General features: G+C 38.5%; 2 protein-coding genes across 16 annotated transcripts; both read right to left on the bottom strand.

Moving 5' to 3' along the window:
* Window positions 1-20,895: 20,895 nt before the first annotated feature.
* On the bottom strand, window positions 20,896-98,983 carry svila (supervillin a). 12 transcript variants are annotated; one of them, XM_053510993.1, is made up of 44 exons: window positions 98,956-98,983; window positions 64,724-64,784; window positions 63,254-63,345; window positions 61,969-62,035; window positions 61,693-61,838; window positions 59,736-60,411; window positions 56,882-56,953; window positions 52,518-53,393; window positions 51,980-52,153; window positions 51,407-51,441; window positions 50,458-50,522; window positions 50,122-50,258; window positions 49,005-49,100; window positions 47,368-47,620; window positions 46,395-46,463; window positions 45,558-45,834; window positions 43,687-43,909; window positions 40,351-40,483; window positions 39,338-39,382; window positions 38,367-38,441; window positions 36,497-36,547; window positions 36,014-36,182; window positions 35,746-35,832; window positions 34,389-34,475; window positions 34,084-34,261; window positions 33,713-33,885; window positions 33,316-33,468; window positions 32,710-32,846; window positions 31,866-32,013; window positions 31,592-31,737; window positions 30,431-30,606; window positions 29,815-29,962; window positions 29,429-29,622; window positions 29,235-29,317; window positions 28,930-29,078; window positions 28,741-28,846; window positions 27,115-27,322; window positions 26,456-26,589; window positions 26,207-26,362; window positions 25,457-25,600; window positions 23,998-24,119; window positions 23,701-23,856; window positions 23,211-23,231; window positions 20,896-21,180 (listed from the first exon to the last, which is right to left on the bottom strand). In XM_053510993.1, the coding sequence occupies exons 4-44, from the start codon at window positions 61,974-61,976 to the stop codon at window positions 21,094-21,096; spliced, it is 6,573 nt and encodes a 2,190-aa protein (XP_053366968.1). In that variant the 5' UTR covers window positions 61,977-62,035; window positions 63,254-63,345; window positions 64,724-64,784; window positions 98,956-98,983; the 3' UTR covers window positions 20,896-21,093. The 12 variants fall into 12 exon arrangements, with proteins under 12 accessions (XP_053366968.1, XP_053366959.1, XP_053366960.1 ...); XM_053510984.1 differs by lacking the exon at window positions 98,956-98,983 and adding an exon at window positions 70,608-70,677; XM_053510985.1 differs by lacking the exon at window positions 98,956-98,983 and adding an exon at window positions 70,608-70,676 and having other exon boundaries at window positions 34,084-34,258.
* Window positions 98,984-112,394: 13,411 nt separating this feature from the next.
* Window positions 112,395-137,993, bottom strand: jcada (junctional cadherin 5 associated a). Of its 4 annotated transcripts, none has more exons than XM_053511737.1 (4): window positions 137,908-137,993; window positions 120,731-121,178; window positions 115,554-119,620; window positions 112,395-114,234 (listed from the first exon to the last, which is right to left on the bottom strand). In XM_053511737.1, the coding sequence occupies exons 2-4, from the start codon at window positions 121,063-121,065 to the stop codon at window positions 114,200-114,202; spliced, it is 4,437 nt and encodes a 1,478-aa protein (XP_053367712.1). In that variant the 5' UTR covers window positions 121,066-121,178; window positions 137,908-137,993; the 3' UTR covers window positions 112,395-114,199. The 4 variants fall into 4 exon arrangements, with proteins under 4 accessions (XP_053367712.1, XP_053367711.1, XP_053367713.1 ...); XM_053511736.1 differs by lacking the exon at window positions 137,908-137,993 and adding an exon at window positions 133,403-133,629; XM_053511738.1 differs by lacking the exon at window positions 137,908-137,993 and adding an exon at window positions 132,987-133,053.
* Window positions 137,994-140,777: the final 2,784 nt, after the last annotated feature.

The raw sequence follows: 140,777 nt of genomic DNA, 5'->3' as shown, positions 1-140,777 counted from the left end.
GGGCAAAAAAAAGCATCATTATTGAGCAATGGCTTTAGTGTGGTGAAACATTTTTGTTGCACATTACTGTGATTGCTTTATAGCAAGACAAATACATGAAAATATGTGGTGCAGTAAGGATAGTGTGTCATAATTCCCAGTACCTCTGCAATGCACATACTGTATTAGTGTATTGGCTTACACACCTGTACAGTATGTGTAACACACCAAGTGAGTCACATCAAGGACCCGGTATGTACAGTGCAAGGGTGAAGGGACCCTGGGATGTGTGAGATAAAAAAGTGAAATAAGTATCTGAGAATCTGAACATTCTAATCAAAACCTCTTCATTGTAATTAAAAATTATATACAAAAAGACCAAATATCTAAAACGGTCAATTTGGATAATACTTCCTGGACGTTTCTCATAATTCTTTTTTTAGTAATTATTTTTCAGGTTGCAGTACATCATGTCATGAGCTGACATTTGATGTGATCTCAACACGTGTACATGGATTGAAAAAGCATTTTTCTTAATACAATCATAATTTATCGAGGACAGCAAAAAATTTATCTCAGGTAGGTTCCACTCTGCCTTTAGCAAAACCTCCCCTTTTGCATTCATATACTGTAAGTCTCCATATACTATTAAGTATAATTTCCATATAGTGTTGTCCTTAAATGAAGAAAAAACATGACAGGGCAATCTAGTGGAGGAAAATAATCTGCAATATGTCATGTTATACTGCATAGTCGTTTAATTACCTATAAATGTATATTATTGTCGCCTTGTGCTTTCAGGGTCCTTTCATGTTCTCCCTGTGCCTGGTGGGTTTCCTCCCACAGTCTAAAGACATGCAGATTAGACTCATTGGCGTACCCAAATTGCCTGTAGTGTGTGAATGTAGACCAGAGGTCCTAATATGGTTGTTAAATGGGAATAAATTCAACGGTAATCAGAACTGGCCTCTAGTTGGACTACTGAGGCTCCTAGATTGATGGATGGAAATTACAAAACACCCTTTTTTTAAACAGTTTATAGTTAAATGATGTGTAATGTCTAAAAGACAAGTAAATTTCTGTTATCACTTATGTTATAGCAGCTATAAAGAGCTGTTCACTCACTAGCATTTTTTTCTTTCTCAAAGCTAATTTAAAAACACCTGTCATGCATTAGTTAAATATGTCCTCATGCTTTATTTGCACTGTGATTAAACTGTCAATTTCACATGTTAATATATAAGTAAACAAAAATGCAATTCTTCAGTCATCCTCACATCAGTGTCAAACTGTTCATGCCACAGTGTAAACATGTTCAGTCTTTAATTTCAGTGACACACACTCATATATCATAATACTAGGTAATGATCAAGAATTTCAGTCATGAGATTATATACAGTATAAGAAAGTGTTTGCACATCTCAGAAAGTAATAAGTCTGGGATGGTTTGGTAGAGTCAAAGTTCTGAACCAAGGACAAAAAAAAACAAAAAAAAAAAAACATAGCAGACCATGCAAAATGAAGGGAAATTTGAGATTTTATGATCGTCTTATGCCTGGTCCCAGAGAAAGCGCTACAGATTAGCACCCTGTAGACCCTGTAGATAGAACATAATGAACCAGGAGAGGAAATTAGAGAAGAGATGGAAAAAAAACGTATACTGTAAAATGGTCCTGCGTGCCTGAAGAGCAGTGCGTGTCCATATTTATATATTGAAAACAGTGATTGTGAAGGGTGCAAGCAGGTTCTTAAATCCATTTATATCTCACTAAAGAGTTAAATGATGAGAGAAAAGGAACTCTAGATAGATAGATAAATCTGGGCAATGGTATATAACTGTTTCCCAATGTTCCCAAGAGCACAGCGGGGCTTTAACGTTGTAAAATGGAAGAAGTATGAGGACTTGAGCTGGCCATTTGGCTGATGTTAGTAACCTGGACTAAAACCTTGCTCAGGAAGGAGACCAATAACTATATGAGCAGTCCTTATAGAGATTGAAGAACCTGCTGAAACAATAATGATCTGTACAGAAATACTGTATCAATCAGCCCATATGCTCCAGGGAACATTCAGAGCCCTGGGAACATTTCCAAAGCCTCTGTAATATTTAAAGGCCATTGTTTAGTAAAGAAAAGCACGCTTAGGAAATTTCTAATGGAGTATACTATAAAATGCAAGCTTTGATTAAAGTGCATGTTTTATTCAGCAAAGTCTCATGCACAATATTTATGTCTGCCTTTCTGTAAGGTGCAAACATCATTACTTCTTACCTTTGGGTATCCATTCTCTCTATTACATTTGATGCATTGTATTCCGGACCAGGAGGATTATTTTAATCGGAATTCGAACAATAGCATTTCAGCAGTTTGTGTTTGAACCCTGACTGAAGTGAGGAAAAGAAGGATCAGCAAAGAGAAGTGACAGAAGCTCAGCGAAGGACAGCAGAGTCAGCCGATCCCGTGTTTGACAGCAAAGCTTTCACCCACATCCTCAGCACTTTGTACATGTTAGAAATTAAAATCACGGCAGTGACAGATCAAACCCAGTGACACATTACAGATCACAACCTTACAGACTATTTCATCAGCATTGGCTCCATGCACAGAATACTGCACAGTCATGTCTCTGTCTTTCAAGTTATTAGATATTCTTTTGTGGGTGGCTGGAGCACATCAGTAGTCAAATACGTTCCTAACTTGCTCGTCTGTCTCACTAATTTATCCCTTTATGTTTGGGAATCTTTTACCTTATTTAAGCATACTGGTTTAACTAAGGACTAAATCATAATAGGCTGTTGTAGAAAACTAATCAACAACTGAGTGATGAAGTTGATTATTTTTCAATGACTGCATGTATTAAAGAGTTTTATTCCTCTTACATTATTTATAACTGAAATAATTGCTGCAGCAATTGAAATGTTTGGCTAGTAACAATTCCTTTAACCCTAAGTGATGCAATGAGTAGCTTCATGTTTCTTTAACAGCCATGACAGAAGGCGAAAAGATGTTCATGTGTTTCAGAAGTGTCAAGTTATTGGGCCACATTGAGCAAAAAAAAAAAAACCTAAGGAGATTGTTGAAATGACTGGAATTTGATGGAAGAAATGTGATTGTGTAAAATCATTAATGACTGTTTAGAGATTATTGAAACACTTTTCAACAGCCATGTTTAATAGTGAACATGAGAGCATTTTTCACACACACTGTATAGACTATGAATATAATAGGAGACCAAACAGCTGTGTGGACGTTAGTAAGGCAAATCAGAAAAAAAGCTTGAGTTTGCTGAGAGTCAATGACTTTGAAGCAATGGAAAAAAGGTCATGTGATTGGCCAGATTGACCATATTTCAGAGTAATGGGTAAGAAGGGAAGCACATGAAGCGATGCACCCATCATGCATAGTGACCACTGTATAAGGGTTCCTGGGGTTCCTTCAGTTGGTCAGGTCGAGGCTCAGCAATGTTATGTGGCAATAAAATCAAGTCAGCTGATGACCTGAATGTGGTGAATGACCAGGTTTTCACATCAATGGATTTCTTCTTCTCTGAGGCAGACTCCAGGACAACTATGGCAAATAATCATCAGGTCGACATCGTGGGAGCAGAAAGTTCAACAAACAGTCTTTGGGGTGTGTGTGAGAAGACTGCGGAGTAACTCCATGTGTGCGGTAATCAAATGTAATGGGGTCCAAGAAAATAATTAATATGTGCTTTTCTTGGCCAGGCAGTGTTTATTGTCATGTTACTAAGAAATCAGGAAGTTTACCGTCCTGAAGACTGTCCTGTGTTGGAAATTTTGGAGTTGAAGTTTCTGTGCAGATTTACTGTCTGATTGTTTCATGCACTGATACTGGAGATGCGTTAAAAACATACTAAATAATTTACATTATAGAAGACTTAAAGAACACATCTTTCAATTAATTGATGTGAAGGATTAGTAAGTTATTTACAGTAATGTATTAGAAGGATGTGCAGTTATAGTTAATATCATTAAAATGAACTTGTGAAGTGACTTGTGAAGAGTCAGATTTGGTTACAATACATTATTTGATCTGATGTCAATATGTTTTGCAAAGCAATATTAAGGAAGAAAATATTGAGTGGCGTGCACAGCTGACAAACACATATCCACTCATCTACTTGTGTATATATACACACACACACACACCTCGACCCTGTCGCCCCTCCATCTGCCTCACTGTCTCACCTTACATCCCTGATGGTGAGCTGTCCCAGTCTGATTTCAGGATATGGAGAATGCCCTGATATAATGCAGACTTTATACTCATCTTTCATCATTTCCTCCATCCGACAAAAAACATCTTTTTGCTCTGAAAAATGTTTCATCATAGATCCATAATTTATTGGGTACTGGGGCAACATGAGCCGAAAAGGATCATGGGCTAAAAGCATAACCACAAAACAACAGTTCTATAAAACAGAAAAATAAAAAAACAATTCTACAAGCCTTAGCAGTAAATGACAGGTATGTATGCAGCAGGTGGACACATGATTTATGAGGAAGATCATTTTACCCCCCTCCACTAGTTTCCCATATCCCAGTGGACACCGCCGTCCATTAAAGATGACATCACACAGCTGCTAGAACAGCCATGTGCAGCTGTGGCCCATAAGAGACACTCAGCTAAACCCCTAATCCCCCATCTGACCTCAACTCACTCTCTCTCACACACATACACACGCATGGTCAAGAGAAGGGAAAAGCCGATTGCACTGTACATACAGCAAAACATTTATGTGTAATTTTAAGTGGTTTAATTATTTCACCTACAAATAATGACACACTCAGATACAGTACAGTGTTAAACAGATGTGCAACTGTAGAATTGGTTTAATTGTCTTAATAGAATAATTCTCTGGAAAAAAACAAAACAAAAAAAAAGCATGGTGTGAAATTCTTAAAATAGTGTAGCACATCTAAAGTTACATCCATCATAGGTTTCTTTAGGCCACAGAATAGTCATTATTCTTGCAGCTTTGCTTTAAGTGCATACATTTCAACACAAAATGATTACAGAGAGTTACGTTTCAGAGACCATTGTCTTCCTTTCAAATTCAATTAAATGTTATCCAACTCCTGACCGTTCCAGAAGAACCCCATTTGCCAGGAAACTTTGAAGGACAGCAGCAACTGTTACACCCACCTGTTTTTCTCTTTTCATTCCTTTTTTTTTTTTTTGACATATGCATCAGCCGACCTCGCTTATTTCCTCCCTAACGCCATGCCAGTGCTTTAGAATAAAGCAGCACTGTACACTCCTGTAACTCTGAACGGAGCTGAGGCTTAACCCAGAGTCTTTATACCTTGATATCTTGTCACGGTATCTGATTAGCAACCTGAAATCTTCATGAACAGGACAGAACTCTTTAACGTCTTTAAAAAAAAAAAAAACCCTGAATGCAGATTAAAGCGAAAGAAACACATAAAGCAGCCAAAAAAGATAAGCGACACAAAAGTACTAAATGGTTCACCAGTGAGTCAGACTTGTTTTCTTCTTAAAAAGTGTCTTTATAATATATGTTTCTCAGGTGTGTGGCAAAGCTCCATTTTTATTCTTTGCTAGTTCTGAGATATTTCTGAGATATTCCCAGAGCTGCAGAGTTCTATGATGGGCCTGGCCTGTTTACTTATGACACAGTTCACCACTCTGACAGAACAACAACTTCAGACGTCTGAAAGCGGTGGAGCTGAGGACACGAGAACACTCTTTACCAATGGCATGACTGGCATTAACGTACACTCATACTGTACATAACTGCCTTTTCAAGTGCTAAAGAAAGAATATATACTGTGTATACATCTATCACATCTGCATGTTACTATACACACACACACACACACATATATATATATATATATATATACATATATATATACATATATATATATACATATATATATATATATATATATATATATATATATATATATATATGGTGACAGCCGATCATGATAGTGTACATGATATTAATTTGGAAGTGGTCAGTTAATTACTATCAGGAAACCATTCTGGTCAAGTCTGTAATCATGCAACGTCTCATTCAAATCTTAGAAATCTGTTATCTGTAGAAAAGCTGTGCTTTCCATTAACCTACTCGTTCTTTTAAACCATACAACACTTACTGTGCTTGGCCCGCTTGTTTAAACCATACTTTGATGGCACAATGCTTGCTTAATCTATTTACTTTTTGTATCCCTTCCAAAGGATTAAAAAAAAAATGTGACAGAAATCATCTCATTCGATTTGATTATACCCGATATTATATTTCATGTTCACCTTCTCAGTCACAGCTAATGATACGCTGCCCGGCCAAAAAACACCGAACACACTAAAATTTGGTCCAACAGCCTTTAGCCTTGATTATGGCACAGATTCTGCATGCCGTTGTTTCAACAACCATAAGACATGTACTGTACTGTAACAACGCTTCTTTCCATCCAGGGTTGTATTGATTTCTGGCCAAGATCTTGTATTGATGACAGGAGAGTCAAACTACTCCATAACGTCTTCTCCAGCACATCACAAGACTTTGAATGGGATTAAGGTCAGGACTCTGTGATGGCCAATTTATTTGCGATAATGATTCCTCATGCTTACAGAACCACTCACAATAAGCCCGTGGACTCAGGATAGAAAAGAAAAGAAAGTGCATTCCTCTGATAACCTGGTCACTCAGTACATTCAGGACATCAGCTGACTTCATTTTATTGTCACATAATGTAGCTGAGACTAGACCTGACCAACTGAACCAACCCCAGGTCCTAACACTGCCTCCAGATGCACTGGTGGGTGCATCACATCATGCGTTTCCTCTTTCACTGCCATCTCTTTTCTAGCATTGAGAGAAATTTCTAGGTTAATTTTTTCAAATATCCTTAGTTGTTTTCTTTGCTTGACACAGGCGAACAACGTGAACCTTCGGAAACACTGTAATATTAGGGTTAATAAAATTGAAAGAGATTAATCGCTGCAAAAATTATCCAATCAAAGGCACTTGATGACGGGCAGTGTATTTCAGACTCTTGTCACCATGGTGACCATAAAAAAATTAGCCTCAGTGCACTGAAAATGTTTGACCAAGTGTAATTATTTGATATACCTTTATAAGACAAATCTATTTAGTGGTTCTTGGTTCCTTAAAAAAATCCACTTTAAACCCTTTCTTTACAGCAAATCTGATAACACTGATGCCAAATTTTAAATCTATTAACATTCTAAAAGGCAAGGATGGTCATTTACACCAGCCAGCCCTGCACACACTGTCGTCAGTGCTGACTAAAGTTGCTAAAGTTTATGTAAATGGGACACAGAGCACCCAGGTGCTGTATGTTCCAGCATCTGTACAGGAGCACATTTTGCCTAAAGAGGAATACCACAACTAGGTTCCAAAAGAAGCAGAACTGAAAATCACATGGCTGTAAATTGGCTGATTCATTTAAAAGAAAACAATCCCCAAGCCCGTCTTTGTTTTGGACCTACAATAGCTGCCTTCAGGGTTTGAGCTTTATTAGTATTTTTATTATTTAGGTGTAAATCCTTTTTTAGTGACCATCTATCTCACTAAAATGTAGTGGAGGAAAGTTTGCTTCGACAGCATGAAAAGATATAATTTATTAATAAGTGTAAGAAACTAATATACACACACCTTAGGTACTTGGAGAGAAATGCGTGTTTTGTCTCTTTAAAGTTTCCTAATGAAAGCTGGCATCAAACTGATTGAGTGACAGGGACAAGCTCGAGCCTACTTAACTGTAGAGTAACATTCCAGGATTGGTCATTTCTGGATTTAACCTTACCTACAATATACATATTATGAGCTGATTTGCCTGAATTCTATTACCAGCAGCACTTCTTTTCACAAATGGAAAAAAAAAAGATTAAATCTGCAAAGGGCAAAAAAAAAAGCTCTTTCTCCCTCGCACCTCATGCCTACACGTTCATATGTTTTTAATAATTGAGCATCCAGAAATGTGCATAAACAAATCCTGAAAATCACTTGACGTTTCATTACTAGAAAAAAGAGCAATGGTTTTGTTCGCTCATTTTACTCTCTAAATAACAGATGAGGAAAATCCCTGGCCTTCAGTTCATCACAGAACAGAGCACCTCACGCATCAATCACGGCGCTGGCATGCTGACGCTGCACTCCGAGCCCAGGCTGTGTAAACCACAGCTCACTGATGCCAGATCTGGCAGGGGAGCACTAGAGCAGCGCCAACATGTGGTTCTGGTCCAGGCATAACTGATATGAATTACGCACACACTCATCCTTCGTTTGGGAAAGGGGTCATAGGCTAGGACCCATCATGCACTTTTGCAATGAACTCTAATTAAGGATTAGAGCGGTTTGATTTAAGAGCAATTGCCTTGTTTCGAATCCTACTGCGCACTTTTCACAACTATTATAGATTTGTGCCCTAGAGTTTTACTCCACACTCACATTTTTAAGGTACATTGAATTTAAGTAATCCCAGTTAGGGGAGTGCTGTTGTACTAAATATCAGCCTGGCTGTGACGTGTCCATAGGCATGAGGATGCGGCTCTAGTGCTGAAGTTATAACAGCCGTGCTCATATTTAGTACGACAGAATGATATCGATGGTGATATTGCATTTGTACAGTACAACACTTCTACAGAAACTAATTTTTTTTTTGTATTATTATCATCAGAATATGATTTGTTTGTTTATTTAACCAGCTATTTTGTTTAACCGCCAACAGAAACACACATCCTTCCGCAACTCGCTAAACTAACTAACCTCGACTGGTGGAGCTGGCGACTGACACTTAGTGTCATTAACAGTGGTGCAAGTAATGTTATAACAATTCTTACTGGTACTATATAACAAAAGGGTGGGGAGAATAAACCTTAACTTAAGAGATTTACTTTATATGTTCACGTATTTTGCTTTAGAATATCAGCTTACTTTCAGGGATTGTACTTTGAATCCCCACGGTTCCATGTTTCACACACGCCAAGTACTTCCCTGATGGGGGGATAGAGAGGGATTGGCATTCAGCTAAGTGCTAAAAGCTAGTGAGTAAACAAAGGCGACTCGGAATGACAGAAGCAAATAGTAAGGAGACAAAGTGGTGTTTACGAAGACTTCTACTTTCACCCATGCTGGTGACTGCCTGTTACTGTAGGAGCTAAGCGGGGCTTTGACACTGAGCCATGTTCCCACCACATCCTCAAAAATTGGGCGAATGCGGTAAGAACTTATACAACTTGGGAGGAAATCAGTAGAAACCAGTAAGGATATTGTATTGTCTTCCCTTAATGTGGAGCTGCTGTGGTCAATGCAAGACACTGGAAGGACATCATAAGGACATATTAATGATCATTTAATGATATACTGTACACCTCTTAGGGACAAAAGAGTGATCACACAGGAGTGCTGATGTACTAAATATCAGCCCAGCTGTGAGGCATGAGGGTAAAGCTCAAGTGCTGAAGGGTAAGATTAAATTGCGTTATGACCGAGTCGTCTTTGGGACATGTGGGACATTAATGGAGTCCTCACAACCACCTCTTCAGTCTTGTGCTACGGCCATGGTAGGTTCAAGCCACATTGTAAGTTCAACGTTTATGGCGCTCACGCCGCAGATTAGCAACATGTTTTTGTCCAATTCAGAGTATTTTGTATAAATCCAATTTCTCACACCATCACTTCACGATGAAAAGCAGCGTGCATTTCAGTCGCAATGACAAACTAACAAGAGCGTGATAAGTGCCTGGTAAGAGTGTGGTGCGATCTGATTGGGCATACTGTAGTAATAACTCTGTTCAATCTCATCGAACCTGTTGAGTGCATTATCACGCGTGTGATAGGAAGTTAGTGACAACAGGATAGATTCATGGAGAACCTAAGAGAGAGACACCGTACACACATGTACATTTTTATATTTTGACTCTAATCCCACTAAGTTTTTGAAATCTTTAGGTTCCGCGTCAGAGTGTCGAGTGTGAACCTGTTGTATAATTCTCATTAACATTTCTCATTATCATTCACACTGCTGTTAAATTCTTGATTCTGATTGGTTGGTTCAGAAGGTGTTGGTTACATTACTGTAACAGCATGCCTCAGACTCACAGGCTTACATCAATCTACTTATTCTGATATGTTATCATTTCCAAAGGGACAAAAGGAATTGTTAACATAATTGATTCGTTTTCTGTCCAATGATGTTCATTTAGTAAAGAAAGAGAGCGACTATGTGACTGTATAATAAATGACTGCAATATAAGAGGAATAAAGCACTTCGCGACAGCTGTAACTGCAAATGACGCATCACTGAGAGTCACCATGTCACGGCAGGATTATTTTGCTGTAAGAGAACACCCTAGATTGCCACAGCAGTAAAAACAACACCAGCTCATTACTGATTTGAGGACGTGTCTTATACGGTATGACCTCAGGGACTCCTGCTGCATTGTCCACCTACTTAAACATCTGGTCGGGTTTGTTTTGGGGTTTGTGCTGCAATCATGTTCTTTCCTGATGTAAATCGTTCAGCTGCATTTGATCCTCGTCTGTCATCACCAAGTACTTGCTTTGAATATTTGTCAGAAACTAAGGGTATTTCTAAATATTTCTAAGCAACAGCTCGATGGTTTCCATGGAGTCGCAACAGCAGTTCTACATTTCGTTCCGTGCTTCACATTTCCAAGCTACCTGTATCAGGTTACGCATTCTATTCCGATAGTACATTCGGTCTTCTCCCTGTGTTCATGTTCATCACCCCTTGTGTGCACATATAACCTCCCTGTTATGATGGAGAATGAACAGAGAGAGAGAGAGAGAGCTCTTGTTCAGCAGAGGGTGAACTCACCCACTCTGGCACCAGTACACACAGGGGGTGAGAAAAGTAGACAGTGTAATTGTAACCGTGCTTGTTATGGCAAAGCACACGATCACGTAATATCCACAGCCAGTTATTTATGCAGCGAGGTGGTCTACATCGCCGATTGCATTTTTCAGACTTTCCAAGCAGTTCAGGGTTAGTTTTACATTTTATTTGATTTCATTTTTTCTTAAGCAGCAGCACTGATTTGAAGAATTTGACCATGCACAGGTTTTGGCCCCGAAGACACATGGAGAAAGGAAAGCTGGAGGAGAGCGCCAGAGCTCTCATGTTAGCAGGAGTTGAATGGATATCTGACCATGAATAAACCATCTCCCTCTGGATGCTCGCACACCTGAAGTCGTCTCAGGAAAAGCAGAACGTTTTCGTTCTTCCTGTCTTTTTTTTTTTTGTCTCAGATAAAGACATTTTTTTTTTCAGTTCAGATAAAGTTGGATAACGATATGGAATAAATCTATTAAAAAAAAAAAGATTATTAAATAATATTGAAATAAACAAGATTTTATAAATTGTTAGATACTGTGCATACAAATCAGTGATTAGTTACAATATTTATCTTATATATTGTAATAAAAATGCCTAATATTATTACTATTTAGTATATTATTAATATACTAAATCAAAAAATTATATTTATATATATATATATATATATATATATATATATATATATATATATTTTTTTTTTTTTATTTTTTTTTTTTTTATTTTTTTTTTTATTATTTATTATTATTTATTTGTTTATTTATTTATTTTACTAACATTCATCCTTACAGTGAGATGTGGCTAAAAGGAACTAAATAATCACCGCAAGTTTATAACTTTTAGCAACAGATCGTTAACAGACAAAAAAAAAAATAGTTTGCAAATTCATTCAAACAAATTTCACTGCAAATATAAGAAGACATGTAACCACACAATGGGTTTTCCAACATAGCTTTATACCATCTTCCACCCTGGCTTTCATTTCCTAGCCCCAGGAGAACGGTGTGTGTGTGTGTGTGTGTGTGTGTACCTGGAAGTCCATGCGGACATCACATGGTTCTGATTTAGGTGGAAAATCAAAACCAGTTGTGTGCAGGCACTGATTTAACCAAAATAGGCACTTTAATCATTTTTATGGACAGTGGGAGTTTACAGCATTTGTATTTATTTATGTACTAGAGGCCTAGGAGAGGAGGTAAATCGCCGCGGAGGGGAGAAGAGAATGTGATGTGAACCATAAACCTGAATTAAGATAAACCCTAACACTGACCAAGCTCACCTTCTCAGTTATAAATTCCCCATTGGGTGTGAATGATCTCACAGCCTGTCCTAGTTGGCAAGTCATTTTTCATGAGGTGTGTGGTTACAGACAGGGATTTGACAGTTCCCCTCATCAATAGGTAATCTGACTTTGTTTAGACTGAAGATAAGGCTTCATTAGCCCCATTTATTAAACACTAATTAGGGCAGCAGACAAGGGCCAGATGTTAGCACGTTTTCCTCTCACCCTCCAGCTGGCAGGACAATAAAAAAGGGACACCTTCGTGACCTGACGGTGTGTTACTGTCAATAAAGAACCTTGCATTTCTTTCTCTCCCTTCCAGACACATGTAATCTTTTTTTTTTTCTTTTATAACCAATGTTTTTTTTTTTCTGAGCATTTGGAAATAGCAATATGCATGATTTTAGAGGTTGAATCTGAAACAGGCCAGGTCTCCAAGCTGTAAACCTGAGCAGGGAATGTTGTTTTTGTTTCCCTGGCTTGGGCCGCTCCGTGGAGAGCTCCGAGAGAATTGATCACATCTGAGTCACTGCCTCCGCCTGGTTACATTGTGTTTCTGTTTGTCTCCCTGCTCTCTCGTTCATCCAAACAGCTACACCTAACCCCTTTCCCTGCATGCAAACCCTCACTTATTCAATCACTCTCCGTATCGCCGAAGCCGGCACTGTCAAATCACCGTAACAGCATGCAATTACTTTCCCTCCCAACGGCAACTAAAACGGAGCAATCCGACAGACCAGCAGCGCCATCAATAATCTCAGACAGCAGCCAGTCGATCGCATGTCCGTACTGAACATGATATGTTGACTGAAGCAGGGGTTAAAGGGCAGAAGCGGTGAGTTTTAAGTGCAAGAAATGGAGAGAGAAGGGATGTGGCAGTGACGGGGGGGATACAAGTGGCAATCCACACGTTGTGTTTATAGCCGGTGATTAGTTCATCAGACTTGATAATGACACCAGCTGGTAAGGACACGTGAGTGGGTTGACTGAGAGTTAAAGAAGGGGGAATTATCATGCACGAAGGTCTGCAGACAACATAGAATACTAAACACACACGCTTCAGATAATTCAGCATGAGAATAAGCACTAATGATTAAGGCTGTGTATTGGCAAGGGCCTCACGATACGATAAATCACGATATATTGCGATACAATACATATTGTGATATATTGCAATAGTTTGTATTAGTATGTGTGTCACATTATATTGACAACTTGATAAAGTAGGCAGACGAATTAAAATTCCAATTCCAATTTATTTTCCATCCATTCCAATTCATTAGAACGGCACAGTGTGATCGAAGTCCATATTGTTATAAAACACTTAACACTTAAACATTCAACTAAAATATATATGCCACTAAAGTTACATATAAATTAAATAAACAATTTATAAAAATAAAATAAATTTAAGCAAAAAAATTTAAGTTCATCAAGTAAACATAAAACTGGAACATAATGCTCTAATATGAGGTATTCATTGTCACCAAACTGTTAGACCAAAAACTCTCTTGCCTCCAAACTATTAGAAACTTAAGTGTAGTATCGATACTCGAGGTTTGACTATCGATACACTATCGTAAAAGAAATTATCGCGATAGTTAGATGTATCGATATTTTTGCACAGCCCTACTAATGATTGGGACTCTTAATGGGGTCACTGATTGGAATTAGCTGCTGATTTTCTCACTTTAAAAAAAATATATATTTTCAACACGTACACAATACATTTTATTATAAATCTAAATGTCTCCTCGTGCCCGCGTTCCATATGCAAAACATCCATGCATCTTTACGTGAACACAGTCATGGGCATAACAATCAGCTGTAACCGTGTGTGTTTTCATCTTCATTAAAGGAAGATATTTGAAATTGTTACATTGTTAAGAGCATAATACAATAATAGTCATTTTAACGACCTTCTTACCACCAACATTTAACATTGACTATCCACACTGTCATTGGAATTTTAGTTTACAATCACTCACTCACTCATAATCTATACCGCTTTGTTCTGTATAATCAGGGCAGTGGGGGCCTGGAGCCTATCACAGGACAGGATACACACACTATGAGCAATTTGGGAATGCCAATCAGCCTAATCTGCATGTCTTTGGACAGTTAGAGGAAACCAGATTCTCTAGAGGAAACCCACCAAGCATGGGGAGAACACGGACACTCTTTGCACACAGACCCGAGACGGGAATCGAACCCAGAACCTGGAGGTGCAGGGTGACGGTGCAAAGGAAAAAGTCCAGCTCAAGCTTGTTTCCAGGTTATCGAGACGCGGCAACTGAAACGAAGAAAATGAATGAGTAAAAACTCGTCTCAAACTGACAGACAGAAAGTGAAATATTGGGATCAGGTGAGCAGCTGTACTTGTAAGATATACTGTATAGAGCACTACAGCGTGACGTGTTTATTTTTACAGACGTAAGAGCCTCGTGCTCGTCCTGATGCTCCACAGCTTAATCCGCTTCATGCGGGAGTGGGCAGGAGACTGGCAGCACCGTGGCCGTTAGCCAACCCTGCTAACTGTGCAGCCGGGACTGCAGAGCCTGCGCGCAGCCAGACCAGGGTGAATTTAACACACTATTCAGAAACATTATGTTCTTGGGGAGCAAGCAGGAGATTGGCAGATGGCTAAGAGCATTAGAGAGATACCTGCCAAACGTCAGCGCGCTCGCCCTTCCTGCTGTGCTCGTCTTTGTGCGGAGAGCAGACGTGCACTCCTGGTGTATACGTGACATATGGCAGGGGAACTATTGACTGGTCCACTTTATACTTCCAGTGTAATCTAATAATTCATCACAAACATAAACATACCCCTAGTAGGGTAATAAGATAACGCTGTCTCTCAAAGCTTCCCGGTCTGCTATCGTTCATCATTCTTCAACAACTTCATGCCGGTCCTCTTCAGTTCTGTATACTGATGGTTTGATAACCACTACTGTTTCATATTAATTTGGCAGGGTTTTTTTAAAAAAAAAGAAATAACCTGTAATCATGAAAAATTCATGGCCTCGGTCATCAGGATGAAAATGTAATGAACGTAATGACTTTTGATCCACTCTAATCAGCTGCTGATTGAATGGGGCAAATATTAGCAATTAAAATGCTGGCAGGGAAAATACTTGTTTTTGTATTTTATTATCTGCTTTATCCTAAGCACACTCAAGTTCATAGCAGGGCATCGTGCATTCAAACTCACTCGCAACTGCAGACAATTTAAAGTAATCATCACCCTATCTGCATGTCTTTTTGGGTATACTGTACACACACACACACACACCACATTAATATTATACCATGTTTGGGACCGTTAACAGAAATTGATTTCCATTTCATGTTGCCTTTAAAGACTATTGATTAGTAAGGCTTATTTGTATAGTTAAGCCTTTGTCACATCTGCATTACTGCACTGTGAACAACTTCTTGAGGGTCGGATCAGCCATGATGGCTCATTCGTGGAGCAAACAGGGTTAAGCGCCGTGCTCAAGGACGCTGGCGACCTGGTGAGGCTGGGGCTTGAACCACCAACCTTCTGATCTGAGCGACCACCGACATATACATTAGAGCGTACTTCAAATATGTATTTGTGGTTTGCGGGTGTAAACACAAGGTCGAGCGTTTACAAAGGGAAAACAAACCTTTATCATTTTAGCAACTCAATAAAACTAACTGAGACAAAGCGTTGTTATTGAACAGTGATCTACTCTTATTTACATTTAGGCATTTGGCAGACACTCTTATCCAGAGCGACTTACATTTTTGTCTCATTACACATCTGAGCAGTTGAGAGTTAAGGGCCTGGCTCAAGGGCCCAACAGTGGCAACTTGGTGGTTGTGGGGTTTGAACCTGGGATCTTCTGATCGTTAGTCCAATGCCTTAACCACTGAGCTACCCCTGGCCCTTACGTTATAGGACTCTTATGTTATAGGACTCTTACGTTATAGGACTCTTATGTTAGGGTTTCTGCACAAGGCCCGGGAAATGTTCTTGGAAATGCTTTTCCTTGCATTGCATTTCCTTGTATTGAACTGCAAGATCTCTAACTGCTTGGTTTTAATGTTCCTGTCCTTACAACTTTAAGCTTTCTTTCACTTAATAATCTGTACAAGAACATAAAAAGTGGAAAAATATAGATAAGAGACAAAGCAGTTAACAAAATCTGTTATTGTAAAGAGAGGGTACAGAGTTTCCAATTACCAAACTCCTAATATCAGCTGAATTGGATAACACACACACCTTGGCTACCATTCGGAAGGCCAAGATTAAAAACTCTAGCCCATGCCCACAACCCAGCCACTGGATTCAGTGCCGGGCCCAAGCACTGAAAAAATGGGAGGGTTGCATCCGGAAGGGCTTCCTGTGTAAAACTTTGTGCCAAGCTGTGTGTGTGTGTGTGTGTGTGTGTGTGTGTGTGTGTGTGTGTGTATCGGGTGCTCCACTCTGACGTGTCTTTGACAGGAGCAGCTGAAAGAACAATGACAACAACACTGTGTTAAAAGCACATGAACCTAGAATATTATTTTTAAGCCAATGTAACAGTTTTAAAGCGTTGTGTAGTATAATTGAAGTTTTTGCTTCCACATTTATTATTTACAAATGTATATATTTATTTGGACACTGCGTTGATGTAACACTAATACATTTCTGACTAGTTCTCATGAGTAGTGCTGGACTGTAGATCTCCTCATTGTGGTCACACTCTCTAGTCATGCACTGGTTCCCATTCCTAATAGAACTGGTATCATTCCCAGCCATTAAAATACTTCTCAAGTCAAAATGTCATGTGCAACCTACACAAATATTTGCCCTTTAAACAGAATCGCCCGCATATGTAAAACCAAAACGCTTGCAGATGAATGGAGGGCCTGGCGGTGAGAGCACTGTAACGGTCAGCAAGGTCTCTGTGCCACATCACAAACCATGGTTACAATGATAATTTCCTAATTGTATGACCGACGAAATTATCCAGGTTTTCATCTGCCAACTTTTTCGTTTTTAATTACACTATAAGTATGATGCTTAACAAATGTTGCATGGTGTCATTGCTCAGTTCATGGTACGCAGCTTTGGGATTATTTCCTATAGCATATCTCCCCCTGCTGGTCATGATTGTGACATCTACATGAGAACTGAGTGCCTGATCCACGCTGAACATCTTTTATTTGTTTCGTTATGTTAAGTCATTGATGTACAGAATTATGCCTACTATCTCACCTCTGACAGCACGGTGGCTTAGTGGTTAGCACCGTCACCTTTAGGTTTGATTTCTACCTCTGGTCTGTGAGCATGGAGTTTGCATGTTCTTCCCAAGCTTGGTGACGTTCCCAAATTGCCCACAGTGTGTGAATGACAATCTGATGTCGAGCTGGCAACCTGACCCCTTAAGTAACTGCCATAGTAGCAATGGATATGTCTCCAGGGTGCAGAGTATCCATCACTCAATGCATTGGATGGCACATGGACAGACCCACCGCCCCAATCTGACCTCCAGCTCTGTCCCTAGGGGGTGAGGTGGGTTAAATAGTGGCTTCTGCAGGTGAAGGTGGTTGGGTTGAGCCCCAGGTGTGATGTTTCAAAAAAATACATTTAGTGCTTATTAAACAAAGCCTCTAAATACATACCTGTGCACAACTTTTTTGTTTGGAAAAAAAAAAAAAGAATAGCGGAAAAACCACTTTAAGCACTTCTCAGAAGGTGGGCAGGTACAGTGTGTTGGTGTGTGCTGGTTAATAATGATGACAAAGCTACATTTCCTGTTACTCAGAGAATGTGCATGGAAGTGATAAGCACTGAAGCAGCATGTCTTCTATTAGTCACTTCTTTTTTTTTTGCTTTGAGTCATTCCTTAAGACAAAAGACCAATAAGCACAAGGCTCACCTAGACTACAATGGTTCAGCGGTGAGCATGGAGCTTCTGATGCATGGTGTTGCTGGTTTGAGCCAACACTTTTTCCTTTAGCTGTAGGTCAGGGTTACAGTACATACAGTATATACATGTGAAAAGCTCTATAAAACCGATCACATGAGATCCTGTGGCTCGTATGGTTTGGGGAGGGAATGCTGTATCTGGGCAGCTGTCCTTCTTCCACAGGGTCAGAGCAGGACAAGAAAGGGGTTATGGAGAGCTTACAGAGAGCGTCAACTTGAGCACATCACCCTTATGGTTTCCAAAGAGAGGGATCTACTCAAATGTTACACAGGCGGTCATAACATTATGGCTGATCTGTGTTCTAATGATTTACATGCTGGTAGATATTTTATACTGTACATCACTTGTTGTTGCCAGATTGGTACTTGTGTGTGTGTGTGTTTTTTTTAAGTGATTTAGTTTTTAGCCGCTTTTACTTTCTGCACATCATCTTACAGATTTCAAACTGGTCATGTCAGGGTTTGCTTTTTCAGCCAATGGAAAAGGCAGGTCTCCCAGAGGCAGGTCTACTGCGCTATTCGCTTCGATGGCTTTGAGATTGACCCATCTCTGTTGGTTTATATTTAAAGCAACCATTGATTTTAGTCAGATATCTTATTTTCCTAAACATGTTGAATTTTTATTTTTGCCTACCTTAATGATGGAGTGAATGAAGTCCCAGGCAGCGGAGACTCAACTGAGCCACATGCATCATCAGAGTCCTGATCATCAGAGTTAAGGCAAAACTGCAGAAGAACAAATTGTACAGTATGTACAAGTTTTTCTAAATCATTGCAAAATATTGAACATTTTTACATTCGGAATGTAAAATGTGGGATTCAGCAAACGTTGTCACTTGCCAGGAGCTTCAGGTTCTTCTAAAAATTATAACAAGTAAAAAAATATATATATAATTTAAAAAAAAGGAAGAAAGTTAATTAAAACAAATTACTGGATCAAGACACACTTGGTTAAATACTGCAGTATTCCATGTGATGTTATGTTGGTTTTCTAAACAAACAAAAAAAAAATCCCATACATTTCTTACGGTATATTAACAGCTCCCTTCTTCCCTGTTGTGTCAAGAAACATAGTACGTATCTCTTCCCACATTTTTTAACAAGACACTGCAGGGTGTCTCCTTCACTCTGAATGCAATGCTTTATGTCCTCCCCTCTACTAGCGGTGACAGCACTATGGTGTGATCCCAGACACAGACACTAAAAAGTTTTCCTGTAGGGCGTTTGTTCACGAGCTGCTTACACAACCAGAAGGAATACAATGGGTGCAACTATGGAATAAACAGTCTGAACACTTTGCAGTATCTCTCAGTCAAGCACAGGTGTTTTCTCCAAAACACAGTCCCAGTCCAACCCTGGAATGTCTAATAAGAATGTGTTCTCTTGCAAATTGTCCATGTTGCTGCACATTCTCTGAAGTCTTTCTTTTGGATTAAAGTTTTTTTTTGCCAAAGATGATGTTTCCAGCTGTGGTCTTTCCAGCTCATTCACAACCAATTAGCACAATATTGAGTCGAGGATCACTGAACGATGACCCTGTAAGCAAACAAAAATGTTCTGAAATGATTTCTCAATGTGTCGAGAAGGGATTAATCACATGGTGTTTGCTTTAATGGAAAGAATGTTAAGAAACTCTCGCTCATTTTTTGGACCTGAACAGAGTGCCAATCCATTGCAGTGCAAAAGCGCACACACACACTTACTTCAAAATACTGTGGGCAATTATGAAACTCAGATTAGCATGATCTGCATGTCTTTGGCATGTGGGAGGATACCAGAGTACCCAAAGGAAACCCACCTAAAAAGAAGAACATGCACACAGACCTGAAGGTGGAATTTGAACCCTCAACTCTGAAAAAGCAAGACCACCATGCTGCCTGGTAAGAAACTAGAAAGCACACATGTCCTCTGCTCTCTTATCGTACAATTAAAAAGTATATTGCAATGCAATATACCGAATTTTGACTAATTTGCAAGCCCCTCATTCAGTCCATATCGCCCAATTTTCTTGCAATTTCTGTTTATTTTAAAAACAGAGAAAACTTAACATCTTAACTCGGAGCTGACGGACGAAATTTGTGTGTGTAAAAAAAAAAAAATCACAGGAGCAGACAACTGACTGCATATTTTTATCATTCACTCCTTTATTTCCCCTTGATATTATTTATAGTCACAAAAATATTAAAAGTGCATACTATTATTTTTCATTATATAAACTGTACATGAAAGCAAAGGCACTATACACTGTAGAATCTGAGCAAGGAGATTTAACCTCCAGTTTAACATTGTTTAATTCAATTCATGTTAACATCACACTCACACATAACTCAATCACAGACACACACACCTTCTCGCCAATCTGTGATGGCATGTAGATCACATTAATCATGATTATTAGTACATCATTATCTCTGTAAAAATCCATACTCTACTGTACAAGTACTGCAAGAAATTCCCTGTTAGTGAGTAAAATATCGATGAGCACTGCAAAGCAAAAACAGTTTGCTGTTGTGACATAGCCACTGCATTAGTCAAATAATATAATATTAGGTCTTTTCTCTTTTTTTTTTAGCTTGCAGGAAATTGTAATGGCATCTTGACCTGTGCTACATTTCACATGTAGTGGAATGAAGGAAAAAAGAAAAAAATAAAGAAACAGCTGGAAACCACAAAATCTCAACCAAATAAACGTTACAGTAATTTACAGCTTTTTTACATCTTAAAAAAATAATAGAATAGTAAGAGATGTGCTCGAAGAGGCTGGTAAACCTCTGCAGATCTCTATCTACTGTATATCCACCACGCCTTTCTTTTCTTTACTATATGTGCACTCCACTATCCACCATTCTTTCCAGTGCATTTACACCTGCACATGCATGTGTGTACATTTATAAAGTTCTGCTACAATAGGAGTGTTTAATGCACCACACGTATGTTCCATCTCTTCGCACGTTCCATCTTTTAACACTGCAGCAGAGACCGTCACCTCGTCTGTACATCTTCACAGTAATAAACCCATTAGAACAATCCTTTGGCTTTCTTCAAATTCACCTGCTTCCATCCCGGCAAAGCTTCGTACTCCATCCTCGTCATCTCTAGTGCTTCCTGAAAAAGGAACACATTGGGAAACATTGCAAGATGATTAGATCGTGGAAAGGTGTGTTGTAAAGTGGGAAGGACTTTTGTCAAATATTTAAAACTGAAATATTTACTAATACTTAGTTAAGGAATTTTCACCCTTACTGATTTACCTTTAGGTTATTAAGTATGCCATTAGCCCTTTAGTCACATCTCACTGACCCTTTAGTCAGCTACATTTACCATACAGGTGACCTGCTGAGTATAATTCAATTTACTTTTATTTGTATAGCGCTTTTAACAAGTTATCCTGTGTGTTAAGCAGCTGGAAGTTTAGTATAACAGTTGATGTCTTTAAGTTAATATGACTAAAATAGAATAGAATAGTCTTTATTGTTATTGCAACAAGTTCAACAAAATTTAAAGTGCCATCCCTCAATGCAACCTTGAAACATAATCATGCGCACACACACACTCCCACAAAGCGTACATTCTGCTATTGCACGATCCACAATCTTTTTTTGCATAAATTGCAGAAAAAAATGCTTAAATAATTTAATCTTATTGCACATTGTTTGAACCTGTTTTTATAGCAGCATTTAGTACTCTTATTGCACTGGGATAAAAACTGTTTTTATATCTACTGGTTCTAGTTTTTAATGTTCTATACCGTCTGCCAGACCGCAGTAGTTCAAACCGGTGGTTTTTCCGGGTACGGGTTGTCCTTTGCAATTTTAAGGCAGCGGGAATCGTGTAAATTTTCCAGATTGCTGAGGGGGCAGCCGACAATCTTCTGGGCAGTTGTAATGACCCTATTACAACTGTAGTTTAGTTTAACACTGGAGGCTCAGATGGACTGTAGGAAATTCCAGTTTGAACGATTGAGCCGCTACGGTCACAAGTCCTCAGAGAACAGCTGTCTGCTTCAGGAGAGGCCAGGACCGTCTTCATGGTAAAAAAGTGGAACCGTCTCCAGTCACCACACGCATACTAAGCAGACCACACGTGGCCTCCATGCGTCGAGTCCTTTAACCAGAAGCGAGGCACCAGGACGAGTCAGACAGGTCCAGAGGGCAGAGAGGTTATGGATCTCACTGGCAACTCTGGAGCGGCATGTGAAGATATTAGAGACATTAACGTCAGTCTAGCTGTTGCTATGCAGGCCTTAATGCCAACCTTCATGCCAGTGCAGCACACTAGTGTCAGTGCTGCACTGGTAGATTTCCACTGATGAAAGAATAAAGGAAGCTGACATATCATCTATAGCAAAAGTCGGTAATTTTACCTATGAATCCAAGTGCCCTTTATGGTGAATGCACCTGACCAAACGGGCCTGAGGCTACAAGAAACATCTAATGTGCACTGTACATCTACAATAACGCAGTTAATCTTATTAGCTAGGATTTCAATACACAAGACCCTGAGATGCAAAAAAAATGTACAGGAACAAGTGGCCCAAAGAACTCATGTTCCAAGTACATGTGGCCCAAAGAACACTTCTTTAAAAAATAATATGAGTCAGGGCCAAAACATAAACTTAAACACATCAACATGTTGTCTAGCTCTGTACTACAGGTCCATTCAATGGAATACTATCTATATACTCTTAAACCATAAAAGACCCTTATAGTTTTAATAATAAACAGTCGTTTAACATGCTTATTTGATTTCAGTGCAGATCCTTATTTGTCATTAATAGATATTAATAAGTGCAAGTAATTTTTTTGTGTTTGAAATTATTGCGGTTAATAGCAAGTTGGGGCACAGATATCGAATAAATGGACATCACTGTACAAAAACCAGTAAACACGTGAATAACACCAGGAAATCTCTCTCAATTAAAAAACACATTAGTCAAATAAGTGTGTAAAACACATGCAGTAAATAAATCAGTGTGTTATCATGTGTGGCAGGTCAAATACCCAGAACAATGTTATCAAGAAGACACTTTTTGGTGAGAGCTGTGAAACAAGCAAAAGAAACGACTCCAGGTCGACCGATTCCAAATACAAGCTTAGTGTGAATGTGGAGAACACTAGCAGTCTGTAAAAACTCACCTTCCCATAGGCCCCTACACCCTAAAGGTGAAAGGAAAACGTAACCAATATCAAATACATGACTATGCCACCACAATGGACAAATGGCAAAAAAAAGTATAACGCTGGAAGAAAAGGCTTTCCATAAGAGGGTGAAGAAGGAGGATGGAGAGTAGATTTGGAGAGAGAGAGAGAGAGAGAGAGACAGGGGGAAAAAAAAAATCACAATATCAACCACATAGTGGCAAACTTGTACCTTTGGGAAAGATGCGACAAGCCTAGACTTGATGTCTATTACTTTTTTTCATTAGAATCACAAAATCTAGACAACACTCCATGTTGGAAAAAAACTGGAGTGGAAATGTAATTTATAAGGTATGTAAATAAACACTGAATCTGAAAATGAAATTTCAAAAAGCCTTAATACAAAAGTAAAGCCTTTAAACCCAATCAGTGTGTGTTTTTTTGGAATTATCAATACAGAGGTCCTGAATAGGGGTTGAAATCTCACCTCAAAGTCTTTGTCTGACAGGTAGAGCTCGAGGTGTAGAGGGTCGACACCTTCTGGTAATGGCCTGGCCATGAGATCGATTAGAGGATAGGTGGTCTTACAGAGTCTGGCCAACACATCTTCCACTAGAATGATCTGATTACATACTTCTGCTTCCTATAACATGGAACAAGCCAAAGATGGTCAAATCATGTTTTATTTATTTATTCATCTTATTAATACAAATTTAAATTTTTGGATGTATGTTTGTTGAGAGAGAGAGAGAGAGAGAGAGAGAGAGAGAGTGTAGTGGACAACCTTCTCTGTGATCTCAGCGATGTCCTCTCTGTGCTCCCAGCAGGGGAACATGTTGGTGAATGTAAGTGGCTCCAGTCCTGCATGAATCAGGTAGGCCTTTGGAGGCTTCTTCTCATTCTTTTCTAAACAGATACACAAATACAGAACGCAAAAGGTTGAAAGGGGCTAAAAAACATCCCTGTAGAACACATGCAGTTACAGTACATAGATTGTCCTTGTGAAGCTAGAGCTGATCTTCTAAAGACACATCCTTTTAACATGGTTAAAATAATAGCTGATACATTTTTTTTTTAATCCATAGGAGTCTGTGGTTTGGATGTTTGGCTGTACTGATTCATTCCACAGCCAGAATGTTCAAAATCTACCTCTTTTATTGCTGAGTGTTCATGTGTTCATATAGTGTTGGCATTTCCCATTTTAAAACTGATCAGCAGAAAGGGAAACAGTCCATGACTTGAAACATGAATGACAATGTGAACAGTATAAACCTTTATTGATAATGGTGAATGTACTGTATATACGAGCTGCAGTCAAGATTTCAGAAGTGAGAATCACACCTAAAGTCAATATGTCATTCGGTATATAAATTTAAGCTGGGATTAAGGCGTTTAGATTTCTTAATTCGACAGAAAGTCACTTACTTTAAGAGCCTAACATCATGTTCATTAGTTGAGATGTTACCTGTTTGAGACAACTCTTAGAAAATTAAGCACTGATCATAAAATGCACTAAAGTCTTGTCTCTAAAATGAATCCAGAAACATTGCTAGTTTAGTAGCTAAAACATCAGACTACTGAGCCCAAATCCCAGCACCACCAGCAAAGACCTTGAGCGAGGCCTTAAACGGTCAACTGGGACATGTGAAAAAATTTCTCATGGATAAAACCAATGAACATTTACAGAAGACTTCAAGCACAGTACTGTGATGAGAGTCATAGCTGCAGATAAAACCTGGAAAAATGGTGGGAACATTTTAAAGAATGCTGTATAATCCCTGCCGAGGTACCTCAGCACCCAGTGCGGTTATTTATATGCACACAAGTGCACTGGGGCTGGTAGTTATTGCTAGGTCACAGCACAGTTCTGACCTCGCTCTAAGCAATTTCCACATATTTGGGCTTTAAAGGAGTCCATGGGAGGCCAGCGTTTCAGACATGAAAGCAGGCAGTCTGATCATTGCTCTGGCGTACTGAGAAAACCTAGAACTATCTCGATGGTAACCAAGCACAAGTGAAACGCATTATGTGCATTAGTGTACCAGGGGATTATATAGAGAAATAAAGGTAGTTCGTACAATCATTGGTGTTCAAAAGTCCCAGTTTGATTGAACGCTCCTTATAATTATCGGCCAGATGTCAATGGCATAATTGCATAAAAGAACTACTAATGGCTTTATAATATTACACAGAGGGGCATTCCCCCACCCATATCACTTTGACAATATCTCTTTATTTCTTACCTCTGCAGTACTGCAGCACAGTTTCCATGGCACATTTCCTGTCTAAGTCCCATCGGATGCGGGCAGAGCCTGTGTTCTCAGCGTCCTGAGACCACCAGCCCTGCCACAGGTAGACCTCATGATGATTATCCACCAAAAACAGAGCTGTAACAGAAAGACGATAAATGATCATAAAATGATATACCATGATAAATGCGGGTATAGTGCGATGCCTATAAAGAGAAACAAAATTTAGTTTCTTTAACAGTTTCACGGGCTCAATAGGTTGATTTTTTGATGTTATATTATTAAGAGACTTAACATAATGACCCCCAAGACTACACACAAGAAACAAGACTAGGCAAGCTATAGTATAGAACTGTATCATACTGTACAGTCAGTGCAGCCAGAATGAGTAAGGCATCACTGCCGTGCTAATATTCAAGCACAACAGTACGACCTTGAGTGTGATATTGCTGGAGTACTGTAGATTGTATCATTACAGCAGCCAGTTCACGTATTATAGAACATCATTTTAAAAAAAAAGGGAAAAAGGTACAGGGGAAAAAAAATTAAAATAAAATACGCAAAAATGCTTCTACTGTGTGTCCCACTGTGCAGAATAAGATTTACCACACAATATTCTGGGAAATCTTGTAGTATACAAGCAGACCCTTTTAAATACAGTTAGTGCGTGTGTATGCGTGCGTGTGTGTGTGTGTGTGAGAGTGTGTGTGTGTGTGTGTGTGTGTGTGTGTGTGTACACCACACCTGGTTGTGTGACGTTATACAGATCTTCCTGGTGAAAAGGCATTGAGTTGACCAGGTTCGGCTCTCTGGATGGACAGATCAACTCCACAGCCACAAACTCCCCTGATGTACTGCTTAACTGATACAACCGTGGCGTGAAGTTGAACTTCCCCAAATCTAAAACACAAATAACCATCCATGTTAACTACTGCACACACAAAATACACATTAGTTCAATACACATTACACAGCTGTAAAAACTCGACTCACCATGAATCATACAGTCATACGCCTTGCGGTCACGTCTTCCAAGAGCTTCCCAGAATCCTACTGGTTCGGTGCCTTCCTCACACTCATGGATGGTCACTTTGCTACTGCTGTGAAGCCCTGCCTCAAGAGGACACCTAAAAAAATAAAGCAGTGACATGCTACAGTATGTATAAACTAAATCGCTTTGTGGAAACAAAATCAGCTTTTTTATAAAAAAAAAAAAAAAAGAAAGAGGTTAGATGTAGACGTTATTACCTACTTTTATCACTTACTGTAACTTTAATTAGCTACGGTAATACTAATCGATTAAGAATTTTTTTCTTTATTACAAAAGAACACCTTTATACTAAGTTATTTAATGCATCTTGTATCTGGACTGTATCCTAATAAGATTTTATACATACTGGATATTTTTACTTGTAGCCAAACACATTTCCTGTGGACGAGACTGAAATCTGATAACAGTGACTTCAGACACCATCTTGCAGTGTTGTTCTTTGTTTTTATTTATTTTTTATGAATAAGGTTTGTATCTAGTGCCGTAACTAATCTTGGTAATGTTTTGTTTCCCCACAACACCTTCTTAACCTTCTTCTTTGTTTTACCCACATTATAAGATTTCAGCGCGTGTTTGTTCTGTACGGGTTGCGTTCACTCACTGCTCTTTGATCTTGTTAGCAGCAGTGCGGCCCACGTCCTGTGTGTGCGCTTGGGCCTTGCAGCCGTGCCACAAGTACATGCTGGCTTTGGAGACGTTAAGAAGAATCATGGAGGTGCGAGAGCGCAGGCTGCTGCAGTGACACACCACCTCCAGCAGGTGGCCCTCTACAGGCTTCTCTCCTCTCACACAGTACAACCTCCAGTCACCTGCACAAAATGATAAAGATTAGCAGGACTCACTATTTTCTTGCCAAAAAATGTATTTATGCACTGGGGCACACAGAAGAATTTCTATGCAAGAGGATACATTAATGAAAATTCATTAATAAAAAGTTCCTAAAAATTATTATTTTATAATTTAACCATAATGATGGGCAAAGAAACTAATCTGAATGCCTTAAACTTTGTTTTAAACAAGGACTTTTAGTGCTTTACTGGTTTATTAATATATTTTCTTTTATAAACAAGCTACTGGAGCTTTGGGAGACAGAATCTACAGTAACTAAACCCACATTGTAAATAACGCTATCTGTAACACAGCAGTTTCCTGTTTTTCCATTTTCTATTCACACTAATTCATGACTGACAGGCAGGAAATAGAAATTTTATATGGAGTCAGAATCTAAGGCTTCAGAGTCCTTCCCTTCTCCTGTAAACAAACACATGCCTTCAGCTACCAGTTTATTAAGAATAATTGTATTTTTTTTTTGTTTAGTTGGCATTTTATCAGGTAAACCTATATAGGTCACCCTGCCGGTATCTAATTATTGACTGGACAGATCAGCCACAGATTTCACCACAACCATTCACACCACCATGGAGCCCTCACTGATTCTCAGCATGGCAGTGACTGACGTTGTAGTGTGGGTGAGATGGTTTTGAAGCACTGTGTGTAATAAATATATAAATACATGCACAACAGTACATGTAACAAGGAAGAATCTGAACTATATAAATTTTTAAGAGGAGAATTTCTTCGGAAACAATATTATAAATACTTCTTTGGCTCCGCCTTTAAACATACTGTACATAAAATACCAAAGTGGGATTCACATATTGTCTTTCTCTAAAGGAAGACACAGAGAATATACATAGTATGTTCAAGTTAAACAGGGACTTTCTCAGTATGTCAGTGCCATGATCAGACTACCTGCGTCACATCTGAAGCACTGGCCTCCCAGGAACTCCTTTAATGGCTCAAACATGTGGAAATAGCTTGGAGTAAGATCAGGACTGTAAAAGGGATGTGGCAATGACTTCTATAGTCCCTATAGTTATGCAAATGAATATAGTTATGCAAATTGAATCAAACCGATGTTTTTTCTGTAAGTTGATGAGAAGTTTTTTGTCTATTTTCAAGCATTGCCATTCATGGAAGTTTTTTAAAAGGTTTGCACCCTTTGAATGTTTTATTGCGGCTAAGGGTCTCATAACGGTACTTACAGAAAACTTAAAGAAAGTCTTCTGTAAATGTCAATCGGTTTTATGCCTTCATTCACAAAATATTTCATCTAAAGTGACTAGTCTAGTTTAACTAAAACAGCCCTTGAACATACTGTATGTACACTAATAATTAATCAACTATTATACAAAATATATTCATGCTAAAAGAGATCGTAGCGTACTCTGTGGATTCTCTTCCTCCTCTTCTCTCTTTCCTGCATGAATCATCATCCCTCCATTAAAACACTGTAGGAAACAGGGGGGTTCCTTCCCCTGCTGCACCTGAACCTGAAACACACGCAGCTGCATTATAGTATAATACTAGCAATAAAATGCTGCCTAATAATTTAATAAGAGTCAAGGGGGAAGACCTGTGCTCCTCTCTCCTCATCCAGCTCCACAGTCATGAGCGCCGACGTCCCCTTTTCATTAACAGAAGCATTACGTCCCTGCCAGAAGTAGTATGCGCACCTCTCCTTACCCGGGCCGACAATATGCTCAGAATTCAGCCTTTTTCCAACTAATACACACACAAACCCACACACAGACACACAGACTTCACTTGTCTATCACGTTCAACAGTAATGATGATATAAGCATGATAAAGAATCGAGATCATTACTTAGGAAAACACATGGTTACATAAACATTGACACACCTAGAAGGATATACTTACCCGCTGTACTGACCATGTACTTCCACTTAACTACATAAGTGTCTCCCTCATGGAACTGTCCGATGCTCTGCTTAGGCAGCCGACTGCATTAAGGACACACAGATTAACACAACTTATGCTGTTTGTCACTTTAGGTATTTATATACTGCCTGGTTAAAAAAAAAAAAAAAAAAAAAAAAGAATTTATGTTGTACCTATAGTCAAACTCCATGATATGCCACACATCCACAGACAAAGTGCTGATCTCAAAGTTCCTCCCATCATCTCCCTTCATGATTCCATAACCTCGCCCCACATCCATGCCATCCAGAACACTCCGAATGGGTGTATGGGACGAAGCTAACATTAGAGATGCATCATACGATCGCCATTCACCACTGTGCACCTCCTACAACACAAAAAAAATCAAGACAAACGCTTTTTCATTTAAAGTCAGTTATTTGTTTAAGATCTTAAATACGTGTGCGCATCTAAACTGCATCACTTTAATATTATCTGCAATAGTCATTAATAAATATCGAGACACTTAATGTTCTTTGTACATTTTGTGTGTAATTATAAGAGCTTAGGGATGCACTACCTTGTAGTCAATAGTTTCTATGTTATCATTCTTCTTTGAAGCTGTCTTGGAGTCACTCCAGTCTAGAAACTTTTCCTTAAACAGTGTAGTCTCGTTGTGCTGGGTCATTCTGCCAAATACAGCCCAGTCTGGCCGGCCTTGCCCCTTCCTAGAACAAACACACACACAAGCATCATAAATACTGCCCCAGACAGAGTTTAACGTTTTATAGACACAGTATTTAAAAGGTTCCAATAACAAGCTTTACTACAAAAGTGTATTAAGAAAACTTCCAACATTTTCAATTAGACATCAGCTGTATTTGAAATGGATGTGAGATTACCAAAAAATAAACAAAAACAAATAAATGACAATTCAGGGAAATTAGAATAGAATTATTACCAACACGTAAAAGTAAATCCTTTTAACAAAACCTTTATAAATAATTTTCTCAAAGCTATTTGTGATTTAACCTCCAAATTTAGATAAATGTGTCATTTAGTTATTAAAGTACTTGGAAAAGACTTGTAGTTGATATGCACCATCATGATTAATGCTAAAAACACAAGGCATACTGCAAGCTCAAATTAAAAGTACAGTAAATACCCTAATATGTGAGTCACATGCTTGTACAGACCTGGGAATAAGTGGGTTGCACTCTCCTGGGTCTAGTGGGTTAATATCGCAGGTTGTGTAGTCAAATGTCCCATTCCAGAGATGCTTTGCCAACTGAAACGCCACTTTTCTTTGTGCCAATGTTACCTCTTTACCATGCCACACATACACCTCACTGCCAAAATCAAACACCAGTACCTGCAAAAATACATCAAGAGTCTGTGGTCCGTATAGTATAAAATACTATATCTATGGCAGCCTGAGGAAAACCTTTTCATTGTGAAATACAGTGGAACCTTGGATTACAAGCATAAATCGTTCCGGAAGCGGGCTCATATTCCAAAACACTCTTAAACCAAATAAAATTTTCCCATAAGAAATAATGAAAATTTACATTTATAATAGAACCTAAACTTAAAGCACCAAAAAATGTATACATAAAAATAAAAAAAGTGTTTCCGTTTGTGCGTGTGAATCTAAAGTAAGCTCAGTTACCCTTCCTCCACTCTTTTCTCACACACACACACACATATATATACACATACAGTACACACACACACACACACACACACATATACACATACAGTACACACACACATATACACATACAGTACACACACACATATACACATACAGTACACACACACACATACAGTACACATACAGTACACATACAGTACACATACAGTACACACACACACACACACACACACACACACACACACACACACACACACACACACACACACACACCCCCCCCAACCCCCCCCACCTTGTTGTTTATTTACCACCCTCAGCAGCAACCTCATTTCCCCTCTCGTCTGTTCCAACCACTCGGCATTCAGCACCACCAGTATACTAATCACTGGCCTGACCATCTGTCATCATTTGTAAATGGTTCTCACTGGTTCATGCCCCAAGTTAAGATTTTATGCTTGAATAATTCATACTGTAGGTCACTGTTTGGCTTAACAAAAACATTCCTCTGACACGGCTCAGGTACAGGAACGGGACTGAAAATTACAGTCAAAAATGAGCACCAAATATTTCCCAAAAACTCATAAAACTGAAGAAAGCCTGACCCTTTGGAAGCAATATATAAAGAAACAATGGGACGCTCAAAACTTTTGCACAACTCTGTAAATGTCTAAAACATCTATGTGGTTAATGAGAATGTCCTGACCTCTGTAGGGCTGAGCATGGAGCAACGTGGAACTCTGCCCCAGTACTCATCATCGGGTACCAGCTTGTCCTCAAGCAGCCTGTAGACACAGTTTGTCTCCACTATGGCTGTCTCATAAAACTCATCCTCCTCAGGATTCCCTGCGGCTGTGTTAATGATAAATCCACGTTAGATAATTAAAACAGCTCTTATAGCAGGAATTCCACTATGCAAAATTCAAAGATAACACAGAACTTAAGCAGGTACACAGAAGTGCAACAGTTTGGTGTTTTACCTTGGTGGTTGGTCTGTCCACCCAGAATCTTCCAGAAATCCTTGGAGGCATGACTGTGGGTATTGATACCCTCCTCCACAGTGTGAACATATGAGGCTCTGCACCCAAGATCATGCTTGGTCTGGATGAATGTGGCCAGCTCTGCAGCCTGTAAACAGGAAAAGGCAGATTTAATAACAGTAACGACATTATAGTGCAGATGTTGAGGCAAGCAGACATTTAAAACACCTTAGGTTAGTTATTCCAATATGTGACAATAAAGTATTGTGACTTCCATATAAAATACAGTAGGCTTCTCTGTGAGAACATACACACGACTATGGATGACAGAATTTACTAAAAACATTATTAGTCTTGATATTTAATCAAACTAATTAAGGAAAGTCCAAAAACTAGGAATTAAACCTGTGACATTCTGAAGTACAGTAGGTCAAATACATTTTAAGACACGGTTCACTGAACTCTCTTCTCTTAATGTTTTGGTCTATGCCACTTGTTAAACTGTTTCCTGCCTTTTACAACTGACTTCCTGCTTCTGGTGTGATGTAAAACCAGCTCTGTGGTAAATTCTGCTGACTTCCTGCACGTGGAGGAGTTTATCAAGTAAAAAAAACTCAAACTAGTCACAGGCCATTTTATCACTCTGTCATGTTACGAAATGTTTAGCTTATAATTCATAATCCATAATTTTTTTTGTTTTTATATAAAGACACTTATAATTAATTTACTCAAAAATAAAAACAAAAAAACAAAAAATGTGCATGTGCGTGCGTGCGTTCACGTATACGGGGTCGGGGCTCATGCGCTTGGTGATGAGGACTGATGTGGTTATGCGGACACTTACTTTGGCTTTCTCAATGACGTTTGCAAACTCTCCCACCCAGATAAAGCAGTGCTGGGATGTAACCAGGAGGAAACAATCGCCACTGTTCAGAGAAGAAGCTCTAGGCTCGACCAGCCTCGTCTGTACATGCCGACGGCCTAGTTAATTTATTTAAAAAACAAAGAAGAAGAAGAAAAAGAAGGAAGAAGGTTAATCTTCTTCTTTGCATTGTCTACAGAAGGAGGAAAAATACTAAGACACTGTTAGACTTATAGGCATCACATCACATAAGCTTCATGCCTTATGAGGAAATATGTTCCACGGCAATATAAATCCGCCAACATTAACAGCCTCTGGAACAAAAGCAACACGTGTCCTGATCAGTGGTGGTCTTTTATTCAGTAAAATAAACTACTGCAACACTGAACCTTAACAATGGGAATAATATGGTCAGACGTGTCAAACCCATCATACAGCATCCTTCACATTAGACTAAGCTTACTGTACTGTCTGCCCCACTGATATCATGTTTAGAAATATGTATGTAAAGAAACGCACAAGGCTTTTTAAACAAACATAGACAGTGTGCCTGCTCTCTCCTGTTTTAGGGATAGTTAAGTGACTGACCTTTGACCTGCATGAGCATGGTGGCCTTGTAAGGCATGGCACTGTGGGAGCTCTGCTCCGAGACCTTCACACTACGCAGATTCACGCTGCTGAAATTCTCCTTGCTCGCCAAGCCTGCCAGGGCCATAGCAGAAAACCCGCTGTTCTTACACACTGAGAGAGAGGGAGGGGGAGAGGGAGAGAGAGAGAGAGAGAGAGGGGAACACGCAAACAGCTGTGGTTCACAACACTGCAACAGTACTGCACGCAAGAATATAAACGCACGCACACAGGGTGGAAAACTGTAAAAAACCATCAGACACATAGCACTTCTAATATGTTGAAACGAATGCATGATTATACACAAATGAAGCCAATTTAATCAGCTATAAACCTTTTTTTCCCCTCCATCACTCACTTTTCTCCTGAGTGATCCTCTGCCTCTCTAGCACACCGATGTTAAGTCTCTGCTCTGTGTACTCATGTCTGATGTCCTCTCGTGTAGCTAGCACCTTCAGAGGGTTCCTGGATGACTGCACGTTTCGTGCTGGACGTACAGCGCGCTTGTGCTGCACCATCTCTGAGGGCAGTCTTAAAAACACACAGGTCAAAGGTCACAATCTAGTATAAATATAGTCAAGAATGATCTTGAGCCATGAAATTGGATCGCATTATATATTCCAAAAATGTCTTCTTACTGTAAATGATGCATTAAAACTCAAAATTATAGTGTTTAGCATTCTAAAGTGTGTCTTTAAAGATATTAGCATGATTTAACCATGGTCTTACTTTGGCATCTGAGCTCCAAAGATGGCATCAAAGTCATCGTCGATCTCTACCTTACTGGTGATGTTGGCTAGTTCTTCAGTGTGCCTGTAGAACTTATCAAAACTCTCGTTGTCTGGAGCCATGACTTCTTTAACGATCTTCTCGGTTACTGTAAGTGTGGACTCCTGAAACCCACCTACTGAATCAAAGATAAAAAATATATTCAAGTAGGTAATTGTTTATCTGTCTTAAAAAAAAAGAAAATCACTTTTAGCTTATACTTTAGGCCACATATTTACAGGCAGGGCTCCTGCAACTCAACCCACCTTTACTGTTAAGCCGTCCCAAGAAGGACTCCAGCTTGTCCAGCTTCTTATCAGACTCAAGTTTTATATCATCTCTGACCTCAATGTCTGCAAAAGCATTATTACAAAAGAAAAATACAATTACATCTTATAAGTATCAACACACACAATGATACAACAATTATACTAAATTTTTTTGGCGAGTGTTCAAGTCAACTCTTGACATAATTACGAGAGTAAAAACTACCTTTATTTCTCTATATAATCTCTAATCCACCGGTCACAGCATTTTACTAGTGCTTGGATACCATATAGGTAGAAAGTTCTCTCAGTACACCAGAGACATGATTAGACTGCCTGTTTCATGTATGAAACACTGGCCTCTCAGGAACTCCTTTAATGGCCTAAACATGTAGAAATGGATTGGAACAAGGTCAGGACTATATGGGCATGTGGCAATAACTCCTATTTTAGTTGTGCAGTGGGTAGTACGAGTTTGTGCACTGCAGTGGAGTCCAAGCCACCTAAGCTTTAATGATGAAGAAAACATAGGCTTACATGCAGAATGCTACAAATATAACCGTAAAATTGTAAAAACACTATGCATTTAGAAATATTTTTGAGTTTATTACAATATAAGGATATGATGTTGCTTGAAATTTTTTAAAAACTCAAAGCAACAATCAAATTAGGAACACCATCAATGTCACAACATGAACTTTGCATCTCATTGGCACATTAATTGACATTCAGCTTTTTCCTAAGCCAAGTCTCCATGTAGAGAACTTTCCCAGGACCACAGTAAAGCTTTATCTCAAAATATTTAAAACATCAATGCTTTCCTTGCTGCTTGTTTTAAACTAAATGTTAGAACATAGCCATTAGTGAAACAGCAGTCAATCACGCCAGAGACAGTACAGCGTGTAAACCCAGGGAGCATATACTGTACATCTAAATACTGTCACAAAAGAATCTGGCTGTAATTATTATTTTCATTTTGATTTGCCTACATGACTAACACCGAGTCAGACTGCACAATCATTGTAAATATTCAAGTCACTTTGACGTCTTTTATTTGTATATCTCACAATCTGTACTTCCACGATCAGGTGGCAGAAGTCTCTTTCAGTGCCTGTGAACTAGTTAGCGGATTAGAAAAGCTTAAAAACAAGACACATATTTAGATGTGTATATATTTGAGAGTCATTGACGTATTTTAAGGTATTCTTTTCACTCAAAAGGTGATCAAATACAGAAAAGTGCAACATTATGACTGTGTATAAATATACATAAATTGCATATTGATGAGCAAATATTCAAGGTGACTGTCATCCATATTTTTGTAATTACCTGAGAAGTGGATCTATAAGGAGTTTACCTTCGTGAGGTTTAGAGATGGCGTTCTTGTTTTTGATTGATGAAGGACTAAACACTGGCTTTGCAAGCACCACGGGGGCTGCAAGACCTGGAACAGAACATCAGTCAAAAACATGAAAAAGTAATTGTCTGTGTAGACAAAATGCTTATATAAAATGTTACAGGTTATATAATACATGGTATTGCAGTACTTATGGTTCCGGTAAATATGGTTTTATGAAAATGTGTTTACGTGTAAGAATGAGTTAAAAGCAGAGACATTCACTGACCTTTCTTGACCATACGACCAGCCACTGTAAACTGTGTGGAGTCATTAGCAGCTCCACGACCTTTCATCTTCCAAGCTTCCTCTTGAGCTGTGATGAGCTGCTTTCGTTCTTGGATTGACATCTCTATGCGCTCCAGCCGCTGGCTCTCCACCACCTCATTTCCTATCCTCTGAAGACACAGGAAAACAAACACTAGTTAAAAAGCACATTCAGCTGTTCTGAAACTGAAAGACTAAGTGGACTTTCTATTAATATTAAATACATCTATGGTTCCTTGGATGTCCATGTAAGCGTACAATTACTGTATTTTGAATTCCACTAAACTATTTTAGTATTCATCGATGCGATGCATTTACAGAAAGAACTGTAGGAGGTACGGAAACAGTTAGAAATAATTATCTGAGTGCAGTATCATTTTAAAATCTGATAAAATGCAGAGCTATTCATTGTTTGTCTGGTTTTTGTGCAAGTTTTTAAGGGCACCTTGCGTCTCCAGGGGTGTCGTTCATCTGCCTGTGTAAGCAAGGGCTGGGTCTTCACAAAAGGACAGGATGAAGCAGGGGGTAGGACGGTCAGGAAAGAGTGGAAAGAGAAGATGACAGATGAAAGAAAGCGGCCTAGACTACAGAAGTTCCCAGGTATAGCAAAGCCAACACTCTGACACTTTAATTAAACTCTCACCTTCAGCCATCTCAACAGCATTAAAGACCTACAGCTTACTTTAGTAACAAAAACAAACCTCATTTACACACTGCTAGTAGTTTTTCAGGCAGCTTATATACTTTATATAATTGTATTAAATAAAGAACTCAAAATAAAAACAAATAGAACAAGATAGAACAAAATAATCAAATAAATCTATGGTTACTATAATAAAACCATATAGAGGAAAAGAAATATATAGAACATGTACCAAAATAAAACAAAATAGTAAATATGCATATCTGCACAATATAAAAAAACAAAAACAGTATAAAATGTTAGAGCAGTTATTAAAAATAATAAAAAATTTAAAGACATTATAAAAAATAATTTTATAAATGTTTTTTTATATTGTATTGTGTTGTTTTTCTTTTCACGCTGTGGCACTATGCACATTTATTTTTATTTTATAATTAAATTCTATTATTATTATCATTATTATTATTATTCAAATCTTATAAAAAAATGTTCTATTACATTATAATAAATCTCTTCCATACAATTCTAGAATTGTTAAATAACAATAGGATTAACCTTTATACCTTTTCCGGCTATATTTAAATCACGAAAAAAAAACAAAATTACACAGATCAAAATAAAACTAAAGAAAATAAACCAGATTAGAATTTAGTGTAAGAATTGTACAAACAGTAAATTGCACATGTTGGTAGAGTAACTCTTCCTCTATAGTAACTCCTTTTCCTGTTGGTCCGTTACAGAGCTCCTGACAAAGGACAGGTGCAGGCTGTTTAACATCCTCAAAGGATATAGAATGTTTACGGAGATGACATCATTGATAAGAGCAACATGCACAGATGGATGAAGACGTTTAAAGAAGGGGAAACCAGCATTCACAAGAGTTTGACGGGGGTGCAGTACATCGCTCGTGAAGGAGACTATATTCAGTAGCACATATGTATAGAGGAAGAGTTACTATAACAATGTGCAATTCGAATGACCCATGTAAATTAAACAAAGGTCATTCCTATTTTTGCTGTGTTTGGTACAGCCCTCAGAACAAAATAAATGGGAATGAACTAGAACTGGGGAAAATAAATAAATAAATAAATAAATAATACCAAATCAAATAATAATAAGTTAGGATAATTTTGTCATCAGTGAATGAAAAAGGAAACTAGTTGGAGCTACTCTAAAGCAGTAGGTGTTTTAGTTAAATAAGTGATGAGAGTAAAAAGTTCTGCACTTCACACAGCAGCAGAAAAATTAAACCACAAGCTTCAATTATTGTTATAAAATAAGCCGCTTTCTCTAGAATGAAATGAGCATGCAATTAGATGAACAAAGACAAAGCGTGTTCACGAAGGAGTAGAGGTGTGTGTGAAAAAGTTCAGGAGAGGCAAATGTGAGCAGAGTTATTCATAACTAGAAAAAAAAGCAAACAATGATCCTGATTTTATTTGATGCTACAACAAAAAAGAAAAGTGTTAGTTTGAAAAGACAGATAAATGGGGGGAGTGATGGAGGGCACAGGTCTGTGATGCACTTCGGTGCATACACACTGATTATTTATTACCTGTGCTACTTGTATTTAACCAGAAATGAAAGATAAACACAGAATATTGTGAGTAGAGCTAAAGTGCAGTGCATCAGTGGTCGAGCTGAGCAGGGGACCATTTGTTCTCTCTCTCACCTGGGAAAGAGGTTCGATGGGATCCAGAGCCTCATTCAGAGGCACAGAGGAAAAAGTGGAAGAAAAGACGGGCTCCTACAGCACGCAGGAAGAATTGAAGGAAGTGACGAGACGAAGACAAACAAGAGAACAGAGAAATGTAAAAGAAAATAGGAAGAAAAGCAAAGAAAGCAGAGCGCTGTTCTAACAAAAAGCCTATTTATAAACATGCTGTACATATTGACCCAAGATACATAGTCCAAAAACTCCTCGTCTATAAGCTTTTTACTTAAATGCATTGTGCTTGCACGCTATTGACATGAATCCTTTACTCATAATAAGATTTCATGAACTTAAGTGGGTAAGAAGTGGATTCATATGGTACATACTGTATGTAGAATTATTGCTACTCTACCTAAACTTATCCATTTAGCAGATACTGTAAATAACCTGATATACGGATAAAACAGACAAATGACTGTACAGTGACCCCGATTGAGCAGTAAAATGAAGTCAGCTGATAACCCAGGTTATCACATCTACCCTGATGGCAGAGGCATATGATAGAAATACTTTTTTACATTCTAATTTTCTATGAGCATCACTTTCACACATCAGTGATGGCTGATGAATGGAATCAGTCAATGAGTTTTTTTGGTCAGGCAGTGTCCATATACACACAGATTACTTTTTTTTTTTTTACAGAACATCTAATAACAGACAAACAATGATGCAGTAGATTAATGAAACAGCAGCTCCATTAATGACCAGACTAAGTGTAAAACCATACGGGTTGTCTTCACTATAGTGTACAGTAAGAAACACAGAAGAAACAGTAAATCCACCACCACAAGCAATGCAACGGAATCATCACAAGTCAGCATAACACCAATGCAAAAATATCACCACACCACACCCATCACCGAGAGATAAAACACACGCACACTCCACCAGGCATGTACACCAAAAACCAGGTCAGTGAGCAGTCTTACCCAGAGCTGATCAGAGACTGCAAACTCATCTATCATTCCATTGCCCTGGAGAAAGGCACAATACATCTTAGGGTACTCATGAGGGTTCTTTACTTGTCGTTTTTTTTAAGCCAAGAACGCTTATTTCTCTAGCAAACCCTTAAAGAATCCTTTAAAGAACCTTTTTTTTAGGACTTAAATATATAGGACTTGAAGACATTTTCATAATGAACGGAAGGTATATTTTTAGAAATAAATTAGAAGATTACTATTTTACGAGAGCAGACGTATAGTAAGTCACTAGAAATAAGGAAAAACTGAACACCGGGAAGAAAAAAAAATTGTCCAGTGAATTACTCGTCACAGGGACTCTTATTCTGTATATCGTGCGGTACTTTTGTCTTTCCAGTAAAAGCTTTCTCTGGATTTTTGACTAATATCTGCTCACCACCTTTTAGTGTTAAAAAGCAAAATAGAGGACACAAATGGTGTTATTTTTAATAGTGCGTGGTATTAAACTAAACAACAGAATGCATCAAGAAAACCAGATCCAGTGATCTACAAATCCCACAAGGATATCCTTTAGGAAGGATAAAAAAGAATTCACATTTAAATTACACATGAGGAAACAATCGTGCACCAAGGGGGAAAAAAATCGGGAGGGGACAGCCAAAGAAAAAATAATAATGATTTATTAGTAACTTTATTAAAAACAAATCTGCAAATGTGGCATTCATTTATTAGCTAATCTAAATAACAGGATGTCTTACAAATAGTAGCAGATGGTGAAAAACAGAACAGTGGACTGTGAATCTTATACTTGTGTAGAACTTTTAAAATGCATTTTCTTTTGGTGGACAATGTCTGAACTGGAAAATACTGTACATGGTTAACTGACGTACAGCAAGTATTTTTGCAGAATATGATTAAAGTGCATTTACACCTCATGGGGATTCACAGATGGAAAATTTAAGCTGTAAAACCTTTGACTTTGTCTAAAGTTAAGAAGTAAAAAGTTAAAGGTCCAAGTTTACCTTCTTTTTAAAGGTCTGCTCCACCTCCCAGAGCTGAGCATGTCTCTCTGAAACGGCCACTTGGACAACATCCTGCTTCTTATTGATCCTGTTTCTCCAGTCTTCCTCACCACTCTTCCTCAGCAGAGCCAGCCTGCTCATACACACAAAAACACACAAATGGTTACAACAAATTCTGGTGTAAAACTAAAAAAGTTTTTAGGTGAACAGAAAAATACAAAAAAAAAAAAAGTAATTTTTTTTATAACAGCTACTCTATAACAGCATGACGTAATGGCAGGGTAACATTTTGCATAGTCAGATTTCCTTTTTTTCCCTCTATGATGTCAGAGTGAGCTTTATCTCCTGATACTGACATTACTGTACTAGGTATTAGACTGGTGCCACTGGTGTCAGCTTAAGCAGGCTTTAGGCTACAGTATATGTAGCCAAAATGGCACATCAGAAAGGGTATTTAGATGAGATCAGTGGACTTGGAACATATGGCTCACTAGTCTGTAAAATTATTGAAATAAGACTTTTAAAAACAATTAAGGAGTGGGGTCTGGTCCCATATAGAAATGTAATATACAGACATATATGTGGTCAAAAATTAATGTGCCATATACAGTATAAAATTGGTCTTTTTAATATATATGGGATACTTATGTAGTATACATACTGTATGTACAAACACATCGTCTATCAGTCCGTCTGTCTGTCTATTCATCTATCTTGTTTGTTTATAATTACATGCATGATGCATGTGTATCCCATAATTTTGACATTTAGGCGGCATACATAAATCTTATATCCAAATTGACAATACATGTATATGTTTTTAACATGTATGACAATATATGCAACATACAGTATACTTCATCTACCGATCTGATAGAATGCTTCCGCAATGTCTTATCACAGTCATACAGGACAGGATTTTAAAAAAAAAAAAAAAAAAAAAAAGAGTGCAGCATGGAAAGAAACAGAACAAGAATGAATGACGTCTTACAGCACTTTGTTTACTGAGTCTATTTACTATTATGACAATATGAAACTACTGTATTTCATGCTTTCCAGTTAAAGAGCTACAAATGTGCTGCCTCGCTGTGCATAAAAAAAAACATAATTTGCAGCTTGTTAAATTTGCTCAGATAGCATTTGTATTCATGATCAGCATGATACAATCCAGTACACAAAGCTTTAATAAAATAATAAACTTCCCAGGAATTAAAGCACACCATGGTACAAAGACTTCTACACCAGTTCTATTACAAAGGCAAAGGTGTGATGTATATAAAAAGGGAGAGTAGTTTATTATTATACTCTACATATTGTTTTCTAATCAGCCATAATATTTACTTTGTAACTCTAGCATGTCTTTAATGATATAACATGATTATCATTTGCTTATCGTTACTGCTGCACAAAGCACTTTGTCACACAATCTGATCGCAATATTTGGATGAATGGATTAATTCATAATTCAGCTTCAGGCTCAGATCAAACATGTACAACAATATGCCGCACAGCTGGTCTGCACAGGTTTTAAGCAGCCTGGAGCTGATGCCGTCCGGGCCTGCAGCTTTCCTCACTTGATCTTCCTGAGCTCCATTCTCTCCTGGGCTTCTGTAAGGGGCAGTATGCAGTGGTTGGAGTGGGGGCTGATAGCCTGAGAGCTGAGATCCACACAGAGAGAGGCGGGGCTGGAGCAGCTTGCTGTGGAAGAGGAGATGGGTGGTTGCAGCAGGGGGGATTGGGTGGGGGCAGGGGTGGCTCAGCCGATCAAATCTGTTAAAGAATAGATTCATCATTTGCCCACTTCAGGTCGTCCTCCGCCTGAGAGCAGGACTCCTTATGACCAGTGATGGTTTTGAGCGTCTTCCACACACTGCTAACGTTATGCCGCTGCAGCTGATTCTCCATCTTTTTCTTGTAGCATGCCTATCCTTGCCTGATGATCTTTCTCAGTTCTCCTTATTTCTTGATTTAAAAACCCTCTTCTTCTCCTTATATCAGAGTTAATCCATGGCTAGTTGTTCGAAAAACTCCATGCATTCCTAGTAGGTAAAGTGTTCTCCACGCAGAAGTTAATATAATCCGTTATACAGTCTGTTAAGTTGTCAATATCCTCCTCGTGTGGATCACACATGGTTCCTTCCATGCAGTTGTATGTCTTTCGGAGCCTTACTGGTCTCATCAGACCATGACTTCACTGTGCGGGAAACAGCCGGTTGCCTGCATACAAGGGGTTTGTACACAGGTAGGAGATGAACCAGATTGTGATCTGATCTTCCCAAGGAGGGTGGTGTTGCAGTACAAGCCTCCTTGGAGTTGGCATAAAATAAATCTAGTGTTTTATTGTCTCTGGTGTGGCATGAAACAAACTGGGTAAACGTAGGTAGACTGGAGGATGGAGTTGCATGATTAAAATCTCCAGAGCTAATGAGAACATACATGTGTGTTCATGTATGTTCATGTGTGTTCATGTGTGTTCTGCAAGTAGTTAATGATTTATAATCTCAGTATCGAACAGTCTTTGAATAGAGAAGCCAAAAGTTCAGACAGCTCACTTTCTTAAAACATCAAAAAGCATCAAAACAATAAACTAACATTAACTTTTAACTTTTAACATTAACTAACAAAAAAAAAAACATGGCTTGGTTTTCTGATGGATTACACACACTTGGTAACATCCACAAAGATATCACCAGTCAAACCACCGTACTTGCTTTTAAAAAAAAATGATTTTATGTTGCTTATTTTCTCTCGAGAGTCATCAGACATGTGACAACCTCTCCGGTTTGCCCAAAAAGCACATATTTCGGTCACACACATGCACAGATAAACAGCAGTTAGCCTATGTTATTTGCTAACATCCTCAGGGTAAGATACTGATGTGTTTGTCTCTACCAGAGTGCCTTAGTTTACGATGTCCTGGAAGCTTCGACATCCTGTAAACAGTCAAGTTATCATTCTATGACTGATCAACACTCGCGGTCTTGAGACGCAGCCTTATATAGAAATGCCAAAGTGTCCTGGTTTCTGTCACATCTTATAAGTGCACATTTCAGCGTTTCTATTAAATGAAAACAGAATTTCCCTCACTATCCTTAACAATAATATGATTCATTTACTTATGTAATACTCTGAGCAGTGCATGCATCAAATGATTTCAAAATCTGATCACAAATGTTTTATGTGTGTATATACATATAAGTGTGTGTACACACACACACACATTTACTGTACTGTACATTGCATCCAAAATACCAAAGACTAATGAAGACAACATTGCTGTGCAGGATTAAATGATTGTCTCTCTAATCATGTGTGTGTGTGTTCGTGTGCACTTGCCTCTCTTTGATGGACATCTGCCTCGCTGACATGATGTCTGAAATCTCCTCTGCCTCTTCTGTGTCTTGTTCTCTCTCCCTGCTCCTCTTCCTGTCCTCTGACACGGCCGCTCTGCCAGACTCCAGCAACTGCTGAGAGTGTGTGTGCTGCGTGAGAGAAGTGCTCCCGTTCAAGGCTTGAGATGCAGTCAGTGCTGCTGCTGAAACAGCCTGCTCAGGAAGACCTGTTGCAGAGTAAACACACACAGAGACACGTATATATACATACAGGAAGCTGGTAGGACAGCCCCAGTTCAGTGACGGAGAGCGACTAGACAGGAATGGGTGTGTGGTTTGACACCGTCTTGCCTTATCGTTAATAGATTATCATACAATCCGAGCTAAAGTAAAAGTGCCTTAGTGAATTTACATATAAAAGTAAATCTAGGTGAGGGAGATGCAAATGTTTTTATATTCATACAGGAAGTGTGCAGAACCACAAGCTTGTGTGGGAAACGGCACTGACACAGCAGGAAGTGCATTTCTTTCTCTTTTACATTAACAGAGCTTATTTTCAAACATAGGGTTAAGAAAATATTTTGAGCCTGACTAAATGTGATGGTATTATCAGTTGTTGAAGCTTTCAGTTTCACATCACGTTAGTGCCAAAACCATCCAGTTTTTAATGTTTATAAAAATGTTCAGAAATCAACGACTACTGCTCTTAAAGGATCTTTATTTTTTTGTGGTTTTGTTCAGAAATACAGCTGCGGCTAGACATCGTCTTGTGTAATCTTAAATTGCACCACAAGTGATGAACAACAAACACTAAAAAAAACAACAGTTTCTAATTTGATTCATACTGTTCAGCTCTGTACTCTTCTCTAAGGGCAGATACTTCATTTTCATCCTTCTGTAATCTATGAGCGACTTTCTTATCCTCATGTCAGGGTGGAGGATTCCAAGTCTGTTCAAATCTGGGCACCACATATCCACCCCTTCTCACCTAATGACGATTTACTATGGACTCACTCATCGTCTATACCGCTTTATCCTATATTCAGAATAGGAGACTCCAGGAGTTTATTCCAGGAGACTTAAGACACAAGGCGTGGTACACCCTGGACAGTGTGCCAATCCATCGCAGGGCACACGCACATACACATCACTCACTCACACACTACGGGCAATTTGGGAACCCCAATTAGCCTAATCTGCATGTCTTTGGACTGTGGGAGGAAACCAGAGTACCCAGAGAAAACCCACTAAGCACACAGAATTGGAATCGAACTTGGCTGGGAATCGAACGCAGTCTCTAAAGGTGCAAGATGACGGTACTCAGTGCTAACCACTACACCAACATGCCACCTACAGGCTGATTGGTCATATTCTTAACAAATAAATACAGGAAGGTGCCAATAGAATTCGTCTTTTGGCTGCTTCGCAATTCTAAAAGTGACCTGTGACATCAGAATTGCTAACAGTGTATTCATGTCCATTCTGGTTAACTGCTTCTTAAATGCTTAAAAATAATTTCACAGTAATTTCACCCTAACACACAGTACCAGGATGGAGAGGAGCAGTGCTGCAAGAAGCTTCAGTTTGTACTAAAGTATCTCCATGAGCATGTGAGGGAATCTTGGCTCACTACAGTGAAATTGGCTACCTAATCCTCGATGAATGATCAATAAAACACATTTAGCACATCAAGATATTTGTTTCAAAGCTGCACAGGAAAATGCTTCTTAACCACATAAACCACACAAGGTACAGATTTCATGTTTTGTCAGTGTTGCTGCACATCCTTGTCATGTAAAAATGCTAAAAATGCTAAAAATAAAAAAAAGGAAAAAAAATATTTTCACAGCATCCCATCAAAGAAGACAACCCTACCCGTGACTGCTGATCTTGTCTTCTGATGTCCATCTGTCTCCTGGAACTCATGTGAGGTCACTACCTCTCCTTCTGGCTGAGAGAGTAGTTTCCTTATGCCTACACCCAGGCCGGACTCCTCTGTCTCGGCGCTGGGCAGCTCAGAGAGACCTTTGCGTTCATTATAGCTGTTGGAAACACTAGATTGGGCCAGGTGAATATCGCCGGCATGGACGGAAGAAACCGTGGTAGGTTTTACAACAGATGAGGAGGGGGGGAAATGAGAGCTAGCCCCAAGCTGCAGGAAAACAAGAAATAAGCAGAATTAAAAAGTCACAGGGCCGAATCATACAAAGGAAAGTCAGAAGTGAAGAGTCTTGTAACTGCAAGTCTTAGCACAATAACACAGATGCACATGTTCAGTCCTGAATAACACACAGTGCAAGACAGACATGCTTATAGTTTTTTTTTTTATAACTTGCAAAAAAAAAAAAAAAAAAAAAAAATCTTTAAACACCAGCAGTGGCTTTTAAATCAACACCTTATTATAAGAAAAAAAAATTCAAACAGACTCGTGTGACATTATAGGAAACAGAATTTCAAGACAACTCTCCCAAACAAAGTGCAATTCATCATCACAACACGGACCTTAAAAACAACACACATTTATACCATTAAAAAGATGCAGAGTGCCATACTGACCTATACGGCTTTCAATTACATATAACTAGCACAATATGGGACAGTGACTCATGGCGTGATACTGAAACACGACAGCACACTACAAGCCTATGGTTTTACTGCAAGCTGAGTAAAACTGAAGCGGACGACCCACAGATAACCACACTGCTCTCTCACATAGTCCAGATCACTAAGTCCGTCTGAGAGCCACATCTCCTCCTCATAAAAATCAGAGTCTGAGCCGTCCTGCACCAAAGAGAACCGTCAAGCACAACTCGTATATATACACGTATGTGCATGCAAAGAGAGAGAGAGTGAGTCATATTAGGAGGAACAGTGGCATAAACAATACACTGATTTATTTTTTTGCAACTGTATTATGGACTGAATTTATGTTCATGTGTCATGTCATAGTCCGGAAACTGGAAAAATGAGCACAAGTAAGAATCTTCTACAACCTTCTCCATAGTACCTGGTGCTCCAGTGATATCGCAAAAAACTAATTCATAAGTACAAGAATATTTTACATTATATGGCAAAGTTTCATAGACACCTGTCCATCACAACCATATGTACTGTTGCCACAAAGCCTGAAGCAAATAATAGTATAGAATGTCTTTTGCGTGCTATAGCATTAAGCAACTATGATGCCCAAACCTGTTCTAGTCTTACAAAGGCCCTGTGTACAAAGACATGGTTTTAAATGGAAGATCATTTAGGATCATTAGCTAGAACATTAGCTGCACCCTTGACATCAGTGCTGAACCTCACTAATTCTCTTACAACTAAAAATAAAGAAAGGAAATCCCCCCATAGCCATGGACCAGGACCTAGTGGAAAGTCATCCCAGGGGTTATTATACTAGCAAATGAAGAGTAGATCAGGGAAGCAATGTTTAAAAACTTATATGGATGTGATGGGTGTCCACAAAACTCTTAGTATATGCTTTAAGGTTTTGGTGGAGTAGTTGAAGATCATCTAAAATATTTACAACATTAATAGAAGGGGCAACCACTCCATAGTGGCTTTATCATGTACTGTAATGTTGAAAACAAGTTGGCCAAAAATCCTATACTACTATACACCTTTTAGATCCTAATTTTATTAGAGCTCCAGTTGTTTTAAAATGAAAAAAGGAAATTCTCTGTACCTGCTCTACCCCTCCAGGTATGATAGGCTGGGTCTGGTAACGGGCATTACTGCGCCGGGTGCGTGGGTCCTTGTGGCGGACGGGGTTGACACCGGACTGCTGGGTGAGTTTGTTAAAGATGGCCATTTTCTCTGCCAGGCTGAGAGTAGACAGGTCAGGCTCTTCCTGGCCTCCCTCAGCATGGCAAACATTTTCTACCTCTGCTGTCTCCTGCAGCAACTGAGCCTCTCGTGCCTGCTCCCTCACCACAGAGCTGAGAAAAGAATTACAGCACCGGAAAGAGGTGATGGGGAACAGGGAACAAGACAGACGTATTAAAAAAAGAGAATATAAAACCGCATATTATTGAAAGCCTGGACATTTCATAAATATTAATGTTTTCTATCCCTTTATTTCTCAAGTCAGCTACAATAATCGAACTGGAGACTACATTAGTACGGAATTTAAATGATTCATGCATGCATTGACTGTAGAGGAATCAAAACATAAAACTGTTAAGCCAGTACAGACAGTTAAATGTCATATGACCAACAACAAAGCATCAATCGTTCTTCAGGGGGAAAAAAATAAAAAAATCAGGACAGTCTGCGTTCACAACTGGGTTCTGTTTACGGACGTAACGGAATGAATGCCAGCTGTTACGGATAGAGTAACTGAATAGTGCATGAAGGCTGCAGTGACAGATGTTAAGTGTAGCAGAGATGTTCGTAATGTCACAGCACAAACATGCAGGGCTTCTGAGAGCGTGAGGAAGTAAGTATGTGGTTAATAAAGTGGTGTTGTAGACATTTTAACAGCACGGGGACCAATCTTGAGGATGTGTTCATTTCATTACATGTCACAGCACATCTTATTAAAAAAGATATGATAAGATCTGAACCATTTCACAAATCTTTTAGATTATGTATCTTATTATATGGTTTTATAACCTCTGAAGTCTTTTTAGGATAAAGGTAAAACACAACTCAGAAACTTGAAACTGATAGCCATCAGTAACACTACTACAATAACTTAAAATAAAGACATGTTGTCAAAATAAATAATTAATTCACAATATTTAAGACTTAATAGAAATTGAAATATTTAATATTAAAATGAGCAATAATGAATAGGTAGTTAAAAGTGTTTTGTGCAAAAATACACCATGTTCAGAAGGAAAAATAAAAACAGAAAAATGCTAAGAGAACCATTCCTTAATATTGCTTTTTTCCCAGAAGCAATATTATCCACATGGAATCTGGTCAAAAAAGGTTTATAACAACAGTTTTTTTTTTTTTCTTTGCCAGTAAGGAGTATATATGCATTAAGTTACAAATGAGGCCTCTGCTACTATAACTAGCAGGGTACAACTTAAAAATTGACACTTCTTCACTAGTCCACATGAGGGAGCACTAAACCTTAACACAGGTACGAAAAAAATACTCAACAACAACTTTTGTTGCACCCAGACCTCAAGGTTGTCTAGGTCACATTACAGAGCATGTGTTAACCAGTGTGTGATCTACATGCCTAATCTGCTGACATTTAGACACCATTAGTATCCAACGGTGACCATGCATCTTTTACACACACACATGCTCACATGCTTCTGTGTATATGTGTGTGTGTGTATGAGCATAAGAAAAACTCCTGGGTACCTGTGTTGGGTGACTGTGCTGTTGACTACAGTGGGACTAGGAACACGTGTTACTGAAGAATGAACAGACACAGTCTGTGACAAGGGACCAGGGGAACTTCAAGCAACAAGAGGAAACAGAAAGGGTAAAGAAATAAAGAAAGAAGGAAAGAGACAGAAATCAGAGTTAAAAAAATAAATAAATAAATAAAAAAGAGGTGTGACTGGAAGATTTGCCCAAATACCCATAGACGTACAGGCCATTGTGTGCTCATTTACATTAAAGGTTAAATAATTACCTGGCCTAGCTATTCTTTGCTTAATAAAGGGGAAAGACATTCCAAATTCTCAAGACTAACAGTTTTTTTTTTATATATATATTGCCATTGGATGCACTAGGAACAGCTGTGCCACTGCTCAGTCAATCATTAATTATCAGCCAATCATGTTCAATGAATACAATGCATATTAATCACACAGACACAGGAGTTTGAGTTAACTTTAGGGATCAGAAAGAAAAAAATCTGAGCTCGGTGAAATGACCATGGCATGAACATTGTGCCAGAAGGACTGGCTTCAGCATTCCAGAATTTGCTAATCTTCTGGGATCTTGAAGCCCTGTCTAATTTTGGTCAGCTTGTGCCTACTTGTAGCATCATTTCCTGTTCTTCATTTTTAGTAGTGGATCCCTTTGTGGTCTTCTGTTATTGTCATTCATCAAGTTTAATGTTTGGCATGTTTTTCGTTCTAAGATGCTTTTCTTATTTTGTGTAACCTTTAGAGACTATTGTGCTCAAACCAGTCCTTCTGGCAGCAACAACCACGGCACAGTCAAAGTCACAGAGATCTTATTATTCTCCATTCTTATGCTTAATGTGAAAATTAGCTAAAGCCCTAGGCATCTTCAGTCTCTTTTCTTTTTTACCCCCTAAAAAAAATAAAAATAAAATTTCCCCATAATTAAACCAATTATTTTGGTGTATTTTGATAAATATTATATTACAGATATCTTCAAGAATCATGACAATCAAAATATTTTTTGCCCTACAGATTACTCTCTGTTGTTTCTGTATAGGTCTTTCATGAGAGAGACACAGAAGCATAAAAGGAAGAGTGTGTATTCATGTTTGTCCTCTTACGTGGCAGCAATGACAACTTCCTCAGAAGTGATTGGCTGGGTACGGTAACGGTCCTGACATCTTCTCAATCTGCGTGCTAAAGCAGCATTTTGGTTTTGTGCCTTTAAAGCTGCAACATCCACACTTTTCTCCAGCTCCTGAAGCACAGCGCAATTACCACATTAAAAATGAAAGAGAAATTCCTTCTCGTAGCTTGTAAAACATATAACTTGCATGTTAAAAATAATAAATTGCACTGGTGATTGTGTGTGCAGCTGGCAGACTGAGTAGGGCTACAAAAATGTGTACATACTTTCGAGCATACCAACACACAAAAACAGACAAACGCACACATACCCTGAAGAGAGAGCGTTTGGCAGCAACACTCATCTTTGCTCTCTCATCCAACTTCTCCTCATCCACTGGGGAAAAAGAGAGAGAATGACCAAGAGAGAAAAAAAAAAGAAAAAAAAAAAAAACGGGTTGGAAGGAATATTCGTGAGAACAGGCTTTTCAAAGCAAATACTTCACAGAGGCAACAGAAAAAGTGCACACATGGTGAAAAGATTTCAGGCACAGAGAAACACATTCCTGCTTTTCACTCTCGAACCAATTACAGGCAAATTATTACTGTTGTCAACAAGTGGAGGCCTTCTAATCAGGTCACTGGCCATAACCAGCTGTTAGGAGGCTGCAGGCTACTGCAACTTAATTTGGACAAGATCTCGAGACAGCAGGTGGGATGATACTGTAGTTCTGACATCATCTGTAAAGAATGGTTATCTGACACAGCCTCAAGCTATGGGTAGGAACATTTGTTCGGCTACAATGCTTCAGCATCAGTTTAACAGCATACGAGCATTCTCATTTCTCACGCCTATTATTCTCTTATACATTTATTCCAGAGACAATGATTTCGAAAATATCTATTAAACTCAAAGAGCACTATGAGAAAATACCAGTAGTTAAAAACACCTAGCATGACCCTACTGCTGTCTGACATCCATCCAAGCTCTTTGGCTTTATTGTCCATCACTTGATGTCTTGACCCTACCCCTTCCCTTATAGTCAGCAAACAGCTTTAACTTTGTAAACATTAGTAACCCCCCCCCTCCCTTTTATGGCACCTCTGATTGTAAATTTGAAATAAAAGCAGCTTTCTTTACCCCAGATGCCCTTTGTAATTAGGTTACATCATGCTCTCACTGTTACAAAGTCATAAAATGCATGTAATGACTTGCAAACTGAGGAATAAAATACAGCTTGTGTTATACAACAGTTATTCCAATTTATTTAAAAACAATACCTTCAATGAGTTGTGGTTCTGGAATCAGGCAAGACCTGTGGAAAGTACAAAACACAATCTTAGAACATCCAAACCGCCCTCCCAAAAATAAACCAACTAGGTGAAGCAAGCGAATGAGTTAATCAATAAGAGGCAGAATCATTAACAGCAACAATTCACTGTGTAAGTGGTCAAGTGAGCAATCAGCAAACTGAAACAGAGGGACAGAGAAGGAGAGGTTGATCAAAAGCAGCGAGAGCTGTTAAGCAAATCACACTTCATTTTAACCAGAAAACCCACAAATAACACACTAGAGTACCAGAATGGTTTTCCTTAAAAAGCATTAGATTAACTGTTGACACAAAGCTGATCAGTACACGTGTCTTTAATTTAATAACGTGCTTGCTGTGTAACTGTGGTGAGGAAAAATATTATTATTGGGAACTAGCAGCTAAAAAACCCAGCAAGCCAATCTGCTTTTCACAGGACAGCTCTCTCACTCAATAGAACTTAAGTACAGTAAGTTGTACAGATCACATTTGAGCACAACATTCCTTATTGATCATGCACGATCAGTTCTTTCATCCACCCCACCTATCAGACTCCTGCCACTCGGTGGACGTGACTGGCTGAGTTCTAAACCTCTCAGAAGTCTTTCTAGTCTCTTTTTCATCAGGTGATATGTATCGCCGAGGGCGGCGGGAAGCTCTGCCGCCGCCTCGCCCACTTCTCCAGGGCACATCAGTAGTTGCAGGTATGTGCTCTACCCTACCACAACAGGATGAAGTAAGCAAAGAGCCACACTGGAAAAATCACATCAGTGCAGGATCAAGAGATCCAAAAAAATCTAAAAATAAATAAATAAATTAGACACAGGCTAAATAATTATAAGGGCACTCATCGTTCTGGCAGCGGAAATGAATGACTCAAGCCAGATTGCAAGGCTTTGAGGAGTTGAAAACAATTAGTTAAGATACCATTAACTGTTAGAATTAAAGCAGTTAGAGTACCAAGTGGTTAATTTCAGATTTACTGCAGTCTTCTGTTGTTTAGAGGTTAAGCAAAGCCATTTTAGCATTGGTTAGGGTTAGTCCTAGAAGCATAAGATGCATAAGTTTAAGGAATCACATACTGTTCAGTTTTTTGGGAACTTGTAGCATTCTCAAGGTAAGAGTGGCGCAACTGAGCTACGGAAACTCGCATGTCGACTGGAGAGTCGTCTCTGACAGCCCTGGCCTCCTGAGGAACAACCGTTCTGCTATCAATGGCTTTCTGGCTGGCAGCTGCAAAAGTGGTTTGAGGTTTTCCAGAGTCTGATATATATTGATTAATTTGTTTGGTTTGATCTGAAGCCCATCTACCACTTGACTCTGGAGTGGAATCTTCAATGCTTGAGGGGACATAGCTGGTCCCTTGATGGTTATACCAGCCATTGGGTGCTCTCTCCTGGGCCTGCTTGGCTCTCGCATACATCTCTTCAGTTGCTTGAAGCCGGGATACATGTTCAATATGCTCCTCCCTCCGTGACCATCGTCCCTGCCTTCCTTGGGGTTCTCCTACCGGGACTTCCTCTCTGTTTTGTGCAGTGCGTGCCTGGTGGTGTGGGTTTAGATTTATAATGTTAGATTTTCCACGGCTGATGTCGTCAACACTTCTCTCTCTCCTTCTGACCTCAGAGGGCAAAACCACTTTCCTGTTCATCAGAAGCCCCTCTGCCATTGCCTGACTTCCTGTTTTCTCCACTTTCTCCTTAGCTTCTTGCCAAATCTGGGGGCAATAAGACTCAGAGCCAATAGAGATGTAGCCATGACATCCAGGATCCTGAGTTAGCTCAGGACGGGAATTGTGCAGTTGGGAAGGATGGTGTGGGAAGCTGGATTTTGGATGTTCCTGGCGTGTAGTGGAACTGTGTGTATGACTGCGGTACACGGGGTATTCTGATGGAAAACCAAGCTCTGCACTCTGGTGTGATGGCCCATCACGAGCCATTCTCTCTCTGACTCTGATTCTTCAGAAGGAAAAACAAAAGGTTAACACACAAGTAACAGAATGAAAGGACCAAAGAAAACACTGCTCTCAAGGTAGGCAGTGACAAATTCTTGTTGCCCTTCTTCTGATCTAAATTGAATTATATGTATTAAGGCTTGGCTGGATTTGGATATAGTCAAACTCTTATCCTGACCCACTATAAGAAAACATTTAGACACTAAAATGATATCAGGAGTTCATCATCCCTGTAGCAGCAACAATGAGAAACATGTGCTAGAGCTGAAATAATCCCCAGGTGTACTGTAACGAATACTTGAAGCTGAAAAAGTGAATGTTAATTTACTGACAACTGGCAGCTGTAAAACCAGAATTTCATAGTTTATTCATCTCATATAACTCATTGTAAACATCATCCACTGGGTGAAGAATAATGGAGAAAACAAAACCAATGTGCTTTGGAGAAAAGGTTCTGAATTAGCCGCCATTACTCATCACTCCATATTTAAGCCTCACTGTAATTTTTCATTATTAGGCATTTATGTCAAGGTTAACACTCCAGAAGTAATCAGTATGGGTGAAGCAGCTGGCAAAACTCTCAACCTTAAATCATAATTAAGGTTTACATTGCGTGAAAAATGGTGTTATTTTATGTGGCCTGCTTTGTTAAAGTTTTTGTCTACACTGTTGCAAAACTAAAAAGGTCCAATATTTGATTTGCCTCCATGAACAGAACACCTTCTATCCCGACACCCCATCCTCCATCTGTTACTCTCTATCAAACCTTAAACATTTGCAGCTGACTTGCAGCTAAAAACTGTCTAGACAGAAAGCATCAGTTCTGCCTGTATCAGACCTCATTTGCAAGATCTTTTACACTCTTCAAGTTAGTAAAAGCTGCCTTCCATCATCCAAGACTAAAGGCTATAAAGGCCCCCCTCAACACGCCACCTTCCTTCACGTTTGATAATTTACACAGAAACCAAGAATTGGAGTTATGCCACATCAGCATCTGTTTTCAAGAAGTGTGTGGCATTTTGGGTTCAGAGAAGGCATGACATTTAACACAACAGCTTGGCGTCTGGTGTGACATATTGTTTAAGCCATGCACCAGAAATACCAAGCATACCTTTGCTTTCGATACAATAAGAATTGAGTGCTGAGATGCTTTTGCTAGCATTTACATCATTCATCAAATGCATCACATTGCTCAGTGCGTGTCATTTCCCAATACACTGAAATTTCTGGTTGCATAACTGTGCTAAACACATACTATTACAGTATGTCCCACCTTCAAGCTCTAGGATTGATTCGTATGTTACACACTAATCAACTATAGATAAGACCAAACACATAAGGTGCAGAAGGTGGGATTTTGCTTGTATTTATTAATACAGTGGGGCAGTGGTGGCTTAGTGCTGGAGATCAGCAGGTAGATCCCCAGCTCCACCAGGTTGCCACTGTTAGGCCCTTGAGCAAGGCCCTTAACCCTAACTGCTCCAGGGGCGCCGTATCATGGCCGACCCCCTGCGCTCTGACCCCAGTTACGCTGGGATATGCATAGAAGAAATTTCACCGTGCTGTAATGTATATGTGAGAAATAAAGGCTTAACTTAATGCCAGAAAAAGCAGACTGTTGGTAACTGTATTTTAAAACACTTAAATATTTGAATTTGATAAAAATGAATCACTGCGCATCACAGTCACAATCCCAACTGATCCGTTGGTTCATTGTTTTTGAAACACAATGGCTTTAGCCCCATTCTGATTGACTTTATACAAGATGTCTCTGAGATAGCTGCTCTTTTCACTGTTTATTGAACCTCCTGGCATGTCGCACACGTGTCTCAAAATGTCAGACCCTCATTCCGTGTTAGAGGGGTCCTCCTTTTTACACAGATCTCATCTCTCCCTGTGCTGATGGTCCATAGCCACATACTATATGGACTAAAACCATTAAGTCTTTTTTTTAACACTTTTACTCAACATGTCAAGTATAAAATTTGTTTCCATACAACTTTAAACCGAGACCTATTTACTGCTTTAAAAGTCACGTCTCATACAGTTCAGACAAAATAACTTGTGCGTTACTGATTAAGAGAACATGCGTAGACATAGATATCCAATAATGAGCTTATGATATCCTAGCACTAAATATATCACAGGACGTTCCAGGGGGAATCCTAAACCAGTTAAATGTTTCACCTCAATTATTTTACCTTCCTTTCAACCTGCTATCTAGGAGATTGCACATTTAAATAAAATAAGGATAAACACCACCGTGCTTGACAGACAAAAGGATAAAAACATGACTGGAACATGATTGGTCAGTAAAATGAACATGTGGAAGCTTAGCAATAGTTGAATCCTACGGTGGCCCTGAAGTGCAAAACTGAAAACAAAATAACAAAACCCAAAACAAAATAAATTCAAAACCAAATTAACAAAACGGAAAACAAAATGACTAATATCTAATTGGACGAGACATCTGTCACTCAAGATACAGTATACAGGAAGTACTGTAGTAGCGGTAGATTTGTGTGTATGAATGTGCAAACATTATTGTCGTTTCAAATATGGTTGTTAATTTTTTTGCACTTCACAGCCATCATAGTATAAAGTTAAGCAGAACACACAAGAAACAAAGATAAAAAAACAAGTTCCTACTTCCTGTATATCTTGAGTGACAGATGTCTCGTCCAATCAGCGGTATGCATTTCATTCGCAAACTATACCTACCTTTTCCGGTTTGTATCGGACTGGCCGAGAAGTGCAATACAAATTAACAAAACGGAAAACAAATTAACGCAAAAATGAAAAGCAACAAATAAATAAGTAATAATGAACCAAGATGAATTAATGATTGAATGATTAGCTGGTGTATTAAATCAATTAGTGACTGTTTAAAAAAGGACTAAAAATGAAGCATTAAGAAAGCCAAAAATACTGGGGTCTGATTTAACCCCAGTACCCCCCCCAAAAAAAAAACAAAAAAAAAAAAAAACAATTAGAGCAATTAGAGGCCCAATTCAAAAATTTAAATCAAAACCCCCCTCATTGAGCACACTTTCCAGTTTTAAATGAGTAAATAAGCTTTCATATACATGTTTCAGGCTACGAATACTCCCCACTCCTGGAGGGATATTTGTTATTTCTCTGGAAGTTTCTCTTGGGGTCAGGTTGCCAGCCATAGACCAGCATTATAATAATAATAATAATAATAATAATAATAATAATAATAATAATAATGATAATAATAATAATAATAATAATAAATTCTTAAAGTGAGTAAACAAGGTAAGTCTGCTCCTGGATGTTTTCCATTACTAATTCCATTGCTTCATACTGTAAAGAATTAATGAAGCAATCGATTGAGGTCTTATGACCCTAATGAACTCTAGGTGGACATCCTAGGTGGAAGAGAAGGGGCTAAAATTTTTTGAACTGGGTCGTGCTGTTAAAAGCGGTGGAAATTAATGGACACATCCAATCATCCCGAAAGGGAGGTACCTGGAGGGCCAGTTGGTTGGGGAAATGGTGTCTCCTTCTGAATCAGTCTGAAGCGACCATAGACTACAAAGGCTAAATGCAAAAACAAGAGTGAATGAGCCACTCAGTATGGAATGCCACACACCAACGCACACACAATATGCCGTGTAATGGTTCAGGATGTCACTTTCAAATAAAGGTTTAATATGCAAAGGAAAATAAATAGTAAAAAATAATAATAATAATCATTCTATGAATGACTGTGTACAGATTCATTGTAGTAAAAGCATGTGTACATCTGTGTGTAGCATAATGTACTAAGATGCCACATAAAAGCACCGACTGTCTTATCCAGTTTTAAAGATTTGTTTAATGTTCACCAAACCCAGCACCAAATATTGTGCATATAAATTTAGGTATTGCTCATGGAAGAACAAGAATATATATTGTGTAAACAGAAAATTTCCAACTTTTAGAGCAAGATGCCTTCAGCCATGACAGCAATACAACACTGACAAGACAACACGGGATACGAGACTCCGCCAAGTTATGAAATCTGAATCTGACTGCTGTTGTGAGCTAATGTCTTTAGGTCATGTCCTAAACTTCACCCAAATGAATCACAGCAAAGGAACGAATCAAAACATGTGATTTAAAATGGGACAAATGCCGTAGGACTTTTAAACTAAATAACTGGTAACTGAAAAATTTAACATGGCATTTAAAATTTTTATCATTTTTTTATTTTGCAAATAGACATGCAGAAGGTAAACAATTATTAATTTAGATCCATCTGTTTACATTCAAGACCTTAATCTATTAAAAATGACCAATTATGCAAAATGCAATATGTAACCATTTTGGAACACCACATGTGTCTGTGTGTCTCTGTGTGTGTCTCTGTGTGTGTCTCTGTGTGTGTCTCTGTGTGTGTCTCTGTGTGTGTCTCTGTGTGTGTCTCTGTGTGTGTCTCTGTGTGTGTCTCTGTGTGTCTCTGTGTGTGTCTCTGTGTGTGTCTCTGTGTGTGTCTCTGTGTGTACATGCATGCGTAGAATGCATGCGTAGAATGCATGCGTGTGTGTGTGTGTGTGTGTGTGTGTGTGTGTGTGTGTGTGTGTGTGTGTATACATAAAAAAAAAAAAAAAAAAAAAAAAAAAAAAACACATTGCCTCAACACGTTTTTTTTTAATAAAATTTCCTCTCTTCGGATTTGTCTTTTACCTGTGACCTTCACAATGTTCCTCTGCCCACGAGTCGCTGTCTTATATTTTTAAGAGTGAATCAGCTCTCCCAAAATGTGCATGTTTGTCTGTTAAATCCTGGTTTGCACAAATACTAAAGCTCAGGAGTCGATGCTAAAGCCATATGTGTTACTATTTTTAAAGTTATTGTTGTTTGACCTTGTTAAATTTAGGCACACTGTAATGTTGCCAACCGTAGCTTGTATTTCACGCCAAAGCCAGATAAATCTACGCTCACTTCATTGGCTTTTATTAGCAATAGCTCTATTGTGTGATATAAGAATGTTATTTCGTAATGATATCCCCGATTTCACCTGTTTGGTAGGGATAGAAATCGGGGCACTGATGGCTCAGTGGTTTCTCCTCTGCCATGTGAAAGGCCCGGGCTCGATTCCTAGCCGATGCCCAAACCCCAGGCACAGATAAAATGCGAGGGGTGCGTCAGGAAGGGCATCTGGCGTAAAACCTGTGCCAAGCTTGTACTGTATGTGAGGACCGGAAGGTCCAATGTGGCGACCCCTTGCCGGAAGCAGCCGGAAGAAAGAAAAAAATCCAGTAGGGATGGGAATCACCAGGGATGACTGATATGATATCATGGACATTTTCAATTTAATATCGTTTGAAACAATGAGGGTGTCATCGTGAATAGAACTCCTTAAATATACACACAATAAATAGGTTATTTTAAACCCACAATGAGTGGTGCAGTGGTAAAGTGCTCGCCCTATCATCCGGAGATCGCTGGTTCAAACCCCAGGTGATGCTGTTTTCCTCTCACAGCCGGAGGCACAGAGAGAGCTGATTGGCCGAGCTCTCTCAGGGGGGAGGGATGAGAGGTACTTGCGCTCCCACATTAATCGCGGCTCTACAACCAATCAGGGGCGTCTGTGAGCTCGCAAACGCGGAAGGAGCGGCTAGCGCTTTCCTCCGAGTGTGTTACTCTGCCCCTAATGGTGCGTGAGCAAGCAGTTTGAAAAGATGCGGTCGGCTGACGTCACGCGGTTCGGAGGAAACATGTGATTGTCTACTACTGAGTAAAAAAAATCAAAAAAAAAAAAAAAAAAAAAAAAAACACAATGAGTGAATAAAAAAAAAATAAAAAAAAAAATGGTATACTTAGTTCCCTGCAATTAGTTACAGTATTGACCTCCTTCAGAGCTTGGTCTTATTTCTGTAGGAAAAAGGGAACAACAAGAGTGTTCTGAATATGCATATATGATGTGCTGAATATGTACTAATATGTCCCCTCATCAGTGTGCTAGGTTACTAGCTAAAATGCTTCCTCTTTTTATTTCAAAAAGTTGCATTATCCAATAAGAAAAGCTGAAGGCTCATGAGGGCAGGATATTATGCCATTGTGTCAATACAAGCAAAGAGTTGCACAGCAAAACCACTGGCGTATATATCGGTAAGTTATATATCGGTAAGTTATATATATATATATATATATATATATATATATTTTTTTTTTTTCCCCCCCCTCAAGGTTCCATATGGCATAAACTTTTGCACACTAAAAGATCTAAAACAAGTTTATAAAAAAAAAAACAATGACAGAGTGAAACATGGAGTACAAAAGCAATACCACTCAAGTTTTACTGGAGAATGTGTAATTAGTGATAATTAGAGCTTACCCTTGCTTGTGAAGGATGTCGTGCACCTGCTGTTCAGAGACCGGATCCCGAGGAGAAGCCACTTGCTTTGCAGGTTGACTTAGTTTGGCCGATCCAGTCACCCCATGTTCCCCTGAGGATCTGGTTTCTCCTGAAGTGTCTATGTAAGGGACAGAGTGGTCTGGAGCTACTTCTTCTCCATGCATCCTCCCTGGGTCATGTGCTCTTTTCTGGTTTTCCAGATTCATCCTCCTCTCATGTTCCGAGAACATATCAGCCTGTTCCTTGCTGTACTCCTGCTCCACATTGGCCTGAGCAGTGATTCTACCTGCACAAACGCTTGTGGTGTTGGCATTATGCTCCACCTCGTCTTTTCCTTCCACCTGCCGCCTGTTCTGCCGCTCTGACCCCTCTGGGTCCCGTCGCACTCTGGAGTACTGGCTGGCATGATCCGTGCTCGGCTCTTCATCCAGTAAGATGCGGTAGCGCTCACAGAGCTGGCGTCTGCGTTCAGCCTTGTAGCGTGCAATGCGCTCGGCTTTAGACTCCTGCTCAGCTGTTACAGCAGAGCTGGGGTTATAGGCAGGCTCAGTTTGGGACATGTGTCTCTCCATTCTGCTCCGGTGCAGTGACACGCTCTCTGCAGTGGGAGGGTCTGACAAACCGAGTTCATCTTTGCTGAAGTGCTGAACAGGAACTGAATGATGAAGCAAATTATAGGATGATTTTTACTTTATTTAAACTTCACACAGAAACTAGTAAGAACTGAACGATTTTATTCAAACATGCACTTAACAAAAGATCAGGGTGGCCAGGTGCGTCTTTTTTAAAACAATTCATCTGTCAGAAAACGCAACAGGACCCAGCAGTTAACATCATCATAAACTGCAAGAACAGCATCACCTACTGTAGGTCATTTTGGATACTTCAGCCATTTGCTCCAATAACTGATTTAACAATTGACAAAATTAATGAATAAAATTAGATTTTAGGAAGTGTAAATTCTTTAGTGCCAGTTATTGTCCAAAGAAAATATAACTTGTACTTTTTGTGGAGTTTTCCTTAATTCTAATTTTAAACAAATGACAAGTTGCACGGCGAGTAAAGTGATTTTATCAACTTCTCATGTTAAATACTTTTTATTTATTTATAAAGAAATTGTTTTATAGTCAGTGAAGGAAACCATTTCTTAAAAATATCTTAAAGGGTTTAAATGCCAGTGTAACCAAAGTAAAAAAAATAAAATAAAAAAAAAACCTATGTGTGTGGGTTCTTGCACTGACATCATCATAAAAATGCATGCCTACTTGCATAGCTAAAATCTTATTAAAAACAGGTGCTTGTTTGCAGGTATGCACAAGATCATGCCATGTATCCAAAAGTTGAAACAGTTCTCCAGTGCTTAAGGTATCAAAGGGAAACAATAAAATTAACAAGCAGATGAGCCTAGTACTGTAGGTGATCACTTACATGCACAAAAGTAACACATGAAATTGCACGATTACTCTACGGTTTAAAAGAAATGCTTCAGTAAAAAAAAAAATTGAAAACCAAACAATTTCATAGTCGAAAACTTACCACAGTGTCACCATCAGTCTTTAGCCGTTTCCTGTTTAAGCATCAGTCCTGTTTTAGTGTATAATCAAGCTTTTGTCATGCTTATTGCTTGTTCTATGCTTTGTTTATGTTTTTTTTTTTGCCTTGCATGTCTAGTCATTTCCTGATTAAGCAACACTATTTAATATCCTGTTTTCTCGTGTACGCCAGGCTTTTGTCTGACCTATTGCGTATTTATGTGTTGTTGCATCAATTTATAGTAAATGTCTAGATCATTGTTTACATGTTGTTCACCCTCGGTTTGTGGACCTGGCAACCCTGATCTTGATTTTAGTAATTAACAATCAACTCTACATAATCAAATTAATTTAAACACATTACAATAATTATCTATGTAAACACACTGATATCTTTAATGTACCTGTGCATGGGTCACACAAATCTGTGGCTCGAGTGTATCTGGGAGTGTCTTCCTCCAGCAGTCTATTGGTTACCAGACCAGCACTTGGAAGTGAGAACTGAATGTCACTGTCAATTCCTTCCAGCCGCCGTGCAATTCGTTCTTTTCTAAAAGGAGGAGGACAGATGGATATAACAGATCACTGGAATGAGAAGACAGCCGCATAAATTTATGAACATGAGCCCCTTGCCTATAAACACAAGGTCTGTGGAATAACAGTTAATTAAAAGCTCTCACCTGTTCATGTCCCAGCAGTGACTCTGACTATTACTGATGTGCTCGAAACGTTTCCTTAACTCTGAGACTGCAGAGGAAAAATAAATATTTTTTATGCATCTAGGAATAGTGTAAAATTGAAAGCACAGAAACAGTGTAGAGAGTGGAACAGAAATCCTATAAGAAAACGGATCATTAGGTATGATTGGGTAAACAAGAAAATAGCACCATAGTCCAGTTTAAGGATAAAATTAAATCCTTTTAGTTCCAGTTGGGACTAGCTGAGAAGATTAACAAGGAAAACAGTTGTGTTTTCTTCTGTTATGAAACAAATAATTTACCTCCAGAGTAAATCAACCTGAAACTAACAGAAACATCCTGAATACAGAAAGCTCCAACAGCTCAGACTTTCCTGGCTTTTGCACTCACAGCTGCTTAAGTGAAGCAATAAGAGAGCCAAAACACTCAACCAAACAAGTTCTATGTATTATAAAAGTCATAGCAAAGGCATCAAAACCAAAATGTGTTAAATGGCATCATTTGGTTGAAGTGTAGCAAATGGTACAATAAGTGATCAATCTCAAATCAAAGAAATATAATAAACAAAATAAAAATGTAAAAAAACCCACATTTTTCTATAGTGTATGTGATCTTATCTAAAAGATCAGCTACATTCCTAGGTTTCCCAACTATAGATGAAGTACCAGTGCATGAGTAAATCAAGTTTTAATATAGAAGTCCAGCCATTTCAATCTGTTTAACTAATTCTAAATTTTTTTTTTTTTTATTTGTAAACCAAACTCTTTAATTCTTACCTGATGGGGGCTGCTCCTGTGACAACTCAACCAAATTATGTTCTACCATTTTTAAACATGCACACTTTAGTATTCCCTAAACATTACTTATACTTCAGCCTTTCCCAACACAACATGACTGTGAAGAACAACAGGTGGCTCCCAGCCAACCAAATATAGGTCATCAAATAGGCCACACGGTGCTCAAACCCCAACCCCAACACTGCCCTAACCTCCAGGCCAATAAAATCTTATCCAAAGACACTCAATGGACAAATGTTTGTCATACTGTACAGTAAACTGAATATTCGCCTTGAGTGTTAAAAAAAATAATAATAATGTAAGGCACATGATTGGATCTCTGATGTACCTAAAAGCATTACTCTTTAATCTAATTAAAGTTACAGAATATGTACTATTAAAAAAAGGATCTTGCTCGAATAAATAGCAAAAATAAACCTGCCTTATTTTATGCCTTCAAACTTTTTGCAGCTATTTAATTTTGCATTTACCTTTGGGTAGAGGGGTGATAGAATTGACATCAACAGCCTTTGTGGTCTGGGCAACGTCGTCGTTATCCTCAGATGAGAACTGTTTATGAAAACTGCAGTGAGAGAATGAAGAGGAAAAAAAGAAAAAAAGAAACGAGAGTTTCAGCTAAAGTCACACATGATAACTGAAATGCAAGTCAGCAAATACTCAAAGAGGAGAAAAAAAGGTGACGGTGTCGTAGGTTTACTGCAGAGACAAAGCAGTAGCACAACCATGGCCTGGGAGAAGAAGTGCATTTTAAAACTGAACACTGGAATTCTATAGCACAGATAACATGAGCGCTATGTCCCAACTACTACAAGTGTTCACTGACAGCAAATGAGGTCATTTAGCAATGTTTAGAAATGTAAAATTAAAAAGAAAGAAGTTCTTAAAAAAGTCAGTTTTAAAAGAGCGGTAAAAGTGAGCATGCATTTGGGCTAAGTATAATGTCTAACCACTACCTCTATGTACTGTGTAGAGAAGGAAAGAAAAAAAAAAAAAAGATTGGTAATGTTAAACAGAGTTTTATATATGGCCAAAGCATTGTCAGGATTGGTCCAACGTCCATTATCAGGATTTGCAGTGAGGTCAAAAAGTGGCCCACTGGTTTATCTGATCTAGTAGAGCCTAAACAACACAAGGACTATGAAACAAGATAAACCAAGGACTACCTAGTTTAGCTGACAATGCTCTTAGAACTGCTTTGCACAAACGTGCCAAACATGTTTTAATATTAGTATTATTAAATTACATTAGTAACATGTATTTTATGTAAAACTTGAAAAATATATTCATATAGTTCTGTGCAAGAAAGCACTCTAACACCCTGTTTTTCATATGTATTGCATTATGTGTATTAATATATATTAAAATCTTTAAGTGTTTATTATAAATGACTTCTGCATTTTATATTTCATGTTACTGTTAAAAGAAATTATTAGTTTGCTGCATTCTTTAATGTTCAACATCTCTGCAGTGTTTCTTTGCATTTAACAAAAACTTTTGCACAGGATTGTTAAAGAGAAGAAAAGCATTATCTTAAAGTTTTAGCTTGAGTGAAAATAGCAAATCAGGGCAGTCAAGCTTGTTATAGGACTGACAAGGGAAGTGAGATAAAACAGGTACAGTTACGTGTCTGATAGCGCTCTCGTATTTCCATGAAATGACCTCAACTTTAAAATCCCAGTCTTGCTGCTAATGCACATACTGTATATGCACTTAATATTATTCTAAGCTAAGCTTTCTAATACTGGTATGATCATGATGTAATAAATTGTATTCATAATATTTTATTTATTTTATTCTTTTATTTGCACAAATGCACCCAGCTGATTAATCCATGTATGTGAAAGAAAGAAGGTTACAGCTATGTGGCGGTTTATTACAAGTGTGTTTCCATCACTTTATTTTTCCAAGATTGAGAAATTTAAAGCAAAAAGAATGTTTACCTAAAAGCCCTTTGCTGTAGCTTGGGTCTGGCAACTTTGGTGATGGCCTCCCCTGTGATGCCTGTTGACAAGAATAATGGGATAATTTAGAGGTTAACTAAAAGCACACTTAATGTCTAAATCAAGACCAAAAAAAAAAACAACAACAACAAAAAAGGGAAAACAAACAAGAAAACTTACTAAATATGGATAATAACCAGAACCAGGCAGAGAATGCTGTAATCACATTCCTTAGAAATATTGCGAACAGTTTTCACCTCATAATCCCATGAAATGCATAATGATTCGATTTATTCTAGCAAACAGCGTATGTTTACAAGAAAAAGATATAGTAATTCTCAAGCAAAGGCCACATGTTTGGAAAAAGGCTGAAAACAAGACATTTCTCTTTGTTCATGGAGATATTTATAACTGTCAGTTATCTTAAAACGGAGCTTCAAAATAACTCTGTATATTAACTACATCAGTTCCGATTATGTTTTATGTGCTTTCGTGGTTTTTACTATATTTGATGCGATTGGTATGATTGTTGTGGGTTCTACATGGCCCTTTTTGCTGTTATTCTGGTAAATGAAAAATTTATAAAATGCATGCCATCTGCATTCCCAATGTCCAATTAAGGCGTTTGATTTTTGTTCAAAACTAATCAGAAAAAATAAATGAATTAATTCGGACCTGGGTTTCCTCAGCCCCTGTTTTGCTCCAACCTTTCAAGTAGCATGGGAGTAGGTTGACTGACTACTTTTATTCAACCCACAAGTAGAAAAGTATACAGTATGTGTCCCATCCCGTGTGTATTCCTGACCCACACCCTATGTTAATGGGGTATGTTCTGGAAAAACCAGGACAAAAACATTTACTGAAGATAAATGATGAATAAATGAAAAGTGTTAATGCACCAAACACAAAGTAGACATATAAAAAACTACTATGCTTTAAAGACATATAGTATAATACTTTGTTATTTCAGTTCCTAAGAATAATGTTAGTCCTAAAAAGGACATGAGAAATCACCCAGATGTGGAGAATATCCATACAACAAAGTGCTTTGTTTGATTGAGTTCACTTTATAGGGTGACTATTCATTAAAACACCTGAAACAATAACATTTATTATAAAAGCAAAACATTCATTATATGCAAGTATCATATAACAGTGGAGCAGAGCTACCCCCCACACACACTTCTTGTCCTAAATCTACCCTATCTATGAAGCTTTAGCAATGATGGGTGGGTCAATATTACAACTCCCTCACTTGTTATAAACATCATTTGAGATGGAAGGGTGAACAAGAGCTCTGGAGCTTCTCTCAGGACTCTGTTGTGTTTTGGTATTGAGAGTGTTTTCACAGCTGGGAAGAGTATCCCCTAAAAACATTCCTCGCTGCCTAGAAATCTCCTTTCACCTCACGAAGCACAGCGCCAGCTGTGTGGAGAGATGGAGAGGTTGAGAGACGGACAAAAACAGTGAGAGAAAGTAAGAGAAAAATCGCATAAAGATAAAATCCGTCTAAGGAAAACTCTCACCTATTCAATGTTTATTCATAGTTGCCAAAGTCAAGAGCTCAGCGCATCAAGCTCACTTCTAACAGCAACAGTTGTTTCACACCACTAATATTAATGAGTACTGAACATCTGTCTCATCAGGCTCACTGTCACCAGCAATCTTAAAGAAGATTTAAAGATTAAAGAACTTTTAAAGACTTGTGCTGTCTAAGTAGCAGCTCAATATCAAAGACCATCTTTTTATGATCCCCCACTGAAACCAAAATGCCTCAAATCAACATCACAATTAATTTAATATTAAATATTATAATATGTTATAATATTACATTTAGTGATTTCAATCATTTAGTTTTTTGCCCTTGTAGTTTCCTAACCTAATGAAATGACAGCGACAAGATTGTCGATTAGAAGTTTTCTATATTGGTTTTTATTAGTTTTTTTGATTAACTGTCAAGCACCAAATACAATGTCAGTCAAATAATTTTGAACGTCATATGTTAGTTTTTGATAAAATCCTCGTTACATATCGTTACAGAAAGTCAAAAATGATCCACCCTCCGTTATATTAAACCTTCTTTTGGCCGCATTGTCTTATCAGCACCTTCCATTTAAGGCTACTGTCTCCCCAGTCACTGCTGTGCAGGTATGTACATGTTACATCAGTTCATCTGTAACTGCAGTGCAAGCAAAAATGGATGCCCCACTTGTGATTTGTTAAAAAGAAGAGCAGTATATTGCAGTATAAGAGAAGTCATTTGTTATGTGGTATCTGTAAATATATTTATTTATATTATATATATTATGTTATAATATTGCATATCTAAATTTGTTATTTGCAGATATCCAGACCTATCCATATTGTACACAAACTCTCAGTTTTTTAAGTCTTTATAGAGACAGTGTTTGGATATCTGCAAACAAAATTAAGAGATGCAAGAGAGATTAGAAAGGTGAAATTTCTTTAAAAGAATCAGTCCTTATGGTGATGAGACATGGATTCATCACTACAACCCTGAGAGTAACGAGTCTGTAGTAGGAAAAGTCAACCGTCAGCTAGAAAATTCATGCTTACAGGTTTCTGGGATTCACAGGGGTAAGGATTGGAACATTACCAAGAAAAAGGTTCAACAGTGCTTGTTACAGTGACATGCTTACTAAAGAGCTAAAAGCTAAACATCTGATTAAATGCAGAGAAGTGCTACACAAGGGCGTTGTGATCCTATATGAACTTTGTTTTGAAGTGTTAAAGCATCCTCCCTATAGTCCTACTGTACATTTTCTAATCTTAAGCGATAGGAGTAAGTGCATTGATCAATGTTATTTAAATATTTGATTAAGATTTAATCTAAGAAATGGACAAAATATTTCTCTCTCTGATAAGTCATGTTAAGCTCGTTCTATATTAATATTTTACAGTTAACACTGGAACCACAAATACACTGCTATCTGGAATACAACATGCAGTAAGCAAGAAGCTGCCCACATCTTTCTGCAGAAAAGGGGTTCATTTACACTATTTCATCTTAATAGTTATGATTAAGATTATTAAAATTATGCCAATTGGATGGCGAACACTTAAAGTGAAAATAAAATGACAAATGTTTTCTAAACCACAGCAGCCTCGTTCTCAAGCATGTTTTATACAAAGATCTATTGCCTTTGCTGCAAACAATGACAAGCAATGGTGTGAAACTCTTAACCCTAACCCTAACTCTTAACTCTTAACCCTAACCCTAACCCTAACTTTACCATTTTTTAAAGTTGGCTTTCAAAACTTTGCTTCATTAAGCATTAAAAGATCAACACTGTTATCTAGATGTGACCCAATCAGTGAGATCTCAGTGACCTAAAATCTGATTTGATTACGGTTTGTGGGTAAAGCAAAAGTAAGTGGCCTCCGTGTTGAGAAGTTTATTCACAAGTCATTCTTAAAATACTATAAACCCACGCTATAGTAACAATCGATAAACCTACATGGTCTAACCAAAATTGCATAATTCACCAGCTGGCAGGTTATTGGATGTGAAAAGAAAGATATGGGGGAAAACACTGACAACTCCGTATAGACAGTGCACTGAGTTTGAGGTTAATAAGAGAATCCTGGGGACGACAAAACAGTTCTGCCCAAGATGCAACCTCCAGTTCCAAAATGAGCGAAACGACCCCATAATTAGGGTGTGGCCGATATGAGTGACAGCAGTTTGGCCTGCATCACTTTAGCTAAGCAGTAGTTTTACTTACTAGAAGAAATGTAGGAGCTGACGCGGGACGACATGCATGGTATGGATGACAGAGTTCAATAAATTGTAAAGTAATATTAGCATATAAAGTACCAATAGCCAACTTAGCATTTTAGCTAAGTAGCTTCAAATATTCATTTACATTTAGCAGATGCTCTTACCACGTTCTTTGTTTGTTTATCTCATTATACATCTGAGCAGTTGAGGTTTAAGGGCCTTGCTCAAGGGCCCAACAGTGGCAACTTAGTGATTGTGGGGTTTGAACCCGGGATCTTCCGAACCATAGTCCAATGCCTTAACCACTGAGCTACCCCTGGCCCCCCAGCCTTTGACCAAGTCATCTTCTGCCAAGAGGGTCGACAATCAGATCTCTCACAACTGAGCTTTAAAATTACCCTTCAGAAAACCTCTGCACGACATCATGGATGGCTTTTCCAGTTTTTAATACAGTCTATAGTGCTGCCCCCAATGCAGTCTAAATCAATGGTTTACAAATGTGTTTAAATATATTCCAAATGTACCACAATCCATATGATGACGTTTTAAGTGAGTGACACCCACCAGCATTTTCCCCAACTGCAAGAAACACGATGTAAATATCATTAACAAACCGCTGTAAGCTATCGGCTATCAGATTTTGCTATCAGCATTTCTGCCATGGTTTGATCTGCTGTTGGTTCAAAAGCTAACCATTAGGTCTGGTGTGACAATTTATGGAATGCCTGCTATTCCACAGCTCCACACACACATACATACGCACAAACAGCCACACCCTCTCCTATCTGAAAGAGTTAAACCACAGCACAGGTGTGCAGGGTACGCCGTTTATGATAAAAGAAATAAGTAGGATCTAGTGACATTAAAAGTAAAAATACTAATGACATCATTGCCACATTCAGTTCTTTTATGATGACGATCAGCATACTCTGCACACCTGTTTTAAAGACTAGACAGTCATAGATAAAGTTCTGAAGTGGAGATAACAGTGACAGAATACACAAGTCATGCAGGCTTATGTGATAAGTCATGCTACAGGCATCTGGTGTCATAAAGCATGAAACAGAACATGTCACAGCTTGGTTAGCACTACACCACAATAATAAGGCTATATATATATAGCCTGAAAGCAAAACTGCAAAAGTCAGAGTTTATGATGTAAAATACGATAACAATATTATCGATAGCAGAGCTTTGAAAAAAAACCTAAAAAGGTTGCAAAATAAGACGCTCAGTGCTGGAATAAAACCAGAACTTAATCACAACATGAAAGCAAAGCATTATGTAGCTGTATTGCTGCGTTCCACTGCAAACTATTGGGCTAGTATGGCAGCTGGGTCTCAGTGCAGCACATGGCACTGCTAATGAAAGATTAGCTTTCTAGGGACACAGGATTACCCCATTGGGAAGTGTGTCATGTCAATATCTATAGCCACTTACATCATGAGATAAATTAAAAGCATCCGTGTTAAAACATCTAAGAATATCTGCCTACTTTAAAGGCCAGCATGAGAGTTTTTGTCATGACAGCTGAGCTGGTGAACATATGAACACATGAAACTAATTTTACAGTTTAATCACTTTAAATCGGCACTGGTTTATGGATGCGTTCATGATGTATAATACTCTGACAAAAGGTTTCATAGTTAAGAGTGAGACTGACAGCATAGCATTAACACTTTCCCACACGTGTTATTAATTTCTCTGCGTTTAACCAACCAGAAGACCAACTCAACACGGCGGATAAACGAAAAGTCATGTTCCACTACAAATACACACAGAGTGCAAAAACAAAACCATAAAACTACAATTTGGCAGCAGAACAGTGAAAGCCCTGCATACACTGTTAAAGTCAAACAGATGCTGTCACAGATATAAAAGAAGATTTTTTTATTCTACTACTGAATAAATTCCTATGACAGTAAAAGTTACAAAGAGTTAAGAAATTTGACCTGGGTTTTACTCTCACTCTCTCTTTCCATCTATCTTCAATTCCCAGAAAGTCTCTTGTACTTAATCAGCATGTCCTTGGAGGCTACATTTGCTGCACAACAATTTCTTAACCACAGCAGCTCTAATAAACGAAATAATGCACAGTAACAGGACAGTCCCATCACAGAGCCTCCGCTCTCCTCCACTCACCTTGACAGCACTTGACATGGCTAAGATAGTTGGCAATCCACACGTTCTGATACATTTTGGAAAAAAGAAAAGATATAGAAAGGGCTGGAATGAGGGCAGATAGAGAGAGGAAGAAAGAAAAGGACAAAGATTAGAATAGATGAGGACGAGAAAGAGGTGGTGGTGGTGGAGGAGGAGGAGAGAAAGAGAAGGACTGAAGGAGGAGTATGAAGGGAGGGGACTGCAGGGAGGCAGCGGCGGACTTCAAGGTGATGCAGACTCGCCTGCAGGAGTCCTCGGACTGTCAGCCAGGGAGAGAGAGAGAAGAGCAAGAAGTGCTGAATATAATGATGAGACAGCAGAGAGAGTGATAGCGTTAGCATGAAAGAGATGGGGCGGCAGGATGAAGAATGTGGAGCAGCTTCTCTAAAAGTCCACTCGTTTGACCGTTTTGTCCGTTAGAGCTGCCTTGTTGTCTGCATGGAGCTGGATCAGAGCCCAATGACTACTGGCAGGAAAGAAAACGGCTAAGAGGCTAATGCAGCAGAGTGCTAAGCTGCTCGAATAATACTAATCAGATTACCGAATTGAGAGGGGAAGAGTGTGTGTGTGTTTATGTACTTTTACACACAGGCACAGCTGAGAACGAGAGCAATAGATAGGAACCGCCTCATAGGAATGAGAAATTCCTCTGAGCAATGACACATGAACAGCACTAGTGCAGAATCAGAGACGGAGAGAAGGAGAAAGAGACAGCAAAAATAACTAGAACCACCTCTGAGGGGGAATAAAAGGAATGGGGGAAGGGGTTGTTGATTTATTGTTGACCCACATTCACGTTACCTACACAGAGCAGCTTCCTGAAAAAAAAACTGCATTCCTGTAGCAACACCGCATAATTAAATTACGCAAGTGTCCGTACCATGACTCAGTACTCTATACCTCCATATCACACACCCATTTAATATATCGGTTTCAGCACTGACACCACACTATATGGTGATGAAACGTTTACTCTATTAGACCTGCTGTATGTCCCTAATGCATTTCTGCTTCTTCACTCCTTGATTTACAGACTTCACGTCCTAAGCCAACTATTGTTAGGTATTTTATCCACATTTTATTGCGTAGTATAAAGTGACAAATGTTCTTCGCAATTTTTCTGTCTCTTGAATTAAGAAAACTGTATAAAGTGTTATTTCGAAACTGAAAATCACAGGCATATCCTCCTGCTTCTGTCTGGTTCTTCACACTGAATAACTAGCTATGTTTACATGGACAATATTTCTATAATCTGATTAAGATCAGTCCGATGAGAGTTTTTAGCCTAACTGTTTACATGGATGCTTATCCGACAAGTTTATAATCAGAAAGAATATAAATGTTCTTTCTGAACATGTGTGAAGTGGTTCTGCCCGCTGTGAAGCATTTAGTCTGATGGAAACATAAAAAGTATTTTTTCAAAACTGTAAGGTTAGATTAGGCTTTCTATCTTTTCTAAAAAAAAAAAATTTACATCTGTATTATGAGAATTGAAATCTTATCTATGATTGGTTAAAAGCTTTACATCTTTAAAACGGCAAGTCAATCAGTACAGCTTTGGGGCTGTCTTGCTGCCAGTGGAACTGGTTTAGTTCACAAAGTGAATGAAGTACCAGTACCAGCTCAAAATTCATCATGAAAACTCCAAAATTATCAGCTAGGTTAAAACCTGTATAACACTGAACACAATGACCCAACAGTGGACTGTGCTTAAAAGTTGGTTCTTTGCCAGGAGCTTGTTAATGGCTACCAAAACATCTACTGAAGATGAAAAGCCACTGAAGCTGACTCTGTTCATATCATTTTGACCCTCTCTTGATTTCAGAAAACGCAGAATAAATTTAAACTTGATTGTAATCGTAACTGACCACCTGGGTATGCATCAAAGTGTTTTCTGCAGCATCTCAGTCCAGGTGCACAGCTCTAGTCCCCGATGACCTGAGAACCTTTTTGAAAGTGTGCCACCTATTTATATCTGTATTTTTATTTATGACACATAATCTATTCCCAAGACAGAGGATGAGAATACTGTAACTTTGCTAAACTTGTGTTAAACATGTCTATGGAGGAGGCTCAAGCACAGTCAGAATGAAGCCCTACCCTTTAAGGGAAAGGAATCAAACGAAAGTATGGATAAAGCTTGACAAAAGAAGATGAAAAACAAAACTGAATGGTGTACAAATTCTGTGGTTCAGAAAGTAGGGGGTGAAGGAGATAATAATAATGAAAAAAGATAAATTAAAATAATAAACATGGAGAGAGGACAGAGGAGGTAAAATGAGACCCAGCTGCAATCTCAAAGATCAAAGAAGAAAGAAAAGGACTCTGCAAGAGAAAAAGTGGGTAGTGAGATATGGCGAGTAAAAGGGTTACAACACTGCTGGTGAGAGGTCAGGCACTGGAGTACATGCAGAATGGCATTTGGTCTAGACTATTTTTGGCACATTATCCTGACTGCAATGTTTCCACTGCAACACTTATCATTCAGACACACACTCATCCAGACAAAGTTCCCGCAGAAACTGAACGGGAACTCAGAACTGAAGCCTAGCACAAATTAACATGGTCATTCAGATTCACATGAGCACATCAATTATAGCTGTAACACTGTAATACGGCAAGATGTGATGGTTGTATAAGAGATTGAGAGCACCCTTTCAGCAACCATTACAGAACACGATCTAACAAGATCAAAGACATTCCACAATGTGAGCTAATGCCTGAATAATCAGCACTTGAGATGGTACAGTATGAGGTTGTGACTAAAACCTACGACTCACAATATGATGTCAGGCTACAATTAGAGCCTACTTAGTGGTTTAGTCCTCCGTGGTAAAGGCTAAACTTCTCATTAGACATAATAAACGCTATAAGATAGTCCTGTACGAGTATGTTCCTTAAGAGAAACATAGCATACACATGATGAGCTCATCCCATTATGTAAAACGCATTGTTAACGGTTGATTGCACATGCAAGCAAGTGCCCATGGGTGCTCACAAGGGTACAGATTTTCAGCTTGGCCTAATGTTGCCTATTTGATACTTCACGGGGGAGTTAATCTTTAAATGACATCCAACTGAAATGGATACAGAAAACTCAAGCACATCGCTTAGGAGGGATAAAGGCACGGGTTTAGCCAAAGGTGATCAGTTGCATGCAACCTAGACTACATATGCTGATGACAATCAAATAGAAGATGTCTAAAACTGTGTGCATTCAGATTACCAATGTATTATTCTGAATTATTTAATTATGCCTCATTTACCTTCACTACAAGTAAAAGAAAACATGTCATGTTTAAACCCAGTCTTAAAAAAAAAAAAAAAAAAAAAAGCAATTGCAACATCTGAAGCACCTTCTAAAATCAGTGTTCTGGTAAAGGCATCAATAAACAAATTACCCATGCATCGATCACAAACGTTACATGTGAGGTGGGCTAGACTTATTACTATAATTTTAATTTGTAATAAAAATAAAGCCATTTTTACATTTCTATTAATCCACATTGCATAAGGCACATTTTAATGAATCAATTATTCTTTAGTACTTTTAAAGATTTATGATATCTGGTCAGAGATTACTGGGATTAAACCGAATCATTCATGCCTTTATTTCTAAAAATTTTTTTCTTTATTATCTGGAGTGGCTGGCTCAGTATTTGAGAATATTTATATCTTTAGTTGAGTATCTGTACAAAGCTGACCATGACTGGTGTCATGTTTTTATACTTTCTGGCTATTAAACTATAGCCAGAAAGTCCCCACCCCCCACCCCATCTTCTTCATATTTTTTTGCAGACAGATAGACTTATACTATATTATGGTTTAAAATGTCTGTTTTAATACACATCTCACGAAAAAAACATGAATCTTTTTACTCCAGTCTACACCTAAAGTGCTTGTTGTAGAGTCGGGGTTTTACTCAGATTTCAGTCTGGCTCCCCCTAGAGAAACTAAATTATGCTCTCTAACAAAAATCTCATGCTGTGCAATGGCTTTTTTTTTTTTTTTTTTTTTTTTTAACACTGCTATATTTATTTTTTGATAAGCTAAAGTCCTGAATATAAATCTTTATCTCTGTTTACTTTATGTGAAAACGTTTACCTAAACAGTACTTGTTCACATAAAATGGTATTTGCCAACACTTAATTAGAAAAAAAAAATTACTAGATGATTCTGCAATGTAGTGCAATTTAAAAAAAAATAAACAAGATAGATCAGAAATATTCCAAAAGTAATCAGATAACATTACACTCCTTAAGCAATCCAAATGATTAAAGATGCAATCAGTAACGTAATCATGTAATTTTAGATCACTACCAGATCCCATCAGTACATTTCCTCAGTAGTCCTTCCAACAGTGGTTTGTCATATGATCGATTTCAGCAATAGTTTTAGACAAGTTGGTAAACCAAAAACGCTGTAAATAGGACATTGCAATGCAAATGCCACACTTTTACTTGTGTTTTCATTGCAAGACCCGGAAAGGGACCTGGATAGCAACTCGATGGGATATTTATAAGTTTGTAGGAGATTTAGGTCATTGATTGAGCTGGAAAAGTGTTTACATACTAAGGTAACTCGATGCTAATGTAAATTTGCAGGTAGTGTTAGCACATGGCTACTCAGACACTGTAGTTGAAGCTGTTAAACTACAGTAGTAAACATTTGACAAATGCAGATACGGTGGATTACAGTCGTCAGTATTTTCCTTTATATTTTCAGTCATTATCACAACTGTGTAACCCTTAATAAATCTTTGGATTGAATCTTTGGACCAGCACAGGTTAAAGCCATAAACTAAGCTTATGGAAAATGTTCCCCAAACAGTTGTATACATTATGAAGTTTAAATTGGTGCTTAGCCTTATAACATGCAAATGCAAGGATTCACTTGAAACAGAGATCATGGTCTAATTGGAGGCCACCTAAATAGCATAAAACATTTGTAACTATAAAATAACACTGTAATTGAGGTTCCAACTGGTAAAAGAACAAAGAAAATGCCTGCTCAGCTTCAATTTTGGCCCATCAACTTTACAATGTGTTAATTTGTGCTTACTCTGTAAATGGGGATGGGTCTAGTAGTTGAGAATACTGTGGGAACAGTGCAAGTCCCTCATCACTACTCATCAATTAGTTTATAGCAGTTTTAGATTAATGTGTATACACAGTACATGGTTACATCTACAATAGAACAATGACAATGGCTGTGTAATCATCTCCTTTGGAGTTATCACCAACGTTAAAGACTACCAACTTTGGCTTGACCAAAAATTGCACTTTGTATAAGATTGGTGAGTTTTTATTAAAAACAAAAAATCTGCTGTGGTCACGAGACATACAGTACTGTGGTATAGTGGTCAATTCGGGTACAGCAATTTTATCCTCAGCTAAATCTTTCTTGACCATCAAATGTGGATACTACCTTTATTTTGCATTTAGATTAAGGTAGACTTTGTTGCTTTATATTTGCAGCATGTGTGTCCAAAGCAGTACCCAATGCATGTACCCAAATGTGTGTCTCCCAAGTTTGACTTAAGCAAGTCATTATATTTTCTACTTTTAGGCAGTTGTTAATAAATGAAGTAAAAATCTGCACATATTTTCAAACTTAGCAGACACTCTTATTCAGAATGATTAATTTCTCTCATTATACAGTACACCTGAGGAGGAGAGGCATGAGGGCCGTACTCAAGGGCCCAACGGTGGAGGCAGGGTGAGGTTGTGGTTTAAAGCTTTGACCTTCTCATCACCAGTCCAACACCTTTAAACACTGACCCTCTGCCTCGTACCTCCTTTCCTCTGACTCACCTCCCATTTCAATGTTCTATCTTGTTGAATAAGGACACGTCTATTATTAAAGTTGATAACAATTACAGCTAGACAAAGTGACTAAGGAATAAATGAGATAAAATAGCAAATAAAAGGATGGTGATCACAAACTTACGTCACCATTAACAACCAGTTGGCTGCTACAACACTGCAGTATAACAATCATGTGTCTAAGGTCATTGCTAGTATTCAAGTACTCAAGCAGTTTTAAGTAAAACAATGACTGGTAGAGGTGATCAGTTTTAAACTGAATGACAGTTAAGTCCACAAACATACAAGAAGCTGATATGTTGGATTACATCACTATATTTGCATATTCATTCGACAGCACTAAATTCAGTTGGGACTACTCTCACTGGTTTAACCCATTTTATCTATATAGTACATCATCCTTTAGAGCGTAGACAAGATGCAAGATAATAAAAAAAAAATAAGTGTGACCAGAGGGAAATGGGTTAAAAAAGGGGGAACTCTAAGGGAAATTTACTTACTACTAACCTTTAGATGGACTTTATACTTTTCACTGTGTTGGTTTAACAATTATGCAAAGGGACAGGATGGAGCCTCCAACTGTGTGCTGGCCCTCCAGCAAGCAGAGAGCGAGCATTCCACCATCCAGGATGAGAGCTGACGAGGGAGATTTTCTTACCGGAGCTTGTGGAAATCTGGACTTGGAGCTTAGCTCCATATCACAGTGTGGTTTATCTGATCTTTCTAACATCAAAGTTAGCAGTGCAGGGGGTTGAGGTTACACTGGAAGTCTGTGGAGTTGGAATGGGCAGCTTTGTGAGACCACAGATGAAAGGCTAACTTGACTAAATTCTAAATTAGCGTTGCTTGACAACCATGTGTTGATTTTGCTGCACAAAAACAACTCAACACAGCAACTGATTATCAAGTTTCCATGCTAGAGTTTACCAGTCCAGGGTTTAAGATTTGCGCCTATAGCTAAATTGATTACTGCATCACAGTTTCATGTTAGTCTAGTCACTTTATACAGAGTGAGTCCTCCCTGGTTATGTACAATTATACTGTAAAAACGATGGGAAGTAACACATTAAGGTCGTGGCTTTATGTAGACCAATTAACATACTGTATTTTCCCTTTACAGCAATTAACATTATGTTTTAACCTAGAGTAAATTTAGTTTTACTGAAGTTCAAGTTCCTTACTCTATTTTCTCATTTTGTTGTTCCCAGCTTCAAGTCTCCTTAAAAAAAATAAAAAACTTCCTTTGGCTTGTAAATTCATACCACAGCCAACTCCATTTCTCTACACACAAAATATAGACTGCACCGAAAACATTTGGCCTGGTATTTTGCTAGTTTTGTAAATTGCACAGTCGTAACTTTTTTGATTTCTCCCAGATTTTCTTCCTAATTTTTTCGAGTCCAATTCCTCCCCGTCACTAAGAGGCTCCCACATACAAGCATTATTATGAATGATGGCTATCAAATGCACAAAAGAACTTCACACCGCTAACCATAACCAAATGAAACAACCCTTCTATTTTGGCTAAGCAGAGCTGCATATTGCCATGCTCAACAGTTGATGTAATGTAGCAAGTGAACAATCAGGTGTTGAAGTTGAAGTTTTGGACGCAGGGAAAACCTCTGACAAGAGCCAATCTGTGATGGCTAGCCAACTGAGTCAGGGCATCTACAAAATGGGTTCAAAGTGGTGACTAGCCCCCCAAATTCCCCACATCTGGTTGAGCACCTGTGGCACGTACTAGATAAAAGTCCACTCCACCGGGGCCCCACCTCGCAACTTACCAGGCTTAAAGAATTTTCTGCTAACGTCTTGCTGCCAGATAGCACAGCTCACCTTCAGAGGTCTTTGGGAATCCGTGCCTTGATGGGTCAGAGCTATTTTGGTGGAACATTTTGTCCTACTCAATATTGGGCAAGTGTTGTGGTTGTTAATGTTAATGTTATGGTGACTAAACTGACAATGGCAGAAATGAACAGAAAGGTTATTTTTTAAAAACACTTTCTGAGAATGAAGAAAAATTAGGGGACTTGATCTTTTTGTTACATATACTGTACAAGGAGGTGAAAATTGACTTGCATAAAAAGGTTTTAGCTTGTTTCACCAAATGGTCACTTAATATTATGACCCGAGCATATTTTTGGACAATAGTATTATGCTCTAAAAATGTTTAACCATAACAATGACTATCTTTACAGACTGTTTACTCACTTAAAACATACTGAATCTTACTGGGTTACAGTGTGTCTTTTTTTAGTTTCTAATCCATTGTAGATAGCTTTAATTAAACGTCATGGTCAGTTATTACTAAATATGTAAACATATGTTTTTCATCACTCAATGATCATCCTGCTTTCAGGACAGCATGGCTATAGTGTAACCACTAACCCATGTGTGAGTATAATGAAATTCTGATAAAATAAACAGTTACTGGTGCAAGTTAATCCAGAAAATTCTTCTCATTGGCTTCGTGTGGGTAAAATGAGGACAAGGTCAAGAAAAAAAAGAAAAAAAAAAAACGCTGGTCACATTTCCCTAAAATTATCACATACTGACACACACCTCTACCCCTTGTCCCAATAAGGAGAGGTGTTTGCTGAGTGGCTGCCTCACTCAACAGTCCATTCTTTTTCCCCCAGTTGGAGGCCTGTTTGGGTCACTGATGTCAATGTACCCACAGGACGACATAAGGCATGTGTGTGTTTGTGTATATTAATCAGTGCCAACAAAAGCACTGGTCATCCAATGCAACTCAACACAGTAGAGGCTGGTGTATAATCATAGAATATGTGCTGTAAAATGGATATGGTGTAAAAGTTCCTTCTTCAACTAATAGTCAGGTTTTTATAAAAGGTCAAATTGTAAGGTCACAATGAGGGCAAAAGTATAACGACAGGGCCTGGAGGTAGATTCAGTTTGTAGTGAAACAGCAAAAGGGGTATGTGATAAAATACTGGTCTGTAGGACAGTAGCTTCACTAATCTGACACACGATGATGTGTTATAAATAAGATGGCATGTAGTGATTTAAGTGCATCTCTAGTAATAGCAGTCACCTTGAGAGAATAAAATCTCTTAAGGTAATGAGAGATGGTTACATACAGTTACCCCCCCCCCCCCCACCACCACCCTAAAAAAAAAATAATAAAAAACATGTAATTTTATTTGCCACCTACTGTATGTCACCTTCTATATGACTTTAAAATGAGGGAAATTTTTTTGTTAATTGTAATCCTTAAAAATTTCTATGTTCACACAGAGTACAAAAACACTGAAAATAGCTTGGTGCACTGGGGTTTGACCAATGACCTTAATTTCCACCATATTTGTTAGGTTTCCTGCTAGAGAAAACAGACAAAATAATAGACAGATATTAAAATTGAAATACTTTTATAAAGGAGGAACTATAAAAAAAAATTGAGATGAATTATTGAGATCGCAAAACGATCAAATGGCTTTAGCACTCAATTTATTTTTCCTTTTATCTTTGCATTCTGAAAATTTTTCTGTGCTATTGTCATGTTACAGTAATTAAATGATAAACCTGAATAGCTTTCATGGAGATGTCACTTGGCAAAAGTCTCAAAAACGACACCTCTATGTTGATTTAGGGCACACGCTAACTGAGCCAAAGCATACTAGTACAAGCGATAGTTTCTGAATTTTCATTTTACAAGAGTCTCTTAGTCTGTTGAATGTTCGGATTCACATTGTTTTTTTCCTCGCATTTATACAACACAGAGCTCCACACTTGTAGTTGGACTTAAATTCCTCTCATGTTCAGACAAAAATTACAAACGTTACACATGACCCTTATTAACTACACAACCAGGTGTCAGGTCTGGGTTAACTGTAATCAGGTAGAAGCACTACATATTTGCATTTTACCCTAAGCAGTGGTTCTAAAATGAAAATGTGTGTGGTAGTGTTAAGTGTGTGGGAGTGTGTGTGTGTGTTCTATTTTAACTTCTGTGTTCTAAACAGGAATAAAGCAGGTGGGGCTCAGTGGACAGCTGTTGAGCTGGAGGTCTAGTTAATCTGCCACACCCAAACACACACACAGAACCAGACACTCATCTACGTAGATGTTATGGGTAAAACTTCATGCAAAGTATTCAGCTGTATTAGTAAATTTACGATGACTCACAAAAGAGTCACTAAGGATTCTGCATCACTGATGTAACATTCTATTTCATTTACCGCAACTAAACTCATAGTCTAATCTAACCTCTTAAAGGAAATCTACACACTCACACAAACATGACAGGGAATGGAAACACCTAAAAATACACAATTTGAGCAAACTGACAGACAGTAAGCAACCATGAGTGGTAGGCAGGCAGGTAGTACATTAATTGAACAGATAGCTAGATTGATTGGCAGATGAAACAATATCTTTTTGGACCAAGTATCAGTACGTTCTGTATGCTTAAATAGGAACTATAAATAAGTAAGTAAAGACAGACAGGAGGTCTGAAAGAAAAAAAGCTGACAAAAGCACTGATACCTGACAATTCTCATCAATGTGTGTTCTAGCAATATGGCATTGTAGATATTTATATCGATATTGTGACATTATCAAAACTGGCCTGAAATGTATGCGTAGTCTCAAGAAAGACTAAAAATACTATAAAAACATTAAACTTACAGTATGTTCCTGCGCTGTTAATTACAGAGGAGTCTTCATCGGGGAACAATTAACAGGTTTAAATGAGGTGCGAACAAGGAAACGTGCAGTCCTTCAGGAGTGATCAACTGTGCCGAATGTCAGTCAAAGACCAAGTGACAGGAGAGCAAAGGGGCCACGTATTGTAGACAGAACATGCATGACCCCCCCCCCCTCCACGCCACCACCACACCCCCATCCCCCCCTCAAAAGAAAAACGAGAGGCAGCTAGCTCCAACACTCTTCAGGGAGGAATCAAAAGCACACAAATAGCAACACGGTGCTTTCCCACCGCTGCCTCACTATGTGCCAGAATCTAAAGGCAGGCGATTTAAGGTGAGGGAGTGCGACATATAAGCTGGAACATGAGCTCAGATGAATGCAGGCCAGGGTCACAGAAATGACCAAGGTCTCACCTCATCAAGTGCAAGTGTGTGCCTGGTCAGAATATTGGTAAGCAAAATCTAATTTAAACAATGGATTTGAAATACAGGAGTGCAAGCAAGATCAAGGACAAGTTGTACAACATTTGAGTAGCACTTTGGTTCAGTTATTTGTTTTTAGTCACAAACAATATCAATCGGTCACTTCTTACACACACACCGACACGAGTTAATAAACACCTAGGGGCAATTTAGCATAGTCAATGCAATTAGCAGTCTATTTTTGCAGGTTGGAGGAAACAGGAGAACTTGGAGAAACCCATGTGGACATAAGTAAAACATGCAAAAGTCTATACAGAGCACAGGAATGACCCGGGGATCCAGGAGCTTTGAGGTGGCAACAGTAGACGCTGTGCCACCACTTTGGTTTGTATGCCATTTAAACACAAGTGCTACTATTACAGAAGGAAAAGGGGGACAATTTGTATATATATAAAGAAATATATAAATATACATCTATACATACGTACAAATATACATACACACACAGGGGTTGGACAATGAAACGCCTGATTTTAGACAATAATTGATTAGTATGGTGTAGGTCCCCCTTTTGTGGCCAACACAGCATCGATTCGTCTTGGGAATGACAGATACAAGTCCTGCACAGTGGTAAGAGGGATTTTGAGACATTTTTATTGCAGAATAGTGGCAAGGTCACTACGTGATGCTGATGGAGGAAAACGTTTCCTGACTTACTCCTCTAAAACACCGCAAAGTGGCCCAATAATATTTAGACCTGATGACAGCACCGCCTTCAGGATAAAATGTTTGAACTATCGGGTGCACATGGTCCTCCAGAATGGTTCGGTAGACTTTGGCAGTGACACACCCATCTAGCACAAGTATTGGGCCTAGGGAATGTCATGATATTGCAGCCCAAAACATCACTGATCCACCCCCATGTTTTTCTGTGCACCAACAATTTGTCCCCTTTGGAACTCACCCATAATGTTGTGTGCATTGCAATATTTTAAGCAAAATTGTTCTATTTCTCTGCTAATTAAATGTTAAATATTCATATTTAAAAATTCTTATAATACATACAATACTCTTAATAAAAAGCAGACAAATCACTTAGTGTATTTTATATACACACACAAAAATATAAATAGTGCACTTTACACTGATATTTATCAGTGTTTGGAAATAAAACTTAGAAGCTTGTTTTTTTGGATGTTGCCCAAAAAAACACTACTGGAGATCATTTACATTTAACACCATATTGAAAAAGCTAAATATTCATGTTAAAAGCCTTTTCACACACTGTAGCTCCATCTAGTGCTCATTCGTGAAAGCCTTCATGTGCAGCCTCAGGCAGCATTTGTCCAACATGACAAGCTTCGATTATTGTTCCATCACAATCCATCACAAATCTTACGGAAAAAATCTAGCAATTTGAACAGAAGTGAGCGTGTGTATATTCGTGACAGTTTATGTTGGAGAACCGCACAGACCTGCATGAGTTACGTGAACATACAGTATTCACCTCGTATAATCAGCTGTCTGGGAGCCAAGTAAGATAAAGTAGAGTAAATGTGTATGCGTGAAATATGAGTGGAATGCATAATAAGTTGAATACAGACTTGTTTTACTCATTTTACTTTACCACTAAACAACAGTGAGCTGAAAGAGACTCTTTTGTCCACCTTCCATGTCTGATCGTCTCACTCGTACATTTACGTCACTTGTTCTTTTCATCCAGTTTTCTTTTTAACTGTTGCTTCATTCTTCTAAAGCCACACTGAAGCTTTTTATTCTGTCGAGTATGACGACATATTGCTGCTGTAGGTGGGTGTGTATGGGTGTGTAATTAAAACAACTGTACACGCTGTATTATACATGCTTCTCATATTTTGTTTTAGCATACGAGTTATGTGAATCCCAGTACAGTACTGTAAGTTTACACATTAGTGAAGACACACTGGTGCGCTTAGACAGCATATACATGATCATGGTCTGTTAAAACATTTTAAAAAATTAGGCTGCAGTGCTACGAGTTTATTGCAGGGAAATTAACTTGCTTTACTTCATAAAGTTAAATTATTTTGAAAATAAAACTTACAGACGATGAGAGGACAGGCATTACATTGTTAAATTGACACAACGGAGCCAAGCTTTAGTATGGGTGGAGAGGCACCCAGTTCATCTAAATTAAAAATGTTAATAAGATATAATTAATCAAATAATTCCTTTACAAATAATTCCATAACAATTTTTAGATTTTTGTTTGCAAAACTTTATCTATGTAAGAACTTGCATCTTTCTTCTTTTTCTTCTACTTTGTCTTTTGGCTGTTCCCTTTCAGGGGTCGCCACAGCGAATTGAACTCCATCCTCTGCATATTCGTCGCTCAAACCGACTAACTTCATGTCCTCTCTTACTACATCCATAAATCTCCTCTTTGGTCTTCCTCTAGACCTCCTGCCTGGCAGTTCAATCCTCAGCATCCTTCTACCGATATATTCACAATCTCTCCTCTGAACATGTCCAAACCACCTCAATCTGGCCTCTCCGACTTTATGTCTAACGTGGGTTGTCCCTCTGATGGACTCCTTGATCCTATCCATCCTTGTCACTCCCAAAAACTCCTCAACATCTTCAGCTCTGCTACCTCCAACTCTGCCTCCTGTCTTTTCCTCAGTGCCACTGTCTCTAGGTCATAGCGCATCGCTGGTCTCACCACGGTCTTGTACACCTGCCTTTAATTCTCACTGATACTCTAATCACACAACAGACCAAGCACTTTTCTTTACCCATTTCAACCTGCCTCTACTCGCCTCCTCCACCTCCTTTCCACATTCTCCGTTGCTCTGAACCACTGACCCTAAGTACTTAAAGTCCTGCACATTCCTTACCTCTGCTCTTTGTAGCCTCACTATATAATTAATTTATATACATTTATATATGTAACTAGTGTGGCGACGGGCTTACAGCCAGTGCACATGGAGAGAGAAAGCTTCCTCGCTCACTAAAGAAAAGCCACCCGCAAACTACAAACCACTCGGTGTTCCAAAAAGGGGCGGGGCGCAGCGATACCCCAGCAGTGGCAACAGGGAAGAACCTACCCTCCACCTGTCGACCGCCCCAGAGAAAGGAGGCCCGGCAGCGCATGCCAGTGGGGAGGAGGAATAGAGCTAATAACTCATGTCTCTCTTTTTCAGACTCTGACGTCCATGAGGGCCATCATTCGAGAACGCAAACGAGCCAGCGCCGCCGCTATCATGCACCTGCCACCTCGTCACGACACCCCTACACAGCGACCACGGCGGCCTGTCCACATATTTCACCGCATCTGAGTCTCCGTGTGTCCGTGACCGAGTGCCCACTATTGAAAGGCTTTACATTGGTGGAGAATGCGGGCACAAAATACGGACCAGGGGGCACGACACCCTCCAGAACATTATCTCGGACACCTGCTGGAAACCAGCATTCAGCAGCAGAACATCCTGCAACAGCTCACACAGGGCCTTCAGACCGCTACTGCAGAGCTCACACGCATACAACAGCGCGGAGGACGTGATATACCCCTCCCTGACCCACGAAAAGAAGCCCAGCACCTGCTTCTAAAACTTATACTGGAGGGCTGGCCAAAACGGGACTGGATCGCCATCCTGGCCCCATTTCTTACTGGAGAGGCTCAACGAGCCTATTTCGCTCTCTCCCCCGATGAGGTAGAGGATTATGACGTACTAAAAACAGAAATCCTAGCCCGCTGCAGATTATCAAGCACACAGGCGGCTTTGGAATTTCTTGCTGGATGTATGACCCTCAAAAACCGCCTCAAACCCAGCTAGATCGCTTATCCAAGGTCGCCACCCGGTGGCTACAGCCAGAAATGCTAACAGCTAAAGAAGTCACCGAGCGAATGGTCATGGACAAGATCATGCGCGCTTTACCAAGGGAGGAGAGAAAAGCGGTAGGCATGCGAGCTCCATCCTCCCTACGAGAAATGACGGAGGCCCTCGAATGCACACTAGCCAAACTCTCACTAGGGCCAGACAGGAAACGCTCTTCCGAAAACAGCCCGACGCGCTACATACCACCCACGCAACGTGAACCTTTTCAAAGAGCATCACATCCTAAAACTCCACAAGATGAGCTGGTGCACAACCTTGTGAGCCGCTTCCAATTACCTGTGTACACAGTGACCAATGGGAAGTTCCGGCAGCCCGTCTCATCGTGGAGGATCAGACAGGGAAACACTCCGCTGTTGCGGGAATCATGTCTAATCTACCTGTTCCTCTCCTCCTAGGTAGAAACTGGCCCGGACACATCCCTGGGGAAAAGGAAAGAAAAGGTAAAACAAAACCGAAAGTAAAGACTGCCAGACCAGCATGGCTCGTGCAAACCGCATAGGACGAAGCGGATGCCGAGGCAGAAGGTAAGCCAAACCCTCTTACTAACCTCCTTCTCCCCCTGTCTCAGCAGATACAGAGAGACGGCAACTTTGCACAACTTCACGCGTCTCAAGTGCTGCTGGAGCCAAACACAGGAAATATAGGGGGAAATGGAGACTACAGGAAGAGGACGACCGGCATCTTACTTTTTAATAAAAAACAGATTATTATACTACCACACGGTTAGAAGGGGAGAACCAATAGATTTATACAGATTCCACTGGCCCGGTCACGACGCTGAGGTAAGGAATTTCTGCCAGCGCTGCCCGGAATGCCAGAAAACGGCCCCCCAGAAGCCGGCCCCCGCCCCTCTAATCCCACTTCCGATCATCAGCGTGCCATTCGAGCGTATAGGGATGGATCTAGTCAGCCCGCTGCCGAAGTCAACAAAAGGACATGAGTTTATCTTGGTCATTGTAGATTATGCCACGCGCTACCCTGAAGCGCTCCCACTACGAAAAGCAACATCAAAAAATATAGCAAAAGAGCTGGTGTTACTCTTTAGTCGTGTGGGCTTACCAAAGGAAATTTTAACGGATCAAGGCACCCCATTCATGTCCAGACTGATGTCTGACATCTGCCGGCTGCTGCAGATCAAGCAGCTTCGCACATCTGTGTACCATCCACAGACTGACGGCCTGGTGGAAAGGTTAAACCAGACGCTGAAAAGGATGCTAAGACGAGTGATCGATGTAGGAGGACAAAATTGGGACCAGCTACTCCCATATGTTCTTTTTGCCATCCATGAAATCCCTCAACACCGGAAGCAAAGGAGAACACCGCGTTTAGTAACGAACAGGGACACTGGCAGTACCGGGTCCTACCTTTTGGACTCCACGGAGCCCCTGCCACCTTCCAGAGGCTGATGGACATTGTGCTCCGACAGCACCGCCCATATGTGGCAGCATATTTAGACGATATAGTCATCCACTCAGCCAGTTGGGACAAACACCTGTTTCACCTTCAAGAAGTCCTACGGGAGCTAAGGAAAGCAGGGCTGACGGCCAACCCAAAAAAATGCTCTCTGGGACTAACCGAAGCACAGTACCTGGGGTACTGAATAGGGCGAGGCCTTCTGAAACCACAAGAGAAGAAGGTTAAGGCCGTCCGTAAGTTCCCAACACCAACATCCAAAAAACAGGTACGTGCTTTTATGGGACTAGCAAACTATTATAGGAGATTCGTACCTAACTTCTCCTCTATTGCAGCACCCTTCACAAGCCTCCTTAAAAAGGGGCAGCCAGAAAAACCACACTGGACTCGAGAGGCAGAAAAAGCATTTGAAAACCTAAAAACCCACCTCACCAGCGCCCCCGTCCTCCAAAACCCAGACTTCGACAAACCATTCATCGTACACACTGATGCCTCAGACACAGGACTGGGAGCTGTCCTCTTACAGGAATTTAACGGGGAGGAGCATCCGATCTTATATGTGAGTAGGAAACTGACACCAGCCGAACAAAAATACGCAACCATAAAGCGAAAGGCCCTTGCTATCAAATGGGCCATAGAGGAATTTAAATACTATATAACGGGCCGTTACTTCTCTGTGGTCGCACAAAATCATTTCACTGCATATTGTATTCTGTATGATTGTGTATGTGACAAATAAAATTTGAATTTGAATTTGACTTTACACTAGTTACAGATCATGCCCCTCTACAATGGGTGGCAAGGGCTAAAGACATAAACCCTCACATTACACGCTGGTTCCTCTCACTACAAGATTTTTCCTTTTCAATACAACACAGGGCAACGCAGGACAACATGGCAACGCAGATGGTCTGTCTAGACGACATGCGCTCTTTTCAGGAACGAGCTCAAAGCTGAAGGGGGGGGGGGGCTGTGGCGACGGGCTTACAGCCAGTGCACATGGAGAGAGAAAGCTTCCTCGCTCGCTAAAGAAAAGTCACCCTCAAACTACACACCCCTCGGTGTTCTAAAAGGGGGCGGGGCGCTGCGATACACTGTCTCTGACAGTATACACTGACTCTGATGTCCGTGAGGGCCATCATTCGAGAACGCAAACGAGCCGGTGCCGCCGCTATCACGCACCTGCCACCTCGTCACGCCGCCCCTACACAGCAACCCCGGCGGCCTGTCCCTGTGACGCACCTAAGCACGGAACGCTGCCGACAGACTGGGTTTTTTGCTCCCCATTCCCCTCACATGCGCACTGGAAATAACAGTCAATTAGTTCAAGAAGGCAGACCGCTATGATTCACTGTAAATAAAGTGCACATATTTCACCGCATTGGAGTCTCCGTGTGTCCGTGACCGAGTGCCCACTATTGAAAGGCTTTACACTAGTTACATTAGAGCGAGGGATTCAAAAAACATGAATGCAAAAAAATATTAGTTACTTTGTGTAAACGTTTGAATATACTGGAACTTCCAGAAAAAAAAAAGTGTTACTGATGAACTAGAGCAGGCTATGATGTTAAGGCCTTGGCACTACAGAAAGCTTTGCTTAGTGCATGGTCAAATATGTTTCCCTGCTTTGTGCTGTTCTTTGCCAAACCTGATTGCCCTTTCATCCTGCCTCTGGGTTCGTCATTGTTCTGCTTTGATTTGCAGATGGATTAGTAAACACATTAGAAGTCACAGTTCACAAAGCCTTACAAAGCTTTTTCACTTTTTGCTATGAACCGCAGAAGTATTATTGTATTTGTATTAGAAACAGAACGTGTGTTTATTTTAAATATCTCTTAGGGCTGTTATTTAAGGATGTGCACTTTTAATAGACGTTTAACCAATTTTGATGCAAATATTTATCAACGCTGTTTACATTCTTTTCTAATCTAAAAATCTAAAAAAAAAATTCATTACCAATTATATTGTTTATAACAAATTAAATGAAGAGTCTGGTATTTGATACCTACATTTTTTGTGATTTAATGACAGCTTAATCTGTATGCTCTACCTCACTAGATTTTTCTCCACCTGTTTCCTGCTCTTGCTACAAAGAATGTGCATATTTCTACCATAAATAATTAAGTAATTATTGATTTTTAATGTTTCAACTACTAGTTAAAAAAAGCACAAATTTTGAAATATTTGAGGGTTTCTTTAAAACCTCAAATCTAAAACCTTGAAATCTGAAATAATGTAAAGATTACATTATATAATAAATAAATAGATAAATAAGTACTAAAAATCATTTAAACATAATAAAAAAAAGCACTGTGTAATTTATTCCAGAAAATATTCTGTTTAATAATAAATCAAGATCATTATCATCTAATGAGAACTGTTATGATAAATGAGCACGAAATATAGTTTCTACAGTATATGGAAAATCAGTTGAATGTAGGATGTAGCAAATGGCAGTTAATATTTATTACTTTTAAATATTTTCTTAGAACTCATGCATTATTTTTGTGGAGGAAAGACACAAACTCCCGTTGAAAGCAAACTACAGTTAACAAAAAAAAAAGAAAAATGTTAAATCTGATCATTGTAATAGTCATTTCTTTCATTAAGGATAGTTCTTCAGGAACTCGCATGTTAAGAAATTCAATGCAACCTTGTTTGTGCCTGTAAGAGAAGTAAACATCTTATGACGTTTTAGAATGAGCCGCACTACAAACTCAAAGCTGCCCCAGATAATTCACATGGGTCGCCAGAAGAGCGCTGAACCCAATTACTGCAAAATAAATGACATACAGACCCAAAACCAGAGCCATATGAGAGAAGCTAAATCTGGTATTCTCTCCAGATAATCTTATTCACCTTTTCTTAAAGGAAAAAACAGCAAACAGAAAAATATACAGACATATGACATATTACAGAGAAAATTAATGGTTGCTCTTTTTGTAGTACTCACATCATTGCACATCAACACAAAGTCATTCTGACTGATCATATACTGTACAAAGATAAATCCTGAAAGAGACCTCTTTCATTAAGGTTAATATTTATTTATTTATATGAATCATACCCTGTTGTCCTTCTAATCACCCAGTCTCAATCGTGGACTAACTTTTTAGAAAAATGATGTTCATGTTTTCAGTACGCTTCTGGACATTCTATAAAAAGGTGCAATAAAGCTAAGTTCATGCTGGTTCAGCTTCATAGTAAAACATTTTATAATGGTTTTCTTCCTTTTTTGACTCGTCACTTGTCAATATAGAATGCAAAAATGACAGTGTGACTAAAAAGACAAAACAAAAGAATGTGACAAAAATTTAAACTGGAAGAACAAGACTGAAAAACTGCAGCTTCAGACTTGTGTAGCAATCACGGAAAAGAATGAAGACATAAAAAGTAAGGTGCCTTTACAGTATGAGGACTGAATTCATCAGACAGGGAGACAGACAGGGAGAGGGAGAGAGAGAAACAGGTTTAAGCTGGGTAAACAAAGTTTTCAGAGAAGCAGCACGCTTCAAACAAAAGCTTTTTATCAATCATGCATACAAAATGCTGCTGAAGCTACATTGTAAGTATGATAATTACTGATTTCCACTACCAGAGAGAGAGAGAGAGAGAGAGAGACTTTTAGAGGTCCAATATCTCCCGGGCATCTCGCGGGATAACACGTGCAGTCTCAATGGCGACGTTGATGGCTGCTCTGTACATTCAGTGGTCATCTGGAGTGTGACTTGGGCACTATTAATTCTTTTGCATAATGCAAATTCAATGTAAAGATACTGTGTACCACCACCATACAACATTGTGTCTGCCACTGACTAAACACACCTGTTTTGCGTTTCAAATTGCCTGACTGATGATTTTTTTATTATTAGGTTTAGTGTCAGAGTTTTAAAACTCATGTAGACTTCCAGTGTAGCGATGAGATTCAAAACATTTTAATAAAATAATCATTCAAAACCAAAGTTTTCTTTTTGAGATCATGAAAACAATCTTCACTAGGGCGGTACTGTAAGTTTTAAAGAGAAACAGGCATGCTTAACATCTGGAAGATGATAATGGTAATGTGGTCTACAAACTGTTCAGAGCAAAAATCTTTAAAGTTTTGTTAACTTTTAGCTTTGCATGCTGATCAATGCATGGAACCTTTGGGTGGCTATGCAAAGAGATATTTGCTTAGTGTTTAATCTGACCAGTGGGACAAGCTGCTGAAGGCAGTCATGCAAACAATGTTTATGTTAGTAGTGACATCACAAGGGGGAGGAATTTAATGTGAGCTTTATTTAGTTGTTAGCTTGGACTGTATGGACTGGTGAGATAAAACATAAATAGTACTGTGCAAAAGTCTCAACTCAGATCCAGTAGGCTTTTATTCTTAGTAAACAGTAAAACGAAACATTGTTCCTCCAGGACCAAGGTGCTACATGCATACACACATACAAACAACATAAATTAATAACACAAACCAAGACGTATAATTAGCTAACTAGCTAAGAGAAAAAAAATTAACACCATAAACCAAGTATCCAAGTACTATACAAGGGAAAAACAAAGTGCATGTGCAAACAAGAGCAACAACACACAACCACGACAAGACTTTCTTGTATCTTTATGTAGTCTAAAGGAATAGTTCTACTAGATCCCTGAAGGATTTTTGTGTCCGTCATATTTGGAAAGTTATTGGCTCTTATTTTCAGTCCAGTTCATGTATCTGACCAGCTTCAGAGTAATGTTTTTTTTGTTTTTTAGGCCACACAGTGACACATGAATCATTCAATCATTAAAACACCTAATTTAAGGCGGAAACAGGTGCACATGATGGCAAAGGTTGAAAAAGACGAGAGGGGAAATGAGGTTGCTGCAGAAGTTGTTGCATAAACAACCAATCTTTAAACCGGATCTTTATGCTCTTTGCAGCCTATCAAAGTAAAACATTTGTTCTAATGTCTTTAATTTAATCCACATAATTGAATTTAATATGAAGAAATGAGGGGTGACTCAAGACTTTTGCACAGTTTTGTATTTTGAAAGCTTAATCCTTAATGCTATTCCAAGAAGTTACACTTAAATTGTCTCTAAACAAGCAAAGCATATCTTATTTTGTTTTCGAAGCTACAAAAATCCTGTTAATCATAGGGTCTTGTTAAGTCTAAATTATAAATCGCTCACTAGAACAGCAACATGGCTGTGACCTCATCTTCAGTTTGTGTAATACATACATACACAAAAATGTATAGAAAACGGTGAAGAATGTGTGCATTTTGTGAATATATCTATGTGCATGCATGCACTTTGCCTTGGGCGGCAGTTTGGTTGTGGCCCAGATGTGGCCGTTTTTCATTCTGACAAAGAAAAAAAAAAAATAAAGAAGGCTTAATTGAAAAATCATGTTTTGCTCTCCAAACAGAACATGCCAGATGAAGCCCAACCCTCCTCTCTCTGGGAAATCCCTGTTACCATAGCACTATTCTAAACTTCAAGGCAGTTATACTGGAAACAGCTTGGTGATAACATTAAGACCTAAACAGATCTTTGACTCCATTAATGATATCTCTGCTATGCAGGACAGAAACACGGAAAGAGGCAGTTACCCATGGCATCACATATAGATAAACATATAAACAGTGTTAGTAGACATGCATATTTTGTTGTTGGGCCATGTTTAAGAACTTAAGGAATTTCTCGCCTGTGTAAAGATTAAATCCATCACTCAGCATCAATTTTCCTTTTGGACACCAGTCACAGGAGCAAAATCAAAGAAGAAATCTACTGTAGAAATAAGAGAGACACTGACATTCCGAGTCTCTCAGCTGTATGAAAGGAGGAAGAGTTATCATGTGCCTCTGGTACCCAACAGATGTGCTGCAAATGTGCTGATCTGGGTGCATTACTAAATGGTTTAACACACTCTGCCCTAGGAGGTGCTATTTGGTTGTTTTGACCTTTTTTCAGCCCTCTGTAAACTTTGCCTGTTATGCTGTTAGTGAATGTCATACTCTATTTAAATCAGCAGTTGCAAGGACACACAGATACAGTAAGTGATGTGCATTCACAAACATACACACAAATGTAAATAAAATAATTGAATAATTACAACAAATTTGCACAAGCTGGGGAGAATTTTTGGATCGATTTGACATAAATAATTACATCCAATCAGAAAAGACGGAGACTAAAATAATGATTTTTTTTTTGTTGCATTAATTTTTTAAGCTCCCTTTTATTACTGCCAATGTCCTTTGTTTAAATAAATAAATAATAGTAATTGTACATTTATTATGTAAAAAAATATATATATTCTTCGGCTTCATTAATCTTGCAAATATGGCAATAAAGCAATCGATAGTTCATTTTGCAAAGGAGTGTTGTTTCTTTTTTGCATACACCTATTTATTACACACTAAAAAAGTTAAGAAAAACAATGGCAAGCTCAGAACTCTCTATAACAGGTACAAGTAAGCACTTTTCCCAGCTCCAGTAATCTATGGCAAAGTCAGAGAGGCTCATTAGCGATCAGCACAGCTGTGCACCTTATGTTTGCAAAGTGTCTGTCTGTGTGTGTGTGTGTGTGTGTGTGTGTGTGTATGCACTGATCAGTGATAACATTAACATTACTGCCCGGTGAATTAAATTATTCTGATTATCAATTATATAGGGATGGAAATCATAAGGGACCTTTTGACCTTTTTGGACTTTCATGATACCTAGATGCAGATTCGCTTTGTATTATGGTTCTATAAGTAACAATTTTATAAACATCCACATTCTATATAAGACTTTACAGATTTTCTACAGCTCTAAACAAGCAAATAAACTGAGCAAATAATTTGCTCCTACCACACACACTGTACTGTATGAATAGTTTAGAGCACGCCACCTGTATTACACAGGAATGGTAAAATTTTACCACTTAAAATGCAAACGTACATGAATTTAATTTATTTTTATATTTTAAATCATTAATGGAGCCAGAGTAGCAATACATGAATTGCCCCATAAAGGAATCGAATCATAGCTTTTTTGGTGGCACAAAAGGAAGGTAACCCTAAGGTTTTACTGTCTGTTATGGCAGATTTGTATATACATATCAGTATGTAGTAAAGGTCTTGCACATGCAGTACTGTAACTGTATAAAAACAAGAAATTAGCTGTGTTAAACCAAGCTTGGTTATACTGTATATGTATGCAGGAAAGCTAACAAATGTTAGTCACTACCATAGAGATGAGAGTCACCCATTTGTGGACAAAAAGTGAAAATCCTGTTTTTTTTTTTTTTTTTACATTTTAACAATAGCATAATTTTCTTATTGTATTTTCTTACCAACTATAGTCAACTATAAAAATTCTCTTAGGCTAATAAAACAGGAGCCTTCTTTTTACAGCACTAGGAATATCCATTTACTGATCCATTTTTACAGTTTTTTAAAGCCTTGACCACCTTTGCTTTATTACCGTGATTACCCACCAAATATCACTGTAGTTAGCTACACTAAATATTATGCTACCTAGGTACTTGCACAACTCACAACCGTAGACAGAGACGCAATCAGAAGTGCTACACTCAATTTTTCCATTACTAAGAACATGGTCATTTACTGTACATTTTCAGCGCTTTAATAGCAACTGAGGGTGTATGAAAGCTTTTGAATGTGCACATAAAGACAACTCCTCATTAATATTTGACACAAGATCCAACACCAGGTCTCTAATTGCCTCTAAACATTCTTATAGTGAACAAACACACTGACCAAACTAACACAAAACAGGTTTCATGTTATGGCCTAAAGAGTAAAAAACACAAATGGATAGTAAATGCTTGCTACAGTACATAAATTTGGAACAGACAAATTTCACAGGACTGTATATTCCATCCAATCATATGTGCAAATTAGTTCCACGGTATGGAAATCAAAATGAAAAGACATGGACATACAGACACACAAGCCCAAAACAATGTGACTAATGGACCTAATGTAAAGGAGTGTCTGCAGGTCACAGCATACACCAAATGACTGGTTCAGCACTACTCTGGGAAAGAAGCAGGTCTTCAAGGTTTCAAGGTGCCTCTTATACCACAATGTGGGGTGAGCATGTTGAGGCCCCAATCCATCTGTTCTCCAAACTCATCCACAACCCGCTCCTGGGCCTCTATCGATGATGTAAGCTTATGTAATGGGGTCATCTGTAAGTCAGGACCGAGGGTGTCCTGGAACTTTGCTCTAATACAGCAGTAGTAAAGGAACGCTGATGTACGACATGCTATGTAATGAAAACCTGATCTGCATTACCTTGTCAAGTTTGATTATATCTGAGCATATAGAATGCATAAAAAGTGTTTAGTATTTAGTGTTCATTAATGCCATTTAGCAAAGATTAACATAATTAGAATATGGCGAAGCTTCCCGTAATGGGGAGGTCTCACAGTAAAAAATTTTTTTTAATAATTATATATATATGTTTTTATAAGTATGTTTTATTAAAAATATCAATATATTTCATTAACTTCTACAGAAACTTCTACTTACACCATATCAACAATAAAGTAATTGATAAAACCTAACTTGTTTTGAAAATGTTTCACATCAGTAATGCAACAATAAACTGATTTAAATTATTAGCGATGTAATCTCTGAGAAACTGTTGTGGTGTAAGAGGGAAAATAAACATTTTTTTTTCCTTTTTTAAAAAAGTAATCAACTTTACTGTGGTAAGAGCAACTTCTTTCTGTGTTGGCCTACAACACATCGCCTTATTTCATTCTCACAAAAACACAATATAAATCTATTCAATCTATTTATATACTTTGTCTTGTATTTTTAATAATTTCAAGCATGCATTGTCCCACAAAGGAATAAATAGCTTTCTCTTGCTATGATTTCATTGTTTGCAGTGAAAGGAGAGCTTTCTGTACACTGGTACTTTAAAAAGCCAATCACATTTCCTTACGTGGGTCATATCCTTCCTCCAAATGTTCCAAAAGGGAATGGGAATAACATGAACTGTCATAACTCATCATAACAAAAACAACATTATCTGATCATGCTAGGGGATTAATTAGCTGGCCAGCAGAGCAACATGACCGCTTTAAGCACCTTCAGATCACTGACCTGTTCTTGTCATCATCTCTGAACACAGCAGGGGCTCGAGTGATGGATATCAGTGTTAAAGTGCTGGACACACAACACAGCCAGGCTGAATTTCTCTGATGTCTAAATGCACGAGACCACATTCAAAATCTGGGACTTTGCTATTTTCCCATTTAGTTTTTAGGGTTCTACATTGATATTGACTGTGTTAACTGTTTTGTACAAAAGGTCAGATTTTCCTCACGCTAATGTCTTATACTGAAGCATGCGTGCACACCCCATATTAATGGATTTGATCTAATATGGCTCATATGGTTTTGTGCAAACTTTTGAGGTCTACGCCAGCTCCAGTGTATGCGGTCATTAAAGCAAAAAAGGGAGGTATCAAATACCAGACTCTTTTCACTAATTTTTTATAAACAATATAATTGGTAATTAATTTTTTTGGTACTGTATTAGATTAGAAAAGAATGTAAACGGCATTGATAAATATTTGCCTCAAAATTGGTTAAACGTCCATTAAAAGTGCACATTCTTAAATAACAGCCTTAAGAGATATCTAAAATACAAACACGCGTTCTGTTTCTAATACAAATACAATAATACTTCTGCGGTTCATAGCAAAAAGTGAAAAAGCTTTGTAAGGCTTTGTGAACTGTGACTTCTTATGTGTTTACTAATCCATCTGCAAATCAAAGCAGAACAATGACGAACCCAGAGGCAGGATGAAAGGGCAATCAGGTTTGGCAAAGAACAGCACAAGGCAGGGAAACATATTTGACCATGCACCAAGCAAAGCTTTCTGTAGTGCCAAGGCCTTAACATCATAGCCTGCTCTAGTTCATCAGTAACACCTTTTTTTCTGAAAGTTCCAGTATATTCAAACGTTTCTACACAAAGTAACTAATATTTTTTGCATCCCTAGGTCTAATGTAACTAAAACTGAACAACTCAAATATGGTTCATGGCAAATTCAAGCCTGGGAAACCACCCTAATTCTGAGAAAGTTTTTTTTCTCCCCAAAAGGATTGAATAGCATGAAACTGAAACAGAACTATAATATCTCTTGTAAAACTAGAACAATGTGCGCTTTCGGGCTATCTAATGTATTGGAAGCAATTTTGGCAGCGATCAGCCGAAGCTATTTGTTTTGATCCTCTGATCTCTTCAATGCCATGCACCAAAAACACATGCATGTGCACTTCCAGGGATCCAATACAGTACGTGTATCCTAGTAAACAAGGGTAGCTATTTTTTTTATAGACAGGTATATCACTTATCTTTACAGCAATACTATTCCAGGTCATCATCATCATCATCATCATCTCTATATAAGGAGCTACATTATGGGCTATCATACGACTATTAAAGAACAAACAAGCCATGCATTTCTTTATACAAAAAGAAAGATTGGCATATAAGGCTTCAGATATCAAGTGTCAATCTCAGGGCTTGTCCAAGTACCATACACTTAGTATAATGATGGATTTCATATCAGAAATCTTTAACCTACAACCGGCTTTAAAAATATTTTGGAATTAGATATGATCAGCATTCATCAGGTTCTAAACACATGACAAATAAATTTTCAACTCTGGCTGATTGAAAATTGACCTCGCCTGATGTTCATGTCAGCATGAAACATAGCCTTTTCATAGCCAATTTCATAGCCAACATAGCCAATTTATGACAGATTTGGAGAAAACTGTGCATGTGCTTTTGAGATTTTTATCACTAAACTATAAAAATGCCCATTAAAATTCAGACTGAAAAATTCTATTTGTGTGTACTTATGACAAACATGAGCTAGTTTGCTAGTAGTTACTGTACCTTGCCTGATAAATAGGAAATAGTTTGCATGCACATACATTATCCTAGAAAATGACTTCTTATATCAAATATATTGGTATTTAAAAAAAAAAAAAAAAACAGTTTTACATTGTTGGAGGCATTTCACTCTAACTGCCCTCTTAGATGGAAGAGTAACTGGAAATGTACACAAACTTCTTTAGAATGATCACAAACATTTGCTTCCATGATGGCATCTCATGATGGGATTTAACTGGTCTAAGCAATACAACCTAAAGAGTGTTTCAAACTTTTTTTTATCTCCATTTGACTAGCAGCGGTAAGATTGTCAATTCACACTGATCACTCCCGGTCCAAACTCCTTACATGTTAATGGTAAAGTAATAGCTTACCTTACCATTGATGTCACAACATGGCATTCATATCAAATTTATTTTATTTTTAAATTAGTTAAATTGGTTGCTTATAAACCTTTATATGCATGAATAAGTGAAGTTCACATGCATTGTTATTCTGTATTGTTTATGTACAAGACAATATATTTGGATGCATGACATTTCTTAAAAAAAAAGATGTCATCTTTTTTTTTCATATGATACTGAACAGTAATTTCTATCCAAAATAATTAATAAGACAGTACAAATTGTATCGTACAAATCGAATGTGATGCTTCCATAAGTAGAAGACAAGAGTAGCTAATGGTTTATTGAGGATAAAAAGTATAATCTTATACTGAAAAAAAAAAAAAAAAAAAAGAACACGTGTTACCCAGTGCTCTTCATCATCATCATCATCATCATGCACTAAATATCAAGCGAGTGAATATCCTTGAGAGGAATGCCTTTAGAAATCTGGAGAATCTACATCAAGGCACATTACAGCTGTTTACTGTTTAACCTTAAAGTTCTGGATCCTTCTGATTAAAATGATCAACAAAGCCTTTAATATAATCTAGACACACAGTGGGCTTTAAAACAGTAAAAAATAAAAAAAAATAAAAAACACGCAAAAAGCTGAAAGGGGAAACGACACGCATTGCATGGGATGTTTTAAAATGAAATCTGCCTAGAAATAAATTAGACTAACACGAACAACTCGAGAAAAGTGAGTGTGAAGATTAAACTCACACACACACACACACACACACACTCAGTATAAAACTCTACAGGAGTTATTTACAAACAACAGAGAACTGAGCAACAGTTTGCAGTTTGAGTTGATAAACTTACTGTCTCCAAACTGTCCAAACGGCGAGAAGTTCCAGCGGTGTGTGTGTGTGTGTGTGTGTGTGGAGATACAGATTCTTGACTAAAGCGGGTTCATGACAACTTCACACGAGTTTACTAACAAAGCCTCGGAAACAGCGCGCAGGTCGTCCGACGGTCTCTAAAAACGACAAGAAGGAGTGTTTTCTGTGACTGACGTGTAGCAGCCCCTCTGTGAGTGTGTGTGTGAGTGTGTGTAGGTGTGTGTGAGTAAGTGTGTATCAGTCGCTCCTGCGCGTCTCAAACTCAAACTGCTCTCCTGCAGCAGCTTCCGGCCGACGTGAGCTTACTCTTAAAGGGCCGAACCCTTCCTCACTCTCTCTCTCTCTCTCTCTCTCTCACACACACACACACACACGTTTGTTTATTGTTGATGATGTTGCTGTAGCATCCTCTGATTTTAAAACCAATTTCTTTAGTGCCATTAGTCTTGATGACGTCATTAATTAAGTCTCCTAATAATGAATGCTGTAAGTGGATGTTAAGATTATACTCATAGTGATCTCAAAATGTGATCTTGTTAAAGATGTGGGGTGGCATGGTGGTTCGCATTGTGCCCTTGCACCCCCAGGGTCCTGGTTCGATTCCCATCTCTAATCTGTGTGCATGGAGTTTGCATGTTTCTTCTGGGTACTGCCCATAGTGTGTAAATGTAAGTGTGTCCTGTGGTGTCTGTCTAGATTAGCAAGGGTGCCCAGGGTGTACCCCTCCTTATGCCCAGGGTGTACCCCTCCTTATGCCCTAAGTCTCCTCGGATAGGTTCCAAGCTGCTGTGAGTGAGCGAGAGTAAAAATGTATGTATGTGTCTTTCATAACTGCTTTATCCTTGTCAGGTTTACAGGTCTGCAGCAAGTTCCAGAGACATTGGACATGAAGAATAAATACACGCTGCATGGCACCCCACAGACACACACACACAAACACATTGATAAGCTAATCTGCATATCGTACAGTGAAATCTGCGTATCGTACTGTGTATGACTGTGTATGTGACAAATAAAATTTGAATTTGAGTTGAATTTGAATTTTACACTTTAGAACACTTTAGCATAGCCATTCCACCTACCAGCTTGTTTTTGAAAGGAGAAAGAAAACTGGAGAACCCAGAAGAAACCCACACAGTCACACAGGGATAACATAGAGAGCAAACTGAGCTCTGGTTCAATATAGGGATCCTGGAGCTCTGAGCCAGAAATTATGTGCTGGATCACCATGACCATCTGCACATGTTGTGCAATCTCTCTCTCTCTCTCTCTCTCTCTTTCTCTCTCTCTATTTCTCTCACTCTCCTCTCTAATTTTTCCACAGCATCTTCCTGTAGTCTTAATAAATGATATCCAGCTCATGTTTGTTTAAATAAGACATGTATGAGTTGTACACTTGCTCTAAAAGTGTTCTGTGCCGCCTAAAATAATTCAGCTTGAAAAGAACTACTGTTTGAATGTGGATTTACTGTATTCACTGTTTGCACAGTTACTGTAGGCTGATGTTAAAACTAAATCTTGTCCAAGAGCTATCTTGTTAGTTCTGTACAGTAATCAGTAGTTGCGTTTAAATTTTGTGTATTGTGTTGTTGTCTATGTATCATTTTTCTTTAAGTGCATTTCTGCACATTAATCCTGGGACAATGGGTGCTGTTATGAAGTGTACAGAAACACAGTATACTATTATACATTGCACTATATTTGATTTCTAAGATATGATCTTTCATCCCACTTTAGACATACAGTATACATGGATAGGATGACAATAAATGTCCTGACTTCCCCAAAGCATTTTATAGTTTTGACATTTCATCTTCTTTTGTGCTTTATTTTAGGTGGTACGGTGCACATTTGTGGTTGGCTTGTAAAACTTATAACTATAATGGATATTGATCAACAGCCAGTGAGTAAACAGAAAAAATACTGTATTCATCCCCAACCCAATGATAACACTACTGTTTAATGTTTTAATCAAGTAAAAGAAAAAAAAAACTTTTGCAGTATTTACAGTCTACTTTCTTTGTCATCTACAGTATGTGCTGATCTGGAAAAGCTCTTGACAGGTTATTGTTACTCGTTACCTAATATTGACTTTTTTTTTTTACATACGTATGGAAGCTACAGGCTCTTCTGAACTGAAATATGTTTCTCTCTTGCATTTACAGTGGGGCAAAAAAAGTATTTAGTCAGCCACCAATTGTGCAAGTTCTCCCACTTAAAAAGATAAGAGAGGCCTGTAATTTTCATCATAGGTATACCTCAACTAACTTGTCAACTATGACAAAATAATAGTTAAAAAAAATCAAGAAAATCACATAGTAGGATTTTAAATGAATTTATTTGCAAATTATGGTGGAAAATAAGTATTTGGTCACCTACAAACAAACAAGATTTCTGGCTCTTACAGACCTGTAACACAGGCCTCTCTCATCATTTTAAGTGGGAGAACTTGCACAATTGATGGCTGACTAAATACTTTTTTGCCCCACTGTATCTTTAAAGTTGAAGACTTTGAGACACACACTTGCTCACCTCCAAAATTTAGAAAGAAGATATTTGAATGTAAAAGTTTTATTTTATCTGTGGCACAGCAATACGCCATATCAAAAAGTTTCAAGACTACAGTTGTAACACGCCAACACAAGCCTGCACAGGAAGCACCAACCTTCATAAGTCAGTGTGCCAAAATACATCATCCTGTGTACATCCGAGCTGTGCACCTGGTGTTATTCTGACAATGCTCGTTACCATGTCTGCGGTTTCATTATGGACAGCAAGTTAGAACAAAGATTGAACAAGAAATTCTGCGTGAAACTGGACAAATCTGCCACAGGGACGTTTGACATTATTCTGCAAGTTTACGGCGATACTGCAATGAGTTGTTTAAGGTGTTTTGAGGGGAACATCACCGGTAGACGATAAGAGATCAGGAAGACCCTAACCCCCAAAAAATATTAAAACCATTCGAAGCAACAGTTGAAGCTTCCTAAGGTTAAGTTATTAACCTAGTTGACCCAGTGTAAGTATGTATCCAATGTTGTTAACATTAAAGCACTTTTTGTAAGTCGCTCTGGATAAGAGCGTCTGCCAAATGCCGAAATGTAAATGTGTAAAATGAAGCAGCAGTCTTCACTATGGAAGAGCCCGAAAAAGGCGTGGTGCATGTTCATGTCTTTTTCGACATTCACTGCTTTGTGCATCGAGAAATGTGTCTCCAGGAAGTTTCATCCATGTGTAGCAGCCTGGCTCTTTTTTATACTAAATTATTCTGTAAAGCTGCTTTGTGACAATTAAATTTTTTTAAAAGCATGAATTAAATTAAATTGAATTGAGTTTTCTTCAAGTTGTTTTATTAAAAGATAGCTTAAACTTCATTCAGTACATAAATAAAGACAAACCTTATGTATAATATTAAACAAGATACTTTATATAACGTTTTGATATTGTTGTGACCTCTATATTAAATTTTTATTTGTCCTCATACAGTCCCCCATCTATTTTCCATACAGTACCACTTGTCCTATGTAGGGTCACACAGAGTCCGGAACCTATCCCAGGAACTCAGGGCACAAGCACACACGCAATCATACATTGTAACCAATTTGGACACACCAATCAGCCTATGACAGATGTTTTTGGACTGTTGGAGGAAACGGGAGTACCCCATAGAGAAAACATGTAAACAAAGAAATTAGAGGCATTTTCAAACCCTCAACCCTGGATGTTTCAAGTGACAGTGCTAGCCACTCAGAAACTGTGCCACCACACAACAACCACTGGAATGTAATTTGAAGAGCTTGAATTCATTCAAGGCTGCATGGTGGTTAGTACTATTAAGGGTTCGAGTGCTGCTTTTGGATCTGAATGTGTGGAGTGTGTGCGTTTGTGTGGATTGCGATGGATTGGCACCCCATCCAAGGGTGTATCCCGCCTTGTGTTTTCCCCGAGTTCCCTGGGATAGGCTCCAGGGCCGAGCAGGATAAACAGTACAGAGAATGAGTGAGATGAGTGAATTCATTCAAGTTTGACCTACCCCTTTACTTCTTACCCTGTTTCGTTGTGTAACCTTCCTTATCTGGCTTATCACAATTCTTACACTCAGCTAGCTGCATACACAAAAAGAAATCACTTTTGCTATAAAATCGAGCTAAACACAGAAAGACATTGAGAAGAGTTTGCTCTGTCATGCTGATCATGAAGTCAAGCCAAAGTGCCAAGCTCGGAGCACTGGATCGGCTTCAGTGATTGTAAAGATAAAATGCAGCTGTTGAAAACTGCAACTAATGTTGCATAACAAAGCCACATTTTGCTTCGAACAAAGACAGACATTTGACTGGTATTCCTTTTGACAATATCATCGATGAGAAACATATGTATCCTGCACAAAAGATTTTGGTCTTCGGTCTCCCAGTCCGTTTCACAATGTACCTCATGTGTGCTTTAGGAGTTAGGGATCAGGAAGCTTATACATTATGTCACAGAAGGGAAGCACTACCTGGAAATCTTAGGAAATACAAGTATTTCTTTAAAGAAAACTTCCCAAGTGCCTCATGACCAACTGTGATCTATAACATGCCTGTTAAACACATCCTACTGAACAGGTGCCATTTGGATGAATACTGTACGTAATGACTTGGTTTTTCATAATTCTACACAAATCAACAGTTGTCCTGTCAACAGAATGCAAATTACCATGAGACTTTGCAGTTGGAAAGAATGAGAACAATAAATTTATTTATATGGTCTGAACTGACAGCAGAAATACAGCAAAGATCCTCTTTTCATTAAAATAATTGTTCTAATAACAATGTACTGTGTTGTAGTTCTCATAAAGGATCTGTTTGTTTGATAGAAGCGGAGACAGTGAGGCTGAGACTTATAAGACGAGGAAGAGACTAGGCATCATGGGGACATACAGAACACTGTTTTTATTCGTCAGGGAGACACAGAGAAATGTATCTTATTAAACACTCAGCCTAGTGTCTGAGGTAGATCGTACATGCATTGTTAAAGGCAACATGACTGGGAATTGCTGCTGCCAAAAGGTTCTAGCACTAAAAAAAAAAAAAATGAAAAGATTGAACTTTAATCATTTAATCCTTTTACTAAGTAACGCAGTCACTTACTTTGGGTCAACATTTTTTCCCTTTTAGTCAAGGAAAATAAATGTCAAGACTATCAAAATCAATGGGTTTCTATGACTCAGTGGAGAGATTAAAAACAGGATAAGTTGAGAAATGCAAATGATAGAAAGAGGATTTGGGAAAATAAAACTGGGCGAAGTTTTAACCAACAAAGCCAAAGTTCATTAAGAGTGGAGAGTCCTTCATACGAGTTCTCAGTCTTGACAGCTAGTTCGGTAATTTTTTTTCTTGAAAGATATTGACCGTATTATAAAAGCAGTCATAAAAAAAACATAAATGATAAACAAATTTAAGTACAGGTTATGCAATATGTAAAGAGATGTAGTTCTAGTTCTAGTTCAAAATCTGTAGTAGGAGTAGTGATCAGAAGCAATACGTTAATTGGAAAAACAAGATTAACTTGACAGTGTAGAATATGGTTAAATGGCAACATGGTTAAAAATAGACAGCTAATAATATAGTATATTAATAATATAGCAATGTGGTGTAAAGGTGTATCTTTACCTATATAAAAGAATGTGAAATGTACACTAATGCACAAAGATAGATATTCAATCAATCTGTTATTAATGCATCAGAAAAAAAGTAATTTACAAATATTAATGTACACATTAGTAATGGACTACATCAGCGTTAGAAGGATTATGTTTGTCATCAGCAGCAAAGGTATATTTGTTTACTGCTGCTTGATTAAATCAAATTCATAATATTATTATCATCATCATATTATTATTATTATTATTATTATTATTATTATTATTATTATTATTATTTAAATATTATTAGTTTATTTTTAATTTATTCGAATCTAATGTCATGTACACCTGGTCATAAGTCATGTACACCTGGTGCAAACTGAAACTTGGTTAAATGCTTTCAATCAAGGACCCAAATCAAGCATTAGTCTCCTAACCACTGAGTCAATGTTAATTTCTTACTCTGACATTGTGACAAGAAATCAACTTGTTTAGCATCTACTCTGCCTCATACCTGATGTCTCCTGGGAAAGGCTTCAGTTTTCCCATGGCCCTTTACAGAATAAGTGGTATAAAAAATGAATAAATTAATGAATGAATTATATTCTTATTATAAGGCCTAAAGAAGAACTGACCTGAGTTTTCTCACTCACTTACTGATTGTCTATACCGATTTATCCTGTGTATAAAGTTGCAGGGGGCCTGGGGCGTATCCCAGAAGACTTAGGGCACAGGCGGGGTACACCCTGAACAAGAAGCCAATCCATCACAGAGCACACACACTCACATGGTCATTCACACACTACGGGCAATTTGGGAATGCTGATTCGCCTAATCTGGACTGTTTTGGACTGTGGGAGGAAACACGAGTAGAGAGCATGCAAACTCCCTGCCCACACACCGGAGGCGGGAATCGAACCCAGAACCTGGAGGTGCAGGGAGACACTTAGCCCCTATGCAGGCATACTGGGTTTTCTAAATGATGCAAATTTCAGAAGAAGTTTTAGTATAACTAATAATTACAAAAAGTTTTTTATACACACTAGAAAGGAGTTTCTGGTGATGGCTTGACGAAAAAAGAAAAAAAAAAAAAACACTCACTGGCCCTCAAACTTACTGACCAGTTATGAAAAGAAAGAATCTTACTTTCAATCTGTGACTATAATATCCAAATATTACATTTGGATCAGCTAAATAATTGAATCATGTCAGTTGTAGTAAAGCCAATACATTTACATTTCCAAAAAGCTTCAGCTGAAACATGTCCCGTGACCTGGAAGAGCAAAACAAAGGGAAATACTGAGTAAAGATCCAACATGACAAACAAATTAATTATTTAAAGCCTGTTGTGCGCTGCATGGTTTGTAACGGCACCCACTCGAAGACAGGCTGCATAATCTATGCTAAAAAACACCACACCATTCAGTCTGGTAGAGACTGGAGAGCAGTCTGGATGGGGCACTGGGGAAAAGAAAGAAGAGATTTAAACAGAAAAGAATGTGCTGAGAGGTGGTCAGACATCTGTAGGCTGACGAGCCAGAATATGAATAACAAAGCAATATATAAAAATTAAGTATATAAAATACAGTATCATTTAGCATAGTGTATAGTAAAGTCAAGTGAAACCAATATGCAATTAAATGTTTTGTGCATGTGCATGGGATGATAATATAATCCCATAAAAGCCATCATTGTAGATTATATCCAATTTCGAACTAATTCTGTTCTTTAAATCACAGTCATACTGAGATAAAGTTCTGACCAAAAATGATAAAAATGGAAGAAGATCTGCGGGATGATTTAATGGTAATTGTGTTAGGAGACTGAGAGGGTGTAACATTACAGACTCTAATTAATGCACTTACATTGCATGAGTGTACAAATGATTCCTATAAGTCTATATACTGTAGAAACATTTTGATCAATCCCCCAAGTACTGAAATACTCATAGACTTCAAAATGCACAGACTATATAATACACTAACAGTCCCTTAACATTTAAACCATTTAACAGATGCCATTACAGAAGTGCTTTGTAGTCTCCATGAAAAAAAAAAAAACATATTAGCCTATAGTGATCATTTAAGTGCTTGGGGGATGGGATTGCTTCCATTTAAAGATTTACAGTGAGTGAGTCAGCTGTTTGGACAACCAAGACAAGTGGATTTCACTACCAGTGCGTGGGCGCCATGCAGGGAAAGTCTTTACCATTCTGTCTTGTGGGCAAGTTCTGCTTTTCCTATTTGATGTAAGCAGTTATAGTTACAGGAAGCCAGGAAAAAAGAGCACAGTACAGGGGTGATATGGGATAGAATAAAAAAGTGATAAGAAATAAGTCAAGCAGCTGCATTCTGGATCAGAACTCACAGGAACAAGTTGTCCAATCTCAATAATAAAAAATTCAACAACCACTCACCTCCAGGGTCTGGGTTCGATTCCCAGCCAGGTTCAATTCTGTGTGCATGGTGTTTGCATGTTCCTCCTGTGCTTGGTGGGTTTCCTCTGGGTAAGACATGCAGGTTAGGCTAATTGGCATTCCCAAATTGCCCATAAAGTGTGAATGAGTGTTTGAATGTGTGTGCCCTGAGATAAATAAGCACCCTGTCCAAAGTGTACCCCGCCTCATGCCATAAGTCTCCTGGCATAGGCTCCAGGCACCCGTGACCCTGTGTACAGGATAAAGCGGAATAGACAATGAGTAAGTGAGTAAATGAACAACCACTTGAGGGGTCGTAGAGGGAATTGGTGAGATCCTCCAGATGCTGTAAAGGAGAAAATTACATGCATAAATCTGGCTAGCGCTATGAAAAGAGAAAGTTGGATGACATCCAGAACTATCTCAAGTTTGTGTGTTGAAAGTTTGTGTGATCTGAGAGTTCTCTAAGGGAGATCATGAGATCTTGACATTGGGATGCATCTCCAGGGATATACAGCTATTCGGTTTCAGAGAGATTAGTAAAAGTGTATAAATATTATAGAGTGGGATATACTCAGAATTTAGAAGATACATTTATTGGAAAGTTGTACAAACTGAATTAAATTACATAAGGTAAAATGTGTTTATCCTGAAGAATAACAAATTCGCCGTTTCATAATGATGTTCATGACACAATTCATACAGAAAGCTGAATGTTAAAGTTAGATGCAGAGTTGACTTTCAACGTCAGTCCTACAACATTCATATTTTTCAGAAAATGTGGATTAAAGAAACAGAAATGTCTACCATATATTTCTTTAAATGTAAGGACCAACAATTCCTTAGTGGTTCTTTGGATAGTTATCTAAAGGGGTTCCTAAGGGTGTTCGTCCTGAAACTCTTGCTATCACACAAAAATCTGTACCATGGCTTCCATGTAAAAACATTAAGGCTTCCAGACAGGGACCAACCAAAGAACCCATCCGGGGAATGGTTGGCACATTGTTTCTTTAAGTGTGTAGTGTAGGACAAAACAAACTTATTACTTCAGAAGGAATTTTTATTGACCCTTCTTAGCAGCAGAATTTCCTGAATAACATTTCCATGTATGAGTCACATCATGTTCACTCAATCGAGACAAATATTGAATATATTAGGATATAAAACATGAATATGGCAAAACATGATAAAAAATTTTTTTAAACTTTTCCCTCCAAGCTACGTGACCTGAGCCATGCAATCATCCAGTATATCAGTAAAGAAAACAGACTCCGAACAGACACATCAATAGTGATAAGGAGTAATAAAAAATATGAAGGAGTAAATTATGTTTGGAAAGAAAGGATAACATCCTTTAATCACTCTAATCCACCGGCTTTTCCTCCCCGGTAGGAGATGATGACCAATATTACTACTGAACTGATGACTGGATTAGATGAATATGTTGACTCATTGGTTTCTTTTTGAGTCATCATGTCCATGACCACTGCTCTCTCCTGCATACATTATTCAGATCAGACCATTCAGACACTGAATGCATTGAGACCTCAGCCTGCATGTGGCCTCCAGTTACTCTCAGTAAATTATTAATGAGCATCTACTCTCTCTTTCTCTAATAGTAGCTTTAAATTAGACAGACGGGGAGGTGGGCACACATGCAGACAAACAGACACAAATGACTTGGATAAAGGAAAATGTTTAATGAGAACTCACTGCTAAAAAGAGGTCCTGAATTAACTGCACTTTGGGAGAACCACCATGAAGTTCTACCCACAAGACTGCCTTACATTATGAAGATAAATCCCTGACATGAACCAGACTCGATTGGAACCACATCCTCCTTAGTGTGATTAGAATTCATGCACTGCAAAAAATGATGCGACAATATCTTTAAATATAGTTCAATATTTAAGATTCAAGAATATTATCTGTCACATACTGTACATGGTTGTAATAGTACAGCAGTATTGAAATGCAATTTAATACAACACAACAAACAACTCCGGACTGTGCAGATAAAAAAAAAAAACACTCTAATAAGATTATATACTGCATGCACGAAATATACAGACTGTAAGCATTGTTGTCATGGTGTAGTAAAGTGACTGTGTGACTGTATGTTAAATTCGATCATTAATTGTTGTGTATTTAATGTCCGCATGGTGAACAAAGCTACTATTCAGTCTTTCATTTTGTGCCCTGAGTGACCGGAGACTTTTGCCAGATGGCAGCCACTGAAACAGTTTGTGATTTGGGTGATGAGTGTCTTTAATAATGCACTGTCCCCTGGACCGGCACCGCCTTACAGTATGTAAATGCCCTGTAGATCAGGCAATTCAGTCCTGGTTATGCCCGCGTCACACCTGATCACCCTCCTCAAGTCATTTTTGTCCTGGGAGCTTATATCCATACCAGACGATAATGGACTGAACTGATAAACAACACACACGCAAACACACTAATCAACAACTTACCTTCTCTTTTGTATAGTTTTCTGTTAACGTACTTACTGAGATACAGTATTGAATTTTTGCTTACAATTTTTCAAACATTTGACTAGGAATAACCTTAATAATCTTGTATTTTATTATATTATTATAGTTCATTATATTTAATCCTTTATTTTATTTTAACTTATTTAAGGAATTCTAGAAAGGTTGGGCTAGATTCAAGAATATTTAATTTGCTAACATGTCATTTTTACAGTGTTGGAGTAAACAAGTACAGTAGGGCAAAGGCAAACAGTACTTACGGTACTTAATGTGTTACAAGGATGCATTCAGTAAAAGTATATTGTATGAATAAGCATCCTGGGATAAGCACAATATCTTTTTAAATGAATAAAATTCCAGTCAGGATTGGGATCTTGTATCTTATCAGGAAGCAGCATGTACAGAACACAAGACCATTCCATCTGAACATTTAACCTTAAGGGAATACAGTTAATTATTTACTAAAAGCTGTCCGCTTAAATGAGCCTCACTCCATTTCATTTGTCCTGCCTGCGGTCCCCGCATTGTGGTTGGAGTAACATCAGTGGCTGCTCTTAAGTTTCTCTTAGCACGAGAGATCAGGAATGCTCAACATTCACACATAAAACTGTAGTAAACTCTGACCAGATGTTTGGTAAAAATCAAGCTGACATTTGTTTATTGAGAAAAACATGTGATAAATAGATGTGTATGAGAAAATGTGTATCACAGAAGCAGAGAGGACGTTTTCACAGGGCCAACCGAAGATAATAACTGAATAATCATTTTTAAGCTAAAATTATAATTTTGAGGCTGTTATTAATTTTTTTTGTTTATTTGTTTCCTTTCTATTTTAATTCAACCATGTCAAATACTTTACAATTTGCCAGTGTGCAATATCAGCAAGTCAAAGAGCCATGTAACTCTGCTGAGCTTTTATCTTAATCTGGAAAAAGCAGTTTGTACTCTGTTGTTTGCCAGGATCTGAGTGAAAGGCTTAAGCCTTCTTGGAAAGACAGACAGGGTTGCCAGATAAAAGGCATTAGTCAGCCCTGACCTAAGAGCATGCACAGACATTAAGAGGGCCTTTTCTCTGTCAGTCTAATTAGAGCGGGCTCATGACTATGTGCTGTGGCCTGATTGCCTGGCTATGTGTTTCAGAAAGGCCACTGGGTCTGGAAAAAGAAGAGGTAATTCTTCTACCTAACCTTTTTACATTTGTAACATGAGAGACCCACACATAAAACGGATTCAATCAACAATTAAAAGAACTTGCTGTAATTAATCTTAGCTGTTGCCCTTTAGGAATGAAATAGCATTCAATTAGAGAGAACTACAAGAGGACATATAATGAAGCGCTGGAATTACAGCTATAAACCAATAGGTCTCATCTAAACTCACACTTCAAGATGTGACTTACTGTGTGTCACACAGAGTCTAACACTATACAGTACTGAGATTTAACATGCAGAAATATTTGGCTGTAGATTGTTTATTGTCACTTCATGCAGTAGTGATGGCATTCCTTACCCACTTTCTCAAGTCTCAAGAGTCCAGACAAGTTCTGTATCCAGAGGGTCCTTAAAATGAATTAGGATTAAGCAAAAGAGATTCACAAACTGTACATGCACAAAGGGTTAGAAAAGAGGTAACATGGTTAATTTGATTATCTAACTGATACTCTGGTCAGGGGTCTGGTTCCTTTTTGTTCTTCTCCCATACAAAAGTTTGGTGCGTACAGTAACTATCCCTGTACGGTTTGATGTCGACCCATAAAATACTGTGTTGCTGTGTGGGGAGGGCGGTCTTTTTTTATCAAGATGCTAACAAGCCACACCCCTAGCAACATCATTAGCCTGCTGTTAGCATGATGCTAACATGATTAGCATGTTGCTAGCACGATGCTAGCATGATTTGCATGTTGCCAACATTATGCTAACCATATTAGCATGTTGCTAGCATGACGTTAAGATGATTAGCATGTTGCTAGCATGATGCTAACATGATTAGCATGTTGCTAGCATTATGCTAACTGTATTAGCATCTTGCTAGCAACATCATTAGCATGTCGCTAACATGATACTAGCGTGATTTGCATGTGGCGAGCATGACTCCAACAACAATAAGAACAACAACAATAATAATAATATGAAGGTTGTTCAAGTCAAACCAGGACTTTTGCCTGTGCAAAATAACAGAACAGAGTTATGAGAGCAAAAACAACATTTATTTCTACCTATATAACCCCCTGCTACACTAATGGACTTATCCTAGTGTTTCACTAGTGCTTGGATACCATCACGGTAGACGTTTTTCTCTGTATGCTGAAACCCTAATCAAACTACCTGGCTACCCAGGAATTCCTTAAATAGCCCAACCATGTAGAAATGACTTGGAGCCATTGGAGTCAGGACTGTACAAGGGATGTGGTGTTTGTGAATGAATGTGTGCACAGTTCCTGCAGACAAATGTCACTTCCACAAGTTAGATTTTCAAGGATCAGGCGTTCCACTTACTGAATGTTCACAGGAACAAATGCAGGGGCTCTGAGCCACCAAAGCCAAGATCATTCATTGACATGAGGCCTTCTTTTAACATTTGGACCATTTACATTTTTTACATGTCCCATCACCATACTGTTTTTCAAGTTTAGATATGACAATCGACTTTTTTCCCACCATGGGAAATTTCATCACAAGTCCTGGTTCGACTTGAACACCATCTCTTATAGAAATAATTTTAATAAAACATTCAATTTTATAATATTTTAATAGAATTTACTATTGTCTAATAAGGCAATAAGTAACCTACATGTAATTAGTTTCTTAACTAAATAAAATTAATACATTTAAATACATATAGAATAATAGTGCTGTAAGATTTGGTATAATAGCACAAAACAAACAAGGGTCATCCATGCAAACAGTTTATTCATTAATACTTTGTTGTAATGTACAAAGAAAGCAACACTTTCCCAACACTGTGTTTCAAACCAGTTGCTTTGAATATGTGCCGATATAATAAACACTTTCATTCTTTAAAATACTCTAAAAAAATTATATTTTATTTTAAATATCATTGTTTTCTCCTGGAAGATACAAATATGCATTTTGAAATATAATGATTTTTATTATATAGTACCAAATGAAATAAAATGCAAAACCCTAATCCCCAGTTTTACATGAATGACTGCTTATCTCATGCTGACACAGAATTAATAATCAACACACAGCTACAGTGACTTACACAAGAACAGATACATACATACATACACACACACTTTTTGTATGAAACTAGAAAGGATTATTAAAGGAAATTATTACATTTTTAGCAACAAATACTCATTTGTGTTCTAAACCTAAACACTGACAACATTACTTATTTACTGTAAAATGTACACAAGACCATTTTCTTCAACAACCTCCCATATGCTTATAGATTAAATCATCATCTAGAGCGCATGGCCTGAGTGCCCAAAATCACCTCAACAACAATGACAGTGTGTTTTATCATATTAAAGTTCTCTTGTAGCTGTTCCTCAAGTTCCTCCATTAATATACAGTAACATTAAACAGTGTTAATGAATTACTAATAGCAATGGTGCACTAATAGGAGAACTTCAGGTGACGATTACACTGAGCATGCAAGACAGTTATCAAGAACACAATACTTTAACTTGCTAAGTGAGCTGTAGTAGCATACTGTATGACATACAAACAACACACAATACACGTTGACATTTCTGCGTCTGCTAAAGGCACACCATCATCTGAAAGCGCATTTACTGCACACACTCTGCAGAAAACTATACACGCTCCCATGTGACATTTGCAAAGTGATTGTAATCAAGCAAAATAGAATTGCACGATTAAATGTCAAGTAATTTAATAATGTTGCATTTTCTTTGTACAGACTGAGGATTGCTTGAGAAAAATAAATACACCTTTTTAGTTTTTGCATCTCTAACAAGATATAATATTTTCTGCTGGTTACTGAGAATTACAAGCTCATATGATAGTGAAAAAAAAAATTGCTGAAATGTATCACATGTTTGAAAAATGTAACATAATACATAATATAACATAAGACCTAATAACAGTTACATGGACACGCCGATATGAAGATCTAATAGCTGTCAAAATACAACATTCAGTTGTGCTTTTTGTTAATGAGCATGATGCTTTATGTTGCTAATGGATAAAACATTAAATATTCATTCACATTTGCTTTTTTTACACAATGGAAGACCCTTTTTTTCAGTTTATACATTTGCTCGTTGTCAACGCTTATATTGCGGGAGATTAGAAGTCCAAGCTGGCATGTTGTGTATTTAGTTTTAATTGCTTTAGAAACTTATTTGGTAAAAAACTGACAAACATCAACATGTGCTGGTGCAGATCAAACTATTTACAGCCTTTAAACGTAATACATTTTCATATCTAGGTTATATCTTCTCAACAGCTTCGTATAGACAGAATCTTAATTCTCATTTTATTAAAAATATGTTGTAAAAAATATATGCATAACATGAGGAAAGTGTCAGTTATTGTTTAGAACAACAACAACCACAACAATAACAACCATAACCAGAAAAAATGGAATTTTTAAAGAAAATTGAAAGTTTTGACTGATTTGCCAGCCAGGTCACAGTGACAGGACAGGACAGGACAGGACAGGACAATGTGGGCAGTCTGAGATGCTGTGCCAATGTCCAAGTTTACACCCTCTCAACTCGACTGGGATCATAAGAGTCTTGGGAATTAAAGAAAAAAACAGGTCAATTCAGCGACATTTTAACAGGAAACCATATTACTATCAAAATCAATCTATATTACTACAGAACACATAACTACAAAGAGCAAAGAAAATCCAATGCTAAATATTAATCAATAATATTTTGACTTTTAATTTCTTTTAATGTATAGGGAACTGTTTACTCTATTAGTGCTAAGTCACATGTTCTTAACGTTGCAACACACCAGTTTATAAGTCAAGACAGAATTATTAATTAGATGGTGAGTAAAGTGATGTGTCTTAGGAAATGACGTGATGTGTCTCATCAGTATGAGCAGATGCGAAAATGCAGGCGGGATTAAAATAATAGGGACAATACTTCCCTCTTGTGGTGAAAAACACTTATTGCTTCAAGATGTTTATTTAACTACCCAGTTTGTAGTCCAAGAGCATAAATGAATGTTAGGTCCGGACACAAAAAATGAAGATAGATTGATGGATTGGCTGACTGATTAATTTGAACTTATAAAGAACTTGCAGAACTAACTCTGAAGCCAAATACCACACACATGATCCAATGCGGTGGACTGAAAAGCCCTTTTTTGACCATTTCGGGATTTTAATAACAGCTTCATGAGCAATTAATTCAGTAAGAGTCCAACAAACTTAACTTCAACATTTAACTCACAGCCACTCACTGCTTTTGCCCCCTGTATCTTAGTTCAACTGTCCTTAGAGTAAAGAACATGTTTGCAAGATAACCACTGAGTGGACTTTTTAGAATACATAATCTCACACACATCTATGCCTAGCTAATGGGGCTGTGATTGGCAGGAGAGAGTAATGTCACCCATCCCAGCCAGACAGTATGACCTCGTATGTTGTCTCAGACTGCTGCTGCATCACCTATTTGTAATGTTCTGATGAGCAAAACTGCATTGTCACATCACCTTCTAGTTGTAATGATGAATGATAAAGGTTGTTTTCAATTGGATTTTAAACATTTATTTATTTATTTGTATATTTATGTTTTTGGCATAGGACAGTACAATGCTGCAGACTGATGTAATGAACTACTAGTCCAAGCTGCTAAATTAGCAAATGGAAATGGATTTAATGGATTTAATGGATTCATTATGTCTAGTGACATGTATAATTTATATTAATGTGCGCATTATAAAAAAATCTAATTTTCTGTGTTTAACATCAATTTTATTCTGAGACAGAGATGTATTTTCTATGCACCAAATAAAACAGCCACTATTATGCTCTCAGACTACCATGAATAAGGTCGTTTATTAGTAATTAATATCCATGTAAAATTAATGTGCACTAACCTGAAGCAGACTGAATGTCCTCCTCCTCAGGTGAATCTGAATCAGTGGTCATACTAAAGTTGTCCGGGAGTGTGATCTCTCTCTTGACCACTGTTCCACTGCGTGACTGAGGACCTGGGACTGAGCAACCCATGGACTCTGGGGAATGTATTGTCCTTTCCACTACTTCTTCTTTTGTCTTCTCTTCCTCATCCCTTTTTCCATCAATATCCTCATCTATCTTTATCTCAAAAGCAGCCTGCCACTCGTTTACTTTCATTTCATTCATCACAAATTGCTCCTCTTCTCCTTCTAATATGTTGTCCTCTTGAACTCTATTTTCAGTTCTTTCCTTTCCTATTTCCTCTTCTCCCCTCCCTTTCTGGATCACTTTTTTGAAAGCGCTGACGCATGACATTGACTCATCCTCCACGACAGGATTAACGTGCTCTGCAGACGGTTCTCCATTTCTGCACACAGAAGATGGGTGATATACGATGGACTTGTCCGGTTGGCCTTCACACAAGTCTGCAGCCGGCATAACCTTTTTCTCACCTCCACACACACTTAAAGTCAGATCCTCATCTTTAGTCACTGGAAGTGATAAACGCAGTTTATTGGGTGGAAATTCAGGTATATCTAACACTAAAGGAGCAGTATGACTCTCCTTGGTGGATGTGTCTCCTGTAGAATCACGGTCTTCCCCAATCGCAGTATTACTCATCTCCATCAGTTTGTGTGTGTGGACTGATGTCTCAATCACTTGCTTATACTTCTTACTTACTTGCTGTGTTTCTTTATTTGACCTTAATTTCATGCACTGACTAACAAATTCAGGCTTTTCCTTACTCTGTTTGCCATTATGATCATCTTCCTGATCCTGTTTGCAATCTTGACCGACAACCAAAGCTTCAACTGGTACAGCAATGCCCAGGATCCTTGCTGCCCTCTGTTCAATGGACTCATGCACAGGAATTCCTTTGGCACACTGAATTTGATAGAGGTTGCTAAGATCTTCTGTTGGCATGCTATTGGCTTTCTCTTGACTAAGAAGAGCCTCCAGATGTTCATCTGCTATAGATTTTTTATTGATTAGATATGGACCATCATCATCATCATCATCATCATCATAGTCTGCCATAAATGTAAAATGCTGCCTTCTGACACCGTAAATGTGAGGTGACCTTCCTGAGTCAGTGTTAACCTTGCTGTTCTCTGACACATTCTTGTGGTCAAACCATACATTACTATTTGAGAACTTATGATTTGCACTAATGTCTGGGCTGTTTGCGTTTTGATCTCCTCCACTATCTGAAGATGTAACATGTGCAGCGTCAGCTTCTGAGGTGTCAGAGGGACTAGTCAGCATCGGAGACTCTGGGCTTAAACCTATAGGTGACTCCAGTTTCACAGAGTCTGGAATCGCTGTGTAGACTGTAAGTCCAACATCCTTCAGTAACGACTCCTTTGGCACTGGAATATCTAACACGTCCATGCTCAGGTCATCCTGCACCATACTCAAGCCCTCATAATTGACAAACTCCCCATCCATGTCCTGTCTTGGTGGGATGTCACGAAGAACAAAACTCCCTGTCAGTGTAGACAAGGCACTTCCTACTTCCCTGAACTCTTTACTCGTTTGAGTCACACATCTGTGCTCTAAATCTAACCTCAAGCCCAAGTTTTCATTCTTTAGCTGTGGCTCAGGACTGTGTGGCTGTTTAAACCTATGTGCAGCCAACTCAGGTTTAATAAACTCTGTGCTTGTGTTGTCTACCTCTAAAATGTTTCTCAATGCCTCGTCCAGGTCCTCTATAGCCTGATCAGTGGCTTTTTGTTTGGCATTTTGATCTTGCAGTTCCTTGTTAAAAGACTCCAGCTCACCAATGGCATCCCACGGTCGCCTGTTTACAGGTTTTAACAAGAACTGGCCAAACGCCTCTTGGCCATTTAGTGACCGAAGTTTTGGTGCATTCTTTCTCAGTGGTGGCTGGCGATTAGGAGATGGTGGTGATGAAGTTGTTACAAATTGATCTGGGCTTCTTATATTTGAGCTGCTATCCATTTTTGTTTGGGAAAATGCACTGTTGCAGGAAAGGCTGATATTCTTTTGGAATTTTATGGGACACTTGTAGTTGACACTACATTCAGTGCCTAGCCCACTGTCTGTGGACGATGGAGGGTCATGTGTGACCTGGGTTTGAGGACACTGTGTATTTGTATTTCTAGAACCCTCAAGAGAACTTGTCTGAGTCTCTTGATTTTTATACTGTTCTCCTGGCCAGGATCCTGCATAGCACAATTCTTTGTCAGCATTTGCTTGAAGAGACCAAACATCTATAATCTCTTTCCGAAGCGGAGCTCTTTTGGACTTTTTTGTGTTTAAAGAGCTGCTGGATTGTATTAATTGGTCATTGTTATTTGCACTCTTTGGCATTTCCTTGCTACAGCTCGGTGTCATTGAATTTTCTGTAGGTAATACCACCAAGCTTGAGACTTTTTCATTGTTATTAGGATCAGTAGCTCCTTTATTGACTACCATGTTTATTGGAACTGACACTAAGCAAAACATTGTCTCTTTAATTTTCTTTTTGTTTTTCTTGTTTTCAGCTGCTGTTTGTGCCTCAAATGTCTTTACTTGTGTTACTGTCTCACAGAATTGTTGGTCCATGCTGGATTTCTGTTGTGATGATGTTTGGAGGGCATTTGGATAGTCAGGACTGGTTGGGTATCTGTTGGAGTTTTCATCATTGGTTGTTTTTGAGTTGATCACCTCTCCTGAAACCTCCTTATGCATGACTGCTTCATTAACACAATCACTGATATTGCTGTTACGTGCTTCTGTGCTGCTGAAAGATTTTCCTGTGAGCAGGAAGGCACTGTCATCAGGAGACTTTTTAGATATGGAGGTGATGGGGATGTCTTTTCTGATACTCCTGATTTTGTCAGCATCTGTCAGTGAGTTTCCATCCATTCTGCCTCCTGATAGATGTCTGACACGTGGATCATCAAAGGGGATGTACTGAACATTCCCTAAGTGCTCCTCCCCATAACCAGGGTATGCCTGTCTCCTACATGGCATACTCCTTCTCCCATCCCTATAATTGTTGGGCCAAGCCATTCCTGTTTGTCTCATGAACCATTCCTGGACCTCGGCCATGGCAGGCCCTTGCATGTATGTGTCTCCCCTGTACTGGTAGTTCCCCATGGAATTGGCATAAATCCTGTGCCCTCCCCTGATGACAGGTTGCCTCCTATATGAGGGTGGAGGGATGTAACCTGGGGGCTCCATGCCAGAACCAAGTTCTTGTGCAAAGTAATCCTGTCTGGAAAAGGGCAGTGGAGTTCTGTCTCTGGGCACAAAATCATTAGAGAGCATCTCTGAACTTCCACGCATCTGTTGGTGAACCTCATATGATGGGGGTCTAAGAGGTCGGCTAAAACGAGGCTTTGATGGGGTTACAGACTGTATGTCTGACCGGCTGTTCCCAGTCCATCCTCTACCTTCCCCTTCACTGAGACTGCGACCTTGAGGTACCCCCGACTGGTGCCCATTTATTCGATAGCCTCCAAATTGATCTTGGCCAGAGGATGACATGCTTAAGTACTGGATGCTGTCCGAGGGCATGGCCATTCTGGGTAGGGACTGGGATTTGGCTTTGGTCCTGGGGGGAACAGCACCCTCTGCTGTTCGAGGCCGACGCTGCTCCTGTGCCCATTTTTCAGCTTCACTTTCAGACACATGGCGACCTATTCCTACAGCTGGACGCCACTCTTCTGTTCCCAGGCTTTGATACTTCCTCTCTGCTGCCATTTTCCACTGGTAGAGGGCCAGGTCACGCTCTCTGGCACGTGCACTGTCTGCTCTGCGTTGTCTTTCACGACGATGCTCTTCAGTGGTTAATGCTGACTCTGGCCTTCGTTGCATGCCCTCTGCTTTATGTGGGCCACCTAATTTCTTTCCTTGCGGCTCCCTGATGTCTGTATAGTCCACGAGCACATTGAAGTCTTGACCCCGTCTCCGCCAGAAAGATGCATCACGGTCTGGCCTTAGATGAGTGTACGCTTCTCTGTGGCCATCATGAAATCTGCACCACAAAAAAAAAAAAAAAAAAGAAAGTAGGTAAAATAAATACAGTAATACAAAATAAAAAGTGGGATAGGTTTCACAGATTTTCCTTCACCTTAAGTATATTTATACCGACAAGTTCTGTATTTGATATTTATATCTAAAAAATCATCAATATATTTTTATTTTCTATATTTTCTTTTCATTCCTTTATGCTATTTTTCCCTTTATAATGTACTTTGTTCTGTATTCGAATTCATGAAAGCTTCAAATAAATATCATTTTAAATTATTATATTATATTATAAAATGTAATTATGAATGTTATTATCTATGATGTAATGTACATTGAGGTAACTTTTTATCAGTGACCTGTTTTTAATCTTGTAACTAAATCTTATGCTGACTCCCCCAAAACAACATTAAAAGGCTTAATAATTAATTCTTCTTTTTAAACACTCATGTCAGCACTGCACTGACTTTACCTACAAAACAGCTGTGCTGCGGCACAACATTGTTCACATTTGAGTTTTAAAAACTATTTTATTAACACCAAATCTAAAGAAATGGAGTCAGAATGTGACACAATCCTAATGGGATTTATTACATTTCACAGGTGATCATTTAAGAAGGGGATGATCATTGGGTGTTACAATATGGTACATTTTATAGCAAAACAGTCGTGTGGCAGGAAATTACCAATGTATTTTAAAATATCTATTTAACAAAGCAAAAGTGTGTATCACAGTAGATTAAGCATAAGTACAATAAAAGAAACTGAGTCATTAGAAGTTTTTGATAAAGGAGAAAAGCCAATACTCCAAATATATTTGTGTGTTTAAAAATATACACAACTCAGGAGAAGATAAGAAGAGAAATTAAAAAAAATCGACTGCACAAAAAGGAAGCGCACACTGCAACTATCTTGTCCTGTAACTGAGGAAAAGTCCTTGACAGCTGCCACCATTATATAATATGCCTCATCAACCCCAGATAACTTAAACCTGAGCTGAAAGAAAATGAAGACTAATGTGAAGAAATGCGGGGAGATTGTGTATGTCCTTGAGTCAGCGAGAGTAGGTACGTGTGTAACAGATAAAAGTATAACGCTGTAAAACATTTCGACTAACCCACTGTCGCTGGTCAAGGTGCCTCCTGGTGAGTGTCCATCAACTATGTTAGCATTGTCCTCCTCTGTCCTCTGTTTCTTGTCCCTGATCTCTGTGTCACTGGGGCCACCCTGAATTGAAGTCTGTTTCACACCACCATCATAAACAGAGTCCGCTTTATAGCCGTTCGCTGCGCCATGTCCCGTCCGCTTGTCTGTGATTTCACACCGACTGTTGCTGCGCGTCGGCGGACGCTGTTCATGAATCGAGGATGATGATGAGTGCGATGGAGGGACATTGTTGTTGCTGCTGATTTTGTATCCATGAGAGATAAGAAGGTCCTCCACACTGTACATGGCTAAGCAGGAGTGTGTTGTGGTGCCCAAAGTGTGTATGCGGATGTCGTCAGAGTTCTAAACGTTTTCCAGATGAGGCGTGTCTACGAACAGCTGCACCAGAGAGGCCATCACTGTGAAGAGAAATAAAATAGGATGGGGAAAAGTGTGAGAGGGAGAGAGTGAGAGATTTATTAATATGATTTTTTTCCCTCCCCGCCCCCCCCAAAAAAAATCCCTTTGATGTGAAGACTGCGCCCCCTACCCAAAGACGAGACTGTCAAACTCCAAAAAAGGCCCTACCTTACAACAAGAGAAGCAATTCTCAATGGCTGTCTGCCTGCCTGTCTGTTCGATTACCCATTCCCATTCCCCTTTCACCCCCCGCTTCTTTCTCAGCACAGTAGTGATACTCTCTCCAGCCCACTGAAGTAGAAGGGAGCATGCCTCATGCACACTGACCCAATTAGAGGGAAAAATCATAGCTGCCACGTTACCTCACTGCTGACTATACAGATAATCAACGAGGATTTAACAAAGCCAGCAACATCAGAGGAGAGAGTGAATGAAACGAGAATGAATGGGGCACTGTCATACTAATGAAGACTTATACTCTGTGCTTGCTTCCAATGTATGCCTTGAAATGAATCCATATTTATGTGAGCCTGTGATGAAAATCAGAGCAGTGAAATATACCAATATGATCTTAATCTTTCTGACACCTTAGCCAAACTCAACCTCAATCTGACTGGGTCTCAACAACCCTTTGAACAGCCTGAAACAATAACCCTTTTTACAATGAGATAAAAACAACATATATCAGACTCTACCAAATGCTAGGAGTTTCTTTTGGAAGTTTTTGTGGTCTTTAGCTCTCTCAATTGTTACTTTTGTATATAGTCCTAGATTTAGTGCCCATTATCCCATACGTGGTCATGCGACTTGAATGACAACAAAGAACCTCGGAAATCATGCAACAATTTGCCTCTGTGCATTCTTAGGATGCTCTCCGGCATCAGTCAGCAACGGCAGCGCAGGGATTTCACAGCAGTGCTAGCAATAGCTAAAGCAAACCGCCTGTCTTTCTTCCTTCTTCTGGACCACCAAAAATATAGGCGGCTAACTCCTTGCCATCTTCCAGAGCATAATCCAATGTGACATGACATCCAAATGCAATCTGACCAAAAAAACAAACAAAACAACAAACAAACAACAACAAAAAAAATGTTGACCAATGTCAGTGGTAATGTAAACAGAGTCTTTGTATTTCTCCAACTTGTGGCTGCACATAATGCACATAAAAAAGGATCATTGTTGAAAGGCTGAGAAAGAGATGAGGTTGACATATTTGTTATACCAGCTCTCTTAAAAATAATGCTTTTAATATCCGCAAATTAAACTCAACTTTAACTCAAACTAAACTTAAAATTAGGTTGGTTGTGGTTACACTTCTATGAGACTAGTACAACTGCTTCGAACAATTCTTTATCTTTACCATACAAACACCAAAGAATATTTGTCGATCATCTGATAAGTTCATCTTTGTTCTATTCAGTCACAATGAATCTGAATCCTATCCAGGGACCACTTAGTGCAAGGCAGTAATACACCCTGGAAATACTCTAGCACCAAAATACTTATCAAGACTATGAAAAGCACAATGGTAGCTCAGTTTTAAACACAAAGCTGCCTGGCAGGTACAGAAAATTGCTTGTTGTGGGCTGTTGCACCCAATCACACACATTTTTTCACACAACTAATAATTATTAGTTTAGAAACTGACAAGTTTTATTAGTGAAGTGATGACAGGGCTTTTTAAAACAAAACAAAAAAAATGCACAATGAAAAACTGAATGTTTAAAGATGATGAAACTGATTTTCCACCTTAACTTTTAAAATCTGTTCAGAGTCACAAGTGGTAATACGGATCACAGTTACAACCAAAAAACAGAACCGATTCAAAATAAGGGGTTATTTATAGCCCTGAACTAATCACTAATTGTTACGCATTGGGATATCAGCATCTCTTCACCACCTCGCCATTTTGCCTTAATATCTACTGCTGTAATGTAAACTCTTTATGAAAGAAGGTAAGATTTCACCTCTATGTCCTTTATTCTACCTGAGAACATCCGCTCTTTCAGACGCACATATGTGTCAGTGAATCTTTGTAAAATGGATGTCTCTGAGCACAGAGAACACTAATGCGATTATCTTTATTTAAGAACCTTAAACCTGTTAACCTCGGAGGATTGATTCTTGACTTTCTCTTGGTTGACCCAACCTCCTGTAGTGTCTTAAATAATGCTAAATCTTCTATGTAAAACAGTGATGCTGCTGCACATACTGCAGCAACAATGCTTATTTGTGTGATCACAAGCCCTACTTTGCATCCATCAGTTTGAATCACGCTACTTTAGACACACACTCTTCCTTAGAATTCTGTGGGTTTAGTATCTTAGGCACAGAAATGAAAAAAGTATGCTCGAGTCAGTAAGAATGTCTAAATTATGGAAAAAAGTACACGTTTACTGGATACAAAGCCAGCAAGACTCGATTCATCTAAAACCTTTATTACAACTGTATAACCCAAAAGCAAGCACTATTTAAATTCCAATGAACTGGAACTAGAAAGGTCTTGCTATTTAATACAGCAATTTAAATGTTCTGTTTTTTGCTAAAATAAACTGCAGCTGCCACTGCGCTTGGAGAATGAAGCAGGCCTGTTGTTATGCTGAGTAATACAGAAAATGCCTGTTGATTTTTTTAAAATGCCTGCTGTTTTAATGATGACAAACAGCTTCTCACTGTGTCTTTCAGAAAAAAAGTGCAGCTCTAGTAGATTTAGATGATAACCCTTTTTTTTATTCATGCATTGCTTTTTTAGCTATCATCAGGCATGCTAAAAATAAGCAAAACCACATGCAGACTGATGAGATCATGCGTCTACAGTGCATGAAAACTACACTGAGAAGGAATAAATACATTTCAGAAGAAACAGATGCAGGCTTATGTACATTTTACAGTAAGCTGCACAATCCTAAACAAATTTAAAGACAACAAGTTAACTCTCAACGCTGCATGAGAGATTGACAAAAGCAATCTCTCATGCAGCCAATACTAAAAGGTGTACACCGAAGTTTGGAAGAACTTGATTCTTTTGGATCACTGTCTGCTTTAGTTCATTTTATTTACTTATAAGAATTCTGATCAATTCTAAACAAGGAAGCTATGACTTTGGTTTTGCTCTTCTGTAGGCTGTGTGCAAAGTCTTTTGCTACCTCATAAATAAACCACACATTTTTAGGTCTGAGCTTTTGGAGGGCATCTGGTCTCTTCCTCACACTCGCCTTCCCATCAGGCTTGCAGAGAGCCCAGAGCTGCCTCCCTGACAGTTTGGTGTCAAGTGCTTATTCTTAGCCTTGTTGAGATTTGTGGAGTTCATATCAAACAACAGGAGGATGGAGGAAAAAGTGGTGCAGGTACGAACAATGATGTCTGGAAAATGCGAGCAAATCTGTTGCTAGGTCTGAAATGTCCAGAAAGAAGGTCAAGTGTTGAATGTTGGTTTCTTGATTCAAGTCAAAATGTTTAACAAAAAGGTTGCAGTACTGAAGTACCAAGAAAAAAGCTTTGGCTGGATATAGGAGAAAAATATCTGGTTTTCAGATCTATACCTGTTATTAATTCTTAACATGTTAGACAATAACACGTCTGTCCTGTCCTTCAGCAAATTTCCATTTCAGCCGCACCTAATCATTGTTCTACAGGCTCGGTTACAATCAGGCCCTGACACTGCCCCATAAGATGAACAGAAACACACACAGTTTGGACCACAGTCACTTCATTGTTTCCTTTATGATATCAGAAAGTTCAACGTCTCCTTCCTGAGGATATGAGAGTAGTGCAGCATGTTGAGAACATGTGACCATGGCTAGATCCCAGAGAAGAGGAGCAAAGTTAAGAACAGAGTGACCCTTCTTATGAGCCACATTAGATCCACATTAGATGCTAAACTTTAATATCTGGGAATCTTTTTTTTCCTGTTCATTGTGTTTTAAAATATTTATGTCAGGCTAAAATATAAAGTTAGGGAACAAGATTCTATTATAGGGAGGCCTTACAGTTCCACATGTTCTTACTGCGTCTGTCTGGGTTTCCTCAGGGTTTTCCAGTATGGGAAATCCTCCCACATCCCCATAACACCAACTGGTTACTGGTGTGTAAATGTGTTTATACCGTTCTTTGTGATAGACTGGTGATCTATCTAGGGTGTTTTCCTGCCTCATATCTTCCTGAGAGATTACAGATTCCACCATCCTGACCAGGATAAAGTGTCTGAGGATTCCTGCAGTCTGTCTTTCATGCCCTGTTGCATGATGAGACTCTTAGTCGCAGTAAAACACGCTAAAGTGCAATTTTAAAGAAGGTCATATATCAGTGAATGATATCACTGCTTGCACATTACAGGAACTCGACTGGGAGTTGCTGCCACATCCCCTGTACACTCCAGACCTCACTCCAAGTGATTTCCTCATGTTTAATTTCCACTTGACCTTAAACAACCATTAGAAATTCAAATCAAAACCTGAAGTAAAAAGTCAAGGACATGTTTTTATTTTAACCATCAAACCATGGGCTACTTTCAGAGCTGACTGAAAACTTCAGACTAAACTGCCTTTTAAAGGGGTTTCTAAAAGTTGGCCTAAAGGCAAAGATTATAATATGTCAGATAACAGCCCACCATCAGAACCAAATCCTGCACACTTCTAACTGTCTCCATCTCATGTTAGATGCATCTGACACCTCGCCCTCAACGTGATAAATCCAGCCAAGTGGCCCCCGGCTTTCTTTATGCGCAAAGATACTCTAATCTGTGCCTTCAGTGTGAATGCTGATGCAACCCACTACCCTTGGTTTGTTTAGGACTCGTCCATGGTTACAATATTTTCCTTTTCTGAAAAGCGGACTTTCCAACAATGGAGTACAAGCAGGGTGATGACTCGGGCACTGCAGAAATGCTTCCTGATTACATTGGCACGCTTATCATAGGATTGTTAAGAGAGGAAATAATGTGTTTTTTTTTCAACACATTACATACCACAGTGCCAGGTTTCTGCTGCACAAAAACAGACATGCTCTCCATCCCATCATTTCACAATAATGTTTAAGACGTTAGTGTGTTCTCAATATGTCATTTATTGTATTTCACCGTTAAAAGCAGCATGGAATGTTGAACCCCAAAGGCAGAGTATGTTGATTCAAAACTTATTTCAGCTGCGGAGTCAGCAGGTATGCTGTAACCTAAAACCAACAGAGATCTCCTCAACACATTTATCTGGATCGGGATCTGGATCTGAGTCTGCAATTAACTATCAATAATGGCTGATATTTCATGGTCATTTGGGACATCACTCAGTTAATACAAACACTTACACTCGCAAACGTGTGTATACTGAAGGAAGCAAAACAGGACATAGTTAAATAATCCTATCCAACTAAAACACGGGATAACATTTACAGAGAAGTACTAGCTTTGGAAGAGGGGACAGCTTTGGCAAAGATGTGGAATTCAGGCCTCACAGGTCAATATATCTTGATGTAAGCAGCACTGGAGCCTATAAAAATCAAAGTACTGAGCTTGACTTATTGCGTAGCCTATTCTGCAGCTTGCTTCTAGATGCAAAGCTGCTTCTGACCTGCTCAGCATGTCTGTACGTAATTAGCGTGCATCAAGGGCTTTGGACTAGCACAAGACGTCAGTGACACAGTCTATCAGCTCAAAATGCTTATATCACAGAATGAGCAAACAAAAGAATTCGGATAATTAATGTTTTAGAAAGCATTTAAACAAACAAATTTAAACAGCAGAAAGACTGAAACTTTAAAATGATTAAGTTATCAATAAACCATATTATACATTATCCTCTTCATTCTAATGCAAAAATTAAATCTCTGATCACGATTTCTATTCTGCATGAAGATTCAACACAATGACAATGGCCTATCATTATTTTCCACCACTGAGCACAATGACGACATTGTAATTAACCCGACGGGTAGAAATTACACAGGAGTAGGTGAGTGTTATGCATGTGTCTTCCATATGGTTTTAAGTTCTCTAGTATGTCTAGAGTTTGTCAAATCATTAGGCAACAAAAGCAGGCATTCACCTTTCATCACTTTTAATTGCAACTAATAATCCAGCTTTATACTAATCTACATATGGTAGCACTTTCCGTGCTATCACAACCAGACGGCTTTTAAAAGTTGTTAAAAGCTTTATTTTTTTTTCCACTGAAAATGACATCAGGGAGGAAAGGGCTATTCTTGGAAGTTTCAAGAGAACTGCAAACACCCCATTCATACTGTATATTCTGATTAAGAGTGATGAAGCTTGATAGAAATTTTCTCCTAATTCCTCACTATCTAGGAATAACGATCCAGTCATAAAAACAACCCCAAAATTATAGTACCCCTGCTCGAGCTGGGATTTTTAATAGCTCAAATAAAACTTTCCTGACAAATAGTCTAGACACCCAATTTAAAATTGCAGTTTTATTCCTTTTTTATTGGAAGAAAATTGCACTGTCATTGTACTTCTTATTCTCATTCTGTCTTTACAAGCAGGTTATTTTTGGTGTGGTGTCCTAGAAAAACTAGAAGGTTTCCTGCACTGAAATATATTTCTAGTTTTCATCTACCTCAATCACAAGGCATACATTTATAATGTAAAAATGTAAATGTGAAACTTCCACATTCACTGCTGCACAGGTAATTTGAAGTACAGTATCTAATTACAAACCGAATTGATTATGGTCTGACAAGCTAAGGCAGCTGTGTGTCTAGTACAACTTTATTAAAACCTGACCTTCACAGTGTGAGGAAATCCCACTTAGCTAGTAATCTTTAGGCAGTCTGGACACGTTTATGAAACTGTCTCTTGTCCTGACATGATCTTTGCAGGAAGATATCCTGGGTAAGAATTTTAAAAAAGAAAATATAAAACATGTCCTTGTAAAGTTATATAAATTGCATACATGATTTCTTAAGGCTCAAGTATTATAAAAGTTTTATATGTTTGTTTGCCAGAAGGGAATTTCCAGTACACAATTGCAATGCTTCTAAAATTTACTTTCCACTTACCATGCCGTCCACCTGCCACATGACAGCGTTAATCATTTCTCCAAAATGAATTTACTGAATGGTTAAAAAACAAACATTAAAAGTAAACAAATTATTTAATGTTTCACTCTGTTGGTGTACCTCAGGGAAATAGATAACTTAAATGCAAAACATGCAACATTTATGAACTTGCAATATTTTCTCACTACCTTCCTTCCACATAACGTAAGAACAATAAGTCATTTATTGATGCTGTGAATAAGTGCAGACTCCCATTTCGACTCCACAGCGATCTGTTGAATCAGTGGGAAAAGACTTTAAAAACAATGAGTCATGGAATATCTTTGCAGTGGCTTTGGTGGTGTTTGACCAGCCATTTCCGATGCAGCTCCAGCTAAAGACACACTCTCGCTTAGAGGGCACTGTGCTCTCACACTCCACACTCGCAGCAGTGATAACAATGAGCAAAGTGTGCTTAGGGCATACACATAAACGGACACAATGCAAGTCAATTACAAAACTCTTTGGCGCACACACACGAAAAAGGCATAAACACACATACACACAAACACAAATAGACATACTCCAGCTTTTCCTACTGCCCTCCCCACTTTTCCCTTTTCTCACAGCCTCCCTAAGGGACTACAGTGTCTCTTACACAGTACTGCCACTATCTCTACTTGTTTTTGTGACTAACTGAACTAAAGGGTGAGAACTGGTCAGCTAACAGCACAAAACTCTAGGGACCATATTGTTAAATCAAAAGAAAAATGGGAATTGAGCTATCTTGGCCCAGTCTGCATAGGCTTTAGTGCTCCAGAGTCAATATTGCACAGAGCGAAGCTTTTTATTTTATCTATATAAAGCTATTATTGGCCTGTTTACATCAATGTTTCTCAAATTCTCATTTAGGGACCCCGGGGTCTGTAACATAGTCCAAGGAAGAAGGCCAGGAAATTTTACACTATTTTAAATAATGTAATTTATATTAACATGATGAAATGCTAGGAGATTTTATTATCAGTCAGACACGGTCATGTAACCTATGATTCATACATATGGTTTATGTTCTATATAATTATGGAAATTAAATAAGCACTATGCAAGTTTTCTGCCCAATGCCACCAGTAAGACAAATTACCACTACACGGACAACATTTATGCTTCACCCCAACTTTTTATTTTTGGTAAAACTATGTACACATGCCTTTTAAAAAATGCAGAGCCATAAAATGGAGAGGGGGAGCTTATTTCCGGGCCAGAAAAACTAAATAGAAAAATGTAAACAACTAGCTAATTCTATTGCACGTAACTGTGTATCCTTGAAATTGTTTTGTCATTATGGGTCCAGAAATGTTTAAAACCTCTTAATTGTGCAACAAAAATAAGATGTCATGGTTCTGCTTTAAATTTTCAGTGATCGATTTTTTTAAGCAATCCTCAGGAAGAAACTGTTCTCTAACCGTCTGCCTCCCCTTGGAAAAACTCAATGAGTTAGATCCTTGTGACTTTCACACAATGACTCAACTTCAGCAGAATTAGATAATGAAATTTAGCAGACATTTGGAAAGAAAGAGCTGACATCAAGCACAAACATGAAACACTTCCTCATCTTTTACCAGTAATGCAGGAAGACACAAGTGCTCAATCCATTGATCTTTAATAAAGAGGAAGGACGTTTGCTGCTGTAGGACATTAAACTAAAGGCGTATTGATTTTAACTCTGCTTGCAGATGCCGTCTATACACACACAGTAATCCTTCAACAGATGACAAGAAACATGTAAACAAGACATCTATGAAAATTCATTTTACACACAAATAAATAAATAAATAAACAAACAGGCAATTCAGCTATATATATATATATATATATATATATATATATATATATATATATATATATAGCTGAATTGCCTGTTTTTCAGCTTCACCGGCCATGACCCATCATCCTTGGAAATAACCGATTCTGTCCAGAATGCACAAGTTTCTAAATGGCGCAACAGAAATGTTTTTTTGTTTTTTTTGGCAATAGCATGACATTATAAAAAATTGCATGTGTTAAAAAGCCACCAATCTGACTTTTTTTCATGAGCATTTCAAACACACTCCTTGCACCAAACACCTCAAGCGCAAATTAGTTACACACCAGCTGTGTGATCACAATTGCTCAAGACTTGGGAAGCGTTTGAGGCAGTAAAACATTAATGTTTTTTTTTATAATCCTACAGGAGGTACACTTTAAACTATTCACACACTGCAGAGCACCCTAGAATCCCATGTGGTTGAAGTGAATTATTTGCTATGTTTGTTTATAAATAATAATTGTACTGGATGTGCTGCACAGTGAAAATTTAGCTTATTGTTTAAATAAAAAAACATATATATACTCTTAAAGAAAACTTAGGGGTAAACTTTTGTGTTTGAAGTTATTTTGTATTTTTAAATGCCTTTGGTTTTTTAAGTGAGATGCATATGGAGTGTGCAGTCAACTTGCTGCGGCTCCTCACGCTGCTCCAATGTTTAAGCAGCCCCTACTTCTGCCTGTCACTAGATCTGCACCATCGCTGTAGATGCTCCACAGTCTGATCCGGGGTTTCAGTAGTCCTGAGCTCGACCTGATGCACCTGTGTCCGCCGTGGGCAACACTGCCTACTGTTAAATTAAGTGAGGACGCTGCCTTCTCTTACAGTCTGTGAGTGCCTGTAACAAGCTGACATAAAAGTTGATGTTGACACTGCCTACTGTCGTACCTGTACTGTTATACACACCTGTGATGGACTGCATGTGATGGAACTACCTGTGCAAACAAGCAAACACACAAAAAGAATTTCTGCTTTATGTATATATAGATAGATAGAAAATAAACGCATGTAGCACACTGCTTTTATAGCAGCTTCTTATGACTATTAGTGTAAAGAGTGAAAAAGCCACATGATAAATACTTGTGTAACTGTGCTTGTGTATTAATTACAGTAAAATCATACAGTGTTAGTTGACCAAGTATAGAAATGTGCTTTGGATAAAAACAGACCCTGCTCATTTTGCCACGTATGCCTTATATCCCACAAGTTACGCGACTTTTTGGCATTGTCATGCATGCTTGTTTCTCTCCTTTCTACTCCTATAGTGTCTATAGTACTGCACATTCTGCAATAGGGACTTTGCATTAATCATTTTGACAAGGCATGCTATATGCAAATGAACACCTTTAGCACAATGTCAGATAGGTTTCAGATAGGTTTTCTCTGCAAAATGATTTTAATCATCATTTAATCATTCCAGTCAAAAAAAAAAATCAATTAATTTGGCCTGAATGTGTACAGTCCAGTATTGAAAGACCGAACATCACAGATTCTTGAGTTATATATCACAATATATTTGACCGCATCATCCGACCCGTCTCTGTGAGCTCAATGCTACATCTATAATAAATTTCCACTCACAGCTGAGAGATGATGCAGAGATATCATAGTCATTGAGGGTTCAGGGCATGAACTAATATTCCATAAAAGAGTAATCCTATAAATTTAATTGACCTTCATTTTACCTTTAAAAAGCATACCCTGCAATCATCCTGACCTCTAGACAACCTCTGCACACTTCTTTTTTACCAAACCATTCAAACCTGAGACAAAATTTACACCTCATGGTTTGTGTAAATTCTGGGAAATTTGTAAAGAACAAGAAACAGATAAGGTCGATTTTTTTACTTTACAATGCGGGGATCCTTTTGTAAAACATTTTCACTGTTTCACTGCGAGGAAAATGAATTGAATCATTACGTTATCAGATTATTAATGTAAGATTGCTCAAGCAATCACTCTATTGTTCTACTTAACCTTTCTTCCTTTATTATCTTCATTAATTCCAGTCATTTTCTTTTTTGTGTGCCTCATCCACTCCTTACATTTTTTGATATATTGACCCTGCTCCACCTTTTGATTGCCTGTAATGCTGGTGTAAATAAGTTAGCAACTGTCCTGTCAGTCGTTGGTTATTGTTGTTTGTCATCCCTCTTTTTTTTTCTCCTTTGAAACAAATAGCTGAATGTTCACCAATTGTGACGATACTCTCCTTGCCAGCACTAAAGTGTCCTCTGCTGCTGTTGAGCAAGCACACTTCACATTTTTTTCTGTAGGGAAACTAATAGAAAAGCCAAGCATTATAAAAATAATGAAGAAAATGATGAAAAAAGAAAATCGTAAAATGATCTGGCAAAAAAAAAAAAGAGCCAAGATATCTTATGACAGTTTAAAGATTTTGTGAAAAGTAGTAGAGGAGGAGCTTTCTGTTTCCATGAAGTCTCACCCCTTGAGTTGTGGACATATGGCAGTGGTCTCTAGAGCCACAGAGAGCACACTTAACTGAGGATCTTTCTCTGGAGAGCCTTGAGAGGATGAAAGGTCGATGAAACCCTTCTGAACAGTCATTTCCACTAGGACAAACGAGACTAAGAGCTTTAGGGGGCTCACACTTCTCCAGTGTGAGACTGAAGTCTCTCTCTGTTACACACACACACACACACACACACGCACTGTCAAAATACACACGGTTTCCCTTTTGAAGTAAGGGGGTGGTGTCAACACACACACACACACTAAGGCTAATTCTTCCACAGCTGCTCCTTGACCAAACGCAAGCAGAGAATATTTACCATTTCTGATGCTCGTAACTCGGGCACTACCCACTCCAGTTCCCTTACTCTATACAGTCTGGTTTACATCATATCAATAAAACAACTTCGGTTAAAAAAAAAGACGATACTGAAGGAAAACTGAAAAACAAAACAACAATGATGCGGGAAAACAGTTTTACCTCCGAGTCCTCAACGTGCCCTCAACATCCACATCTAACCGCTACAGTATTCAGTCTCAGTCTGTCAGAAAGTTGTTCAATTCGCACAAACGCCACTCTAATCATGACAACACACTTTCCTTTCTCTTGTTCACCCCCTCATTTGCTTCCTACCCAAGAAACAAGCAGAAGCCCCACACGAGGTCCGTTTATTACTCAGCAGCTGTGTGTGAAGGCTACGCGCTCGAGCTTCGCGCGCACGCGCCCCTTCCTCGCGCCCGCTAACGCCACCGTCACCGCGACTCATCGCGTTTCACCGTCCTCGCGCGGAAACCCTCAGCACCGCCAGCATGGCCGCTAGCGACAACGCATGAGTATGACTGAGGTGGAATCACGACAGGGAGAAGCTCAGCGCCGCAGAATCATGCCTCACGTACCTGAGCATGGGCTGTGCAGTTTCCAACGCTCAGCTGGACTGCTGTAGTCCTGATAGTCCTGGGACGTGGATGCACGCACATACACAAGCAGCAGTGTGTGTGTGTGTGTGTGTGTGTCAGAGAGAGATGGTTGGAGGAGTACACCCTCTCCCTCAGCGCCTTCCAAATGTGGTGAAATCAGTTACTTCCAAAGTAGCAAAGAAACTTTAGCCTAGAGACCAACACTAACACACCCCGCTACTGCCTCACACACACACACACACACACACAGTCTCTCTCTCTCTCGTTGCAGTACATCTTGTTACATCCTGCTACCTTCAGTGTACACACATGCATGCAGTGAATAGACAAGTGAATAGAAGTTTTAGGATAAAAATGTATGCTCCAAAAATGTTTTTTTCAATTAAATTTTCGCACAAGTAATATTAACACATTATAAGTATTAATACTGTACTTCTTATAACTTTGTTGACTTTCCATTAGTGACTTAATGAGCAACAACTTGCCTAGACATACAGTAGGTTGTTCTCAGCAGACCTTCACATAATAATACAAGTATCATTATTTTTAAAAGCTCAGAGACCTGCTGCAGGGTATTTGTGGTTTGCCAGCACAAAATGACCAAAATGATCTCCAAGTGTCTTATGATACTGTAGATGTTTTCAAAATAAGCGCTGCCATTTACTTCTGGTCATCCATAACGCACTACTGATTTGAGGATCTAATTAGCAAATTAAATCGATGCTGCATCACAATATCCTTGATTGTTCTACAGCTTGGCTTTTAAATAAAATATAAATATATTGACACGAAAAAAAAGACGTGGGGCAGCACAGTGGTATAGTGGTTAGCACTGTGGCCTTGCACCCCCAGAGTCGAGGTTCGATTTCCACTTCGGGGTCTATGTGCATGTAGTTTGTATGTTTTCCCCATGCTTTGTGGGTTCAATCTGGGTACTCTGGTTTCCTCCCACAGTGCAAAGACATAGAGATTAGGCTGTGTGTGTGCATGCCATGCGATGGATCGGCACCATATCCTCATGCTATAAATCTACTGAAAATGCTCCAGCCACCCCTGCGACCCTGTATACAGGATAAGTGATATAAAAGATGAATTAATGAATTAAATAGACATGCCACTGTAATATCAGAATAGTTTCACCATTGCATTGTGTTACATTTTTACATTCTACCATCAGAGTGGTGCGCCACTTGTAATACACATAAAAGAAAGCCACCAGAGCTTCACTCTAATACACCCATGCCAATTTGAACTCCTACCCTTAGATGGAGGGGTGGCAAGGATCATTGGCAAAAAAGGTTTAATTTTTAATAGATGGGAACAGGACTCACAGAGACCTTATTGCACAAGGCCTAGAATCAGAAACGCCCTCTTTTACTAACATGTAATTATTCAAATACAAAAAACAGAATGAGTGTAATCAGTCCATGTCTTTTCAAATAAAAGGATTATTTGATCTGTGGTTCCTGCTATCAGCATATACAAAAAGAAAGCCACGCATTCTCCCAAACTCTACATACCTGAGTGTTTTCCTGGCTGACTGTTGGCAGATGGAGGAGAGAGCTAAAAAGAACAAAGGCTGATGGATTTCATAATATTGACACAGATGTTGCACATATAACTAAATCTGTGTAAGATGTTCCTTAGAAAGTGTGTTGTTTGTATCTGGTGGGCGAATCTCAATCCGTAGCCCACCTGAGTATTCAAAAGGACAATCACAAAGGGAGTTAGTTCATGGTAGGGATGAGCTTGTTTTTGGTGTTCACTAGATATGTTTTTAGAGACACCACAGCATTTGCACATCTGTAGGGTGGACAATCAGGGTCATGGAACTTTAACCACTGTAATGCTTGTGATAAATCCAATTCATTTCATATTACCTACTGGATGCTTATCTTACTGGTGCAAATCTAACCATTAGGGAGGTCTGTTTCCTCACCTCACACATCTCCTGTGGCTACTTAAGTTAAGATAAACAAACTTTAGGAAACTCATACCTTGTGGTACATGGAAGTAGCATCCGATCTGTCTCCAATTATTGTGTGTGTGTGTGTGTGTGTGTGTGTGTGTGTAATATATAATACTACTGTATAAAACATGAAACCTGTACGGATTTTAATGCCAGGATACATAAACCAAAACGAATAATATAACCACAGGCTGACTGGCCTGAATAAAACTTAGATTTAAACACATACCAGGCAGAAATTTTTCAAGAGAAGGTAATGAAAATACCAATAAAAGTAGGATAAACATTGGGTTCATAACACAAAGACTGTACTGTATATTACAGTGTGTAATGATGTTTATTAATTCTGTCTTAAAAATCCTAAATCATAGCAGTGGCACCATTTTAGTTTAAATATCTAGATAGTTGCACCCAATTAAATATCCCTTGTGTACAGTAATGTGTAGAAGTCTTAGGTCACCCCTTATTTCTTCACATTTTGCTTACACAGAGTACATTCTAGTACTGTAGTCTAGTGGAAGAGTTCTCCAGGTTTCCTGAAAACCTTCTTGGCTCTCATGTTTCACAAGGTTTTGGCTCCTATTTTCAGTCCAGTTCCTGTACCTGAGCAGTTTCAGAGGAATGCTTTTTGTTTGCTAAGGCACAGACTACCAATTTCTTTACATAATATAATCACAACAGGAAACCAGATAGGAATTAGTTACAAAAATGTTTACACTAAATATTGATTAGAGCTCAGTAAAGTCCTGAATCTCAAAATCTAAATCAAACCATAATGCAGCGTTAAATAGCTTGACAGTAATTGATGTCAAATTGACGTCACTACGCATGTTTCTACTAAAAAGAAGAATTCATATAGATTGTGAAGTTTATACAAACTGGTCTATGTTCTATTCATGATTTGGTAAGATATATGACATGATATGCAGCAGTATGGCCAAGATGTTAATCTGTTCCTAACGTCATATGAGAGGAATTCTGGTAGGTGGTTCGATGCTTCAAATTTCTGATTCACATCTGGGTGGGAGTTGGATTATTATACATCCTGCAGCCATAATAAAGGACCAGGAAATGGTATGATGCAATATAATGGCATACAGTATCTATGCTCCCATTTCCTAAAGTGATGAGCTCCAATAGACTAACACCAGGAGCAGACATTAGTGTGAAAGTGAGAATATAGTTGACTGTAGAATTAGTAGGAATGTGCAAGCCATGTGCAAGTTACCATAATTTTTATTACTACAGTATATTCTCCCTTATAAACACAGATCTTCGAATAAGTTACACTGTGATATTTTCCACCCATCACTGTACTTTTGCTATACAGTGATTATCCTGATAAACCATGCAGCTATAATATCATGCTAAAAGCATGAACAGTAAAAAAGCCAGACTGTGGTTTCTTGAGTAGGAAAGCATGTCTGGCGTTCTCCGGCCCCTCACAAACAGAATGTTGCCAAACTGAAATCAAATGAAATAACTACTAGTGTTCAAAGACAAAAAGTTACTGAAGACTGAACTCAGGCTTTCTTCTCTACTGGTCTAGCTCAAACCTATAATTTACCATAGTTATTTTAGAATGCTTGTATTGTCCTGTGGTCACTTGGCTCTATATTATCTCACCAGTACAGGAAATAGCTCTATAGCCAAACAGTATTATGAATCGTCCCATTCCTCAGCCCTGTCTGGGCTGAAATCTCTGATGACCACTACAATAATGGCAGCTGACACATGAAACCAAGCAACAAAATGGAACATTTTTAAAATTTTTGGGTTGGGTATTTTTTTTTTTTTGTGTATAGTGCAATGATTTGAATATTGATCTGTATTCTTAGTGAAATATATATATATTTTTAATGTTTTGTTTATACATTATTTTTTAAGCCTGGTGAAGCATAATGTATCATAACATACAGTAACATACTACCAATGACTGCTAATGTCATGTGTAAAAACAAACAAACAAACAAACAAACAAACAAAAAGATTAAACTCAAACAGATCAAACACCTGATCAGACTAACAAAACCTTCCAATTTATTTCTGATTCAATAAAACTTTTTATTATTATTTTTTAATATATTGATCAGGAGGAACATTAAGAGTAATAGTAAATAGGAAATGAATCAGTCTGATCACAAAAAAAGCCACTGCTCAAACTGCTCTCCAATTTCCAGACAGATCATCTAATCTCTTCAGTTTTTCCTCTGTGGAACAAAAAAGGAAAGACTCTGATTCATGACACAACAGCCTCTTTGTTTAACTAAAATGAAAATTCATTGAGTACCTCTAAATTAAGCCACAAACCTAAATAGAGTGGGTGCTGCACAAAGCCTAATTTAATTAGGCCTTAAATTAATGAACGCTTCAACAGAATGCTGTCAAAATATGAAAGGGCTTCTGTAAACCCCAAACAGTCCAAACACCCCTTCCAAACACACACCCACACAAACTTACACAATAAACACACAAAGTGGATATTTGTAGTGCCATGGTGGTTTTGCATACTCACCCACCACATTATATGGCAAGTAAATACCCTTAAAGCGACAAGCAGACCTCCCATGATCCACTTCTCCATTTCCACCTTGACCACAGCAAATCCTGAATCAACTGGGTTTTCCTGAGCAAGCAACCACACTAATGCAGAACAGATGTGTGTAGGGTGGAGCAGAGGCTGAGGGGTGGGGAGGGGTCAAGCATTAGAGACTATGAGAAGGAGAACTTCTGCCCCAGTTCGCGCATCTGGAGATGGTAAAAAGGAAGAAGCATTGCAGGGAGGTGGATAATGGGGCAGAGGGGCTGCGTTTAACACATGAGAAGCATGTAGTGGTGTCTCACCTCTGAACCCATTTCTGAACTGCTGTCTGTGTGAAGTGCTGTGACTCAAGCTGATTCACTTTGAAGTAGTACATCACCACAATCTTAGAGTGAAGTGCTTCAGCAAGGCACTTTATAGCTTTTTCAGGATGGGCTTTGCATAATTAACTCACCTGAAATGAAATGAAATGAAGTTAAAGCGGAGCTGAACCTGAACGTAGCTGATAACTGTGCCACTTCATTTAACTTGGCTCATATGTGTAAAGTATAAATGGTCTTTTATTAGGATTTTATGAAACCCCTAATCATTTTTTTACTCCTTGATATTAAGAGAAGAATCGCGCATGTTTAAGCTGTCAGGTTGTATTTATACAAAAGTATTTGGTGTGCACCAGAAAACTTCTCATGTGCACAAGATACTTTCTTATGTGCACTAGATAACGATATTGGGAATATATTTTTTTTATTACCTTGTTTTGACATAGGACGTTCAAATTGTACAAAGGTTGTCTCCAAAGAAAGTTTAAAGAGATGACAACATTGACAAGTGCAACATGCACAGACTCTAGTCAATTTTAAACTGTCCATTGTGTGCCATCGGTCTTGTGATTGTGTCTGCCAGAAGGTTGTCAGAGGTTTGGGGTCCACAGTAATGTTAATTTTCTCTCCAGCAATAACCGATGGCTTTAAGTCATAGGTCATCTGTGGCTAGCAGTCTCTTATATATGTCAGGTTGGATGGATGGATGGAAACTTACCTCTTTTTTTTAAAGTGACAAGTAGGGATTTAATTACAATCGCACTATACTATATCACCAAAATGACATTGGGCTTCTTTTTGAGTCTGGTTCCTCTCAAGATTTCTTTCTCATATCATAGAGTTTTTCCTTGCCTTTATATATATATATATATATATATATATATATATATATATATATATATATACTGTTTATAGTTGTCTATACACAGCTATACATGTATACAGTATATACATATACAGAAGCTATAAATCAATCAAGGCTATAAATGCATAATTTATTAATTTATATGTAACATTTGTATTTATGACACAATAAAACTAAAGCGCCATGTTCAGTTTATTGAACTGAATTGCATGCAGTAAGTAACATTAGTTACGGGTCCATTAAGGTAAATTGTGAAAGGTTTTACCGGGGTTCACTTTATTTGACAAAATAAGAAAGTCAAGTTTCTTATGAGACCAGAGTATTTCTGTGATCCTGTTGGTAAATTAAAAAATGTACCATTAGCCCATAAAAAAATCCAAGAATTCAGTCAACATTAGTAAATCAATCAAAATTTGTGATCAAGTTTACTAGAATTTTTTTTTTAATTTAAAGCAGAGCCTAAATATATATTTACAACTCACGTTTTAAATTTCAGTTTCTTTCTTTCCTCTGTATTCGATAAGAGCTGTTTTGGCCTTGTGTGGTTATCATGTTTAACTGTGCAAGAACTGCCACAAAATACCATGTAGCATGCCAATGGCAGGGTGGTTATAGCTTTCATCGACTAATCTGAACATCCAATGACTTTTTATTTAAAAAATGCAACCCAATGGCCAAATACACACTTTGTTTTGGTATTAGACTTTATTTTGGCTGGTAAAGTTCGCTGGTTGCTTTTGCCAGATTTTGCAAACATTATAGTCCCAAAACACAATCACAGGTGAATTCTAAAAATGCACACAAGGAATGACAATCCCAGGTGCAAATGATTGTCCTTCTTGGATCACTCGTGACTGGATGTTAATACTGAGTCTGAGCAGGGCTTTTCCTGTTCTCCATGCACACATCAGACATCTTGGCTAATTTAACATGACTACCTCAGACTTCATTTGCCAACTATGATGTCAGACCATTTCAGAGAAAGAACCAAGAAAGGAGATTCCCTGTTTTAATCAAGAAAGAGGGAGAGAAAGAGGGAGACAGAGAGAGAAAGAGGGAGACAGAGAGAGAGAGAGAGAGAGAGAGAGGCAAATACAAGCCACATACAAAATAAAATATTATTCAATTCCTGGAAAGTTTTAGTGAATATTTCCATGAAGATTTCATAATGTCAATGGATTACAATGTTCTTAGATATTATAAACAATTTCCAAATGCTCTTATCTCACTTCTTCTTCTTTTTCCTTTGCTTCTTCTTTTTTTTAATTAATTATCTGATATCTAATACTGACCTCTTATTGATGTCCTTATATCATCTAAACTGGCTTTTCTTTTGAAGTGGCTTTTTGTCTTACGGCCCTCGATTTGTGGAGAATTTGTGCTCACATGCACACAAACCCCCACCCTACACATGTTGTTGTTACATGCACATATTGACCGCTTTATGTCATAAATTTTTGCAACCTTGCTGTAGGCCTCTTTGTAGCCTCTCTGACCAGGTTCTTTCATCCAGATTGGCAGGAACTCCAGATCCCGGGAGGGTCTGTGTTGTACCAAACCACTTCCACTTCTCAATAATAGACCGTACTGTGCTTATTAAGCAGGAATAAACCCCCCCCTTTTTTTTAGCCATCTCATAAACCTGTGCACAACTTTAT

The sequence above is a fragment of the Clarias gariepinus genome, chromosome 14 (assembly GCF_024256425.1).
Source record: "Clarias gariepinus isolate MV-2021 ecotype Netherlands chromosome 14, CGAR_prim_01v2, whole genome shotgun sequence".
Taxonomy (NCBI): Eukaryota; Metazoa; Chordata; class Actinopteri; order Siluriformes; family Clariidae; genus Clarias; species Clarias gariepinus.
Note: the sequence above shows the minus strand (reverse complement) of the source record. Positions and strands in the feature narration are given on the sequence as shown.

Bases quoted from the DNA above. Each gene is read 5' to 3' on its own strand.
- svila (XM_053510984.1), bottom strand. From the start codon at position 70,662: ATGTATCAGAACGTGTGGATTGCCAACTATCTTAGCCATGTCAAGTGC. The intron at 50,259-50,457 runs GTATGTGTGCGT...GCTGTGCTTCAG, and splicing joins CCAAACGCTCTCTCTTCAGG to GAGCTGGAGAAAAGTGTGGA. The intron at 36,548-38,366 runs GTGAGAGAGAGA...CCTTTTGTGAAG, and splicing joins CCATCGAACCTCTTTCCCAG to ACCCAGCCCTTGCTTACACA.
- jcada (XM_053511737.1), bottom strand. From the start codon at position 121,065: ATGTACAGTGTGGAGGACCTTCTTATCTCTCATGGATACAAAATCAGC. The intron at 119,621-120,730 runs GTTAGTCGAAAT...TTTGTGGTGCAG, and splicing joins ACCTTGACCAGCGACAGTGG to ATTTCATGATGGCCACAGAG. The intron at 114,235-115,553 runs GTTAGTGCACAT...TTAATTCCCAAG, and splicing joins GGACATTCAGTCTGCTTCAG to ACTCTTATGATCCCAGTCGA.